The sequence below is a fragment of the Tinamus guttatus genome, unplaced genomic scaffold (assembly GCF_059628265.1).
Source record: "Tinamus guttatus ecotype Peru unplaced genomic scaffold, ASM5962826v1 Tinamus_guttatus_pri_ptg000389l, whole genome shotgun sequence".
Lineage (NCBI taxonomy): Eukaryota > Metazoa > Chordata > Aves > Tinamiformes > Tinamidae > Tinamus > Tinamus guttatus.
Genome location: NW_028288923.1, coordinates 8414075 through 8557211, shown reverse-complemented (window position 1 = coordinate 8557211; position 143137 = coordinate 8414075). Strand labels below are relative to the sequence as shown.

At 40.1% G+C, this 143137-nt stretch overlaps 6 protein-coding genes across 7 annotated transcripts in view; 3 read left to right on the top strand and 3 right to left on the bottom strand.

The window, feature by feature from the left end:
- Positions 1-147, bottom strand: part of NECAB2 (N-terminal EF-hand calcium binding protein 2) — a 58251-nt gene extending 58104 nt beyond the window's left edge. The window contains exon 1 of the mRNA XM_088530912.1: positions 1-147. This exon is cut by the window's left edge and continues 68 nt beyond it. Coding sequence (XP_088387038.1) covers positions 1-136 — 136 coding nt within the window. The 5' untranslated portion in view covers positions 137-147.
- Positions 148-14595: 14448 nt separating this feature from the next.
- On the bottom strand, positions 14596-22869 carry OSGIN1 (oxidative stress induced growth inhibitor 1). The gene is made up of 6 exons (XM_010222874.2): positions 22750-22869; positions 19802-19904; positions 17448-17584; positions 16941-17132; positions 16594-16685; positions 14596-16004 (listed from the first exon to the last, which is right to left on the bottom strand). The coding sequence occupies exons 2-6, from the start codon at positions 19884-19886 to the stop codon at positions 15011-15013; spliced, it is 1500 nt and encodes a 499-aa protein (XP_010221176.2). The 5' UTR covers positions 19887-19904; positions 22750-22869; the 3' UTR covers positions 14596-15010.
- A 40077-nt stretch (positions 22870-62946) lies between these two features.
- Positions 62947-73554, top strand: LOC104575537 (receptor-interacting serine/threonine-protein kinase 2). The gene is made up of 11 exons (XM_088530821.1): positions 62947-63108; positions 64277-64430; positions 64524-64679; positions 64829-64977; positions 66437-66486; positions 67569-67730; positions 68199-68284; positions 69862-69930; positions 70721-70890; positions 71773-71936; positions 73220-73554. Exons 1-11 carry the CDS (start codon positions 62957-62959, stop codon positions 73537-73539), a joined length of 1632 nt encoding a protein of 543 aa, XP_088386947.1. The 5' UTR covers positions 62947-62956; the 3' UTR covers positions 73540-73554.
- A 15595-nt stretch (positions 73555-89149) lies between these two features.
- On the top strand, positions 89150-111697 carry SLC7A6 (solute carrier family 7 member 6). The gene is made up of 9 exons (XM_088530911.1): positions 89150-89741; positions 92975-93100; positions 94214-94358; positions 97076-97199; positions 107238-107341; positions 108242-108338; positions 109053-109202; positions 109901-110084; positions 110882-111697. The coding sequence occupies exons 1-9, from the start codon at positions 89207-89209 to the stop codon at positions 110974-110976; spliced, it is 1560 nt and encodes a 519-aa protein (XP_088387037.1). The 5' UTR covers positions 89150-89206; the 3' UTR covers positions 110977-111697.
- Positions 111698-113944: 2247 nt separating this feature from the next.
- SLC7A6OS (solute carrier family 7 member 6 opposite strand) lies at positions 113945-117767 on the bottom strand. Its single transcript, XM_088530820.1, has 5 exons — positions 117600-117767; positions 117197-117499; positions 115739-115942; positions 114879-115008; positions 113945-114083 (listed from the first exon to the last, which is right to left on the bottom strand). The coding sequence occupies exons 1-5, from the start codon at positions 117765-117767 to the stop codon at positions 113962-113964; spliced, it is 927 nt and encodes a 308-aa protein (XP_088386946.1). The 3' UTR covers positions 113945-113961.
- A 122-nt stretch (positions 117768-117889) lies between these two features.
- Positions 117890-132197, top strand: PRMT7 (protein arginine methyltransferase 7). Of its 2 annotated transcripts, XM_010221693.2 has the most exons (17): positions 117890-118012; positions 118961-118997; positions 119873-120022; positions 120522-120630; positions 120968-121080; positions 121795-122036; positions 122185-122362; positions 123395-123522; positions 123944-124082; positions 124451-124534; positions 125863-125910; positions 126447-126536; positions 127201-127362; positions 129061-129135; positions 129919-130079; positions 131289-131385; positions 131980-132197. In XM_010221693.2, exons 1-17 carry the CDS (start codon positions 117918-117920, stop codon positions 132136-132138), a joined length of 2067 nt encoding a protein of 688 aa, XP_010219995.2. In that variant the 5' UTR covers positions 117890-117917; the 3' UTR covers positions 132139-132197. The 2 variants fall into 2 exon arrangements, with proteins under 2 accessions (XP_010219995.2, XP_088387036.1); XM_088530910.1 differs by lacking the exons at positions 117890-118012; positions 118961-118997 and having other exon boundaries at positions 119873-119927.
- Positions 132198-143137: the final 10940 nt, after the last annotated feature.

The following is a 143137-nucleotide window of genomic DNA, read 5'->3' as shown; positions in this document are numbered from 1 at the left end:
CGCCGGAGCCCTTGTCGCTCATCTTGGCGGCGACCCAGCGGAGCAGCCCGTCGAGCGGGCGCAGCGGCGGCGGCGGCGGCTTCCGCAGCAGCCTCTGCACGCCGGCCCGGCAGGAGCGCGCCGCCTGCTCGCACATCGCTCAGCGCGGCCTCATGCCGCCGCCGGGCTCCCTCCTCCTCCTCCTCCTCCTCCTCCGCCTCCTCCTCCGCCCCCGGCCGCGCCGCCCCGACGGCAGCAGCGAGCGAGCGGGCGGGGGGCGCCTGGGCCCCCCGGCGTGCTCTGAGCCAGGGGATTGCAAATCGGCAGGATTTGCTAATTAGGGGGCAAAAGGAGCCTTTGGGGTGGGGGGATCCTGCGTTTCATGCACCCTGGGGCACCCCCCTGCACCGCAGAGCTTTCTGCTCCCATCCATGCTCCAGCTCTAACACAGAGGTGCCAACTAGAGCTGGGTGCTGCCTCACTTGGCACAGGTCTGCAGCCAAACAGCCCTGGGCCAGGCAATGGCAGGAATGCAAGTGAGCCACATTGCAAAGCTTAGGAAGCTCTTCATTAGGGAATCCTCCTCATTAACAGCTCATTAATACAGCCCTGAAACTCACCTGCTCACTCCAAAGCAGGACACGCAACTGCTTGAGAAACCAGTGACTTGCTAAAGGCCATGCCGTGGATTGCCCCAGAACCGGGCCCACATGGCAGGGTCGTTACTGAGCCAGGTCTTCTAACCTGCCGCTCTTGGTCCAGGTGAGGCTTGGGTTGGAAGCACACTTCCCCCCGCACTTCATTTTGTCATAGCTGCTGCTGCTCCAGAGAAAGCACCTGGGAGCCCTGTTCTCCCTGCTGCTGTTACAAACCAGTGGGCTCAGCGTCTTTGGGGCTGTTGCCTCTTGTTACAGAGCTGCTGTGGGCCCCAGGGCACTGTGTCTGCAAATGTGCTGACCAGTGCATTGCCAGCACCGCACTGGCCTACGCGCTCCAGCGTAACACTTCGCACATTGCTGCAGCTTTTAAAAAACCTGCTCAAAGGGAACCCAAATCACCAGCTGCAGTTTCCAATAACGCCTAAGGAATCCACTAGCTTTTGTCCAAGGCAGATCAGAAAACCCCCTCCCTCCTCCCTGGCATCACTGCCTAGTGGGTCAAAAAAGTCCCTTTCATCTGCCCTTTGAATTAGGTTTCTTTCCACAGCCACCCAACCGCAGCCCAGAAGTGAACTTCGCTTTTAAAAACTCCCAGCAGGCCGAGCCTGTGGTCACCTCAGTGCAAATATCATCTATGGCTTCCTAATATTTACTAATGACCAGCGGACCCAGGTTAATCCAGCTGCTCCTTCAGAGGGTAAGGAAATGGCAAGAAGAGGGCAGAGCATCCTCACCTTCCCAGGCAGGGCCTGCAACACTGTTTTATCTCCTGCACTGACTTATGCCAAGGCTTTTTCTTGTAATGCAGCAAGCAATCACCAGGTGATTTTATAACAACTATTATAGTACAGCTCAAAAATGCCCAGTTATCAGCAGCATCCACCTACCGCACTGTCCAAATTGAAGGAAAAGATGCAGAGAGATGGTGCACATGCATGCAACGTGCACCTACATCTACAAATGCAAGAGGGCTTTCTCTGCCAAGAACACCATGTCACTGACCCTCACCACAGGCCTTGGCAGCAGAGCCCTGAGCTGTCCCAGCCCATCCTGGTGCTCAGACATGTGGGGGAAATCTTCAAGTGCCACCCTGTGACATATTCCAAAGCCAGATGCTATCTCAAAGGCAGGGACAGGAGCACACAGAAAGCTCCAAACACACCATTTAAAAGGCATTGGCAGTAGAGAGTTGCACCAGCTCTCGCTTTAAGACTCAGTTTGCCTTTAAACACAGCTAGAACCACACTCCATCCAAGGATGAGATGAGGTGCAAAAGAGAGCTTAGCAGGGTTTCTTTTTTCACTCAAACATCCCTTCCTACGCCAGGAACATTTCCACAGTTCTGAAGGAGCTGGGCTGAACCCCAAGGGCAACATCTAGTGGAAAACCTTTATATGCAGTTGTCTTTCTGCCACTTGGAGATGGGGGAAGAAATAAGCCCCACCTGAGGACAACCACGGAAACAAGCTCTCACCACCCAGCCCCAACACCCCTACGTACAGGTGCGGGTGTTTGGCTTGTGCGTGGGCCTAGCAGAGAGATGCTCCAGCTCGTGCATGTTTATTATTTACTGTAACATTCACACAAAACAGATCAAAATGTTTTTCCCTTGGACATGAGGACAGGACTATTAAGCAGCTGCAGAATAGGTGAATTCGGGTCTGATAAGTGTCTAAGATTGCCCATTGTGGCTTATGCTCAGTGCCCCTTGCATCAGATCAGATAGTGTGTAGTACCCATAGTAAAAAGCGCAGAAATCTGCAGGGGCCACTGGCCATTTGGAGTTACCAAAGTCTGTGTGTGCACAGGAGCAAAAAGGAGTGTGTCACCCGTGCCAGGCGGCTGCAGCCAGGCCTGGCGTGCGTGCGCAAGGACATCTAGTGACTGTGTGGGATGCTGCAAGGAGGCCGGGACGGAGGCGCAGAGGTCCTGGCGGCTGCAGAGGGTCCCGCAGCACCGCGTTACGGGGGCTCTGGAGCATCCCATTCCCATGGGATGAGCCGCATGGCTGGGGCAGCATCCTGTAAGTGCCAGCTCTGCAAATGTGGCTTCACGAAGAAAATTCATCTCCTCTGAGGGGGAAGTCCTGATTCAGCCTCGTTTGGGTTGTGATTCTGATGGGACTTCAAGAGCTGGAAGTTAAACTGCGATAGCAACTGCAGCTGCTTTATAGTTCTCCCAATAAGGCTGGAAGCAGAGAGGGCTCATCCTTCTCTGCAGGGTTTCCCAGCTGGGGTTTGGCACCTATCTAGGCATCTTCTAGCTGCCAGCCTCCGCAGCTCTCTTCCAGCAGCTGGATGCGCATATGTTGTGGTCTCTTGCTGATCACTGAGCTGCTGCGGCGTTGGCAGCATGAAAATCCCGTCTCTTTTCAAGAAGAAACACTTCAGTCCCGGCTGTGGACGGCCAGGCTGCAGATCACAGCCGCCTGGGCACCACAAGCAGGGCTGTTCCTGAGCAGCAGGATATTCTGGAGCATCATCTCAGATCCCTGCAGCAGATGAGGGTGGAGAATCGAGATCTCAAACACCATCTCGGAGCGACCATCTCACACGGAGCAGCAGGATGCTGCAGCGCACGGGCACTCGCCTGCCAGGGCCCTGCCCTCTGCTCTGGGGGGCCGCAAGCTTTTAATCTACTCTGCAAAATGCAGATCTTTGCTCTTAAACTAAGAATGTAGTTGGAGAGATCGCTTGGTGACTTTCCAAATGCTGCAGGACTTCTGGTCAGCGCAGGGATAACAAATCACTGCCAAAGGGAGCCTGACTGGATTTAAAAATCTGATTTTTGGAAGCTGTAGCGTTCTCCCCATTCCCATCCAGCTCTGAGTGCAGACGGACTTGGATGCCCCTCAAGCCCTCCTTCCCCTCTGGGAGCAGCACACCGCACACCCCTTTACTTGGACAAAACGAACCGGCTTTACTGCATGTCTGAGCAAAAGCTGGTCCTGGTGCTGGTATTTTCTGCAGTCGTAAGAGGGAGCTGTGCCCCAGCGAAGCGCCCACATCACTCCTGCAGCCAGCAGCAGGCGTGCAAGCACATGCACGGGAGCTGACCATCAGTTTGGATGTATCCCGTGAGGGGCATGCAATGCAATTTGATGTAAATTCAGTGTATTTCGAAAACGACAGCCTGTTATTCTTGGTGTTTGAGGCGCTGCAATAAGAGCTGCCTGGATGTAGAGACTGTTGGAGGCTGAGTTGAACCTGACCCCAAAGATGAGACATTGGATACCTGGTGACAGGCTGAAAGTCTTTTGGGCTTGAGGAGCAAACTGCAAGCAGCAGCACCAAAAAGTGGCCAAAAAAACAAAAATGAAATGTGTGCAGGTGAGCGGCAAGGGGTCAAACATCTTTACCGAGCCACTTCATTTGACCCAAACCAAAAAGCTCTGCCTCCTTTTGCAATTTCTCCTTCTGTTTTTAATTTAGAGAGGTTTTAAAATACAGGATGCTGCCTCAAAAGGATAGGTCAATACATTTACTTAAAAAAAATTCAAGGTAAAGCACATAGAGGTAAATCAGCTGCTCATTTAAAGATGTTTTGAGTGCATCAACAGGTTAAAGATGGTCTTCCTTCTCTTCTTGGAAATTAAAAAATTGTAGCTATTTGCAAAATCTGTACAAGTTTATGACAAACGCAGAAACCTGGCCTCGTCCCTGCAAACTCCACATCTCCCGTCTCCCACACGCACACACACACACACGCTCTGGTTTTCTGTTCCTCACCAGGGCTTGACTCACCCCTTCAGAAGCTGTTTCCAGGCAAAACCTGTCCCGACAGCTTTGCTGCCCTGTGCAAGCCCAGATTGGTGCTTTGAGCTTTGTGAGACAGCCCATAATCTCCTTGAAAATCTACCAGAACAGCCTGTACCCAGATAATTGCATAATATGATGTCCAAAAAAAATGTGCCTGAGAAGGCACCAGCCATCCCTCCTCCAGCACAAGCAAAAGATACCCGCCAGCTTCACCTTCCCCTGTATGGTACTGCATGTAACACTGATGGTTACGGGGCCATTTTTCATGATGGGCATCCCAGAAGCGTGAGCATTAGGAGGGATGTAATGCATGAGGATGCAACGTATTCAGCTGACACACATGGTAGGATTTTTTGTCAAATGTCACTTCAGATTTGTAAGGAGCATATATACTAAATATCAGAATAAAGCTTACACTTAGGTCTGCAGAAAAACTAAATTTCAATCACAGTTAGATGAACAATCTCAAGTAGCATCTTCCATTTTCTTCCATCGTCATTGTTTATGAATCCATGGGTTGTCTTGGCCACTTGGAAACCACATTTCCAGAAGACGTTCAGAGGATGCTCCCTTGAAGACTTTTGTCTCCTTGGTCTCATGGACTGCACAGCAACATCCAGTTCTCTAACAAACCTCTGGGTTTTGTCTCTGGACACAGAGAAACTCGGGGTGAGCAGGGCCGTGCCTATTCAAGCCTTGACTGTCTCCAAAGAAATATCCTACACAAATTCTCTGGGCATCCTGTCCCCTTGTTTGCCTACTCTCAGTCCTGCTTTTAGCCTCAAGGCTGACACTTGCACGCTCTATGGATGAACTCAGTTGGGAGTTCATCCCAATCGAGTTCATCTTCATTCAAGGGGAATTTTAAAGGGAATCCGCTGATGCTCCTCACCCAGTGTCCCTGGCATAAATATCTAGCGACTTACAGCAATATTTGCAATGGTCTCACTGCCGGGTGTACTCGCTGAGTGACACAGGAGTAACATTGCATATCCGTCACTAGGATTGTGACAAGGGAGGCCAGAAGCCCGTTACAATTTTGTGAACAACTTCACAGCAAGGGGACGAACTGTCCGTGCAGATGCCTGCTGCCCAGATGCGTGTTTGTTATGGCTGCAGCACTCGTAGCTCGTAGTCTCAGTCTCCACAAGCTTACCAAAAAAAAAATCCAAATTCATTTTTAATGATTATGGGCCATACCTTAACACCCTATTATAAACATAAGTTACCTAAGACCCTAAGACTTCAAACAGAGCAAGATGGTGTAAACAGGGCTACAGACAAGCACTGCTAGGACGGTGTGGTCATCTCCCCATCTCTCCATCATGAAGCGACTGCCGGCTGGAGGAGCAGGACTTGTCTGCAGATGCCCCTGGAAGAGGTGGAGCAAGACAAGAGGGGGGACATGAGGAACACCCTGGCAGAGACCACAGCTGTGCAACCAGGGCTCATGGTGCCAGCGAGGTCTTGCTGGCTTGGCCTGGGCAACAGGTATCTGCACACCTTGCCGGGACTAATCTGGTTGCTAGGAAATTCAGGGACAATGTAACTGTGAAGATAAAGGGATGATAAAGATAAATGAACCATAAGTGCCAGGGGCCTTTTATTGAAATGGTACTCGGTGCCGCATGTTTGTCACAGTCCCTGAAGCAGCCAGGTAGCCCCAGGCCGGAGGGGCAGGTGGGTTCAGCCCTTATTGCTCCTGCCTCGAGAGCCACCCCAGGAGCAGCAGCATTTTTTCCTCTTCCCTGGAAGAACTTCTTGGGGAAAGCCATGGACATCGCAGATTGGAGGGGCTCGTGCAACACACTGCGACTTGTGTAAGGCAACAGGTTGAACCAAGTTGCGTGGCTGTGCAGCCCCAGCAAGTTGGCCGCAGTTCCTACTTCTGAGCTCATCTTTTTTTTCTGGGAGATCTGTATGCAGGCGTTCCTCAGTTACTGAACCAGTCCCCAGCTCTGGGCACGTGCATCTGCACACCTCTCCTCCCGGGACAGGTAGCTCAGTATTTGCTCCCACACTCCAGCTCCCGCACAAGCACTCATGGCCCGGGCACCCTGCAGAAGGACTGTGCAGGGTGAAGCCTCATGGAAGACGTTGCTTGTCACTGGATCAAAACTGTGCTTCCATCCCTTAAAACACGTCCCCTGTATAATATCACCCTGTATTCGCCCTCTCTTGCTTTCTCCAAATGACCTGTGCTACCTGTGCTCAATCTCTCTTGAAAGTTCACGTGACAACGCTGTAAACAAACCTCTGGATACAATAAGCTTATATAATATTTGGCTCCGAATCAATTGCAAAAATTTCTGGAATGGGCAGTGCCCTCCAGCTCTGACAGCCAGATTAGATACTGTTCTGAAGCTGCATTTTGGGCTGCTCCTACAATAAATAAACAATGTTTTCCTTTACTATTTGTTGAAATGTAAGCACAAGCTGGCACCAGGAAGCTTTTAAGATTACAGTCCCATCACAGAGGTGAATTGGCTGAAGAAATAGGATCTGTAGCCCAGCCATGCATGAACAGCCTGCAATAAATACAATATTGCACTTTCCAAACTAGTACACTGATCTTTGCCTGTTCTAGGGCAAAGGGCTGAAGACGTCTATAGAGTAACTAAGTTTATGACAGCTAAAAATAGAGATAAGACCTAGAAAGAAAAAGAGATCAGATGAACCTTTTGCTCCAGCTAAGGAGAGTTTGAAGACACAACCTTTCAACCTTTATGGGATGGTGAAGCCCAGCAAACTCTCTGGCCTTCCCAGGATGAAGACGCAGCAGGGACCAGCTTGCCCTCTTCATCCAGGTGCCCTTTGGGGTGGGTGAGGACTTTCAAGCAGCCCAAGAAAATATCCTTTTAGCATAAAAAGCAAGACCATTTTCCAACTCTCGTTGGTAATCTCACACTTCCTCCATAAACTCTTACTCAAAGGAGAGCAAAGAGGAAGACACATGCACTCCCTGCCCAGGCTGCTTCCCGGCTCGGAGCCATCCGTCTGGCTCGTGACCACAGCCGTGCTTCAAAGCAGTTGGAAGGACCTCCCAGGAGAAGGGCAGTTTCAGCTGCTGCAAGCACAGACCGGCCGCCCTCATGCCCTGAGGTGTTGGCCGCCTCAAAGTCCTCCTCCACCTGATCACGGAGCCAGTGAAGTTTGCCCCAAGAGACTGATTTTCATCCAGGCCTGCCTGCTTTTTCCCCTTTACACATTTGCTTCCCCATTAATGGATTTCTTCAACTCCCCAACCTGGAACCCTGCCTTTGCTGGCCTGGGCACTGCCTATCATCAGGACATGCCAAGTGCTTCTCTGTGACCAGCTGGCTGCCTACCCACTGCCACAGTCAGAGTTTTAAAGCCACGCTTGGCTGGCAGTCAGGTTTCCTAGGATGAACAGCTTATTGGAAAGGCAATTCTCATTTATTATTTTAAGAGCTTTCAGAAAAGAATAAAACACCATTTAAATGACAAGTTCAAGCTGTGATAAACACACCTCCGAAGACCTCAGATTTTTGGGTGGGTTGTGGAATTGCTCAGTGCAGAATCCAAGCTCTCCTAAGCCACATTTGAGGCCTCAGATTCCTTGTGGGAGCTGGGAAGAAATAAGAAAGTTTGATAGAAAAATATCCTCTCCCTACCCTAGAAATAAAACCCTGTTTCAACAGCAACATTTCCGTTCACCTCCTCCCCTGTGTTTGCCTGAGCGCATCAATAGTTACCTTCATTCTTGCTGAGGTTTTCCATGCAACAGGAACTTCAACAAGGTAAATAATTCATGAAATATCATCCTGAGAGATCTCTGAGTATAAAGGGACTTCTAGAGGAACATGGAAGCATTTCCAAATGGAAAATCTTGTGTATTAGCTCTTGGGTAGCCTTGGAGAGACCGAGAATCAGTGCAGCATTAAAGACTGTGGGGATTACTCACACAAAGACAAGGGGAAAGGTAATTCACCCATAATCATCCTCTACCGCAGCAAGGATCTGTTCATTCAGCTCCTGGTTTTCTTCCAAAACCCTGTAATTTTCTTCACCTGAAACCGAATAAACCGTCTACCCTTCAATAGCCAACAGGGATCCGTTCCAGCCGAGCTGTGTAACATCCTCGTGAGCAAGCCCTTTCCCAGAAAACAGGCAGGGGGGTGTCCGTCACATTAAGGGAAGGGGGAAAAAATTCCCACTGTTGGATGTGGTTGTAGCGGATTGCAGGTCACGTGGCAGCCACAGCCTGGGAAAGGGCCACGGGCCGGCCCGCTGCTTTGCGGCCCTTTGTTTTTGGGTGAGAACTTTGCCAAATGTGCTCCGCTTCTCCGGTTATGTCACCTCCCGCTTGCAGATGGGACATTTGGAGGGTGATGTCAGGCAGATAGTGCTTGTTTTTGTAACTTTATCCTTTTCTCAGGCGCTTGCCTCTTCATCTTCATGAAAATATTTATGTTGGCAGCAGCATGAGCTGATTCCTGTCAACGTCACCAGGACAAGCACCTTGCCCACAAAATAGGGCCTTGCTGGAGATGGGCGTTTTGGGTGATGGGATGCAGCTCCAGACAGGATCTGGGGAACCGGCACTTCCACAGGGCACTGCTCTGCCACAGGTCCGGGGATATCCCGTCCTGCTCTTTACACCAGACCTATGAAGGTAACATGTCCTTTGCCAAAGCCAAACGCTTTCCTATGCAAAGTGGCAAAAGTTCACATGCTTGTGGCCTTTCCGTTGGTGATTTCCCTTGGAAATTACCTCATCGGTGCCGAGTCCCTAGAAATCCCCCTGTGTCCGCTGTGCCTTCCCACCATGTGTCTTCCTCCCGGGACTTACGCAGAGAAAAAATGTCTTCAACATGTATAGCGCCTGCCCTCCAAATATGAAAGTGCTGAGGTGGAAAACTGGGCTGAAGAGGGACCAAAAGCTTCACCCCCAAATTCCAGTGATTGCAGCATTTTCAGCATGGAGCTGCATTGGAGACCCGGGGCTGAATGTGTTTCTCTTGACGTTTCTAGTGAAAAATTTCCAAAGATCTTATTTCCACCTCCATGTAAAACCTGGGGAGTTTGTAATGGCTTTCATTTTCAGGGGAGAAAACCACTAAGAAACACTTCACGTTATTATACATTTGATCCAGTCAATATATTGCAGAGCTGCCTGCTGACTGTTTTAATTCGGCTTAGGCTGTTTTGGGTAGTTACAGTCTAACCAGTCAAAATACTGGACAATTATTTACACTCCTGAGAAATCACATTCGCTTAAGCTTCACAGAAGTGAAATTTAAGGGAGAAGCCATCTTTGGCCAAGCGCTCGCTCCAAGCATTGCCTAAGCGCGTGCAGCTCGTCCTTGTGCAACGCTACACTTCCCCATCCCTGCTCGCCTGTCCTGCTGCAGGCCCATGGCCTTTATTCCCTGGGCATGTGCCAAAAATAGCTGCGAGGAGACTGGTTTTTATGGGAAAGCTGCTAACGGAGGCAGCGAGCCCCACGTGTGGGAGCTGGGCGAGCTGCAGAGCTCACGAAAGGTTGGAGATGGAGTTAGTTTAAAGCTGCCACCAGCCCGCATGCTGCCCCACAGCAATGGCCACCGTTGCCTGTTTCCAAAGACCCCTTCAGGACATCCCTGCTGGCTGGGGAGGGCATTAATTACCTCCCCACAGGTGCCCTAATTACACCCCAATGGGCTGTAGCTTGGGAAGCCAAATCTTTACTTGGCCCTCATCTCCCTGCGGCCAGGCTTTGGAGGGCACATCTGAGCCTGTGTCAGCCCTGCTGGTGGCACTGCTGACTTTTCTTATCTATTTTGACTTTTCAAAAGAATTGCAAATTAAAGATGGAAATACAAACGAAAGCAAGAAACAGCCAGTTTGGTGAAACAGTCCCTCCAGCACACTGAGCAGGACTGCAGGCTGCAGCTCACGATGCCCTTTGGGACTTGGCTTAGTCAAACAACATTCTCCCAATGCCCAAAGATGCCTCGTGGCCAGAGCTTTCCATCCCTGCTCACTGCCGGCCGCCGGGGCCGCAATTTCCCCGGCTCAGGCACTTTCAACCGGATTCACCAGGGGCCACAGTGGCCCCATGTCTCCACTGAGCCTGAGGTTCAGGGTCACCCTGCTTTGCGGTTGCGTTGTTTTTGCTGGACCCTAACATTTACACTGTGTAGTGCAGTTATTACCGCAAAACAGCACCAAGGAATTTGTTTCTAATACACAAATTTCCTGGCCTTTTCAGCTGAAAGATGTTTTGGTCAGTTTATTAGCTTTGAAAATTATGTGTTCCTTTGAGACTTGCCTGAGAGTTACGGTAATACCGGAAAGCTTGGGTATTAATGCCAACTGGCGATTGATGTTTGCTGCATTGGGCCAGCTCTCAGAAAGGATGAATGTTTTAGCCAGAAACTGCTCTGTGGTCTCATAAAAACAAAATCATAGTTCTTCTGGTTTGCCAGTTCGCTATTCCTTTGCCATTAAAGGCGTGATTTCATCCTGTCCTTTGCGTGTCCTCTGGTTAGACTTTGTCTTCCTGGCAGAATGCTCCGTGGCCTATAAAAGCACTAACTAAAATGTGGAGACTTGCCCAGTATGATATCCCCAAATGCTCACTTCATCGTCAGCAGTAACTTTGTACATCCACAGCCCCTTTCAAGGAAAACTGCATTCCCAGTCCTCATGCAGCCACTGTTTCACCAGGAAAATCCTCCCAGGCCTGACACCGGTGGCAAAACCATCCCTGTTGGCCTGGGGAGGTTGCCGGTAATCAAACACCTGATGCTGGTGCCTTCCCTCACAGGGCTGCAGGAGTTGGCAAAAAAGATGGACCCTGCGGTTATTGCACCAGCCCTTTGCCTCCTATGAGACCAAGCTATGGAAATTCACCTGCAGGAGAAATATCTTAAATAAATAGTACTTTCACCTCCTGACAAGCAGTGTTTCCCCAGCTGGCAGTGATGCAGAGTGCACGCTGCCTTACTTGGGATTCCTCTCCTTTTTTTTTCTTTTTTTTTTTCCATTTCCAGCCTTCCAGCTGCGAAATCACGCAGAGCCTCCAGCAGCACTTCCAAGAAGTGAATGCAAGCGGTAAAAGTTGGGCAAGGAAACAAGATCCCTTTCTGCTTCGCTTGCACAAAATTCATGAAAGCTGCCTGCCCTAACCCTTCCCAAGCAGGCTCCTGTAAATCAGTATATTAATAGATTCTGTTTCCCTGAGCCAAAATTTGCACGGGTGTCTGTTACAGAGCAGAAGGGCACATTCATGCAGCCAGGGGCAGAAATACCGCGAGACATTTTGCTCTGTCTCTCGGTTGTAAAACGGAGGATCCTAATGTGGCCGTGGCCCTCAGGTCTCACTCCCCAGCTCCTTAAGCCAAGCCCACAGCAGAATCAGCAGGTTCATGTTGTGACTTGCACACTACGAGGCCCAAGTTTGGACTTGCACAGTCCCTGCTGCTGCATCCACTAGCACGTTTATTTAAGACACATCATCCTTGACTACAAGCACTTACCAGCTTGATAAAAGTGAAGGGGAAAAAAAAACACAGAACACAGAGCTCTCTCTTGTTTCTCATAGGTAAATATTAAATCCTTGCTTCTATTCAGGCTACGAAAGTTTCCAACCATTCCTGGTGAGTACCAATAAGTCTTGGGAGCTTGTTCTGAAAAGACAAGAACTGAGGTCTTACCAGGCTAGGAAGGAAACTGAGGGGAGCTTAGAAGTCCCTGCTGAGGATGGAAAGGAAATACCTGACTGGGAGGTGCTGCTGGATTTTACTGGGTCACACGCTTGTGGAAACCAGGGGTTTGATCACAAAAACCTGCTCTGTTTGAATTGAGCAGGTCGGGAAGTTGCTTGCTGTTTCTCCAAGGGACCTGCTCCAGTCACTGGTGCTGCAGGCACCAGGTAGAGGACACCAAAGGGCTAGAACAAGCCAGCAAAGTGGTCTCGAACTTGAAATCACCAACCAACCCGTCAGAGTTACCTCCTGGCTGGGCTGCACACGCAGCGATGGAGGCTGCGGCCAACATACTTGGCGCCTTTCCTGAAGAAGCTGCGTCACTCTCACAGGAGCAGCGTGACGCACGGAAGCTTTTCAGGAGACTATTCTTTCCCTGTAGGCCCTGTCAGATGCTGCAGGTCAAGGTTATAATGCACAGACGAAGCCCAGGCCTAACAAAGCTGGTATCTATTGACTCGCGGTGTTTTGGAACAGTAATTCCCATTGTCTCCCTGGTTACGGAGAGCTCTGCAACAGCCGCTGCGGATCAGCATGGAGCAATCTCGCCCTGAGGACTCGCAGTTGTTGAGTAAACCACCATCCCCGCTCACGAGGTTTCCTGCTTTAATGTCCCTATAGGGCAGAACATAGGGTGTCTTCTAAGTACCAATTGTGGGGGGGAAAAAAAAAAAGCCCCGTATAATTTTCAATTTGCTCATCCCTCTAGGGCAAGAAAGCCAGATATTGAAAGCAGGGTAATCTCCTGCCACAGGATGTGCTGGCACAACCCAGGAAGTTCATTTCGCAGAAGACTCCAAATTATTGAAAGGCAGGAAGATGGGCAGCTCAGGCAGAGAGCACAGGCCTCTCTCCTCTGGCTGAAGTGGGCATTTTAGCTCCCAGCTCCATATTCTGCATGGAAACCAGTCAGGAGGAGCAGCAGGAGGTGGCCAAGGGGAGTACCAGTTACTCACTTATCTCTTCTAGGGACGCATAAGCTGGCACTACATTACCCATATAAGGATGTTTCAATGAGATACTTAGGAGAGCCAAACATCCCACAATTCTCCACAGAAAAGTTGACCAAACATTGAACCAGATGTCCCAAAGACACCATGGAACCTCCATCCCCAAAGATGTTAAGAGCTTTCCTAGACAAGGCCCTGAGCAATCTGTTTTAACCTCAAAAAGTTAACCAAGCTTTAATGGGGTCAGACCACAGACCTTCAAATGCCTCCTCCAATCTAAATGATCCTATCATCTGCCAGGCTAGACCTTGATTTGGGACTTTTCCAGACAGCAGAAGACACAAAGTAACAAGATCTAAAGTCTCCTAGGAGTAACGTTCTAAGCAAAAAAACCTTTGTTCTGAGCATGGTTTAGGCTCACAAGAGGAGAAAGCACACTTTGGTAATGTCTACAAAAACGTTGTCTATCATAAAGGGGGGAGGAAGATGTGTGGAAAACATCTCCTTAGAATGTTATGCCCCTAAGAAAAAGGGAGGTGGGATCCATGGACACATCACCCCACATCCTGGTTTAGTCCAGGAACCCATGAAGTTTGTTAGATCTTCTCTTGGTTGAAGATTCAAAGAGAAAAACACAAACATGCTGAGAGTAAGTCTGAAATCATTTTATTGAAAAATATTTCATACAAGTACAGTCCCTGATGAAAATATTCCCATGAGATACAACACTGCAAACAAGTTCCTTGCATGTCTCCCTCAACAACCAGTGAGGGTCATAGCAAACAGCCACTGTCCCCACACACAACTTTCCAGAGACATTTGCAGCATCCTGTCATGCCAGTGAGTTTCAGTGCACCACAGGGAGCACAGTCTCAGTATACTGAGTAACATTACCCATGATGATGTTTTTTCCTGCGAGAGGTATGGAACATCTTGTAGGTCAATTGAGAGTGAGATTTGTACCATGAGGCACCAATCCCACCCAGTAGAGTCTCTAATAAAGTGCTTTGCCAATACAAACATTAAATTCATAAACAGCAATCTTTAAAAGTCATGCTAGATTAGGAATTCATACTACTACATACTGCTTCTTCCTGCAGTAATCTGCAGCAGAAATCCCACACAAAACATGGACAGAATTTCAAGACAAGCCAGTAGCTCCCTTTAATTCTGTTGTCTTTAGAGCAGCTGCTGAGAAGGCAGCACTACAGTCTTAGGAGTTAGAAAGTAAATTGCTGTAGGAGGGCAAACTGGTATTTGTAAGGCAGCACCATTGCTTATGAAGGCTTTTCAGAAGAAGAAAACAAACCATTGCATTACTTTTTAATTAAAAAAAACAAGAATAAAAAATATATATATATATATGATGTTGCTGACATCATCAGTAAGAAAATATGGTTTAGACTGTGCTTCTAAGCCAGCTTTTATTCATAGGATACCACTTTAAGTGCCAAAAATTTGCCCACATCTTTCAGCAATTTGCCTAATAAGAACACAGAGCTAAGCCACAGGAGCAAGTGCAATCACATTGACTCACTTTGTTTCATCCCAAAACACTGGACAGAAAGATGTTGACAGACACAGGATTGCCAGCTTGCTGTCTGGGAAATGATTAATATTTGTTCCCCAATTCTATTTTCAGTAGCCTGGAAGGTGTAATATAGAGCAGTCACTTGCTCTCCACCTTTGCAACACAAGATTTGGGCCTTTCTGCACAGCCATGCAGGGAAGGAGCTGAATCCCCCAAGGTTCAAGGTGTCCCTGTATGAAGCCTCCTCTCTGCATTTGGTGGCTTAATCTTCCCAAATAACTCAGCAAAACTTGATGACTCTCTGTATAACCTTGGTGAAAACCAGGAGTGGGGACTTCACATTTGAGGGTGTACATAGAGACTTGCTTCTCTAGGAAAACAGCAGTAGCCCACTTGGATGTTGTTAGCACATGTTTTTTCATTAGGGGGGATTTTTATTTGTTTTCTTTAACAGAGAGCTGGCGACTGCCAGAGCCCCTCCCTGCACAAAGCGTACAAAGTTGTCCCCAGCTAAGGGTCCTAGAGCATAAAGCCCTTTCTCCTGAGTGCATTCATAGGTGAATGGGTCAACATCTATGGGATTCCTCTTGGGATTGACTGGTTGGTCACAGTCCATTGCCAAGTCAATGCCATTATTGGGCAGAAAAGAAAGATTGGGGTTTGAGCCAGTTAGAACAAGAGCCATGGAAATTTTATAAACTTTCTGGTAGCCGTTCTTGTCTTGAAGGATACATTTCTTGTCCTTGCCAAAGGATAGGACATGATGTTCAGGAAGACTAACATAACACTCATAGGGCCCAGAACAAGCAGCAGTCTGTTCTTTCATCATCTGATGGACTTTGTGGTATTCAGGGTACATCATTTTGGGGAGCTGGTTAAAAATAAGACCTGGATCATTGACTCTTCTCCGAAAAGCATGGATTACTGGAATGTTGCAGTAGTGAGCAAAGAGAATTGCATCAGCAGCTGTCAAACCAGCACCCACAATCAAGACTGGATCTGACATGATGCTAATGCTGCCATCCTTCACTGCCTCCTCTAGGGCAGAGAGCTGGTGGTGGACATAAGAAAGGTTCTCCCCCTTGACCCTAAGCCAAGTGGGACTATCATATGTTCCTGTAGCTAAGACCACATTCTGTGCATAGATGGAGAAGGGTTCCTTATCACCTTTTGCATTTTTGAAAAATCCATCCACCTTAAAGACCTCCATATTTTCCTCAGTGAAGTTCCAGAGTGAGTCACTTCCCTCCTGCAGATCTTTCTGTGAATGATTGGAGATGCTCTCTCTAGTCACTTTCCTCACAGAGGTCACAACAGTCCCACATCTGAAGTTCTTCTGCAGTCCTTTCTTCATCACATAATGTTGGTAATATTGAGCAATATCTTCTGCTGTGGCTCTGTCGTTTCTAAGGCCTCTGCAATACATTATAAGTAAAGGTGAAGCTGCAGTTAAGTATGAACTTAGAATTTCTCACTCTTGCACTAAATGTATCCTAGAGCCTATCCTGGCACTAACAGAGGAGATTGCTCTTTTTTTCTCATCATGTTTTCTAGTCTTCAGCAAGCTTATTCTACAGAGGTAACAGAGAGTTTTACAGGTTTTTGGACGGAGGCAACTCTTCTACGAACCCCCTCCCCAAGAACACAGTAACTGATTTATGCCTTCCTCTTACATTTCTCACTTGTATTTCATTTTTATCTCCTGGACTTTTTCAGATTGCAAGTGTCTAAAATCTCCCAAACACCTGAGAGATTCCACAGTACCTGGGATCATTATAGTTGTTACTGAGGCAAGAGCAATGGACACACAAAATACCATGAATTCTACAAGCATTTTCAGAACTGAGCCATCCCCAATGAGGACTTCAGAAGTGGACACACTGCTCTAGCTCCTTTCCTTTCACTAGAACCATCCATACTACATCAAAGGAGTAAACTCCAATCCAGGTTCCCAAATAGCATTTAGATCTTTGCAAATAAACAATCACACCATAAATATCTCACCTTCTCTTTTGCCTCAGCCAGTCTTTGAATGGGAGGTCTGGGAGTCCCATCCATTCTCCTCTGCTCAGGGTAATCATAGATCCTTCAATAGACTGGAACAAGAAACATAACTACATTAAATAACTGAAAGCCATTTAAGAATAAGAAAAATGCCACTTTGTCATGTTGCAGTATGTCACATATCACATAGTCAGTGATTCCATTTGATCCATTGGCATAGATGATTTCAAAAGCAAATAAGTGCACTTCATTTCCCTACCCCAGTGTTTTCTTTGAGCACCCTTGGTTAGGACTTTTGGCTGTCTTTCAACATGCAGACCTAAGCAATTAGATTTCAATTCACATACATGCCAAGCACCTCCAGGAGGGTTTTTGCCAAGGACCAAGTGTGGGATAGCTCTGTTGGCCTCGTGCCACCAAGTGAGGACAGATTCTGCCGTTCCACCAAAGTCTGTGTCTGGACGCAGAAGAGTATCAAACAGAAGAGCCATTGGGCTGTGGGATCGTCCCTCCAACCCTTCAGACAGATACTCCAAATCCTATAAGGAGACAGAGTAGATGCTTAAAACGTGTGTCATGCCATGAAGACTACTTGAAACTACTCAACTTCCAATCAGTGCTTTTAGAGTTTTGTGAAATTCATCAGTTGGCACATAGCCCCAGCATTTGAAAATTATCTCAAGAATCTCAACAGCAATGCTGGCACTGCACACAAGGGAAATTGGGACAACTAAATAGTCTTTTGTTTAAGGGTTGATCTGCCTATGCACTTCAAAAATCCAAAAGAGGTTATCATTTATAAAATACCCCGAGACACTTCACTATACTTCACTAAGCTTTTTTAAAATACAAACCTGATCCAATATGGAGATATCTGGTGCCTCTTCAAGTTTCCTCTGCAGAATGGAATGAGGATGAAGAGAGTCTCTTTTGAAATAAGGGACATAGCCTGACAGCAAATAGGACAGGCAGATTCCTGAAGGTCCATTCCCTAAAAGTAAAAAATGGTAAAAAAGATTTCATACTTCTGTAGATAGAACAGCCCTTGGAGAAGTATTTTGAAAACAGACAACAGTTCAAAGGGTAAGACACCACTGCAGATACAGAAGAATTTCTATTGCGAGGGTACCCACTGCCCTACTAGATGGAGTTGGGGAAGGAATCTTTCTCATGTTTCCCCTTCCACTCCTCAGTTGTGTCTCTTATTGTAAGTGCCTCAGAACTGGCTGAAAAAGCATTGGTTTAAACAAGCCGGAGGTTAACCTCACCTGAGGCTTGAAGTCACTGGCCTAATGAGTAATTAAATAATTGCTAACTTCTTGCTTCTGGCTCTGAAGATGGATTTTCTCTCCATATGTCCCACTGCCACCATTTCTATCCTTTTATTTGCCAGGAGGAGAAAACTGTGGTTAGTTTAAAAGTGTCAGATCTGTTAAAATACTGACTGGGGCCTCATCTCTGCTGGACACACATCCCATCTGTGCAGGTCAGTTCATTGGTTATTGGATGCAGAACAAATCCAGAGGAACAGAAGACCAAAGGCAACTCTTCAGCAGAGCTCTTACTTTCAGCAAGAAATGCTATATAAGGGCTCTCTAGCAATAAGAGCTTTGGCTGGTGACTCTGAAAAACTTTGGACCTGAAACTACAGCGGTCGTAAGCAACGAGTTAGAGAGAAGTCTCTGCCATGCCAAGACACTCTCTCAAAATGCAGCCCCGAGCAAGTCACTGGATGAGTAACTTGTCCAGCTGACCACCCAGTAGCCAGCTGAAAGACATGATATATGTGACTCAAAACACAGTGAGAGTAGCCTGTGGAAAATTTTCACATGGCTGCTGTCCAGTATGTTTAATATTTTACAGAGTCTGCATAACTAGCTGTCAGCCACTCTGGTCCAGAGATCTGCTGCTCGCTACTGAGTGACTAACCTCAATTACATAATGCAGTGACAATGCAGGGCAGGACTGCCGAAGTGACACAGCAGCCGCGGTGACGCAGTGCTGGGGCCACCTGCCACAGCCACTGGAGCAGAGGGCACTTCTCAGGCATCTGAGATGGAGGTTTGGGCTATAAAACTCACTTGTCTGAGCTATGCTAAGGGCAGCCACCTTCTGCAGCAAGAGTCGAAATCAACCCAGTTGACCCTGGGTGAAGATGGTGGCTGTTGGTCAGTGCTTGGAATATGCTATTTGCTGGAGAGTTACCAACCAAAACCAGGCAGCAGTAGAAATTAAAAGCAAGCCTCACTGCAGCTGTAGGACAATATAGTATGGTCTCAGCTTGCTCCTTCACTTCAGGAAGTATAAAAAAATTGAATTAATTTCCCAACACTCTACCTGGGATGTACCAAAGCATCCTGCCCTGCTGCAAAAGGGCAGCAGAAAGTCACCCTCGGAATTCAACCCACAGGCTGCAGTGTCCCCATGAGGCTTGCTCAAGGGTCAGCAAGGGTTAAATGTAACATGTCCTGTACAAGCCTTGGACTAACTCAGGGGCAATGGATGGCAGGACAGATAAGGCAGGAACTCAGCTGGCAAGAGCCACGGAGCAGAAGGCTCCCCCATCACCTCTCGTTCTTGCTCCAAGCATCACCCCACGTTACCAAGCTCCCTCTCACAAGGGACACAGCACAGTTAATGCATTAGTTTCTAACATGGTGAAAAAAAGTCACAAATTTATACAGAAGGTAATAGCTTTGGTAAAATAGCAGTATAGCTGATTTGCACACGTCAAAAGATTTACTTTAGTATTTAAAGGATCTATAAAAATTCGCAGAAACTTCAACAGCATCTGGATCACTTCCCAAGCCACACATGATGAGGGGAAAAAAGATCACATGCTAATTCAAGTACTACAAGCAGCTAATCAACCTTAGTGACTTTTTTTTCCCCTCAGTGAAATGGTTTCAAACCCTTCTAAGCACCCAAGAGGGGAAAAAAATCAGGTCCAGATGACCTGATGTCCAAAAGGTTACCATTTTTGTTAGTGGAAAAACAGGCATGTGTTTTAGTTTGCCAAACACCTGTTTTCCTACTTGCCACCACTCCCTTCATACCAGCACTAGAGAAGGTCTGGCTATCAGGGAAAGGGGGCAGAACAGTGACCACGACAATTCTGGTGTTAAGATGACACTGAACAAAAATGACAGCCAGGCCAAAGCAAAAGCAGCATTAGTGAACACAATTAGGCTGGCAAAAGAAAACTTACCTATAATCACCACAGGAAGCAGCTTAAACCCATTCCTGTTTGGGTGTTTGTTCAGTATTGAATACATCTTCCTGTCCGAAAGCATCTAGGTCCTGGTGTCCACCTGGTAAAATACAGAAATTTTAAATGATGAGCTTTTCTGACAAAAATGTGACTTGCAGGGCTGACTAACCCAGTGTATTACCCGTTTATCATGCCCTACTTGACACACACACACTCAGGACAGGCCCACTCTTTTTTTTTTTCTTAGAAGTTAAAGGTTGATTCCCCGATTATATCAGAAAAAAAGGGAAAGGGCTCTTATCTTTCTCCTCCACACACACATTTCAGTCCGCAGCAACAGCTGGCAACTTGAGTAGCAAAGAATCCTCCAACTGAAGTGGTGCAACTTGTTAATGAAAGCTTCACTTCTGCTCATGCAGAGTAGAACAGCGCTACTGCCATGTAGCTATCATGAATTTCCATACGAATCTTGCAAGCACCCCTTGCACTCAGGTGCTTCTTAGCTTTTAAGGCTACTTGTGCCTTCACCAAGAAGCAGAGCAAGCATCCCCTAAAACTTCTGGCATGATGAGTTGTTGAATAAGCTAATCCCCAAGTTTTCTACCACAAAAGTCCACTGGTGGAATTGGAAGAGTTCAGCACCTGGCATGGCCCAAGACTAGAGACACAGCACACCAGTCTCATCAGGAGGATGTTCACTGAGAGCACTCTAAATCGCAGCACACATCTGAGGGTTGGCGAAGGTTTCTTCTCCATGGTAACCCAAGGCTGTACTACGCAACAAGCCAAGTTCTCAGCGTTTCCTAACGTTGTTTTATCTCTGAAAACACTGCATGAAAACGTGAGACAAACTCTCTGGAAAGCCACGTGCAGGTTCCTGCTCTGGGGAGAGCTGCACGTCTGGAGACAGCGGTAACCCAGCAACATCCGTGGGATATTTGCTGGGAGCAGGGACTGCTGAAGCAACCCAGTGCAGTGCAACCATTCCAAGGGAGCAGTAAAGCCACTGTAAAAATAATGAGCCTATCAGCCCAATTGCAAGACTTGGGCACAAAATCACGCTGCTCTGTGCCAGAGTTCCTGCAGGGGAACCAGAAGGGGACAAGAATAGGAACCAGAGAGTAGAAAACAGCCTTGCACTCCTGGTTGCTTCCAGGGGAGTTTGCCTGGGCCCCTGGCCACTGCGCTGCCACCCAACACACTGTGAGCAGCGGTGCAAAGCAGCAGCCCCAGGAGATCCCTCTCCTCATTTCACCCTGCACCTCCAGTCAGAATCTTTTGATATATGAAAAAGCACTGTTTGCTGAAATTAAAGTCAAACCTTGAAGGCTAGGGTACAACTGCCAATTTGGCACGCATTCCTTGATCCAGGTATATAGGTGACCTTTTTAAGCTGCAGTTTTAGCCAAGATCTGGATTCACAAATCCCATCAAGCTCATTTTAGTGCCACACACTTTGCTCCTCAAAGTTTTGACACTGGGCAATACTACCAACATGAAATTACTATTGAAGCTGCTTCTGTTCATCTTAGCCTCTCTCTATATAGAGAGAAGCCCCTTCCACATCCTAGACCTATCACTTTATGGTATACAGTTACTAACTGCATTTTCATCGGAAAATAAATCAACTACTGAGCCTGCTTAGAGCTATTCCCAACATGCAGGCTAGGTGTGTGACATGCTGTAGGCAAAATTATGCTCAGAGCATCATGGCTGTTGAATTTTCAGGCCCAACGTTCACTTTTTCTGTGATGAGAAGTAAGTCTTTTTGCTTGTTGTTTAGATTTGACAGTCTCAAAAATCAGGAAGCACACACACCTCTACAACCCCTACAGCTAATTCACCACAGTCGATGAATCCCTGTTCTTCCGGAGGCTCCTGTAAAGCACATGAGACACCAAAGTTCACTTCGAATCTGTACAGAGCTATTTAACTAGCCACAACAGGAAAGAAAGAGAAGCCTCAGGTGACAAGAAGCACAAGACTGCTTTTCTCACTTCCCTTTGGGAAGGCAGGCTCACACGTAGCCAGTTCAGGGCACTCGATCACTGTTTTGGCTCCTGCTTTCGACTTCCTATTTTAAACAGGGGTCTCTCTCCTCCTCTCCTATTCAGGAAAATGCTGCAAGTTCCAGAATTCCTCTCCTCGTTGCTTCCAAAGCCTTTATTTCTCTGCTGATGAAACATTACATAATTGTCCAGGCTCAAGAAAGCTGCCAGCTTATCATGCTGGGCCAAATCCTGCACACTCCCAGGCACAGCCCCATGCCTAGAGGGCCCGTAACTCACAAAGCAGGTCAGTGTGACCCCGGCACTGCCAGGCTGCGCCGCTGGAAACAGCCTTAAGCAAGCAAAAGAAAAAAGGCAAATAAGTGTTAGTGGGACAACAGAATTAGAGTATCTTTAGTTTGAGAAAGGCCAAGCTACATCAGCCACATGCAAATAGGTCTCCCCACAATGTCAGTGAGACTTCTGTTCCAGTAAGGACAGATAAGGAAGGCCTTTACAGCACATGGATAGAGCTCAGAAGAGCAGTGCAGTGAGTACATAAGGAAGAGAAGAGCTTGAAAGTGCTTTTATGGCACTTAGGGTTAACAAGAACAGTTACAGAAATGCAACAGCTTCCTTCAGCTTCATTTCTTCACCCCACATTGATTTCAGAAGCAGCTATTTAAGAGGTTATTAATTTCATCCATTGAGTCTTTAAGAGAGATGTCCCATTAACTTTGACACTTCCCTGCGAGTTTAAGGAGCTCTTTTGCCCACCTGTATGATCAGTCTTACATGTGAGTCCAGTCACACCACATACAAAGTACATGGGAGCAATTCAACTTTGTGAAACAGAGATACATCATTCTAGAAACATTCCCGTGATCCTTGAGAAAGCAATGTGTTCTAGTATACCACACAAATAGAGCTCTTAATATTCCCTTACAGTCATCTTACCTTTTTAGCAGCAGATTTGATGAGAAGCAACACAATTTTTCTGAAAACGCCAGTACGGTCAGGAAAACCGCAAAACTTCAACCCTTGAATCCTCTCTCTGCTCTCAGACAGCTGTTTAAATATAGTAGGCTACAGCTCTAAGTGCAGAGAGGTGGAGCTGAAATGAATGGAGGTGGAGCCAGGAAAATACTTATAAGCATGAGTCAGCAGGAAGATTTCCCAGCTTGTGAATGAATGATGCAGGGTAACTCTAGCAATGTGCAGCTCACTGCAGGACTAGGGCAAAGGCAGGATTCCTGGACCCGTGCATGGCACGAGCCCAGCACTGAACTAATCTGTTCTTTTCCACTTGTTACCTTCAGGCCAAATTAATCCAAGCCTTCGAAAAATACAATGCTGCGCCTGTGGTAGAAGTGGATTTTTCCTCTGTATTTCAAAGGAAAGCTGCTCTGACAGTGATAACTACAGATATGAAGAGTGAATAACAGTTGCTTTAATACTAACTTTTTGGCTATAAATGGAAATAAAATTCCTGGCTGCTTTCCCTCCTTCGGTTAGTATTTTGGCCCACAGAGCCACCAGGCACTGCTGCATCATGTGAATCAAATTCAAGAGGATTAAATAGAGCAAGGTTTTTCATACTGTCATATCAATCCCTTCTAATTTACAGTTCAGATATTTATTGATATAGTACATTTCATATACCAGACTTAATCTAATTAACTGATGTTATCTAATGCTGTATTATCCTGCATACAGAGTTAGCCTCATCAGCATCTTTGGGAAAAATTTCAGGTCTAGATCTTATTTGGAAACAGCCTAGAGTGTCAATGGTTCTTAAAATCAAGAATCATATTGCACTTCACTTGCTCTACACAGTATTAAGACTCTTTGCAGGCATATTCAAAGCATATCGATCTTATATGTTAAGTAAATATATAACCAGTAAACAACTCCCATATGTAAGAGCATCTTCTGCTACTTATCTTCCTTTCATAACCTTTTCTATACAGAAATCTAACCATTTTTTCCCTGTTACCATGGGATGTTTGCCTTAATTCCATCAATTTTGTCCTTATATAGTTATAGTGGGTCTGAAAATACAGCATTCAGTTGTATTTGTTCTTCAGTGAGAAAGTCTTGCAAACTTGTTGCATGTAAGTTTAGTGAATGTAACTGCTTCACAAATAAGACTTACTACAGCATAATAGGATTGTCACTCAAGGGATTTTATTCACTTATTTATTCAGTAATTTATTAACCAATTTAAACAATCTTCATCAAGTCTGCTAAAATGAAAATGTTCTTAAATGTATTAAACTTCCATCTGAAGTATGCAGTTCAGTTCAAGCAATAAGTGCTGCAAATCTTTATCTCTGAGGCCACTGATTTTGAAGGTAGCATCTCCAGAGAGCCAGGAGGGCTGCTAATACTAATAATGTTAACACACATACTTTGAACAATCTGATATCAAAGATGAAAACAGCCTCTGAAAAGGAATCCTGTCCTCTCAAGACCCACATCAAAGCAGCAGTCTGCACAAGTTACTTTAATTCTACAAGATTCAGACATTCTAACAAACACAAAGCCATTTTCATTTACAGCTTCAACTAACAGTGTTCCTGCTGGAAGCCTGACTCAGTAAATAGATATGTCAGACTGAGTATATTTTTAGGTCTCTCAAGTCACCTAGGCCTTTATCCAAGGTAGGGAGTACTTGGAACATTCACAGTCATCCCATTTCTTCAATAGAAGCAAAGACTTTCATATGCATTATCCAAACACATACTTATAAGGCAACAGATGTGATCACTAACTCTCAAGACAAATTAGACTTCCAGAGAATATATGGCATGTGTTTAGTTAGGTGACTTAGAGGTACCCTATTACTAGTTCTTTTTTAAAGGCTATCTTTAATCCAATGTGGTAGTGCATTTCAAATATTTAAGAAAAAAGATGTTCAAGTCAACACTTGCCTGTGGCATATACACAAGAGGAAACCATATGATGGTTTGGCAGTGAAATGTCATGCTTTGTGCAGAAACATCTGCAGAAATAAAGTTGTCCTCTATGTACAAAATGGGGAAATATTATTAGTATTACCTCTCTGTAAATAAGGTCCAAACCACAAGCTCCACCTTTTTTGTAGGCAGTATAAATTTTAAGATGTTGAAGTCTGACAATACCAGTGTCCCTTATTTGCTTGCACAACAGGACCACTGACCCTAGCAATTTGGGGACTTGTTATTAATCTCTTAACATTCACACCACACAGGTGTATCTTAACTTCGCTCTGGCCTGATTTTTCTTGTGTGCCTTGTCTAGAAAGAAATAACTCAGTCTAACATGCTTGGTCTGTCTGCTCAGACCTTCCAGGAGAGGAAGTAACAGCACAATCCACATTTGGCCTGGCAGTCAGCTTTCTGGCCTACAAATTGACACAATCTACTTACCTTTTCTTTCTTACTTCTTGAACCCTCAATCTGAATATTGCTGCTTACAAGAAGTTCTCTATACAGATTTCTATGATTTTGCATTATCTCTGAGTTCTTGGTACTTTCACAAATCTCTAAGGTTCTCTAAGCTCTCTACAACTACCTGAAAGGAGGTTGTAGAGAGGTGAGTGTCAATCTCTTCTCCAGAATAACTGCAGATAGAACAAGAGGAAATGGCCTCAAATTGGAAAGGTTCAGGTTAGCCATTAGGAAGAGTTTCTATATGGGAAGACTAGTCAAGCATTGGAAGAGGCTGCCCAGGGAAGTGGTGGAGTCACCATCCCTGGCAGTGTTCAAGAAACATGTAGATGACGCATTTAGGGACATAGTTTAGCAGGATGGTGTTGAAGGGTTTAGGGTTGGACTTGGTGATCTTGAAGGTCTTTTCCAACCATAATGATTCTATGATTCTATTCACAGCTTTCTGTGAGGATGCATGTAACCAACAGCTCGACTCCTCTTTGCTACAAAGTGATAAAAGCATGATTCTTGGGGAACAGATTTAAGTTGCTTTAAAGAGCTTCAGATTTTTCCAGAAAACTAACAAAAACACCTCTACCAAACCACTAGTTTTTGCACTCAGTGAAGTGTAATTGTAGTATACTCCAACTGCGATCTGAGGCATCCACAAAACTCTGAATGTAGGCGTAAAAGAAAGTAAATCAGACTTAAGGAAGCTATCAAGAAAGCAGATAACTTGCAAAGGTTTCTCCTCAGTTCTTTATTTTTCCTTTAAAAAATAAAGTAATAGTAAAGCTTAGCCTCTGATGAACAATATCCAGAAATATATTAATTTAAATTAGCAAGACAAAGTGATCTAGCAAAAGCAATATAACATTTACACAGCAGTCCTCAAAGAGCTTTTCTTTCTTAGGACAGTTCTTTATGAAATAAAAAGGACCCATGACAGTGAGAAGTACCTTCAGACAAGACAAAGAATCACTTCTACCTACACTTGTCCTGGTAGAAACACAGGGCACATAGGTAAAGGGCTTTATTTGCTATTCTGTGCATAACCCTTGTAACACTATGCAGCAGTAGCTTGCCAAACCTACCTACCTTATCACTGTGTTGGGATAATTCAACACACTGCAATTTGGACTCACACAACTCACGAAGGTTTTGGCCACAGGAAAAAGGGATGGACTTTACTGGTGATCATTCATTTCACCTTCAGGTCATACCCTGCAGTTCACAATATTGACAGTCCAAGTTCATTTGCTGCCAAGGTCAATTTGTTTCCCTTGTGACCATCTATGACCTCCATTTTGGAACTCAAACAAGAAAATATGCTTTTCCAAGGTAATGCTGCAGAATGTGTCAGAAAGGGCCAAAGCACTGTTAAGGAGGAACACTTTGCACCTACATTATCCCACGATGCGAGAAATTTCCTTGTTATCAAATGACTTGAAATCTCAGGTCACTGAGAAGTTATACCACCCAAGTCCTACTCATGAAACCTGTCAAGGCAGCCCTGATTCTGCTGTCTTCTGATGTGGAAAAACTTCAGAAACCAGATCTCTGCTGTCAGAAGTCATTGTTACTAACTCTGCTGTTGACAACTCACAACAAGACACTTACACCACCTCTAGCATCCACCCTTCCCTCTAGCCAGGCTTACCATGCGCTATCAAATTATCATGGCATGCTACATTGTTTCACACATTAGAACTTCATGCTCTGCTGTTTTTTAATAATTAGAGGAACACTCCCCAACACAATCCTCTGTAGGCCAAAGCAGTGCTTTGATGCTTCAGTGTTTCATTCTATTCCAGCAAAAATAAAAACAAAGTCCAGCATGTTTTGTGTCTAAGGGAACTTTTTAAATGCCGATCACGTAGTCTAATGCAAAACCTCAAGATGAAGCACTTAGAAGACCTGACTAAATATTCTGATCCCCTGTGATATCTGCAGTACATTAAATTCAGCTTCAGACCACTGCAGCCAGAAGTATCCCCTCCTTTTCACACAAGAAAGTTTACCTTTATGAGTCTAAGTTAACTTACCTACTCAAAACTGACACCTATTTGTTTAATGAAAATAATGATTTGGTATTAATGCTGGAAACGAACTAAACAGAATACTCATTTGGTATCATTAACACATTCTTCAAAAAAAGAAAAAAAAATCAAATATGCTCCCTACACATGTTCTGGCACCCTTTGAAGAAAAGCTACAGAAAGATCACTTGTGCCAGCAGCTGCCTCTTGCTGTGTTAAATGAATGAGCTGAAGGAACTAGAGGGAAGGTCAGAGTTACTAGGCTTGACAGGAGCAGCAGTTCACGAAACTTTGAAAGGGAGACCAGCTCCTGCTCCAAGTTACACTTATGACTTCCTGCATGTTTTCTGCATTTACATGGCTTCCTTTTAGGAAAAAAATGGCACTGAGTTTGTGTCCTGTTTTCCTGTGACCCTGCCAAAGCCACATCTGTCCAATGTCCATACTTCACAGTATTTAGGGAGTCGGTTTCAAGAGGAGAGAAAGAAAGGTTCACTCCACCCACTTGTTATTCAGAAGGACATTGACCTCCCAGTCAGATAAATATCTGAAATGTTTTTGTCCTAGTGCCTCTGCAAGCTGTTTGAGGAAGAAAATAAAAAGCAAAACTCCACCCTCAGCTCATTACCTTGCAGCCATCTTGTCCCTGGCTGTTCTCAGGGGGTGGTCTTCCTTGCTTTGGTCTCCATGACTTTTGCTTTTAATTTCCCATTCTTCATTGTCCAGAGACATCAACCACTTCCACCACAGCATCTTGTAAACATCTGCAAAAAAAAAAGGTTTAGGGAGGGCAGCACTGAATCAATTGTACACTGCAGGAAGGCTCTGGAGCCCCACTGCCTGCATTCATGTGCCCATATCTGTGTTTGCTAGAGGCGCTCAGGGCATACTTCAGGGCTTCTTGCAAGTTGTCACACATCTCTAACCAGGCCCATTAATGTGCAGTAAGGAAGGGCATGCTTGCAGAGTTCTAGCTACTCTACAACAGTATCCTGAGTGCAAAAGTATCCTGAGAAAGATGTTCTTAGCAGGTACCAAGTAGCCCACTGTGCTGCAAAACAGCAGCATGCCACTTAACTTGCAAAACCAAAGCTGCCCCGAATTCACATACAAGAGAACAAGCACGAAGGTCAGGTCCAGGCCCAGTGTCCTCAGATCACAGCACACAGGGATGAGAGTCAAACCCACCGTGCTCAGCCCTTCCCTGCACATCTGCTCCCTTTTGGAAAGGGGTGGGATGCAGAGAGGTGCTGCCCTGGGGCCAAGGGAGCACAGCCACGCTCACGCTGCGGCAGGGCCGCGTGGATTCCCTGCCCTCAAAGCTCCGTTCACGTGCACCGCGCTCGGACCGCCGTGATCTCAGCGTTCCTGTGGTCAGGGGAAAAAGTAAACACAGGCACTTTCACTTCAAACAAGCCGCTGCTATGACCTAGTCAAAGATTAAACTGCAAATCAAGCTGGTGGAAGATTTTCTGCTTATCTTAGCATCAATATATTTTTAAGTCTTTACAGGGAGTTCAGGGTGGCAGAATCTGTGAGAACACAGCTTTTAATTTTTACCATCCTATAGTCGGTGTCACGTTTCCCTTCTACAGGTTCTATTTACAACATCTGGTACATAAGTTGCCTAGTAAGTTAATAATAATAAGTTGCCAAATCTAACTGCAATATCACATAGCGACCTGCTGGCTCCAAAGCAGAACTTAACCCCTAATCAAACTCTTATGGCTTCCTGACTGAAATAACCAAAATATAATTACCCTTCAAGAAGGAAGTACAGCTAAACTGTAGGCATTGGGAATCTTTTCTGTTTATTTTTATTTATTTATTTATTTTGCCTGGAAATAAAAAAGGAAAGAAAAAAAAGATTTTCAAGTAAGAGTGGGTAATTTAAAGCTGTAAAAGAGCATATCATAAAATGAGTTTGCTTAACTCAGTGCCACAGAAGTTCATGAACAAATGCCACAGAAGTTCATGAACAAATAAGTCTGCAAAAAGTCTTAGCAGGTTCCTGTATTCCTTTCCTTGCCACAGCTTAAACTATTTCTGTATCTTTAACCTTGCCTTAACAAACACTAAGAAATTTCTTTACTTCACTTTATCAAGATCAAGAATTTAGTGACATTCCTGAAAGGCTTAGAAATATATACAGCTCAGGGCACCTAGTGCTAGTATAGCCAACATGATAGATTACTCCAAGAAAAATTAGCATTTGTACAGCACAGCACAAAAGTCTTTAGCTGTGGGAAATCAGAAAGGGACTGTTGGAGTTATCCCCCAACTGTCTACCCTCAGGTGTTATTTTCATCCTCCTCTGAGGCAGCTGATACCAGTTATCAGAGGTAGATGCTGGTCAGATCCAGTTCACTAGTGTGATGTTCCTGACCTATGGCATTTTCTTTCTTCTCTAACTCTTTGAAAGTCCATGGAAAATTCTAAGATTTCACCTATAAAACCCCTTCCTCCAAACAGAGCTTTGGCACGCACCGAAAGGTCAGCCAAAGCAGTCAATACACTTCTTTGGCTCCAAACTCCTTCTCACTGTAGCTCCACTGTAGCTGCAATTCTCACTGTCAAGAGTAAAATTTAAAGTTCATTAGGACAGTTCAGAATAAAACAGCATAAATCAGTATGATTCGAAGGAGAATCTTATCACTTAGTCACAGTATAACAGCAATATATTAAAGTGTAACAGATATTTCATAGGTCAAGGTTTCTCATCTAACTGACAGCTTGAGACTAGTTTAAGGAAATTGCAACATGAAAGGAACTGCCATATGTCATAAAATAGAAAGCCTTATTTTGAAATGCAGGCATATTCTGGAGTTATTTTTATGATTTTGAAACATATAAAATAACCAATATAAACTCTGATAAGGACTAGCACAGAGCATTTGCAGAAGAGGTGGGATTTCTGCATAAGAATAAAACCATTCAGTAACAAATTCCCAAAGGCATTTGTTTTACCAACCCTTAAAGTGGTTTGTGTTATTCTTCATTTAGCTGACAAAGTCATCTATTTCTCCACATGCAGTCAAAGACCAAAGATAAGCATAGGTCAATGAGAAAAGTGAGATGCTGCTGTAGTGAGAAGCACCTTTCTGTGCACCTATTTAAGCATCTCGCAGAATAAGATAAAACTCCTGAGGATCTGGTTCAATAACAAACATAACAATTACAGTGTAAAAAAAAAAAAAAAAAAAAAAAAAAAAAGTTTGTGATGCCAAACACCCTAAGTTGATTTTGGAGAAATATTTCGCCAAAATGAGCCGGCTTTGCTCCCCTCACCTATTTTACTAAAAACTTGCTATTCATTTCTATTATTTTTTTGCTGGAATGCCATTTCTTTTGATTTCAGTGGGCTTTATTTTTTTCTACCAAGCAGCTCTTCTCAAGCTATTTCTAAACTATAGAGGAGAGACTACAGATTAGCCAAAAACAATCCCGGGCCAAAAACAATCCCATGCAGAAAAATAACTTCCTTATTTATGATCCACTCATTTTTTTTGGCAGTTCAGACCAGATGCATGTCCTGATTTTCCTGCTGGTCTATAGAGAAGTTATGCCAAGCTTGGATGAAAAGTAGGATGTGTCTAGTTTGCTGGACAATATTTGTCTCTATTGTGAAAATACTAAATTTGACTCATAAGCAAAAGCTCTTCCAAAGAGCCCGAGGCCAGGAAGAGCAAGTGACCCTTCTCTTTAAGGCTGAAGACACGTGGCTGAGCTATGGCACCAAAGTGATTCTGCTCATCAGTCCAGATTGATGCGTGCTCAGCAGGGCAGAACAGTGGTGACCATGAGCCCAGGCTATCTCTGATACCAGTTTCCATGGGTTATCTAAAGTCTTCTCTTGCACCCCAGCCCTCAAGGCCATTGCCAGCAATTGATTGACAGGCTCTGTCCAGCCTTTGCCCTGACCTCAGCAGTGGCTGTTAGCAAACATCCACCAAAGAGAAAGAACAGAATAAGTGTGACACTTGTCTGTGTCCCCCCTCTATTTCTCCCACCTTTCACAGCTGAGAAAACTTGACAAAACCTGATGAAATTTGTGCAATTAATAGAATCCTCCTTCTGTTTTGACTTGGTCCTTAGTAATTTCATGGTTGCCCCTAGTCCTTGTATTGGATGACAGAGTACACAACTCATCTCTCCACCCCACTCAGTTATAGACTGTTACACTCCTCAGTTTTCTGACTTGTTCCTATTACAGGCCTGGTTTGCCTCTTCCAGTTTTCCAGGTCTTTTATATCCCAACAGGACAGAAACAGCATATCATCCAGTGCTTTAACCATGGTTGACCCACAGGCTTAGGTAGCAGCCTTCCCCAGCAACTCATAGCACCTGATTTGCTTTACCAGCAGTGAGCAGCAAGCTGAGCCTTTCACAGAACTATTTATCATGACCTTAGATCAAGTTCAAGCTAGTTCCTGCTCTGACTGATCTTCTCTGCTGGGACTTATGCCAGAGGGACAACACATAAGAAACTGTGCAAAAGTGTGAACAAATATAACAGTGCTGCAGCACAGTGCAGCTGGCTCTTAAACCATTGCAATCACCCAGCTAACTGATAACAGCACAGTGGAAAGCTTTGGAGACTGCACAGATAATTATTATACACAAAAAACCCTCAACTCAATAACCGGAGGGCAAGTGTGTAGAAGGAAGCATTCTTACCTTATACCTCAGCAGGGAGGTAGCCTTGGGTAAGCATCATGCCAGAGTACTCGCATTGTGCTCTATCTGCTGGCCTGATCTTGATCTGCTCTTATTTTCTCACCTGGAAAAAAGCACACACGAAGAGGAGCTTATGCAAGGTCACTCCTGGGTTTGCCTCAGGAGGGGCTGTTATTTATGCATGCTTGAGACACAAAGCACATGCCTATGAGTGTATCAAAGCCTGAGCTGATCTGCAAGGGAGAAAAGGGATATTAAGCAGCAGTCAGGCAGCACACAGAACTTCCAAGTATTCCCTACCCCTATACAAAGGGGAAACACAACCAAAGATGCTGAGCTTATCAGCTCAGCCCTTCCCTGCACATCTGCTTGTCTGCTGCCCACATTACAATGTGAAATCCCCTTTTGCAGGCAGCTTTGCTGGAAAAGCAGCACACACTGATGACCTTTGAGTTTTGCTTCCCCATTTCAGGTAAATGATCCCAGCACAGCATTAACTCTCTGATATGGAACATCATCATTCTCCATCCCCTATCTCTTACCTTAACCCCCACTGTGGCCTATCTCACTTCTTTCTTACCTGCCTGCAGTTTTTCCTGATCCTTTTCTCACCCTTGTAGAGCTCACTGAACTTTGTTAAAAGCTTTTCTACTTATAAACATGGAAGAAAAACCCCAGATATGGTAAACGCTAAATTAGAAGCTATAATTCCTCAATGTCTGCCTGGTGTCCAGCATGACAGTGCACTATAAAGTCAGTGCCTTGTAAAATGAAGTCACATTTCCTGCCATGAACACTTTATGGCACTTAGGAATCCAGCTCCTGGCCTAGAATCACACCAGCACGTCAAGAGCCACTGCAGAAGGCATCTCAACAACAGCTGAGACTTAGTTTCACCAGAGGCTTTTTATTTGTAGTAGAAAACCATTAAGGCTCTATACAGCAAAGAGCAATTTCTGGACATGTGTTCCCCCTCATTTCCCCCCTCATTTTGCCCACTAAAAGCAGCACCAGAAGCATGAGTACACCTAACACTAATTGCTCAGTTCTGCCTCTGAGCAAGGACTGCAGTTATGATTACGTTTGTTCTGTGAAATTAGAAAAAATGCAGGTTCACTCAAGACTTCAAGATAACAAGAAATATCACTAACCATCTTGAAACATTATCTTGATTTACTTTCCTTTTCCATTTTATAGATTTTGATTTTAATTTAAGCATATGTGTTCTCAAAGAAGCACTTGGATCACATGCTTATCCTAAAAGAGTGCAAGTACTTCTGCTGAAGAAAGGACTTGTTGCAATATTTAAGACTAAGCATATCCTTCAATTTATTGCTGAATCTGTCACACACTTCAAGTCAAGTGCTACAGTGGTCAGGGATCTTAAAGGACAAGACGAGCACTTTTAACAAAATCATCCAAGCTACATGTGTCTAGAGAATCATGCAAGCTCATATTCTTTGATGTTACAAAGTTTTTCACCAATGTTATTAATAAAGATCACAATATAAAATTGCTTTAACTTCCTAGAAAATATTGCTACAGGACTATGAGGAACACCCAGCTTTAGGAGCATTTCATACCTTGATAGTATAGTGCATTCAAAACAAATGCTTTATCTTTCTCTTTTTTCTGCCATTTGAGAAAAAGCAAACTTGTTCTGCTTATGGTACTGATATTAGCCTTAGAACATCATTCAAGCAAGTGTCACTCATGAGCTCTGTCCAGAGAGTACACTCTAAGATTGCACAGCAGTTCACCACAAACACGCAGAACTGTAGTAGGAAATAGCAAGGCCAATCACATAAGCGTTTAGCACACAAATAAATGCAATAGAAATCCTCAAACAAAACAGTAGGAGAATTTCACAACACACAAGGAAATGTGTAAGCCTTAAGATGGTGTGCGTCTTTGTAAGAGAAGGATCCCACAGGTGTGAGTGGGTGTCAAAGGAACACTTTCAATCATTTATGGACGCAATAAAAATAGGGAGGATTATCCGAGTTGCTCAGCAATTGTCACAACAGAGCCAGGGAGTGAACACAGATTGCCTGGCCTGCATGTCAGCACAAAGCTACCCACATTTGTTGTACTAAGAGAACTTTGCCATACTTTTTGTGCCTGGTCACAAAGACACATCTCATTATAAACTGAGAAAACTAACAGACTAATTTGACTATTTATACTTATTTCCAATCTCTGCTTATTTTTAGTTGTAGAATATAATCCACCAGAAAAAATCACATCTACAGTCTATTTTCAACATTTTAAGACCCTCCAGGATGCCTCTGCAGCCTTCTCAGCCATGCAGCATCCTGTGACATACCTAGCGCTGCTCAGGCATGTTCTGCTTTAAGCAGGTATCTGCACTGTTGCTAAATCCTTCAGCTTAACCAGGACTGATTATACTTGTGTTGTTCATCCTTCCCAGACAGTCCCATGATCTCCCTATAATAGGCCAATATAGGAGCAATCAATGACTTAGACTCCTGCATCTTTAGAGATAAATAATTTTTCAGTTTCACACAGGATGTGGCAATACAAAGGTACTCTACCAAAACTTCTCTATATTTATCTCCTAAAATATGTGAAGCTAAGCCAAACTAGCAAGTTTGCTGAAATTTCTGTCTTCTCTGTTTAAACTAGTTGTATACTGCATTTATTCTGGAGGCATGTTTGTCCCTCACGTTCTGATCTTATCTCTAGCCTTTATTGAGAAATGACTGCCATGAACTTTGGAAGGTCATCTCGTTAAACATCTATCTCTCCCCCACTGTTCCTAATCTGCTGGAAATAATAATTAACTAAATTTAGTGGGGAGGGGATAGCAACTTTACTATCAAATTTATGTTGTGCATTTCAGATGACTCATTGCCAGCAAGGTGTTTCTAAGCAAGGGCTTCCCCCATCCCCACAAACCTTCCTGGAACTCAGTAATTTTTTCTGTTTTTCCTCTTTTCTTCAGCCAAGAAGCATGATACATTCCTAAAACTTGCAAAGGGCTTCTTGCCTTCATGCAGGTATAAGCTCGTCAAAAGCAACATGTCACTCTAAGCAGAGAGAGTCTTTGGGACTCTGCTGGGAAACGAAAACCGAGTGAGGCAAAACTTCATGCCAAATCTCTCCTGCTTAATATTGAATCCAATCCTTTAAGGAGTCTGCCAAAGACTTTGGAAATCAATTGCCCAATAGCACTTTGGGAATACTAGCATATTCACTGGAGGAGAGATTCAGCTGCAAGTTGCTGAGATGCTTGGTGCATCTACTAACATGCACATAACCAGGATAAGGCAGGTTCTCTAATTACAGCTGGTAGAGAGAGAGCAAGAGGCCTTGAGGGAAGTAGATCCAACTGGAGATGCTCAGGTCTTCCACGTCCTTGGAGGGAGCTTATTTGCAGCAGCAGCAGCTTCAGCCAGTGGGAAGAGGTGTCACATTTGCAGGGACTCCTCTAAAGGACATGGCGCACCAGACAATTGCTTTAAAAATGGGGACTTACTCTACAAATTGAATAACACTAGCACATGTCTCCAGAGGTGCCTTGCCTATTGAGAAAGTGATCCAACAGGAAGATAGCAGCTCCTTCATATCCATTTAACTTAAAAGCAAACATATGGCTGTTTTTCTTATTTAACCCCTACACAAAGTTGTAGGAGAGGTCCAAAATCTGCAAAGTGCCTGAGCAACACATGAAAAGATTGAATTTCAAGTTTAGAGTGTTTTCTTATAATCATGTAGTATCAAATAGCCCGAAGGAATTTTTCCTGGCTGAATTAAGTAACAGAGAAGGATGAAAGGGCAAGTCAATAGCTGTGATACTCTGACACTTGTACTATATGATGATTACATACAACTTTTGCCAGCTATTCCCTTGCTTCCATAAATGTTTTCCATGGAGATTAGGGTTTTCCTCCTCTCAGTTTTATTCTGCTTAATGTTCAATTCAGCAAGGTATCGGCCTGTTTAGAAAGTAAAGCACAAACATTTTGGAGCTTGTAAATGCAGCTCGTGTTAATTATCCCTTCAGTTTCCTTGGCTGAACCACCAGCAGGAATAAGGCTGTGGGTGGGAAAAGGGGCCTGTCAGCATTCCAGAAAACTCACTTTTGGAGCATCCTCTGTGTTTGTTTTTGAAAGGCATTTGATCCAAATTACACCACATTAAATAGAAAAGGCCTGTTGAAGCAAAGGAAAGCCTGTCATTAAATTTCAAAGGCATTGGGAACAGTCTTTCTACATAATTGATGTATAATGATGTTTTTGTAATACAGTAAGAGGTACAATGTTTTTCATAGAACACAAAGGTAGCAATCTCAAAGCCTTAAGCAGAGGACTGACAAAGAAAAGCAATCAAAGATCAGATTGCTCTTTCTGATAGGCCTCTACATCTACTTAGAAAAATTATGTGCTTCCCTCTGCAGTGTGGAAAAAGTTAAGATTATTCAAGTCTTATAGAGCTTTGAGCTGGACCAATCTCCTTCCATCCTACTCCTGTAGGAAAGCCCAGACAAATGTGTCTTGAAGTCTGTGTGGAGGAAAAATCCTAACACCAGCCAGTCCAAAGGCAGGAGAGCTGCTGGCTCCCCAGGCTGCCAGCCTCCCTGTCCCCAGGCCTGCGCTCAGCCCGTCTCTCAGGCAACCACTACAAAAGACATTTAATCCAGCCCTGCCTTGTGCAATCAATTCATAAGCATTAAATGCTTATACAAAACACCCAAAAATAAATAAAAACAAAGATTCGAGACATTCATCTGTTTGCAGTTGGATTTATAGTTGCAGCCACTTTGTCACACCAGTAAGTCCTTCCCCTGGCTCTGCAATAACCTATGCAAGTAATTTAGACACGATCAGAATACAAGTCTGTGTTGCAGGTCACTGCCTGCTGCTTCCATTTATGTGAATCCAAGAGTTCAGAAGCATCTTCCCTGCTCTCAAAGAACCTTCAGCTCTTCTTTCAACCCCCTAACTGCACTGGCAGCAGCACAGATAGGCTTTGGTTTCTACAATCTAGCACCTTCTAACTTTTAGCCCCTGAAGATGGACAGACACTCCTGAAGTGCCAGGTCAAGACCAACAGGTACATTTTTAAGTTTTGGCTCTGGGGTTTTAAATCACTTCCACTCATGCAGACAACTTGCTGACCTCACCCCAGCCAGCACTTGCCTTCTGACTTCCTCCTTCCTGACTCATTCTCTCAGGGTGTCAGCAAGTTCACATCACTCTCACCTTTATTTCAACAGCCCCACAAAGATTGTTCTAGTATCTCAAAAAAAAAATAGTCTCAGGAAAATTAATTGTATGTGAAAAATCAGATTTTTACTTGCATTTCATATACACACTGATCAAACAGGGAATGGGTAGACGGATGCTTCTTTGCCATGGGTGAACAGGTACAAGCTATTTCCTGCTACTTGCTTGGCAGAAGAACCTGTTCAAGACTCAGATATGAAGCTCAGTTGCAAGAAGAATCAAAGTCTGTCAAGAAAACAGCAGGCACATGCTCATTCTTTTCACTTCATACAGTACTCAATAACAAAGACACAAATAAGAGGATAGTTGAGCTAAAAGAAAATACTCAAGCTGAGCAAGAACCTATGAGATCCTAGTGAAAGATCAAGGCTCACTCCCTCAGAAACCAGAATCTTGTCACTTTGCCTAAGCATCCAGCTTCCTACAATAGTGAACTATTAGCTCAGAAAGCACCAGCAATGGTCTGTGCAGCAACATGATTTCTTCCCAACTTTTGCATCCCCAGCAATATCAACAGTAAGTTATTAGTCCCAGAAGAGGGTAAAAATACTTTCATTCTTACCAGATAAACTCAATTACACAGCTTGTTCTGGCTCCCTGAATAGCCTATAGATACTACTCAGCACTCTGAAAATATCATATTTAGCTATGGTGGCACTGTAGTCAGTTTACAGTAAGAGGAGCTTTACTTCTGTCTGTGCCATGTCTCCGGGCAGTTTCAGGTACACCCAGACATTAAGTGCTAATTTAAACTCATATTCAGCTACTCAAAAAGCAATGCTTCCTAGCACGATTCCCAAGGAGCCAGATTTTAAAAGCAAGGGCAGAAAGATTTAGAAGGTCTATGTCTTGACACTTACTCTAGCAAATAAGGTTTTCCTGACATTTTTCTCCTAGAAGCTAGAAGAGATGCATAAGCATAACAGAGGATCCCATCTATCTAGAACCCAGAGTTTACACTGCTGGTAAACAAGAGAATGACCTAATAGATGGAAAATGAACTAAGCTTTGAGTTATCTCCAGACTAAAGGAAAATGTGATACGTCACTTGAGCTTCCTGTCCTCTGATTGTAGTTATATTGCCTGAGCATGGAATACTTTTCAATTCATATTTGTACAGTCATTAGAACAATTAGAGTGCAATCCATTTTACAGCTTCAAAACATAGTACAAAAATTAAATGGATATATCCATAGACCGGTAATGATTAACATCCGATTTTTACCAAATAATTACAGGCCATCTTTTCCAAATACATAAATACACTTTATAACTCTGGCTGACTAATCTGAAAAAATAGCTTTTGCTATATGAACACCAGAATGGAAACCAAATATATCCTGTAATTCATTCTCATGGTTTCTTCAGGGGTTTTTAAGTTGTATAGAGTTACACTTGTATTGAAACAGAAAGATTTGTTACTCTTCATAAAGACACTGCCTCATTTCCTGTGGCTATTTCATTATCATGCCTCTAAAGTGAGCATGATCCCCAAGAACTCCAGCTGAGACACTACAATAATCTGGCCAGATGTCTGTATTAAGTGGCCTGCAGCCATACCACTGCAGGCTGTGATCTCATACAGCTTCACAAGTGGAAAAAGGATGTTAACTGCATCTAGATGTTAACCATATCTAGGTGGAAAGGAAAACAAATATAGCAAGCATTAAGGTGAAGCATGAGTTTGGAAAATATTACTGATGTGATTGCATTGAAGAGCAGGGGTCTGCTTAGCAAAAGAGTTGTCTGTTGATGCTACAGTTTTCACTCAAAACACTAGACATCAAAGACAATACTATAAACATCAGAAGTTAAGTGGGATCTTGATAAAATTGTATGCTTTCCTCTAAGGCCATGTTGATAAAAGTTCCACTGCGATACTCAAAGTGCCATCTTGTGGAAAGTCAGCCAGAGCTGCTGAGGAACAGGAGCAGCTGAAAGCACTGAAGACACTTAAGTCCTGCTACAAGAGAAATTCGCATGCAGTGTAATGGTCAAATGCAGGTTTGGGTGTTACAGCCTGACCCCTCCTCAATTAGCAAAACAGTAACAGCCAGCAAGGCACTGGCTCTCAGGCCAGTAGTGCTGGCAATGCAGATGCACAGGATTATCACAGAAGTGGTCTGGCCAGCTCAGCTTGACCTGAAGCTTTGCTTTTGAGATAACACAGCTATAAGCTCCAGCCAACGGATGAAGCCCTGTGCTGGCACAGCTCCCCTCACCAAGCTCACGAGAGCACAGGTTTGGCCCAGGAACTAAGAGATAAATAATACACACAGCTCCAGTGCATGCAGCATAAGTGTAAGCCAAAAGATAGGTCAAAATCTGCCTTATAAAACAAAGAATTTTTTAAACTCTACTCAAACATATGCCACTGTGATTTATATTGGCATTTTGATCAAACATTATCAGACACATTTTGTAGATTTTTTTCTTGAGATACATATATTTGTTCCCATATTTGCAATACAAATGCACATTGGAGATTAACTCCTTCCAAATAAAAGGAAACCGACAGAACAGAAAATAACATCAGCAAACTCTTTAATATAGTGGTGTGCCTCCAATACTGCCTGCGTGGAATCCAAATGCAGCTGCTCTCACAGAGGGGAAGGCACAAAACACAGGAAACTTAGTTCGCTTGCAGGGCATTATTAGACAACTGAAATATTAGCAGGCAGCATCTGAGCTTAGCATTTGACCTGTTAAGAGTAATTTTACTTTGAGATAAGGAAGAGGGAAACACTAACTATTCTTTCAGAATTGACAATGTGAAATTCACAATTTAAAAACTGCACTGCAGCAGAAGAGTGAATATTTTCCTGTTCTAGCACACCTGATTTCCTCTTCTAGAAGTCTTAGACTATGGAAACTATGTAACATTCCAGTTCTTTCTCAAAAGTGTCCATTCTTTATTATTAGTTTATGCACAGCAGTTAGGCCTACTGCCCTGATTTCTAAAAATACGTACCAAAACTACTTAGAAGATATCACTTTACAAGAGACACTAAGGCAATGGTACGTTTTACATTACAGCACCTTTTTTGTATTGATTATATCTTTTCTTTCTCAGCTACCTGAAGTGTTTTGCTTTGTATCATTATTAAATGCACAAAACCAATTAAAGACTGACCAATTAAAAAAGCAATTAAAGTAATGAAGCTCTAGCTTGAAAGATTAAACCCTCACAGTTATTACGGTTTTCAGTAGAATCTGTACACACAAAACCACTGAAAAAGAGTAATTTAATAAAGACACTCAAAAAGTGAACTTAATGGCTTGCAATTACACATTCCTAGTCAAAAACAAGGGCAAAAGTTCCAGGTTTTTAACACTTCATATTTCATTTTCTATGAGAAAACAGCTCTGTTACCAAAACAGCAACACCAGGGAAATGCAATTGTTTTCAAAAGAGTTGCTTCACACTGCCTTAAAAAGCAATGGAATTGTAAAAAGGAAGTGATAGTGTCACCCAATGTACATATACAACACCAGTGCAAGAGATAACAAGGTGTTGTTGTAACAGTTACTGCTACTTAAGGCAAGATTCCTTCTCTTCCCAGCAGCTCCCTCTCTGACAGCTCTGTAAGGCTCAGCTTAATTTAAAGGTCAAATCCCTACCAGTACTACCAGGTCCCTTAGACAAGGGCCATGGACAGGTTTAAGAACCAAATGGCAGTTTACTAATTAAGCAACCCGTATAAAAGTAGAGACCAGTGAACACATTTAGCTAGAAAGTTCAAGTAGCTCCTTAACATGCATTTTCCCAACACACAGATTTTCGGCCTTTTTTTTTTTTTTTTTTTTTAATTTCATGCTTAGTATTTCATTGCTTGAAGTTAAAGATCTAGTTAAAAGACTAGCTAACAATATTTCACAAAGAGTCTTTCAGGAAAATCAAAAGAAAGCTACATGTTGAAAACAGCCTTGAAACTTGGTCTGGGAGATTCCAGGAAGCCATGGATTACCACAGACTATTCCCAGAAAGTCATATATAGCAAGCTACTGATATATTTTAAGCCATAGAAACACCACAGGAGAATGGAGTCCTTGAATTCTTCTAGCAGTTGTTCAGTTAGCTGTTTGCATGTCATCTCAATATACCATTCACAATGTAAGTTAGAAGAGGCCTATCAGCTTACAGAAGCATCAAGAAGTAACTCAAATTACAAAATTAATATAGAAGCATTTCAGACATCATGTTGGTGCTCAAGCCCAGCAGAAGTCACCACACACATCCTCCCTCTGATCTAGGGTCAGAGGACTTACAGCTAGGGCACAGCAAGGTTCAGAAACTCCTTAATGACAGGGAGCAGAGCACAGCCCACTGGTGGAAGGACTGGGGACAGCCACAGCCCCATCCCTTAGCAAGGCAGCCCCAAGGGCTTTGGGCAGAGTCACCCCTGAGTGCCAATATCCAGAAAAATCCATAGTAATTAAGCAAGTCTGAGGTCAAGCCAAGAGATCAACAGAGATCAGGAGGAGCCCAGGAACTGCCCAGTTGGTCTAGGGTAATACAGCAGGACCAAAGTAAAGTCAAAAAGACAACCAACAAGCAACTAGGACTCTAACCAAGTACTAATAGGAAAAACAGCCCTGCTCCAGAGCTGAGTTTAAATAAGGCTCCTGAGCCTATAGGCAGAGGGGTATGTGGCAGAGACACCAGGTGAGGTGGGTTAGGATTATTAAGGCCCATTAGTGCCCCAGGGCCCTGAAAACTGCAAAAATAAGTTCCAGGAGCTCTTATATTAGTCTGTCTGCAGGGGTCAAAGACTCAATTGTGTCAATAAGACCACTCTGATCTTCTGAAACTCATCTTTCTACATCAGAAAGAAACATGGCTGGCAGACATGACCATTTTTTCCCTTCTCTCACTGCTTGCTGTATGAATACATTCCTGTGATGTTAGTTTATAAGCACCTACTGTTCACCATAAGGATTGGGTAATCACAAATGTATACAATTCTGTTATAATATCTAATGTATCATAATGTATGTAATCATGTATATATGCATATGGAATGACTAGGATCTAAGTGGGGTCTTAGGTCCTGTTTGAAGGGCCACTGAAATCAGTACAAGTCTTTCCATTAACTTCAGTACTCTGGTTCATATCTCCGTATATTAAATGAAGCTCTAATTTTGGAAACCTTCTTCAGCTTTCTGTTTTGGCTATATATATATATATATATGTATATATATATGTGTGTGTTTTTCTCCCAAATGGGAGAAATGTTGTGTAAGAATGAAAGGACAGTATGCATCTTCTTGAGCAACAATCCTTGAGAATTGCTTAGCATTAAAAAATTTGGCTGTGTAACAGTGTGGAAGTGAGTGTTGAGTGTTGCCCCTTGAGCAAAGTAAAGGAATTATTAAAAGAATAAAAACATCAAAGCATGCTGGAGGTGGGTTTGGGAACATTTGGGAATCAAACCAGAATGAACTGCCTTCAAAATAGCTCTTAATCTACTGGAAAAATTTGCCTGTGACAGTGTGCATAAAGGTCAGTTCATCCTATGTTCATTCTATGTCTCTAAAACATAGCATCATTTCCATTTTGCATGGATCTATGTCCAATCCTTCCTGCTTTCCTACCAGTGCTTTGACCAATATAATCTCGATTATTTCTGGTTAAAAAAATTAAAACAGAAATTTGACACTGGCAGCTCTGATTCACAAACATCAAAATGTAAATCCAGATTATTCTGGGGACAGGAAAAAGGTTTACAGTATCACAGGAGCTCACACATATTTGCTGTAAGTAGCAGGTTTGGCATTTACTGCCTTATCACATCACACTCCTAGGAGAAAAGCAGATTAGCTTGATTGGCATTCCAGAACGTTTTACCATTCCCTGTACAAATGAAGACTCAGTTTAGCTCTGTAGCTTCCTGTAACAAAACACACATAAAGTTCCCATGAGTTTCCCACTAATGCATCCTCAAGGCAGAGCAGTTGCAGAGAGCATATGAAAGGGTACTGAAAACTAAAGGCTCAGTTATTCTCGAGGGACAGAAAATGCCTCGAGCCTCTTGTGAGGATTCCGAAGGCCCTATGATCCCACTGGCGCCTGCAGTAATCGCTCTTCTTCCAGCAGTGCAAAACGGGGTGGTAAATTAGTGGCGGGAGCAGCAGCGTTGATCTTTGCAGAGATATTACCTGGTGCCACAATGCAGACAGCAGCCTGCACAGCCTGGCTTCCAAAGCCAAAACTCCTCACATGCATTCAGCCTCAGACCAAACTTCCCGGATATATTTCTGTATCTTCAGGGACTTTTCTGCCCTTTTAAAATCCCCGTGGCTTTTCTGACCATTAAATGGGCTGTAAATCCATTTTAAGAAATGTTTTCTACTTCAGCTCAGCTCAAAAGGAATCTTCTCCAACTTGGGAGTTGATACCCACAGTGATTACTTGCTGTATTATTTGTCTTTAATAATAAAACTTGAAAAAAATAAAGCAAAGTCCTCCTTTTTTCAGTGCATACGAACTTTACCCAACCTGAGCTTGCTTCTTCTTCAGCAACAGGTTTATATCCTGAGTCTGCTCTGCAAGCAACTGTCATGGAGCAATCAGTGAAACCTGGACTATTTTTGAAGACATACGGTATAATGCTGTATAAATTTGAGCACACTGTTGTACGGAGAAGTATTTGTATCTTCCAGTGACCAGTGTGAAATCAGGGACTTTTGATACAGAAGAATGAGACAAAAGGTCCCTCAAAAGAGGCACAGAAACATTTTGTCAGTGAGGAAATCCATGAGGCGAAGGAGCTGTTTTCCCACAACATGCAAACATTTAAACAGCTTTATCTGATGTGCTTGTCACAGCTCAGATTGGCTCCTCTATCTTTCTCCATCCTCCTCCTTGCAAAGGTCTCCTTACTAAGGAATTTTATTTACTGTCCAATAAATATTTACTGTACTGAAAGCTAAAATACACTCCCGATTAATTGCTAAATAAGTCCATCCTCTCTTTGACATCATTATTTTAAAATAGTAATGTCCAAGTAAAGGGTATGCAGAGCTGAGTTGAAAACTGGCTGGTAACGATGTACTGATGTTGGAAAAATGAAGTGAGAGAGAAAAAGCTACCTGAAGAAATTTAGGTAGTGAAAAAGGTGTAGCAGGATGGGGAAAAAAAAAAAAAAAGACAGAAAGTTTTGTTTTCTTATTCCAAGTTGAGTTTCTTGTTCCAAGGCATTTCAGAACTGTGTGTCCTTGGAACAGTCCAAATAACATTGTTAAAAGTATGACTTCCACTTACAGAAGAAAAATCTTATTTGGGCTCTTTGGGGGAGCTTTTTTTTTCCCCCTACCTGCTGGTCCAGCAACTGCATTTAAGCCCAGCCACTAGATTTATGCCCAGGCATTTAGTCTTGGTCTTTGTCTGAGCTGGGATTTTCTACAGGCTTTTCCCTATGCAGCAGTTACACTTCTAGCTGGCCAAGGTATGTACCTGCCAATACCTTCTGAGGAGAAGTAGATGTTTAGCAAATAAGCTGGTGTCTGAAGAACAGCTTTCACCTTCAGCAATTTTTAGTGCCCTTGAGGAATATCTGAATTACTATGGGTCTATACTGCTCTGTTTGGATCTTTCTCTAGCAGTGTACAATGTAAACTTCAAAATGAATTCTCAGTGTCACTAAAATTGCTGTTTGTAATGCATGTGATTAATACCTTTGTAATACATCTGGTCAGGGGCCTGGAACATCTGCCCTGGGAGGAAAGGCTGAGAGAGCTGAGCCTCTTCAGCCTGAAGAAGAGAAGGGTGAGAGGGGATCTGATCAGTGTACATAAATACCTTAAGGGAGGCAGTGAGGATGGGGCCAGCCTCTTTGCAGTGGTGGCCCCTGATAGAACTAGAGGAAAGGGCCACAAACTGAAGCACCAAAAGTTCCTCAGGAACTTAAGGAAGAATTTCTTGGCAGTGAGGGTGGCAGAGCACTGGAACAGGTTGCCAAAAGAGGTTGTGGAGTCTCTTCTGGAAATCTTCAAAATCCACTTGGACACAAACCTGCACTACCTTGCTCTAGGTGACCTTCTGTGTGCAGGGGGCTTGGACTAGATAATCTCTAGAGGGCCCTTCCAACCTTAAGGATTCTATGATTCCATATGGAGCTAAGAGTGTGTGTTTTAAAGCATGGCCAAAATGGGCCCATGGGTGTAAAAGAAGTGATCTTTCATTCTGTATGGTATTCTAGCTCTGAATCTTATAAACTCTTTAAAAAAGCCTCCAACATGAGTAATTTTATACCATTATAATTCAGTTTGCTCTCTGCAAGCTGCATATAAAAGATATAAAGGGACAGTGTTCTGCAACCCCAAACAGCTCTCACATTCTATCCTCTTTGATCTAGGGAAACACTGGAAGGTTTTGGATGCTTTAGCTATACTTAAAAAATAGCCTGGCTTACATGAAAATATGCAGAGTTTGAATGAAAATGGGCAAACTACAAATAAATGTGTCCAAAATAGTTCAAACCTGCTCATAGATGCAGTTTGTTACTGCTGCTTCCAGTTCCAAGAAGCCTGAACTGAGTAACTGGGACTCTGCAGACTCAGGCTGTAGTTTAGTTAAGACAAGTAAAGCAGCTTAAGCGAAATGGAAGATTTTAAGACATGATTTGTATCTTGATACTTAGAGGTTGTTCAGGGTGGGTTTAAATCAGCAACAGAAAAGTGGGAATACTGCAGAGATTATGTTTTGGGAAAACAAGAGGCAGAGCTGCTTAAAGCTGATGTATTCTTTTGCTTTCAGAATACGTGCTAGTAAGACGAGTGATTCATTTTCCTAGCTGTAACAGGTAGATATTTTCCTGGATAAGAGAAACGTGCTGCTACCGAGCTCAATGAGCGCCTGTCACACAGGGCAGCCTTGTCTCATAGTTGGGCAGTTTTTCATGAAACCAGCTCCTCATAACAGTCATACCTCTGAGATTCTGCAAGGCTCTGTCAAAGGTGATTCCAAGAGGAACAAAAATAAAGGCCAAATTCTGCTCTAAATGATCAGTGATCTGGAGTAGTCAGTGTGCTTACTGCAAGCTGAAAATAATGTAAAGATGTCCAAACTTCCCCAAGAATTTCTGTAGTGTAATTTCTTATGGCTTCTGAAAGCTGCCATCTGAGCCTGTCCAGTCTACTTGGAAACCAAAAGAGGAATCAGTGGTTAACTCTAAAATTCCAAGAACCAACCCATGTACTTTTTCTAGATAATACACAGAAAATAAAGTGTAGTCATGTAGGAAAGAAGACAAAAATGTGGACTTGTGATCCACAAAGCCTAGGGCACTATTCCTCAATCTAGAAGAGGAGGCTGAGGTAAGACACATATATAGAACTGTTGTGGAGCTGTGTCCTGCACAGGGTAGATAGAGTAAGCAGTGCTGTAAAACTGCAGCAAGGAGGATTAAGCATATCTGGGAAAACTCTGTGCTGTGAATCTGCATAATAGATGGTCTGAAATAAAACACCTTATTTTGGAGGTTCCTGTCAAAAGGATTTTCAAAGTTGGTTGCAAAAAAATGTTTGTAATAGAAGATAAGTCTGCTGATCTTATCTTGGACCAGGGATAGACCACTCCTCAGATTGCTCCTAAACCTGTTTCTGGGAAATGTGTAACTGCCATGATCAAAATACAGAGAATGGATATTTTCTACTGTTTTTTTCACTATATTGCAGCTTCTAATAATAACAAACTCATCTCCCCGGGCTTGTCAGGCTTGCCGTTAAAGGTCTGTCCTTTACACACGTTGCTGGTGCCAGCAGTCCACACACTTGTGTTAATGTGTTGAGTACTAACTTGGGAGCTATGTGACAGCAAGATTCAAAACTGCAGTGAGGCTGGTATTGCCTCACAGAGGCTTCAGGAAGCTTCCAGTTGTTTGCCCTAATCTTGACAGCTATTTATAGAATAATCATTTTCATTCCATATTGGTTGTATTTGTTGAACAAGAGCCTGTCAGATCTGGATATTAATGGAAATATCAGTTTTTGTAAACTTCATGTTTTGGTATTTCTTGCCAGCTGTAAGGCACATTCCTAGCACTTGCACAGTCTTATAGAAACAGTTATTTTCAAGAATTGAGAGTAGCTTGAGAGAGAACTTTTGGCATTTTTCTAAAATAAATAAAGGATGATAGGCCAAGCAGAGAAGGGTCTGGAAATGAAAGCAAGCTAGTGATCTTCAAGTTTTTCTACAGACAAGTCAGGCCTGAGGAAACTGTCAAGGTGTCATGCTTCACTGGGCCTCCTCTGCATCAGTCCCAAGAGCAGAAGAAACATGAGAGCTGGTGTTTCTACAGCTACTAGTTTGGTTCTGCATCTTGCTGTTTCTGCCTTATTACTGAAGCTGACATTGCTTGCATGCCAACAGGAAAAGAATAGGGAGCTAGTAGGAAGAACCATGAAGAGAGACATGAGCCAAAATAATAGGCCAGGAGGACTTTAAATAAAACAGTAATACAGACATATATGGAAAGGTAATGCTGCTTTTATCAGGAAAAAAGTAGGAAAATTTATCATGCTGAGGAAATTCAATCACAAGTGAGAATCTTGGTAAAAGCTTCTATTTGTCCTACAGCAGGAATTAGGAAGTGGGAGAACCTAAAGGCAGGTCTAAACTTAGGTCTAAGCGGAATGATTTCTACAGGGATTTAGATAAAAAACGATTTCCTGAAGCAGGAAGGTTATGAGTTCTGGGTTAGCCATGCTGAATTTAACACAATGTTAAATTATCCATGAGTAAATTTTAGCCAAGGCACTCCTCTGGAGAGAACAGGAATAAAAAGGTAGATCTGTAAATCCTCTAAGTGCTGATAGCTAACTTTGTTAGCAAATAAGATGAATCTCAGAAAATGTGACAGAAGAGAAGGGAAGCATTTGGGTTTTCTGCATCCAGGAAGTTGAGGAGAGGATTTGGAAGAACTCTAGGACACTGAGGGGAATGATCAGGAGGAGGGGGATGAACACACAGGAATTCATAGGAGTCAGGGGAGCATGGGGTTTTGAAAGTCAGCACAGTCAGGAAACATGAGGATGAAGTACCAGCCTTGACAGTGTTCAGTGTAGGCTCTGGTGAGAACAGCTACTGACTAAGGGAATAGTCTAAATTTATTTTGCTTTGTTTATTAAAAAGCTAATTGAAATATTAGAGCAATGCTTTGTTTAAAAAGTCTCTTGTAGCTTAAATCGGTCTTACACTCGCAAAAGTTTCTGGGAAAATTTCTGAAAACACATGTCACTTGGATGCTTCTGAAAGTTCATCTCCATTGCTTTGCACTGTTGTATTGCAGACAGCTGGGCACTTAATCTGCTCCAGACATTCCTGACTAACTGGAACCATGATTGCAGCACATCTCTAGTTCAACTCGCTCAAAAATACTGGCTGGTTTTTGTACTTATTTCCATTTTTGACTGAATATCACCCTGTAACTGCTGCCCTGTTGCTTGTGCTCCTGATGGCTTTAGGAGTCTATCCTTGTGTAACTGAAGGATGGCTATATAAAGGATTCCATAGCTTTTGCACTACAGTATCAGGTGGGAATTTATGCAAGGTGCTTAGTTTCTTAAGTAGTTAGGAACAGAAAAGCCTATAACATAATATAAAGGCCCTCTAACGCCAGAGTCAAGTGCCAAAATCTCTGGAACAGAGTGCTCATGTTAAGATTTCCTGGGACAATTTGGTCATGTTTATTAACTGCAGGAATACTTGCCTTCTTCCAGTACTAATGGGTGATCATAATATGCAAAAATGTATCTAAAATCTGGTGTGCTTCCAAGGAAGGAGACAGTTATACAATCTCCATGTATGAATTTGCTCATAATGAAATCCATATTCAGCCCAGCTTTGCACATGTTCAGCCAGTACTGAATTCAGCGGGCTGGAAGGTCAGCCCTTAGTATCCACAGCAGAGCTACAGCCAGTACAGGCAGGTCCATGTTCCCATGAGAGGGGACTGATTAAACTTTCCTTCGTTTTGTTTGTAGCTCGGTTTGATAAATAGCTTGGAGTAGTTTTTAAAAGCCTGAGGGTTCACAACACCAAACAGAGCTACAAGCTGACAGCCACAAAGAAAAATAACTTGTTTTGTGGGTTATTGAACCTTTTGCTGCTCATTTCAATACAGGCTTGTGCTGAAAAATATGGCCTAAAAATCTTTAGCAATGGTTGACATAGTCACTGCCTGGCTTGATGGCTTGATATGGGATGCAGAAAGGCTCAGAGCTAATCAAGTCTTGCCTTGTCTCCCCAGCTTTGGTTCCTGTCTAACAAGGCTCTTCGTGAACACAAGCAGCTAATTCTCATGTACTGCATGGGCAGATGAAGTTAAGGGCAAATGTAAATAACCTGCAGATTGTTCATTACTGTAATACAGAAGCAGAAGCTTATTTTAATACTAATCTGGTGCAGTTGAGATTAGAGATAATTTCCAGGTAAATGTTCAAAAACAGTTTGGACCTTGATCCTGCTAGCTGTTTGCAGAGGGGCAACTCTTTGTACAGAAACGCTTTCATTTCAGTGAGGCTCTGCAACTTACATCTTTCCTAGCCTGAATTCTGATTTGAAACTCTTCTGATATTGTCTGATGGGAACAAAGAGTGGGGAGGAGAAAAAACAAACAAAAACTTCTTCCCTGCACTTGGCTTGTGGAAGGCTTCCTTAGACCAAAGCAGTCTTTAATATCTTCAAAATTATAATTAGCAGTCCCCTGTTTTCCTTCTTTGCCTATTTCTTGATCACTATTCTTACAGGAATATGCCTAAGAGCAGAGATTTGATGCTGTACTTTTGTTCTCGTTTCCTTCAAAGGACAAAAGCTACTTGTGGCACCTCTCTACTGAGGAAGAGCATGAAGAATGTATTTCCAAGCACTTTCTGAAACTGTAACAAAACTGGTAAATAAGCCCTGATGAGACCCCAGAATTACTGAAGCACAAAAGGATGACTTCTTAAAGGCTGCATAAAAATACTAATTTATAGATTTGAATCTACAGTTACTAGAGGGATAGGAGGGAAATGTCTGGCAAAACCATATTACATGTTTGCTCCAGGTCCCACAGTCTGCACGGGGTAAAACTTTACATGGGGAATAATCATTTCTCATCCTGGAAAGCATCCTGAAACTGGATGGTGGGGAAATGGGGATGGGGACTAATTTGATGAAGCCAGATCTGGCCTCACATTTTGGATTCACTCCATCCCACCTGATTTCAAAATAGTGCTAAAATGTTGCAAGGACTTAGTGACCAATGGTGTGAAACAGGTAACACCTATTTTTAAGGTATAACAGACAGAGTAACTCAACTATAAATTCAGTATGTTAGCTGGTCCTTATTATCCCATTAATTCATACATTAATCACATTGAGAGAGTTTTTTGCTTTACTCATTCATAATAATCCAATTTGATATGAAAAATTGACTTGGCAGTGCTTCACTTGTGGATTTGTATATGGAATAGGGCGAATTTGTGAACAGAACTGCCTGTGACACTTGTCTGAAAACACCTGAATCCTAGGAAAATAAGCCTGTTCTCCCAGTTCATGTTTGCTGTTTTTTAACTACCTTATAAGACTGAATTTTACAAACAGCTGAAGGATTGTGGGACTGTTTTGTGTATGTAGCTCATCTGTTGCTCTTCTCCATGTCTCCAGAAGACAACAGTTTCAAGAAAATGTTTATTTCCTTAAAACCCCAGGACTTCCAGTGCATTAGGCAGGCCTATCAGCCACAGTGCGACAGCATTTACCCAAATAATGCACGAGTGACCTCTGCTGTACAGATGACAGCGGTGTCTTGCATCAGCTCAGTTAAATTTAATCTATGGGTGTTTTTTTTGTAAATTGAAGCAGATTTTTCAAAAGCAAGTATATTTGCCTAGATTACCTTTAGTTGTACTCATAAGCAGACTTCTAACCACAGAAGATTTTTTTTCCAAGTAATTGGCATTAATTTAAAACAATTTGGCTGTAATGCATGTGCAAGATATCAAAGACAATATCAGCACTAAATGAACCTTGATCTATTCATAAAATATTAGTTATTCCTGGTAGAAGGGAGTTGAAGGCAGAGTCACTAGGTAGTTTGCCCAAAGTCACACCCAGAATCAATGGGCAGAGGCATCAAACTCAGGATTTGTGATTTCAAGTCCTACACTTGAATCATAAGATTATCCCTCCCTTTCCAGTGCTGCATCAGCAGAATAGCAACCAGCTAGAAATGTGTCACACCCATACATCAGGCTTTACACCACCCATGTGATAAGGAGAAGCAATATCAACTGGAGAAGGGACGTTTATTTCCAGTTCCCGACTCTTCTGGGTCACATGTGAGCACACAGCCATAAAGCTCATGTGCCTCCTGGTTCATTTTTTAATGAAAAACTGAGCAAATGCAAACTCTGTGGAAGTCCATGGCAGCAGAATATAAAATCATCTCTCCTTTCCCTCTCTTCCCATACTTGCTTGCAGACCATGGTGGTATCAGGCCTTCCACGACCCTGTGAAACCCACTAGAAATGCCTCCAACTTGCAGCAGTTCTTACCGACAACTCCTTTCCTAGATTTTCCAATTCATTCACCATCAGCTTCATGTTTAGTTACTGTTTGTAAAAAGTCTGTTTACTTTTGCAAATATTCTTATTTGCAGCATCACACATACTAAAGCTCTTCAAAAGTCTATATTACATTATGCAACTACAATCTGAACTCATAATCTCAAAGGATGAAGTTGTCTTTGAAATAAATATTCCCTATCAAAATGTCAGCTGGCACTATATTTTGCCCTTTTTTTCTGATGAATTTTTCCCATGCTTCTCTATATTCTTGCTCAGAACTTAGGTCAAGTGAGCTTGTCTCCTCTTTGAATCCTGGCCCAATGACCATCTCTCTTCTGGTTTCATGTAACTTTTTTGAATACTTTTTATAACTGCAAAATACTTCTTACTTGAGCCAAATAATATAATTAGAATTTGTACTTTTGGAAAGCTTTGTATTTTTATGTCATATTGACAAAACATCTGTAACGTTCCTTGGTGCTAAGTATCCTGGAAAGCAGGGATTATCTTTCTGATACTCAGTAAATATGGACCTTCTACCTGTAAGTACATACATTTGCTTCACATTCCTGAATGTTTTTGTCTATATGAGATTGAAATGTATCTGTAAAGCTTCCTAGATAGATGGAATACCCTCTTATGGTGATTGATGGCAATATTGGTGTTTATAGTAGCAACTGTCATCATATCCCTCCTACAGGAACAATGTCAGTGGCTTTTCAGCTTATGATAGACTTAATCACTAAATTTAGTAAGCTTAGTTAGATTGATTTTATTTTTTACCCTCACCAAGAACTAGACTAAATCTTTCTGGAGATAGCAAACAGATGATCTGCATTACTTTCAGATTTGGTAACACTAAGTATCTGTTGACAAGAGAATTCTTCAGCTGACTCTTGGGGAATTTTTGTTTGCAAATGATTCATAGTGCGATAAAATATATCTTGCAATTTCATGCTGTTTGATACTCTGCGGTTACTTGAAGATTAGAAGGTGTTTTTTAATCCTCAGTTTATACAAGCATTCATCCTGCTTTTGTCAAATATCCAATAAGATATTGGATACTTACATTCTTCATACTGAAATATTTCATTACTGTTGTGATTCTGAAATATCAAAAAAATCTTAATGTCACGATCTAAGAATAAGCTTCTACCATTGCTAAAATGAGACATGTCTGCTTTTTTCCTCCTAATGCATTTTTGATTCTTTTTCACCCCAAACCAGGTGAAGTAATATTCCCACCTTCATCCTTAAGTTTTTCTGATGCATGGATTTCAGGTAAAGCTTCCTTCTCCAGTAGCCCTATCCATCCCATTTCACACTGAACCCAGAGCTGAGCTCCCTTTATATAAATATGTGAGAAAAAGGTATGTACATCTAACTGCAGAAGAGGACATAAAAGGCTTACAATGGTGTTCAGGGGAGGATGAGAAAAATATCCTTGTCATAGGTCTCCATAAATTCCTAAGTCAAAGACCTGATATTTTCTCTAAGTACTGTACCTGTGTCACACTGCTTCATCCAGAGACAGGTTACAGTCCTTCCAAAGAGATAAAATGACAGAAGGGAGAGCAATCCTGAAGAAGCAAAAGAAAATAGCAACCATGTGGTACAGCCTGGCAAGAGATACAGTGCTCAACATATGAACAGTTTCAACTGGGGCCAGAAACAAATTAACAGCTTCCACCTCACTACCACTTTTTTAATCTATAGTTTTTCTTGTTTTTGCAATGTTTCTAACATGGACAAGCATTTTGAGATTAATCTTGTAAGCAGATACTATAAAAAGTAATACTTTCGATACTGAAAGGGACAGTTTTCTCTGAAATCAGTCTAAAAAGATCGAAGATTCTTTGTGACTGAGAACGAAAGTGGATGTTTTGCTTCAAGTAAAGCCACAAAAACTTGCCAGAAAAACCCACTGATACAGCAGCAGGGAAAAAAAAAACCCACATTTTTCACAATACTGGGTGGATAAAAATGAGAAGTAGTGGTAATGCAGGAGCTGGACAAAATAAAATTGGGTTGAGGTGTTAAAAAAAAAAAAGAAAATAGATTTCTTTTAGTACCTTTCCATCTGTGGCCTTTTGGTGTCTCTGCATTCTGATGTTATTTAAGAGAGCTGGATGCTAGAGATGCAAGCATATAGAGAAACCTGAGAAAACTTGGAACTCCCCTTTGCAGAAGTTGCCGGCAGTCTTTAGAATTAGGGCTTGGATCATAACCTTTTTTTTCCCCCTCTTAAAAACATCTTATAAAATTTTCCAAATTATAGCAAATGTTTTCCATGTGAAGATTTAACATATATGACACTTTGTATAACAGCTTTAGCAGAAGAGCTAAAAGACATGGTTAACTTAGTGAAGACTTAATCTTAGTGAAGATTTTTGCAACAGCTCAAATTTAATGATGTTAAGCAGCTGAAAATATTTTAGTGCATCATACCCTTTCTTAGAACTGTAAATCATGATTGTTTTACAAGATTTTTTTTCAAAAAAATGCAAGACTCATAATCAAGCTGTGCTTACACAGGCTGTCAGTTTAGGCTGTTTAATCAGCTTGATGTAAAACAGAACTTACACTGTGAATGTTAACATCAAAGGATATTAAATGCTGCTACCAACTCATCCAGTCAAGTGATTAAAGAAGGCCAGATGATGATAAACCATAGTCAGAAGGACATGTATTTTAAAGCAAGTATGTTTTACTCATTAGCAAAGGTCACTTCCATATGGATGACTAGATATTTTGACTGAAAATAAGAATTTTCTATGTATTACATGTTTTGTTTTTATCCCCTATCAGATTAGGAATCTAGAAATTATCCAGAGCTAGTAGCTCATCCTGCATGAGCCATGTATGCAGGGGAGGGAAAAGGACAAAATACAAAAGAACTGGTATTTTATCTGTGTTTCTGTATTCCTACTCCAGAATGAGAACATTTTGCTAATTTGGTTAAGCACAGTTAAGAACTTTAAACTAATTTGCTTGTAAATCATAAAGACCTAGGAAACAAGTTTTACTTTTTCCATGTGCTTGCATGTTCATGTTTAAAGTAACATTTTTAGACTTAATTCTGTCTAGGCAAATATGTTTGAATATAAAGCTTTACTGCTGCTCTGGGTGTATGTGAAGCCATACAGGTTAGAAGTGACCAAGAGAAGTCTGAGCTCTTCCTTATTCTTTCTCAGCACAAAAAAAGATCATGATTCATTGCATTACATACAACTTCCCTCATGTGACTGAGACGAGGGCAGCCCTCTGACAGTCGTAACTACACCAAGCGAGGAGGAAAGAAAGATGGGACCAGGCCTTGATGCTGACCAACAGCTCCTAAATCCAAGTGCCAGCACTAACAGCCCATCTGATTTTGCAGCTGCAAGGCACAGCACAAGTGCTCACCAAACTCTACAAGTGATAATCCAGAATCATTAAATCCAGCATACCAATTGCTGTGTATATCCTGTTCTATTCTGCTGCTGAAGTATTTTTCTGAGCCTTGCAGATATTTGTGATATTGGCTAATGCCAGCTGCTTCTCTCACCTTTATGGACCTTCAAGTGACATTTACGTAACCTGGAGAGTCCATGGCTCTCCCTCTACCTGCATTAGGGGGCATCAGAGTCTCTTGCACAATTTTTCAGTGTTTCCTTTTAAGTTTTTTTCCATATAAGCTGTTTTGCTACCTACTTTCCCATAGGAGGGAAGCCAAGGGGAAGTAGGTGCACATGTCCCTTCAGGACATGGGTAAATCTTGGTGCTTTTTTTTTGTCTCCAACAGCCTAAAGGGGGAATTTTGCCTTTTTTTTTTTTTTTTCTTCCTGGTGAGAACACAATAGTCAAGTGCATTCTGTACAGAACCATTTTTCACTCAAGCTACACACTGGTTTCAGCTATTTCCAGTTTTAAAAGAGCAAAAGGCAAAAAATAAAAAAAAAGTACAAAAAAAAATCTAACAGATAATGTTATAAGAATACATTTCAGTTAAGTTTGTATTCAAGTGGACACCTAAAACCGGGCTATTAAGGGAGTTGAAAAACACAGGTACTATCAGTCCCAAAAGATTATGTACATTATTGTAATGTTTTCTTAAACTATGCCACTGTTTCTTAATTATTATTTTTTGGTTTATGTCATCACTAGGGATGGCCTCTGAAGCAAGTTAGGAGAGCTGCACTGGCGATGCCCCTTGCTGATGACAGCTATTTTCCAGGGTGTGGATGGATGCAAGTGAGTCTGTGATGGATACAGGTTCAGGGAGCGTGGATTTGACAGCCCCTAAATGAAAGGAGAAATGTCATTATCAGAGTTGGCCTCTGAAAGAAAGAAATTGTTGCAAGAACTGATAAAACTGTGAAGGGTTCAAATTTTTAAATTCAAGTTTGAATAGGACTGCAGTTTTGTAATTTTTTTACCATAAAACAATGGCTTTCTCCTTTCTTTAGCTGTTACTTCTTCACCTCACTCCAGTAATTTATGGATTTTAGCCAGTTTAAATTTTGTGGGTAGACAAAGGCTTGTTTGATCTTCACAGGGCAGTGACACTTGTGGTTGGAAAGATTTTTGGGGAAACCAAAGTAAATCCTCCTCCTTTTAAGTCCTTTGTATTAGCTGGCCATCTTCCACAGAAGGTAACGACGTACTTCGAGTGTCACACTTGATTCCAATTTACTGTGTTAATGGCCAAATTCCAAGAATGGGTTAAACAGCAGCCAATTTGAAGACAGCACAATTTTAGCCTAAGAATAGCCCTTTTCCTAGATCATTACAAGTGCACTGATGTTTATTGGAACAAATGAGAATTTTCCGTCCGTGTCACTAAATTCAGGTGACCTACAAGTAGAATCCACTATACAAATATTTAAAAGGAAGTTGGGAGCAATATGTCTCTTCCAGATACCCTTCAATGTACCAACTGTTGCCAATCTGAGAAAAGCAGCCTCACAATGAAATATAAATATACAAATACGAAAGCCAAGATACCATGTAAGAAAGCATCTGACTCCAAAGGGATTCACTGGACAAAAGAGATAAAGATACAGAAAGAGGAAAGAAGAGAAACCTGACCTCTTGACAAACTGCTCTTCCTGTTGAATGCCACGTAGCCATCTTCTAAAGACAGAAAAGACTCTCAGTAGGAGGTCAGTAACAAGGGTGAGAGTAGGACTTGCTCTCCTTAAACTGCATCTCACTCTCTAATCTACAGGAGCTTTTTGCAATATCTATCCTGATTATGATAGGAAAAATCTCTTTTGACACATCTGAGTGTTCCAGATATTTCATTTAAACTGAAGAAGCAAAGAGGAGCCTGATCTTCATACTCTCTATTTGCAGTAGTTCTGCCTTATTAAAGCATTTTAAAACTGAGAATTGTTTCAATAAATTTGTGTTCCCTAAGTTATCACTGTGCATGCACATACCTTCTGTTGAGAAATGCTAGTCTTTAAGAAACTACTGATGCATTAACCATCAACTTTTCCTGCACATCAACCTCTCACTAAGAACTCATATTGAAAGTATTAAGTAAAAGCTACAACCATGGTGGGGAAGGGTGTTGCTTATCTTCATGAAGAAAAATGATATGGTAATATATTTGCACTCACAAAACAAGCAGAAATTGAAGTTTAGATATTAAAGGATGAAGTACCTGTGACCTCAAATCACCAGTTTTGACAGGGAGAAAGGAGGGGAATTCTTTTGAATGCTACCAGAAAATAAACAAATGACACAATCATCGTGTTGCATTTGATTTTCAGAAGTAATTTGAGAACAGGAAATTGCATCATCATCTCCTTGTAAATGGAAACATGAGCTAAGACTCTTGAAACAAAGGAGCACTTGGTAGAATTCAATATATTAATATGTTATGGAAGTGACACAAGAGTCCAATATCCTGACCAGGAAAAAAAGATCAGCACAAAGACTGGGAAAAAAATGGTGTTATACTTGAGGAGGTTTCCCAGTTTAGAAGAGAAAACACATCTCATCTTTGCCTCTAAGACCTTGAGTTTTGCTTGAGATTTGTAAAGGTTTTTTGAAAGCCTGCTTCTGTCCTCCTCACGTACCTGTGCTGCACCTTATAGGAAGGTCACGCGATGTAGGTCTTGGACGTTTCACCACGAGCTTTACTGCAACTATTTATCTGTGTGTACGTGATAGATGTATCTGAAGGTTTAGCACTTCTCCACCCTGCCTCTATGTACCTTAGTACATCATCCTCCAAAACAGATTGCAAACTTGTGGGTTGCAGAGTATGGTGGTTTTGTTTCACAAAGCATTTAACAAGTTGATGTATGTTTTCTTAAAATGGTAGTTCTCGATAGGCTATGAGCAGTTCACACCCAGTTCTTAACCTAATTGTTCACATTTGCAGGAATTACGTATTATGTGATACCTGTTTACAAGATTTGATTACTTAAAACATTAATAAATTTCTATGATTCTACCAATTAGCAGAGCTGTTTGGCGCTGTTCATTTAGTAGAAACTGCCTAAGGCCAGTAGCTTCTGTTTAGTCATCTAATTAGTGATAGTGTGAATGTTTCCAAAACAGCATGGTATAGGTATTTGAAGAATCAATTTTCTTAGAGGGGGAAGGAAAAAAAAAAGAAGCCCTAGTTCAGCTAGCAATACAATAATACAATAAATAGACATTACAATTTTTTAGCTTGAAGTACTGCATCTAGAGCAAGCAAGTTAGTGCCTATTTTGAATCCTAACTTTTAAAGTAAATGATTACACCATTGGCTATGGTTACAGACTTTACCACAGATTTTATAGAAGTGAAATACAATAAATCCCACAAATTGGAAGCCTAACCACATTTTTATACTCACTTCTCACAACAGTGAATGAGTACATGAGGTTCAAGACAAAAAGCGCTATGAGAACCTAACTTTGCTAAAAGTTCTCCTCTACAGATGCTCAACTGGAATAACCAGATTGAGAAGCAGTGATGAGAACTCTCCCCTGAAAGTGCAGTATTTACTGAACATGCATCAGAGGCTTTGGTATTTGGGTCACATAAATACTCCAATCTTCTGATACCATGTCATTCTTTTATTGTTCATATTCACACGGTCAACGCTTGGTTTTATGCTGGTGTCCTCTTTAATGCTGCTGCCCGTAAAGCTCCCATATTGTAATAAATTTTAATGTATCTGGGCTCACTCTACTTGATTACTGGGGGGCAAGGTGGCTATAAATTACTCATGTCTTAGACCATAATATCTTTTAGGCATTACTGTCATTCCAACTTTCTTAGGATGTTAAGATCACCCACATGTGTTTTTTAGTTCACTCTCAAGCTTAAAAAACACACATGGCATGCAGGTGAGTTTGAACTGAAAAAGAAAATGCACAGGCTGAGGCAGAAAGATTAATACCTAAACAGCAAACATTCATGTACTTTTACAGAAGTGAAGGCTATGGGCAGCACAAAATGCATTGCTAGTAAATTGAAGTCTCTTTCCTCTTGCCCACTTGTTTATCTTTGCTATCTCATCTCATGAACTCAGGTTTCATTTTTGGAAGGATGTACTGACCATAGAAATGGTTGATGTTGTTCTTCATAGCAGCCACTTCTGTTTCAATAGCTACAGTTTTCAGGAAATAATGTCCTGTACGTGGACTACTGCCCACTTCCCACTCATAGGGTGCTTCCTCTCATGTCCCAGAGCCCCAGCCATATGATTTTAGATATGAGGGACTTTCCCAGGATCACAGCAGGATTAGGTAACTAGAGCTTGTTTCCTCCCTGCTGTAGAGTTCCGATTTGTTCCAAAATCAACACTGAGGTCAGTGGACAAACTTTCATTGACAGAATTTGTTAGGATGAGATTAAGCAAAAGACACTCCGTCAACAGGGTTTTCTGAACAAACCTGGTGCACTGAATTATGACTGATTTCTCCCAAAGCCCCCACCTGAATTCAGCAGTCCCATCAACTTTCAGCATGAATGTATAAACCCAGCACCTAGCAGGAACACAATTCACCTCACCAAGTTATACCAAAGTGACAGAAATGCTGGAACTCTGGAGGTTTGTAGTCCAATCTCCTGCTCAAAGCAGAAGTGGCAGCACTGCTAGATCAGGGCTCTGTCTAGCTGAGTCTAGAAAACCTTAAAGGTGACTCATTCTAGTGTTGCATTACCCACATGGTAAAAATAGCTTTTTCTACCATCCAGCTTGAACCTCACAAGGTGAAACATCTGGCCATGCTGCTTGTTGTTATCATCTGCTGTTATCAAAAAGAATTTGGCCCCATTATCTTTGTAACTGATCTTTAAGTCCTCGTTGGCTGCTAGTAACTCACCCTGCAGGCTCCTGCACCTGACAGCAAGACTAGCACTCCCATCCTCTCCTCTTAGTAGTGTGCTCTAAGGCCCTGATAATCTAGGTAGGCATCTACTGCACCCTCACCAGTTTCTCAACATTTTCTTTGGACTGAGGGACCTACAGCATAACTCCAGAGTTCTCACCCGGTTGTGATGACACACGCAGCTGGTTTGCATTTGACCCTAACCCCACGTGCTTTTCAGCCAGTTGAGTCTCACATCTTTGCAACCTGCTACCCCCAGGCTTACCTGCCCTCTAGTCAGAAAGGGAGCAACCTGTTTTAAGATCAACTTCACTGACAAAGTTAGGGGAATTTTGCACTTCTGCTGGTTTAGTCTGCTGCAGAGACAAGCATCAGCTGCAAAGTCTGCATACAGCTCTCCACACCACCTACAGTTGGCCTGAATCCAGTAAGGTATTCTTCCTTCCTGGCATATCCCGTGAAAAAAAAAAAAAAAAAGTAACCATCACTTTTTCTGTAATCTTTACCATTTGTTACGGGTGACTGCCAAGCCAGCACCTGCAGCCATTAAAGAGTTACATGTGTTTTTCTGGCTTACCAGGAAATTGCAAGTGACCAATAGAAGCAGAGACAAACAGCGTGGCTGAGTCAGGGCAGGGAAGCTGGGCTGAGCGCAGGCAACTCAAACCACGGCTGCAGCCGGCTGCTCTATGGTTCACCTCCCTGTTCCTGTGGGTAAGTTGGATTGTGTTTCTATTTTTCTTTATTTGGACATTCAAATATTAACCCAGAAAAGTTTCTCTAGCACTAAGCAAAGTATGTTTGCTGTGTTTTGTTTTTAGAGTTACCTATAAAATGAGAAAGTTGGAATAAACTGTTTTAGAATTATCCCTCACCCTCCTTGACTGGGAGAAGACCGCAAAGGTGTCTGAGACTGCTGGTGCCTCATTAAAAGTAATACAAAAACTTTCATTGCAAAAGTAACCTAGGAAATACTAGTTTTGTGGTTTGATGCTGGATTTTTTTTTTCTTTTTTAGAAGAAGAAAAAGCATTCAAATGAGCAGAACTATTGAACTATACTTTCAGTCTGAGAGTTACAGAGACTGTTATCTGTAACTGCATTAAATACTCTGATATTCCTTATTTTTTTCCTCCAACTATTTCAGCAACATGGGTGGCTTTTTTACTGGATTTTCTGAATAAGTAGAAGAGCTCTGATTTTAAGGCCAAAATCTCTTTTGGGGATAATCAGGAAACTACTCTTATGTCCCCATATGGAAATAGATGCATAGAACCTGATATAGGGAAAATATTTTTTAACATCTGGTGATTTGTAACTCAGGAAGGTCAAAGGAGTTTTCACTTTCTATTTTTGCAAAAATTTCTACTTGAGTTAGCCTTCAACTCCTGGATTTGCAAAACCTAAGTTTTTATTTTTATCTAAATAATCAGCTAGCAAGAGATTCAAAAATTACTATAGCTTTGTCAATTCCATCTGAAATGTAAACAGACATACTCAGGAATGGGTTAGATTCTGTATTCATTATTATATCTTCTTTGTCCTATATTTGAACGTCCAAGTAAATTATTTTGGTTATTTAAATGCTATTTATCTTACTATAGAGATAAAATGTGAAAAAAGTTGCTTTTGACTGCCTCTATTAAATTTAGGATTTTTACACATGCATGCTTTGTCTGCATCATTTTTAAAGGATAAATGGCTCATTTGGAAATTCATCTTAATTCAGAGAAGCCTGTCGTAATTATTATCAGGATACAGGATATGTAATTATTATCAGGATACAGACAGGATAAACTGTTATCCTGTCTGTCAGTCTCATGCCACTTTTTATTATTAACTAAAACTGAACCACTTAACGGCACTATTTAATTGAACTGTTTTACTGTTCTTTTCCGATCAAAAATCAGATATTGTTGCAACTTTTTGGGCAAATCAACTACGGTATTTTTATTATTTGCATTCTGGCTCTAGTTAGATGCAAAGCTGAGCTTAATGCCCCATGGTGATTGTGAAAAACGTCTCAGCAGAGATGCTGAGATTAACTGAAAATATATTGGCCAGGAACTAGAAGCAGCTCAGCTATGACAGCATAGGCTTGTTTTATTTGTTCACCATTAACTTTTGGCTATCTCTATCTAAATTATCTTTGAAGGCATCATTAAAAATGTCTTATTCCTGCAGTAGCACAGGTGATGATGCTCTTTGGAGGTTGCTTATCTTGCACCCATGTGTACTGTCAGGTTATTTGTTTGTGTCAAACATATTCATATTGTCCAAGAGAGGTGCTATAAATATACACTATAGGTCAAATTAGTGGCTGCTGTGCAGATATAGTTCTGCTTAATAGAGTTCTGACAGTCTATGGCAGCAGAAAATTTGATCCATTTCCTCACTTTTGTGTTGACAGGTGGTATCATATTAAATAAGGTATGAAGGAGTGATGGAGACCATGCACTGGGTTTGGTTATTGAAAAAATGAATTGTATCCATGAGAAGTGAGGAAAATTATTTCTGTCTAGCATGTAACTCTAAGCTATTTGTTGCTGCCTACAAAATTCATTATTATTTCAAAAATCACATTTTATATTAGGAATAATGGCTCTACATTTCCAAGTGATCAGATGGAAATAATGCAGAGGAAGTAGTTAATTAGCCTTGCAGCCTCAGAAAGTAAGATATGGTTCAGATAGTCCTCTGCAATTAGTATACTTTCCCTGTCTTAATATGAAAAATTGGACCCAGAGAACAGTAAGAGGAAACCTACTGGATTAGGATGAAGAGCATTTGGGAAATACGGGTTGGTGCAATATTTTGGTAGTAGTGAGGAAAACAAGAGAGAGGTCTAAAACTTTCTTTTTCTTTTTTTCCCCCCTCTTCTGCACCCCTTGTTCCCAGGCCTGCAATGAAGAAATGGCCAAACAGTTGCCTGTAATAGCGCTGGAAGATTTGGATAGCTTTACCCTGACCAGGACGAGCTCGGGCTTTGCACTCAAAGCCTTTCACGTTCCTTGGAACATTCCCATCTCAGTGAAGCTGCTGAGCAGCCAGAATACTGCAGAGAGGTAAGTGTCCTACCCGGCCACCACCAGCACAGATTAGCAGCAGAAAGCACAGGGATGGCACCAGAATGGTGAATTGTGGCATGCCCAGGATCTTCTGATCCCACATCATGTTTTCATTCCTATGGATTGCAACTAGCCAGGAGGCAACATAGAGGCATATTCCTGGAGAACCTTGAAGAGATCTCTGCTGATCTTTATATAAAACAGCTAGTATAGATGAATGAAAATAGAAATGGGAGGAGGGAGGGGTGGTCAGGGTTACAGAGCACTGAGGTGTGTGAGTTTTGTAATTATAAAAATAAACCAAGTGATGAACGTCAGCCTGTCGCCTACAGAATTCCAGCGTGCTGACAAAGGCACAGAAAGTTTCTGAGAATAACCCTGTACTATTTCTGATGATGCAAGACCAGAGCATTTTAGGAAATGCTTTGACCTGACTCTAACAAAAATAAATGTGTTTGATGTACATATAAGCACTCTTTGAGCTAGTTTGCTAAGAATGTGGAAATTTGTGTGGCTTTTGTCAGAATAAAAGTGAAAGTGTCCTAGTGGAACACATGGGGTTTCATTTATTACAAGGAGGAAGAAACAGTATATCAGATAAAACTTTAACTGTCCCTGACTCTTGGCAGTACTTGTTTTTTAAACTATTATCTTCAATTAAAAATTAATGGGAGGGAGTGTTTTGGTTCTCTTACTGGACTTTTTTAGTTCTAAAATTTGTGTATCATTCTTTAACATGGTCTTATCAGATAAGCAGGGAAGGCCATAGTTTCCTTATAAAAGAGGGGTTTGCTAATAGCAAAAAAATGAAAGGGCAGTCAAAAAAATGTGTGGTTTTTTTTTTTTTTTCTCCTAACTGGCATGTCCTATAATACAGCTTCCTCCCTCCTGTCGTTCCTTTTCACGTCCTGCTTTAAACTGTGCCCACACATATTAATGCACCTAGAGTTCTTCCATGTTACATTAGAAAACTACACTACAAAAGGTATTGGGCATTTTTCTTCAAATTGTTTGGTAGACAACATCATATTGGTCCTACTGAACACAAATTAAGAGAATGCTGTTAACCACACAGTTATCCTTGAATCATGTATCTCACTCCATCCCACCTCTAGCTGAAATTCCTTTCAGTCCGAACTGCCTCTGACCTTGCTGTTCATTACAGGGAGTGGAAGTTGCTGCTTCAGGATGTGGCAGCTCTCCAGCATTACCAGTCTGACCGTCTCCTGCCTTCTCTGGGCATTTACCAGCACTGTGGGCTCATGGGGACAGTGACTGAATGGATGAACAACGGATCCCTCCACTCCCTCATCCATGAGGTATACAGAAGCAGTTATATTTTATGGGATAGTAGCATGGAATGTGAGTAGTAGCACTTCACACTACCAACTCCTGTGCTTTGTGTTCCTTAGCATCAGCTGTACCCGGAGCTTCCGCTTCCCTTGCTCCTAAGGATCCTATGGGATGTGTCTGAAGGGCTTCACTGCCTTCACAGCCTCGAGCCTGCCCTCTGCCATGGCAGCCTTAAACCTTCTAACGTCCTCCTGGATGCCCAGTACAGAGCCAAGGTGGGAACTCTGTGCTTTTAGCCCACAGTCTGTTTATGTAAAACCCAGTGACTGTCCTGTCCCTGCACATATAGAGTAAATACTCTAGCAATCAACATTTAAGACTGAGATATGGTTGTTTAAACGCACTTTTTCTCCCATCTCTGTAGATATCTGATTATGGTCTAACCTCCTGGAGGAAAGAGCAGCAGCGGTCAGACCTGCAGAACTGCAATCACAGAAACTGCCCGGATTTCATGTACCTCTCTCCTGAAACACTTGAAGGAGGTTTGCCGTCACAGGAGGGTGATATTTACAGGTGAATGGGATTTTGAACAGCAGGTCATGCCTAATCCTTGCTGCATAACCTCATGTTGCTCAAATGCTCATTTTCAAAGCCACTACAACAAAAATACTTAATCTACATAATGCATTATGTAGATTATCCCACATGAGGCCTATTATAGCAGTGAATTAAATTGAAATTCCTTAGAGCAATATACTAAGGTTAAGAATTGCTCTTTTATAGGTCCATTTATATAATGAACCTAAGCATTTAAAAAGTGTAACAAATTGCCAAAAAAGCTGGTATGACTCCTTCACATATATTTAGGAACCTAGCAACTATAATTCACATTGTTTCTATGTGTGAACTGTTGCCGAATTTCATTTCGGGAAGAATTGTTCACACGCAGATAAAGCCACCTAAAAATAAGACGTTTATCTCAACAGTGTCCCATTAATGTCTCAGACTTTCTCCTGGTATAGTACATACTCAGGCATGAATAATTTTTAACTTAATATTCCTTCATATAAATCACTTACCTACTCGTCATGACATGCAACTTTTGGACGCATAGCATATTTCATAATTGCCTCAGTAAATGAGACAATATCCCAAAGTGCAACTATTGGCTGTATGGACATACACCACAACAGGGATACACAGCCTGTGGAGTTGCATTATAAATAACATTTAAACACAACCACTCTTCTACTCTAAGAACTTTTATCTTTTCTGGAAACAAGAACTGCTAGAGGACAAGGCACTAAGATGAAATATATAATGCCTCACACTTCAGGATACCTGTAAATGACATGACTAATCTGATGCTGCTCATGAACACAGTATTTTGGCACAGGGAAGAGTGGAGATTTACTTTCAGGTAGCATAATTCATTTTCCAGTGTGTCATTCCCTGTTTAATTTTAGATGCTCGGATGTGACTCAGTGCCTGAGATAGGTGCATGTCTAGACAATGGTGCAACAGGGGGGAAAAAAGTGTGTGTGATATGTCAGATATTACTTAACTGTATGTAAGTTACATGTATGTCCATATTACATTAGTATTTTGTAAAGGTATTTAAGTAAAAGCATTTGTGGACATATGTGGAATGAAAATTTCCTGAAACAGGCACGGTAGGTTAGGATCAAGCTCTTGATACCCTGGTCACTACCTGCTGTAATGTCCAGCTTTTTTAGTTGCTATTAAACAACACAAATGAAGGAGAAAGGCAAGGAAAATGTCTTGCAATCCTCAAGAGCAAATTCGGATTTCTACCTGAAACGCAATTCTAATTGAGCCTTACTATTTTGTAAAAACAGCTCAGTTGGTAATTGAAACTTAATAATGCAGGAAAAAAAGAATCTTATGGACTTAGGGTAGACTTTGTCTTGAAAAATCCGTTTCTTTCAAACCAATAAACTAATTTTGGGGAAATAATGAAAACACAGACTTCCCGGCTAATAACCATTCTTTCACTGTTCTTGCTTTCCAGTTTTGGAATACTCTGTTGGGAGAGCATTAGCAGACAGAAACCGTTTGAAGGTATTTATCTCTGTGCTTCATACCTGATTTTATGTCTTCTCCTATTTTCTTCCACCAACTTTATTATCTTAGGGAAGGTATGATAAAAATAGCACAGTTTTCAGATGTCCCTTTGCCTTTTATCATTGTCACAGTGCACAGCTCCACGTTATGGGATCCAGAAGTCAACAAATCCTTGTTGTTTCCAAAGTAACTGACCTTTCTTCAGATTCTTGCCTCACTTTTATTTATGTTTGCCAAAGCACTCTTGTTACTCTGATAGTTGAGTTTTATGCCTACGTTTAGTGAGATATGATACCCTTTAGTATTTGTGACAGTTGTCATTTTTAATTAGGCAACAGGTTAATGGTGGGTAGCTTACCAGATGAGCAGAGTTGGGTGTTCCTACCAATTTCTAAAGCTGCTCCAAATTTCAAGAAATGGTGGTTTGGGCAACATGCTCCTCGGGAAGCCTTGAAACTTGCTTTCTTTATTCTGGTAGATAAGCAGTTTTAAAGAACTTGGTTTTCAAAGCATTGTGTAATAACTGTCATGCTCTAAGAATGATCCCTGTTTTATGGAAGTGGAGATCAAAGAAGGGTTATTGGTAAAGCTTTTTTTTTTTTTTTTTTTTTTCCTCCCCCTCTCCTGGCAAAATTGATTTTTGCAAGAGAGATTAAAAATACTGCATAGAATATTATGTTACTTTTCATAGAGTTTTTACTTATGGCTGCCATCTTGTGGCTGCCCAAAGCACTTTCCTATTTACACAACAGGATTTATATTCTTATAATGCAGCTGCATGGCCTTATATAAAAGTGCATGCTTGAGACATATCCATAATAATGGCATGCAGACATATCCATTTGTGACTTATCTGGATGGAATTTTTTTATTGAGAAATGGCCTGTGGCAATGTAGCTACGGATATTGTTCAAGGTGGTGAGCAGATCTATTTATAACAATGTTAAGAGGTCTCTAGTTCTGCTTTAATAAAAGCAGGGTGTGGTTTCAAAAACACAAAATAACCTCTGTTGAATACATTTCAAAGTAATTCTGAGGTCCTTAATACCTTTGCAGTGATGTTTTTCTATAAATTGCAGGCCAAAAAACCCTGCTGGAAATTTTAACGAAAATCTGTAGTGGTTTGCGTCCTGGGACTTCAGCAAAGTTCATACCGAGCAACTTGCCACAGAGGAACAGACTGGTGCAACTCATTGCTCTGTGCTGGCATCAAGAACCAGATTACAGGCCACATATTACAGGTAACTTTCCAGATTTGCTATCTTTGAAGGATTTGCAATAGAGATAAACCCTTTTTGAGTATGCTGCAGCCCACTAGACAACTGAAGTTGCAGGCAAGGCAGTCTCTGGATCATCATCAGAGTATTTCATATATATATATATATGTATACACACGTGTGTGTGTGTATTTAATAAAGTTTTCTCACAGGACTTATTTTTGGTATAATGTTAAAAAAGGGGGCAAATAAAGGTAGAGGTGTTGTCAACCATATGTACTATTTTAGCCTGTCTTCAGCATTTCTTGCTGCCCATGTGTAACCTGTTTACTTCAAAGTGTGGTAAGGAAGTATCAGGGAGAAGCTGCAGCTACTCAATTTAATAGCAAAAACTTAGTTAGGTGCAGTACCTGCAACTAAGTGTGATGCAGAGATATATACATATGTTCAAATGTAACCTGTGGTACTTAAAATGTTGCATTCCTTCTGCAGAATGCACAGATGTTCTAAAGGGAATTTTGGCTAATATAAACAAGGAGGCAATTTCCACCGCGGTCTACAGTCTGATGGATGCAAAGGTTAGTGCAAAACTAAGTTTGTTCCTCTGCAAGGACATTGTCTGATTTGTAACAACCTTTACATTTACATGATTCATGAACAGAAACGGTTCCGAACGGTTTGGTCTTCATTGCTTTTTTTGGTCATGTCAGAAAAATGGAGGGTAACCTCAGGCTTTTCAGGTTCATTCAGGAATTGCAGAAGATACATACTGTGAAGCTAAGCATAATAAGGCTAATTCTCTAGTCTGTCCTCTGGAAACATCTGGCTAAGTGCTCCCTGAAAGGAGGATTACAAATGTGATCACTCCTTTCTAGCTAGCAGCTTCAGTAGATTGGTAAAGCCATGCAAGTGAGAACAAGCCTGAAGCAGATCAGGTCTGGAAGTAAGGCTAATTTTAGGACTTATCTAATCAAGGAATGGTTAGAGGATATTTATTCCAGAACCAGGACAGTGTTAGTACCTGCTGCAGCAATGCCAGCATCATACTCCTATATGTTTTACTGCTTCCAAACTGAGTTGGTTTGATTTGTATCTAGCACAAAATGACTACTGTTTGCCCTAGGGTCCAAGAGGGTGCTCTCATACTGAAGGAATGGATGGGGAAGAGCCAATAACTGAGGGACACAGCAAATGCCACACGCTGCCATTGGAAATCTGACTACACAAATATAGCTGTGCGCTCTCTAGCTTAGATGCACGTAGTGGAAAGCTACAGGGACACATGCTGCAGGCACTAAATAAGAACTCTGACTTCATCTGCACTTACACAACCCATCTCCAAACCCATGTTGCCACAGCTTCATTATGGTGCTTATGTGAGCTGCTTGCATTAATGCATTCAGGATTATTTCTACATACCATAATCACATGCTAGGATTATAAAGCAAACTTGGTCATTGTTTGAATAGGTGACATAGCAACAGTCCAAATCACTTAATTACCAAACAAATTTATGGAGTATTTGGCAGTGCATTCCTAAACAATCTAATGCTTTAGACTTCCTTGGGCAAGGTGTTATTTTCCCATTGACTAATTTAGCAAAGAACACTATTTACTGTTCAAACTATGGTAGTATATACAAAGCCACTGTGAAAAAAGCTACTGGAGATACTTAAAAGAGGGAAATAGACTGCATTGAAAAAAAAAAAAAAGTTAAATCTGCTGCAGACGTAAACTGGAAAAAAAAAAAAGTACAAGTATTGACACATCCTTATTGCAGACGGCTTGGCATCCTAAATACAGGATGACCTGGCTGTTTGGATACGTAAAGGAAGGCTTGTTATAGCTAGCCCAGTGCTGCTAACGTGCATTTCTCAATATAAGGTTATTCTCATCTTTCTTTGCATGAATCAAAACTAGCTTTGAAATTAATCTGGAAACAGCAGTAATGGTAACAGGGTAAAGTTGTCACATTCCACAGCCTGTGACATCTGTTGAAACACCAAGTTGTTCCACAAAACACTTTATTGCTACACATGGACATACCTAAGAGTAGAATGACCCAGTGTCCATATAAATTCTTGCTCATGAGTGCTGTAAACAGAACAAAGATAGTATCTGTGCATTACTACAGTTACTGTGTTAATTTTTGCAGGAGACAGCACTTAATGCATGCAAAGGTTCGGAAACATACACACTGCAGACAGGCATACGCAATTCAAAGGTGAGTAAATGACATGCAATTGAGAGTTTTATCTATAAGAGTATTTCGTAAACTGGATGTTTCATAAGCTGTATACCAGGTAGGACAGTGCATAATACACTCTGGGCAAAATGTTTTCAGCTCTTTGTCCCTAACCAGGTTAGCTCTGCTTTCTTTCAAGCAGATCTTGATGTTGTTAAGAAAACAACCTCTTCCACTTAAGAGTCGCTCTGAACCTCTTCTTAAAGATGTCCTATTAAAGTGGCAGGAAATGGCCTTTTCTCTGGCCTTTTCAAAACACCAGTTGGGGAAAACAAACAAACAAAACCCAAAAGCCTAAGGCTAAATTCCAGCATTTGTAAAGAATTTTCTTACAGAGCAAGGCCAACTGCTGTGTGATCTCTCTAAAATATAGTTAACTCCCACCTTTAGATTTATTTTGGTACTTATGGCAGATCTGCCAATACAGAAAAATGCAGAGTTAGGATTGAAGCTCTTGTGCATGGATCAGATTCGGCTTTAAACTAAACAGGTCATGTTCTAGTGACACCATGACTGTTGGCAGGATGTCCTACAGAAGCTATCAGGGACAGCAATAAAATCAAGCAGAAGTAGCCTGTGGATTTGTGCTGCCACCAAAATGCTCTGCAAGTAGCTGAACTTGAGCTAAGTCAGCCTAAGGCTGAGCGTTTTCTTATCCCCTTCACACCCCAGCACACACAGCCTTAGATTCCAAAGGAAAACTGCTTAGAAAAGGACATCTCTGAAAAGTTTCCAAAGAGATAATTCTGCTCTATTTTGATCTTTTCAGACCATCTGTCCACAAGAAAACAACCAAGTCATCAACAAGAAAATTCCTCTCCTAGTGCCAAACCTGTCAGCTATCCTACTTGACAGTAGTGCAAGTAACTCAGGAAAAGAAAATGCTCTCGAGATGGCTTTGGCAAATACTATCCCACCAAAGACAACAACACAGCAAGGTCTCTGCCTTGGAACATATTCGACTCCTACTACTCTACAAAAAGGAAAAATATTCCTACTTGTTCCACATTCACATGTATTTTCCAAGTAATTCCAGCTTTCTAATTGTCCATTCTCAAAGTACAGCTTTGGGGGGGAAAAAACCCAAGGCATCCTGAAATCTTTTTATTTTGTACATAGACCAAAAAGCCTCTTTCAGATATGTTTTTTTATAGAACCCTAGACTGTACATTAGACTTTACTGTACAGTTGCCTTTCCCTTTCATATCAAATATTGCCTGACATTTTCTATAGGAACAAGTCAGTTTCTATTTTCTTGTGCCACCATGAATAACTTTTTTTTTTTGGTAATCTGCCAATAAGAAAAGCAGTTATATATCAAGTCTCCAGGAATGTTTTAACAATTCCTGGCTGTCACCATTCCCATATAAATAACTTTATTTGCCTTTCCCCTGTGGATTTATCTTGTCAAAGTATTCAAATCTATGTCAAAAAGAAATACTTCCTTAAATGCTTCTTGTGTATTCCTTATGCCTCCAGACAGAAAAGTTGTGCAATAGAAATTAATTCAATTATCACAGTGACATCTGCATCTCTGAGTACTTTAGTTCTGATAAACAGCTGTCAGACTTCCGGATAGAGTAAAATTTTCCATAACTTTAGAAACAAATTCCTGAAGGCAGCTTTACTGAGGTTTGAAAAAACAAATGTGCATAGTAATATATGTCAAATCTTCTTACGAATAATGACCAATTACCCAGTGCCCAGAGAGCAGCTCATGATTGGTAACTTCTCTCAAGTTAGTTTGTACTTTAGTTCTATAAATTATGTCCTATTCTTCAATTCAACGTTCTCACCTTTCCCGTCCTCAATTTCTCTACATCATCCAGGTTCTAACGGTAGGAAAGCAAACCTGGGGCCTTCCTTTTCTGCTGTTCCTTTATCTGGCGCAACTACGGGCAGAGAAAGCAGCCTGTGCCACAAGAGCCCACGAGAGCCACTGCAGCACAGGCCACAAAGCAGGAATCCTGAGCAAGCACTGCCAGGTGAGACTCCATTTCCAGTATGAGGTGGAAATATTCTGCTTGGTCAGATTACAGTCAGCGATTAAATGTTTAGAATCTGCAGTTTTGGGATTTTCTGGCACCTTTTCAGTTACTACACATCCTCTGAATTTCATTTTGCTGTAGTGAGAAACAGGATACTAAACAAAATGACTCATGGATCTGTTGGAATACAGCTATTCTTATATTCCCAGACACTCAGGCACTGAGTTCCCACTGACTGTTGGGAAGATTGGCTTGTTCCTTTCCAGGATCATATTCGGGCTGAAAACAGTTCTGAAAAGACTAAAAACGATCATAATGAAAGTAGAAAAAATAGCACACATTGTATGAAATACATTCACTGTTTTTTAAAGTCCAGAACTTCGTAACATTTTAAGCTTTCTTTGTATTTCATATCTCTCTCCCTCCTTACAATGGTCTTGATTTTTCCTACTGAAGAGAGGCAGAAAATATCAGCTTCTGGGTTGTAAAGCCTACCTCTCTTCTGAAGAAAAAGGCTCACAAATTTTCTTGTCAACTATTTTTGCCAATTGGCTTGTGGTAACTCTCACATCTAGCTTGCCATCATTCTCTGCATCAATGCACTGATGATGAAGTGAGGATATAATTTCTGGATAAACCAACAAAATGGCTCATGCAGGAAAAAAAGAAACCAGAGAATGACAGAACATGTCCTCCAAAGTAGCAATAGTCTTTGCTTATTAACTTTCACTTAGTGTACAGTATCTATCCCACACTAATACAGAGCTCTTGACCATTTTGTCAAGAAGATTAGTTTTGTTATCAGTTTGTCTTCAACATATTTTAACATTCCCTATTTCAAAACACAATTTTCAAATAGTCTATCCTCTTGCACTGGCTGAGCTGTTATCTGTACATCCACATTCTACTGGACAAGGCTTTCTCATCTAGGTAGAGCTGTTAAGGGTGAAGTTCGATACAGAAATCTAATACAGATGCTAGAAGAATGAAAATTTCCTTTCAGTAGACAATCTGATCACTTAAAAAGCAATCTTTAGAAATAATTATTTTCTGTATTTTGTTCTTTACATTAGTTTTGAACAAAAGATACAAATATATTTATGTGAGTTTTGAGCAAAGTGTGCAAATAAATGAATGTTTTCTCATAGCATTCATATTTCTGGAGGTTCCCCCATTTCTCTGGGTTGATGCAGTTGCCAACAGCTTATGGAAAAACACAGCCCTTAGTTTATCGTATTGTTTCCTCTTTTTTTTTTTTTTTTTTTTTTTCCCCCCCCAAGGTCCTTGCTGCAAAAGGAACTGCTGCCAAATACTAACCTGCCGTCGGGAAGCCATTCTGAGCTGCATGACGGAAGGACGTCTCAACCGCATCCTGGATGTCCTTCGCTCGCAGCAAACCATGTCCCGAGTGGACTACGAAGCGATCACCTCGTACCCCACAGTGACTGCTCGCGCCCGCGCGCTGTTAGATACTTGTCTTTGCCTTGGAGAGAGGGCAGCACAGGTTGTAGTGACTGCAGTGAGCAAATGCAGCCCTTTGGCACAACGCAACCATTGCACAGACTGTCTTTCTAGGCAGATAAATAAGCTATTGCAGTGACTTATCTTTTGTGGCTTTTTAGTAGTTTGGAATGGGAATGATTCACATCCATTCCTCAAAACCATTCACTGAAGTCAATCTTTCCTACAGCTCATGAGTTTAGTCCTCTAATGGAAAAGGCTAACTGGATTATAAGATCAAGTCACTCACTGCCTGAAGAAATTACCAAGACTGATAAAATAAATTCTAACTTGGACCTCAGAGATGGGAGGATTATCATGTGTGCCCAAGCAAACACACTTCAAGTCAGATGACAACTTGTTTCTTTGATTCTGAAAGAGCACAAAGTGGATCTTGAATTTTTGGAACTCACATTACGCAAAGAAGGCTGTTACCAAATCCTTTCAACTAAAGGCACTGCACAAGGTGCTGGGTGAGAAAGAAAGTCTCTTGCTTTCATGTACCTCACAAGCAAGCAACTGTGACAGTGAAAGGCTTAAGACGGAATCAAGAAATCTCTCTTCAACAGGTCATCAAAAAAGCTTTAGAATTTTTTACATTATGCAGATAAATTATTTTCCCTCACAAATGATGATGCACTCTCAAAACAGGGCACTGATAAGCACCCTCATTTGAGGGGTGGTACTTAGAGAGTTTGGTAAACTGAACAAAATTAATACCTTACATTCATGCCGTTCTCTGAGTTATGTCTGCAGTTCAGATGTGAAATTAAGTCAAAAGAAGAGACATCAAGCTGATCATTTAGTGGTTCTGCTGAACTGTAAAGGAAAATAGTAAGATTATCTTAATTATAATGAAAAGGAAGTTATACAAGTCACTGCTTTTGAAGGCACAGTGGGATTACTTCAAGCTTCAAGGCACTGGATTAATGTGAGAATTGTTAAAAAAGCTACAAGTATTTCATATATAAAGCTCAATGCTGGGTTTCCCTGCATTGCATTTGTTCTCCTTGCACTTTCAAAATGCTTAAGTGAATTAGTAATTTGAGAGGTTGTAATCTTAAATATAGTAATCATGTGCTATGTAAGCATGTTTAAGATGTAAGAGATTTGTTATTCCACATACTATAATGCTGCTAGAACCATTAACTTCAACTAATTTTTTTAAAAGTAAATTTATTCGGGTTTAAGACTGACTTGAAGCGAAATACTGTTACAATTTAAAATATTGTCTACCAAAATTTGGTGAAAATAGTTTTGCCTATTAAAGATGTAAACGTCACTGATTTTCTTCAACACTTTAAATGGGAATTTTTAGTATTTCTTAATAAAGAATATCTTGCACACGAGGACAAGAACTACCATCACAGTGTTTAAAAGGTGTATGATATTCATACAAAGCAAAACAGAAAATCATTCATCTATGGCGAATTAAGTATAGACTATTAAGAGGGAAGCTAGCAATATTGCTAAAAACTATCATCTTTCAGAAACAATTGTACTCTTGTTTTGCTGGATATTTTATACTTCCATGAAAGATGTGCTTGCTGGCAAACTATCTTGATTTTGTCTTAATCGTTTTGACATAGAAACAGTTTTCACTCTGGGATTTTTGGAGGAGTTCTTTTCTATTTTGTTTTCTTCTTGAACCAGTTCCCTATTTCATCATTTGATGCCAGGCCTCAGTCTCAATTGCTAATGGCAGAACTGGCATGAAACCAGTTGTCTGTTTTTCCAGACAGGTTTTGTTCTTTTCATATTTGTCTCTCTAAGTGTTCTTCATAGGATGTGACTTTTCTGAGTTACTGCCATCATGCTTACCCAGGTTTTTATTAAGATAAGCCAAGAAGCCAGCTTATATCCAATTATAAAATAGGGGCAAAATTGTTATTCATTTTTTAAAAAGCCTGAATGGAAACCTTTATTTTATTTGCCAATCAACTCTAAGCCACAATCAGATTTTGTCATCTATTCAACTGCAATTAATGCTTGAGTTTATTGAAACTTTGCATTAATACTTCGGCTAGAAGCATTATCAGAACTTGCTATAACCTTGCCAAAGCCTTGCTATAAGTCTACCTTGAATGCAACTTATGCTTTAGCCTAGAAAAATGCATAATCTTTCTCACAACTCTACCTTGTGCAATATAAATCTTTTAAACTTTCATTCTTGTTGACAGTTGCTACTGTAAGGAATCTTTTTAATGTGTGGGACTGGGGGGATGTTATTAGTTTGAGATGGAAGTGCTATTGACATGAAAGGTTTGATACAAAACAAGTGCAGGATAAACTGACACTAGAATTTATTAAAAGTAGAGTAAGTGGAGTAAGCAAATGTTTTTTGTGTGTTTTTTTTTTTTTCTGAATTAGCTGTAGTATCTTTATTTTTCTTAATGTCAGCTGTCTTTTGCTCACCACTGCAAGGTTATGACTGTTCCTTGTCCTTTTTCCTATCTACACAACACCATTATCCTAGTGAGCATACTTCCTGCAATAAGAGAACATCTGCCACAGCCTTTGTTTGAAGTTAATTTGTGGATATTTAATCTGAGATACTGAAATGAAATCTTCTATTGGATTAGTCCTTCCAGTAGAGAAGCAAAACAAAGCTATAAATAAGACTCAACAGCTGTCACTAGATCATTTTTAAAAAGCACAGGTCTGGGGAACGTAGAGGAAGAGAACAAGCATACACTGACGCATATGCATCTTGTGCATAAAGAAATCTTGTCTTCCACTGTATTTCTTCCCTTTTCTCTCCTCCACCCCAAGATATATAGTCCCAAACTGACATCTTCACTTAGCTTTAAGGTTGGCCTTTCCTTTTTCACAGAATAAATTCATCTGTAGAAGGAGCTGTGGACTCTTTCAAGCAGCTATATTAAATAGTAGTGACTTCAAATGAAGACTCCTTCACCTTTGAAATGTGACACTTCTGAAGGATTTCAAAACCTACTTCCAAGTGTTGTTTTTGAACTTTCCACACAGCAGCAGAAAAATCCATATCAACAGAATGTGCAACTCAATTTCACCTTTCCAGAAGCAACCTGGCAGTTCTTCAGGAAGTTCTGTACACTTAGTCCATCCTTTAGTTTCAAAGAAAAGTGTTTGTCCTAGTCACTCTGTTATCTACCTGCACTATATTTGTTTTTCTTTGTTAGCCAAAAAGAGCTCTATACTTTTCCTAGGTCATAAAAATATTATCTGTGAAAAAAATCTGAGAAGAGTGATTTAGTAAGAAATACAGCTGGAAAACAAAACAAACAACAACAACAAAAAAGATACCTTGGAATAACTGCAAATTATGATTTTTTTTTATCCCATTTGCATGTATTGTGAGAGTGGCCCATCACAAAAGAACAGGAAACCAGCAGGGGAACATAGAGGTGACAGCTGGCCACGTTCGCTCATGTACACATGTGAAATGCTGAAGTGATCTGAGTTTTCCGTTCAACATTGGCAACATCTTCACTGGAAAACACTATGAAGCTCTGGGCCTGCGGGCCCAGAAGAGGGAGGAAGGTTGATAAGCAGTGAGGAAACCTGCCTATGACAGATAAATGGATTAAGTTCTGTTTGGCCTAAAAATGAGAAGGCCAAGGGAAGATATAACAGCTTTTTGGGCTGGAGAAGAGATAGTGAATAACCAGTAATGAAACAGAGGTGCTGGTACCAGCCAGTTGACCATTCCTAGTGCTTTCTGATTCTACTGGGGCTTTCAAACAGATGTTCAGAAAGATTTCAAGGACATTATGAAATCGGTCTATTCCTTTCCCACAGGCAGAACAATCCGCAATACACATGAATTACCTTTCTTCCCCAACAAAATAAATACATCAGGACTCTTTGGCAGGCAAAATTAACATAGACAACAGTGATTTATTATGAGCTACGAATGTTCAACTAAAGGGATTTCAGGGATAAATCAATATTTTTTGTGTTATATCGCATGAATATTAACACCTACCCTGCAATTGAGTCAGTTATTTCACTACAATCTGTCTCTACTTCATAAACCTGTAAGCAAATCAACCACCCAAAAATTCAGTCAGGAAGACACAATAGAGACAACATGACTTTTTGTTGCTCAAATGGAAACTAAAGAGTCCTGAGCTTATTTCCATCTTCTACAGGAGTTTTATAAACCCCCAAATAAAAGGCTGCACATCTATGTTTTCCTTTTCTGCAGATCAAACACAAATAAAATCTCATTATAAGGCAATCTCTAACAAGTAGTATCTCTGTCAATCCCTTACATGCTCGAGGAGAGAGAAGTAAAAACTATATTTAAGATTCTTTATTACCTATAGATTTCCTTATTTCTTTAATAAGAAAATAGGGAAAATAAGACTTTTTCTTCATTAAAATGTACTTCCTTTTTTTTTGCAAGAGTCCACAGTAACATCAAAACTGACATTACACAATGTCAAACAAACAAAATAATAGAAAAAGTGTAGAATATAATTTGTACTGAACTGACAAGACACAGAAATCTGTTTTTTTTTTTTTATAGATTGCATGACTTTGAGAAAAGTTTTGCTACAGAAAGTGAAAAACAAAGTAATACTTCGAATCAAGGAAGCTTTCTGCAAAACAAGCCAATACTCATGTTTCCTGCTCTGACTCAAAGACTCAGAACCTTGTTCTCTCAAGTAAAACCTATTATAGATATTCAAACTACAGATTTCTTTATATAAATTTATCACTTCAATTTACAGGAAATTAAATATGCAAGAGAAAAGAAATTTAGGCACTCTTTTAGATTATCATGTATTTTTCCTGAATAAATCAAAAGCAAAACTGGATAGTCCTTGAGTTCATCTTCTATATGAGATAAATAGGGTTAAATGTTCAAAACAGATGTAGGGTTTAACAACTGGTTGGCTGTTTTCTTTTCAGCATAAAAGTATTTGGTTACTCCATCACTACTAGGTCACTATGACAATCTAATTTACTCTCAGCTGGGACGAGTCTTTTTTAATTTGATAACTCTGTGTCTATTTCTTTATCCAAACTGGTCACAAGCAGCAAAAGTTGTCATTTCTTATTCAGTGTTCTGTATATTCATCTTCAGTGGAATGTCAAGAACAAGATATTGTTGAACAAAGAAAGCCTTTTTCAAGGACAAAATAAACTATTGTTATTTCACAGATTTAATTTTTCTCTATACACGGCATATGTCTCCAAGTGTATACAATATAGTAGCAATTGGATGGTTTCAGCACAGTCAACTAATGTAAATGTTAGTTGTTTTAATGACAAAATGGTATGGACAACATTAACTATATGCTGTTCCAACATAGCATGATTAAAAAAGACTTTCCCATCGAAGCACTCCAACTACAAACTTCAGGAAGGAGAAATAGAGCTGTTGTAGTGTGACACTAAGCAATCTTCATGATCAACTGATTAAAATGTGAGGACACTTAAAACACTCCAATCACAAAAAAATGTTGCCCGAGATGACATCTTAATAATTCAACTGGCTATCCCCTACAGTTTCAAAATAAGCAGAGGTCTTCCATGCTTTCCCACACTAATGATACTGAGGTAAAAATAACTTCTTGATCTCTATTAACGGTAATGTGATACCCAGAACCATGAGGTTTAGTTTTCTTTAGCATACTGTCTGAACACTAACACGTATGCCTAAGTACTTGCCCTCATTTCACTTACTCTTACAGATTTAAGTGTTCTCTTCACTTTCTTCTTAAACTAAAATAAATCTGTAAGTACATACAGCAGAGCTGTGCTTATTTTCAAAAGGTTGATTTACGGTGTTTCACAGTGTGTGAACAGGAAGCTGAAAAGGCTTTTCATAGTTGTGGGGATCTTGCATAACTTGGGAAAGTCTTGGTAGTTTTTAATTAGTCCATTACAGTCTGCTCTGTGGGACACTGTACACATTAAGTAATCAAGAGCTAAGTGTGGAACAAAAGAGCAAAGGGGAGAAAACACACAGACAGACTGCTGAGAAATCATTTTTGAAAAGTTAGCAAAGCCAACTCTAATTTTAATTTCAAGGCTGAAATAATTCTAATATTAGCAAAGAGCAGATTAGAAATTGGAAAGAGCAGGCTGGCTGAGAAAAGGCTAAATCCAATAACAGGGCTATCCTGTTAATTGTAAAGGAGAATGGATTGGCAATAAACCCTCCTGCGTTCCAATAAAACGCAATTTACCTAAAGAATCAGATCAAATATTTCACAACTTCTCAGGATTTACTAAATATGCAAATATATTCTGAAAATACTACTCTTGTAGCATACCATCTTGAGTAAGTGCTGAGTAAAAAGTTCAAGGGACTTCTCATTTTTGTGGAAAGTGGGGTTTTATTTATTTTACAAGGAATGCCTATGCCATGTAAACTTATAAATAAGAGTGTGTTTCACTTCCTTAAAGGAGAAGAGATTACTCCATTCAATTTTTATGTGCAGCATGTATTAAGCATGCTTAATAATAATGAATAAGCACAACATTTGATTTGCATACATTGTCTGGGAATCTATACAAACAGGTCTTTGAGTTTATGTTTTGGAGAACTTTGCTTTTAAAGTCAAATTTGTTAAGTTTTCTAAATAAAATGGGAATGACCTCATTTATAAAAGAATACAAAAATTATTTGCATTATATAAGTGTTTCAGTACAATTCACTGATTAGCAGAAAAGTAACAGAAGCATCCTGAAGTAAAGTTGTATCATTGGAGTCTGAGTTAAAGGATTTACACTGCAGCATGCTGAACTCGAATTAGCCCTACTAAGAAACATCTGGTTGAACTTAAATCGCAAAGTTTTGACTCAGCATGTTAAGACAAACAAAATGATGACATTGGCTTCAGGCTTTAGTAGCCAGCTGCTTGCAAATATGGTATCAATGTAACCACTGCTGAGTATTATTAGTACTTACAAAGCTTCCGTACTTCAGCTTTTATTCATTTTATTCACTGAAAGGGACAGGTAACCCAAGTGAAGAAAGTATTTCACAAAAGGACTGACAATAGTAAAAAGGAATTTATAACGCAAAGGAATTTTGCTGTTTTGAAGAAAGGCTGAGCAGTCATATTAGAAAGCTGAGTTGCTCAATATATGCTGTATTAAAAAAAAAAAAAAAACTCTTCAAAATGTTTAATCTTCAAGAAATTTATCAGAATATTGTCTAGCCAGGTTACAAATGCTAGCACTGAGGACTTCAAGGACCATTTGGGTCCTGAAACAAGTAAAAGTGATTTATTCTTAAGATTTTTTTTTATACTAAAAACTCCCCTCAGCTTGTTTTTGTACACTGGCTTCTTACTAGCTTTCCGACAGACAAGGGCAAAAACTGTATCTGCAAAAATACTTCCTGTTTTATAAATCCTGGAGAAATGGTTAGAATAATTCTCATGTTGTTTTCCAAGAAAATGAAGTTAGGGATTAATAAATATCCAAATTCTTATGAAGTCAATTCAGCATAGACCAGGCAATGTGTATCATACACGAACAGGGTCCAATAGTTAAATGCTGATTTTAGTTGTCTAAAAATTAAAATCAACCTCCTCTCTTAAAAATAAATATAGCTACAAGGAATATATTTTTTTCCAACTAAACCCCAAAAGATGATGGAGAAAGCCATAAATTTGAACATTCTACTTACAGTAGATTACAGTAGCAAAAGTAAACTGAAAAAAGAAATTTTGCAGTATTTCTCAGAAGAATCCTTAAGAAATACATGAGTCCTTTTAACTTTATCTTGAAGATCTGTATTTCTCTTGTTTTGCTTCTTTGCTGTCCTAACAAGGTTTTATTGATAGCATTTGAAGTACTGCTTATACTTTGGAAGACATCTGTCCTATTTCTGCTTTGCAGCATGTACATCACCGAAGAAAAAAATACCATAACAATGTGCACCGTATATATATAAACAAATAATAACTTTGATGAGTGCAGATGAGGGTGTAAAGAGGTTACCTGAAAGGCAGAAGAACCAAGTAAGAAAAATGAAATGAAAAGATGAGTTCTGGAAGCTTATTTTATTTTTAAATAAACTGCTGAAAAACAAGTTTCCATAAAAGAAAGCCTAATATTAACCTACAGATGACCCAAGTGAGGCTGCGGCCAGACAAGACAAACAAGACAAATTCCTTCCTCCTCTTCTCTTTCCCCTCTGCTCCTAGCTTACTCCATGTTTTGTACTTGTTCAATTTTGATAGCAGGAAATTAATGCAAATAAAGTACCTTCTGTCAGCTTCATGACCAGAATCACCTCACCAAGGGGATCAGACAAGTGCCAGAACCACCAGAATGCTGAAAGTTAGTGAAATGCAGCAGGAAGAGGCATGCAATGAGAGGCATGGGAAGATAAATTTAGAAGCTTAAATTCAGACAATTTTCTAATTGCCTGTCATTTTGGTGCTTGTAGTCACTCTCATTTGTAATATTTATTCTGCTTAAACCACCTACATCAGAAGTTTGGTGAAAAAGAAAACAAAACAAAAGGGCCCTGTAACATTTTTGGAACTGTTTCTGTTGCTCCACTGAAAAAATATGGAAAACATGGTTGTCACTGCACTGAGCTCAGATGGTATTGTTTGGGATGATCCAGGTCACAATCTGTAGAGAAGAATCTCTACTTTTAAGCACATATATTTTTTAAAAAAAGTCATTTGTTGGGATCTGGTTTCTTTCATAGATTTACTTTCCCAAGTTATGCTATCCCTAGGAATTATGCATATATCCATAGAACATACCTTTCAACAGAAGCACAAAAGCGATCCCACAACTCATCTTTTAAAGCAACATTTCAAAAGGAAACAACATAAATTCTCAAACATACAGCTGGAAGAAATATTTGTGTCATCTGCTTAATTCCATGTAATGACAAGTGCTACTTAATCTATCCAAAACACGTTTTTGATGCTTACCTACAAGGAGCTCAATATGTGCTCATTATTCTTCCCCAAATGAAGTGTCTGGGCAACACATTCTTGAGAGAGTTACGTGGTATGGATGGGCTTAAACCCACCCTGCACACCAGGATTAATTTGCTAACAAGCACAAAGCTGATGACTGAGCTTCAGATTCACTTGGAATTGACAGCAGTTTTTATTGTGACTCTGTCATGTTCTAAAATAATGTAACAAGTCTCCTGTGGATTGGGTTTCTTTTAGTCCTATACAAGTCTAATTTTCATTTGTTTAGTAGTATTCTGTTTATTCTTTGAGGAATTTTTTTTGACTGAATTATACTTTCTCAGAGGCACAGAAGTAGAAATACTCGCCAGATCTATATATATATATATATATATATATAGGTGTAAGGTTTTCTCTGTTAGGACCTAAAATCTGTGGAGTCTTGTATAAACAAAACTTACCAATGGCCACTTACCGGAGAATGAGGGTGAGTGTGCAGAGGTAATCTGTAGGGAGAAGAAGATGCAGAGTCCAGAATGATGTGTATCTGAAATTGTAAAATTGAAAAGTAATTTGTAAAGATACAAACCTATTTTCCTCAAGTCCAATATGGACAAAAATATTTATTTGGTGATTATTATGAAATTTGCTTATCTGGGCACTGATCTCGCAAACACTCTACAAGTGCTTACAATGTTGTCATAACTTAAGTCCCTTATACCAATCCCTACAGTATTACAAGTTTTCAGAATTCAAAGGGTAAACTTCTGGTTTGAAATCCATTTGAAGTCTATGCTATTCTGAAGAAGCATTATTTTTTGATAAATCTTTTTCAACATTACAAAATAAAATGTTATCCTCTATGCGCCAGCATATGCAGAATATGCCTATTCCTATGCCTTTTCAGCTCTCATCTATTTCTTGCTTCTAATAGCTACTTTCTAATTATCTGACATTTTATGATTTTTTTTTTGAATAACGAGTGTTGTCTTCAGCACATTCAATTTTTGAGAGAGCTTAAATGGCACTCTAGCAAAATTGAATTCAACTGCATCTTTTCCATCCATATTCATCCCATTTTTTTGATTAATGCAAAAGAAGACACAATCTTGTCTACTGAAAGATATTGAGTTAATATTACAAAAAAAAAAGATGAATATTAGTACTGGCAACAAATGACTAAAATATTTTACCATCTGCTCATATTATCTTTGCATGTAATCAGGTATTTTCACACCGCATAAACTTGTGACACATTCTGGGTATGTCTGCTACTTCTTTTTGTTCTGTATCAGTCCTGTATAAATGGATTAAAAACAAAGAAGCCATTGATCAGGGCTGGTAAGCACCTGGAGAAGGCAGACTGGTTTTGTTTGCTGTGTTACAACATTTTCAGTAGCTTCAGGAGGCAAGAGATAAAGCATAGCTGCCTCTACATAGATACAGCCCCGGGAGCTTCTTGCAGAAGACCTAAAACAGAAAAAAGCCAAACAAAGAATTGAAACAAAGGTAAAGATAATTAAAGTGCTAAGAAAAACAGGCTCTCTCTGATTATGACCTGCAAATAGCAGTCTGCTTTGCTATGGGGCTGTTTGGAAATGAAGTCTGGACAGCAACCAGGAAGCTTCTGCTCTATACATGTGCAGTTAATAAAGTCAACAAGGCTTTGTTTACCCTTTTCCAAAGACAGCATAAGGAATACCTGGAGTCACAGAGGACACCATCTTCATTGTATGTTAATGGTCTAGGTGACAACAAAGGCAAGGAAAAAAACTACTAAATATGAAAATTGGAAGTGTTAAGCTTCAGAGTAACTGTACTGGACTCTACCATTGAGCTTACCAAATGTTTGCAGGCACTGTAGCATAAAGATTGCCTTTCGCCATGCTTTTTGAGCCTTTTAAGTTTAATAAAACCTTATTATGTTTATCTTCCCACCAGATACCCAGCCCTGATATATTCTATGGAGAAAACCCACCTGTGACTCATCTGTTTGAGTGTGCAGATAGCAATCACAGGCTGCAGGAGAGTAACAAGGCTGTTTTGAGCAAGATCAAGATTAACTATTGTGTCTCCTCTCGTCCTGAACCCTGTTGCCATCCCTGTCGCTGACCTTCCCCTGCCTCCCGGGGAACAGCCGAAAGGGCGATAAAGGGAAACTGGGAGACACTGCAGACAGTTTATTGACTGAGAACATGCTAAAACCATCAATATGATGGGAAAAGAGGCACATAAGAAAACCTCTGCTAGGTGACCCCAAGTAAGTCATTTAAATAGCAAACAATTTATTACTGTTTTCAGAAACTGCTGCAGAGCATTTCTGAGCCCAACTTTTGGGAAAGGTGGTGGAAGCCCCTCCTCAGGGCTGACTTTCACATGGAAGCATAGGGACTGCTGCACTCGGGCGGCTCCCTCGGTGTTTTCCCCACCCTTCGTAGCCACAGCCCCCCCACCCCGGACACGCGTGGGCCCGGCCTGGCCGCCACGGCCTCGCCTCGCCCGTGGGCTCCGGTAACGCCGCCTCAGCCCCGCGCTGGAAGCGCCCGTGGTGGCGACGCCGCCATCTCGCGAAGGCGGGAAGGCCTCGCGCCCCGCCGGCGGCAGCCGCTCGCCTGAGGGGACGCCCGGCGGCAGCGACAGCAGCAGCGTGAAGGGGCCGGGCCCCGAGGCGACTCCCTGAGGAAGGCGACGGCTTCCTGTCAGGGGAGGGGAGGCGAGGGCGGGCGCGGAGCGGGGCGGCCGCCATCGCGTGTGGAGCGAACGAGCGAGAGAGCATCCCCGGCACACGCAACGGCGCGCCGGCGGCGGAGGTAACGCGGCCGGCGGCGGCCTTAATTTCCATATTTAATTATTTTTCTTGCCTTAATTGTCACCGTCCTCCGCTGCCGGGGGGAGAGAGAAGGGCAGCGCGCGTGGTTTTGCGGCGTCCCCCGCCGTGTCCTCGGCCTCCGCCGGCGCCGCGCGGCCCCGGCGGTTGCAGGTGCGCGGCGGCCTCGAGCAGCGGCGGGGAAACGGCCCCGTGCGGCGTTGGCCGCTCGGCCGGTCCGCGGCGCCGCGCGGGGCGCCGGTTCCGCGCGGAAGCCGCACGTGGCAGGGCCGGGGCGCGCGCGGGCGCCCGCCGCGGGGAGCTCAGGTGCCGCGGCGTGGCCGTGGGGGCTAAATCCGGGACATTAGCTGCGAGTCTCTTCTGCTGAAGCTTAAAACCATCTGTTTGTGTACGTGTGTGTATATATATATATATAGGTACAGAGGCAAGCATGTGCTTCATGCAATTTCCCTTGTTGAGAAGGGTGCTGTTTTTATGCCCTAGGATATATACCAACATAAACCCTTCTAAAGTCATGACGTTGCGTTCTGCCTCTTCACCTCAGGGTCGTTTTGTTCATTTCTTATTCGAGTTTGATGTATCGGCTATGCCTTGTGCACTCCCAACCTCCGATCGGCCCAAGACAGGTGTGAGCTTCCCTCTATTCCCACCTACTTGGAAATCAGAAATAAATCTGAGGCATGAAGATGTAGGAGCATGTTATCTTCCACTTGCAACTACCCCAGTTCTTTAATTTTAAAGTGCCTTGGTTTAAGTTTAGGTAGGTATTGCTGGGTTGGATTTGTATGGGATTGGTACCTTCAGCAAACCGTGGAATGTTTTTAAGGCATTGTACCGGGATATCTGCCTGCGAACATGGTCCCATTCGGTGTTCGTGGCCTTGCTCATGTTTTGCCAGGGCGCGTGTGGACCTGGATCACCCTCATGCCTGTGTTACAGGTGTGGGGAGTCAAGCCCTGTCGCCATCGAATGACTGTCAACCTTGACCTGCAGCTTCTCCTCCATTCCTGCTTATTATGATCAACACACATCTTCCACTTTTTAAAAAAGTGGATATTAGTTGATTTGATTTGATCAAAGGTTTATGTCAGTTTTTACAATGCTAAAGATAGCGTGCATTCATACGTATGTGAGCACATGAGGCCTGGCTGAATGGATTAAAGCTTTACCTCGGGAGCTGCTCTGTTTTTGCAAGGGTTTCCTGTCCATTAACTGCCTGTATGGCAGGAAAAGCGTTTCTGGTGAGAAAAGAATCAAGAAAAACACACAGCAGACAAACTCAGCTTAGCCTAAGGGGTACCTAAATGCATCACAAGCAATAGGAATTTCTGGGATTTATAACCTCTGCTCTCCCAGTGCTTAGATCCCTGAAGACTTTTATGTTGTTTGCCTGTGCAGGGCAGACTTGACTCTTACCCAAAGGGCAAACCATTGTGTCCAGAAATAGGAGTTTTACAGCCAGGATTCTCAAACAGTTAAAATATCTTTGTAAAACTACAGAGTCAAAGTATCTGTAAAAAGAGTTATTTTGTGAGATCAAGACAACTTTAGAAGACAGGCAAAACTCTAGAAATCTTTGTTAATGAGCATACGTTGTGTACAAGAGTAGTAAAACATAGAATTGAAGCGGTTTGGTATTTCATATTGGTGATTAACTCGTTCACAGGTTTGCCTTGCTTGGACAAATCACAGGTCAGTTGCTCTGCTGCTCAGGGGGTGAGAGGGGATTTTGGTGGCTGGTTCTTCTTTTTCCCTGCTTAAAGTAAGCCTGCCTGGTTTTACAGGGTTAGTATTTTGCTAGCTGCACGTGAGCCTTCATTAGGCTCTCTGGTACATGCGAACATCTGACAGACCTTATCAGAATATGTATTTTTGGTAAGACAGTGAAGAGATCCTATTTCAGGTCATTCTGTCCTGGCTTCATATTGAAGGCTTTTATATTAACAGTGGTGTCATTTCAGGAAAAATCCTAGGCATATCAGCAAAAAGATTCCTCACAGCTGCAGCCATCAGCAAAAACAAGAGTTTAAGAGTTTTTCTTGCACAAGGATGAGTGATGAGGAAATCCACATGTTAGCATGTGTCATTAAACTGCTTTAGCCTAATTAGTCCTATGGCAAGGCATTATGTATTTAACAGTGTTTTTGGTTGCAGTATTACATGATTGTTGTACATCAGAAAATGAATACTATTCCTCCTATATTTTTTTTAACATTCCAAGCCTGTCTTCTGATTCCAGAAAAGTCGTGGCCTTGCAACATGAATCATGGATTGTAGTAAATATTTTCTGTTCTCAGTATGTGTTTTTCTAACCTTGACATAGCTCCAGTTTTGTTCACTAATATTTTTACGATCCCTGCTCTCTTCCTTTATAGTGTATTTGTGTTTTTTATTCAGCTAGTCAAAGCTGTGCAGTTTAGTCCCAGTTAAGATGACGTGAAATGTTTTTGAGCAGGGGGAAAAAACCTGCTAGTACCTCTGATTCTGTTGTACAGTTAGTGTAATAAGACACGTGACTCAGGCAAATAAACAATTCCAGCCCTGAGGGCTTTAATAAAACTTAACAAGGTTAGAGGAGAGAATGAAATGCTAAATGTGGAGTGAGTTATTGCATGCACACTCATGCGCTCTTAGTTGTCAGCTGATACCTGAATCTGGGAATAATAGTCATAATAGTTAAAAAAAAACACTCAGAGGCAATATTGTGCAAACTGAAGCCTGACTGAGGGGATATTGTGGTTGTTCCTTTTTGAGCAGGGTAGAGTAAGGCAATAAACAGCCAAGGTCATAAGTAACAAAACTGTAGAGGAAGGCAGCCGTGTGCTGCTGATCTAGGTCTTCAAAGAGTTAGAGAGGCAGAAGTTACAGGTGACTAAACATACTCTAACCTTAACACCTTGAGGTAAAGCATGGTTGCTCTTGGTTAAAATTTGCCTGGGAACAAGTATATCAAAATAAGCATTCAACGTAATGCTTATGTTCCTCAAATTTGCCTGGGAGCAAGTGTGTCAAAAATGAGTATTCAATGTAACATTTATGTTCCTCAACAAGGAGTTGAGGATGTGAAGAGATTTCCTATAGTGTATTGTACAGTACAGGAAATCAGTGGCTTTATTATAAGTAAGGCTTTGGTCATTACATTTTTCCCTCCAAAAACATATGTCTGTAGTTGCAGGAACAAAACTCTGTACAGTGACCTAGCATTGCTCAACAAGGTGTCTGTGTTCATAAGTCACAAGATGCATGGAGACATATGTGGTTTGGGTAATTGCATGGTGACCTTTCAAAAACTCTGGACTCAGGGTATCTCTGCTCTTAGAAGATATGTTTATTGGTGGAAGAATGAAAGATTTGATAAACCTGATGCTACCCACAAAAAAAGGGGAAAACTAACTTTTTTATTTTAATTGATACAGAGTTATTCATCTTTCTGCTCTGTAGTAAACGGCAAAAACGTACACTGAGGGACAAGGGCAGATGCATGATAGTGCATTTTGGTTCTTATGTTCTTTTATTGACTGATAATCAAAAATACTTTTGGAAATTAAACTGGTCTCCATACAAGACAGCTTCTTGAATAAATAATTTTACTTAACTTCTACATAATATGCCTCGTTCAAAATTACCAATAACAGCCAGCGTATTTTGTGCTTATAAATGTGATTAGCCATAGCTTGCATTAAGGAGGCACAGTAGTATTTCTAAGGACTTGAAAGTGGTGGTTTTCCAAATGATCAGTTGTGAAGCAAAGGAAAACGTTTCTTTCTTTTTTGTTTTCTTAGATACTGTTAAAAACAGCTGCTAATGAACAGCTGAATTTGGGTTGGAACAACAGCATTTTTCCTGTGCAGCTTATGTTCTTAGATAAATAACTTGAAGAAAAAGGAGACAGTGGGAACTGGGAATAGGGTTTCTTAGAGGAACTAAGGGAGCAGGTCGTAGTATTGGGCATCTGAGCAATTGGAAAAGGTTTTTATAATGATTTCAGCTTTTTATTTATTTTTTTTTCTTTAGATTGTTTTTTGGAGTCACAGAGAATTCCTGGCCTTTCCATGATGGGAGAAAGGACTGATGGTACCAAGTCTCATAACTCACTGGCTGAGTATAGCCCAGTCGATAAATCGGACAAGACAGATCCCAGTGACAGCTCTGAAATGCCTGATGGAAACCAAAATACAATGCAACTGAAGAAAGAAATATCATTGCTAAATGGGATAAGCCTTATAGTAGGCAACATGATTGGTTCAGGTATCTTTGTCTCTCCCAAAGGAGTTCTCATCTACAGCAAATCTTACGGATTGTCTCTAATAGTTTGGGCAATTGGAGGGATTTTTTCAGTCTTTGGAGCTCTGTGCTATGCTGAGCTCGGAACCACTATTACCAAGTCTGGAGCAAGCTATGCTTATATCTTGGAGTCTTTTGGGAGCTTCATTGCTTTTATTCGTTTGTGGACCTCACTCCTAATTGTTGAGCCAACTAGTCAGGCGATCATTGCCATCACCTTTGCTAACTACCTAGTTCAACCTTTCTTCCCTTCTTGTGATCCTCCATATTTTGCTTGCCGTCTGATAGCAGCTGCTTGTGAATGTAAGTATTGCTTGAAATTTGCTGTGGTAATTTTTTATCTAGGATTAAACTCTATTGAAACGCATCCTACTGAGTCCTAGACTTGTTGCATGCTGAATCTGAAATGATTGAAGTTGTGAGGCGGGAAGAAGAAAAATTTCTAGTTTATGAACCTCTAGGTGCGTAACCACGGAATTAACACGTTTTCATTCAAAAGCAGAACAAGGTATTTGACTCTTCAGAGTTTACTTATGTGGGAGAAATGCATAGGGTAACTATTCTTCATCTATTTTACTTCAGAGAGGTGGACTAAGTCAAAGATAAGATATTCTTGGTGTAGTCCTAAGAGCATACCTGGAGTTACTGCAGAGTACCTTATATGCTCTAAATTCTGCTGTAATTTTTCACTGTAGCATCTCAATGTAGACCTGTTTAAGTGGTTATTCTGGCAGGTTTTGAAAATGTCATTCACTGAAGATGGTTTTTTACCCTTTTGTTTTGCCATAGCATATCAAAAATGTACCTGTTAAGATATTTTGAAAAATGGAAACCGTGTGTATAAAAACATTGAAATGTCTGTAAGCAGCCAGCTGTTCCCATTAGTCAGTATGGAAAAGCAACATCAGACTGTCTTCATTAGAAGCACTGCCTTCAAATCAGGGCTATTCTGCTGTGTCAAGAGAATTTAATTTTAGTTGTTTCTTGTTGACAGTTTTTTCTCACATATGCGTAACTTATATTTCTAGTAAACATGGAAAAACACATTTTGGAATGTCAGCTGTGGCAAGTCATTTGTCATATTTTGCTCAAAGCTGCTATGGGCTATGGAGCCTAATATCCTGCTTAAAATAAAAGAAAAAGGAAAAAAAATAAAAAAGAGGGTCTAGCTAGATGCTAAGACAAAATGATTCACTCCAGAGGCTCCTGTCTCCTTTATAGGAAAAATAAGATGATTATGTACAGTGGATACAGAGTTAGAATGTGATTTCCTCTATAATTGGTGCTATGGAAAGAAATATATCACTTTATTTATTTGTAGTGACAAGATCACTTTCATGTAGATGCAAGATACACCTTAGCAGCCTATTTTATAGTCTTACTACTTGTCCTGCCCTCTTTGAGACCTCAGTGCTGAGGCTCTCACTCCTGCTCCTCTGTCTCACGCAGCTGTGGCTGCTGGAGCCTCCCCTTCTCCTTGGCACAGCTGATGTTCTGTGTCATTTCGGTGGATAAACTTAATATTAATGAAGTTGTTGGAATCAGAAGTCTGAACATTAGGTAGGTATAGTGTGTAAGTGAAAATAAATAAATAAATCCAGCAACGTGCTAGGCCTACGGGATGATCTGTCTAGTAAAATCCAGAGCACTGAATGTTGTTACTCCATCACTCATCTACCGTCAGCCGAGTGATGCAGCCAGCATCTGGCAATGCAGAACAGTACCTGACACTTCTCAGAAGCTTTAAATAGCAAAGTGATAATTAAGTTGAAGGAAACGAGAGAATAATTTTAGTAAAAGAAAAAAGAGGACATGGCCTGGTCAGATTCTTGTTTTTTCTTTTTTTTTCTTGATTTTTTTTTTCTTAAGACACTATAGACAAAGTAGCATTTCACTTAAATTGAAGACCAACTCCTAGCACACTAAATAAAATAAGAAAGTATTAATAGTAATAATTGCTCCCACACTGAAAGTCGCTCTCAAAAAATCAACAGGTAAGATAACCCCTGTGAGAAAATTCTCTGCGGATAATACTGCTTGTTACTGCTGGAGAGCAGAGATCAAGCAGAGGTGTTGGGTTTTTGCTGAGAATTTCTTGGGAGCTGCAGCAGTGCTGCAATTGAAATTTGATACAACTGTTTTCTGTTTCCCCCCCTGCTCTTCCCCCTTGCCAAGCCCTGTGGAATCCAGTTCAGCCAAGGTTTCCCCTGCCCTGGCTTTCTAGTCTGTTATTGCCATGTTCTTATGAGATCATTACCTTTCTTTTGTCACTGTTTTTTTGATTATTGTTTTTGTTTTTTCCCAGTTGGTAGCTGCTCTAAGTGCATTCATATCTTAACAGTATTATGTTCTTCTTAGCTTATGGGAAAGGAAGTGATTTCCTTTCATTCCTTCCTTTCATTCAATCGTTTTGGTTTACTTTTTTTTTTTTGCTACTACTTCAGTTCTTAATTGATTTGAATTCTTAGTTATATGCATATTTAAAATACACAGTACAATAAAACTCTGCAGAAGTATAAAGCACAGTACAATATAACTGCATTAATATTACCTGCCAGTGGAAAAAGTGGGATTTGAAAAAAATGCTTAAACTTCAGGGTTGAAATAATAATGATAATTTTAACGACAAGCTGGATGCGGGAAAAAAAAAAGTATCTGAGTTGAGAAATGCTGAGAATTATGAGAAGAGGGTATCTCAACAACAGCTTGAAAAGAGCTTTTACTGGGGAAGTTGATCATATGAGTAAGTTACTTGTGGCAAAATACTTGCGAAATCTGAAAGTCTTGTTTCGGTGCCCTTCATTCCAATCTTGTGAAATAGGGCTGACAGTTTTATTTTGGGGTACTGGGAGGAATATATTCAGAATACAAATTACTTATCACCAAATTCTTAAAAAATCCATATTGATGTTGCATTACCTTTAGGATATATGTTATTTGGTCAGATCTGTTCTAGCCTTGCTTAGTAGCACAGTTTAACATAGCTGGAGAAGGATATTGAATCACCTGTGACCATATTCATTATTGCAAATAAGTTAATGTTTTGAATTTCTTAAAGCTGTAAAATTTCTGTGGGCGTTGGACTGGCCCTCAGACTAGCAAAGGACAAAACAATAAAAGTACTTTAATATGTTTGCCTAAAGGGATTTCTAGGTAATCTTTCATTAATCAGAACAATGTTGCCAAATTAAAGTGAATCATTCCATATAAGTGATTTCTTTAGCTTCAGGATAGTTGGAGAATGCAGCTCATGAGGAGTAAAATTAGGAAAACAGGCATACAATCTATATGCCTATATGATCTATATGATCTATATGATATGTGGGGAAGGTCTTCCCTTTTTTGTAAAGCTGTGTATTATGAATCTTTAGAACATCTGTTTCCTAGCTTTTTTTAAAAAACAAGTGTATTTTGAATACCAGTGTGTTTTGCTTAATTTAAGCCAAATAGTTGTATAACAGGTAAGTATGTGTTAAGATAGTCACGGAAAAAATATTTGAAAAATAAATTAAATCGCCTTTTTACTTTTCTTCCAGGTCTTCTAACATTCGTAAATTGTGCCTATGTTAAGTGGGGAACACGGGTCCAGGATGTATTTACTTACGCTAAAGTCATTGCTCTTATTGCCATCATCATAACTGGACTTGTTAAAATCTGCCAGGGTAAGGTTATAAGATTAAAACAGAGGTTTGTACATATCAGCTTGGTTGAATAACTGGTCTAGAGACTGTAAATATCTCTTTATAGGTGTTATCAAATGCTTCAGTAAGTGCAGTAAGGCACTTGGAAAATACCAATAATGCCAGTGTTAGGAATAAATATCGTGATAAGCTAGCTATCTTAGTTGACTTTGAGCTGGGTGAAAGAAGGTAACTGATTGCTCAGCCATATTGTGCAATTTACAGCTTGTGGGATGGAATAATAAGGAAAACGAAAACAACAAATTACAAAGCTTGCAAAATTGGATAGGAATGGAGAGAGATACACATTCCCATAAAGGGATGTACTACATTACACTTTTTTTCTGAAACCCTTTTATAGCTTTTTCACCTATAAGAGAACTCAGCTTTTCAGCAGAGAATTAGAAAGTTGCTCTTGATTATGGAAATTTTTTTTCTCTCCGTGTTAGGCATTGTGCCTTCAAATTAGATGAGGATAATTTTGAACTAAATTTTATTCTTATCTCTTTCTTTGAGGAAAATTTATTGCCGTGTTAGCTTTCCCAAACCTGATTTCAAAGCTTCCCCAAAGGTATTTCTGTGGCAACTTGTGTCCTTTGCTCTAAGCAGTTATTGGTGAACATTTATGTGCCGGTAATTACCACAAGCAGTGTAATTATCATTGTGAAGGGAACAAGAATGTGCATGCATAAGCCCTATGCCAGTATATTCTATCTTTAGCATGTCTGCACCATCTCTTGTTTTGTAGATACTGGGTGTGTTTGCTACTAACTTCCTTGACAGTGGCTCCCTTTTCTGCTCCTAACTCAGCAATTGCTTTTCTCTTGTTTGTGCTAAGGGACTAGCAGTCAGATGAGGGTATTTTTTATTACCACAAATTTTCAACATATCATCCATAGAGCATAATTTTTAGTATTTTAAAAGTTATGATTATTCTCACGGCTGAAGCACAGACCAAAATTGGAGAAATGGCTTAATAAGCAGCTTTGAAGGAAGTTAGCCTTTCTGAGTTTTTGTATTTGTTTACCAAACTGAAAAAAAATTACTTGTTATATTTTATTTTCCTGTACTTCATTGTGTCTCCTCCATACACAGGACATTCAGCACATTTTGAGAACTCTTTTGAGGGATCCTCTTTTGATATTGGAGACATTTCCCTTGCCCTCTATTCTGCCTTGTTCTCTTACTCTGGTTGGGATACGCTCAATTTTGTAACAGAAGAGATCAAAAACCCGGAAAGGTAAAAGACTTGAAATTTCTAAACCCGAACAGTTCCTAAGTCTCTCATCTTGTGATTGCCGTTCACTGATGAGTTCTGAGCCTAGACAGAAATAAGCAGAGCTCCTTCACTCTGAGATGGTAAGGCTGTAAACAACACAAACTAGAAATTACTAACTTTGAACTTCATTAAAAGATAAAAAAAAGTTAAAAAGTAAGTGTAGATGATTGCAGGATGCTGTATGCAGTGCTTGTTAAGCTTTTAGTCTAAGATGCTGCATGCTATTCCCTACAAATGTGTTATATTAATATTGCATTGTAACAATTTTGTAACTGTAGTCTGTGCTGTGTTCATATCTGTGCAGTAATTCTCATTCCAAAAAATACACATTTTCCATGAAGCTGTGCTGCAAAAGTGACTGACTAAACATTTATCTTTGTTCAATTTTGAGTCTATAAGCAGATGCCTTGTTAAATGCAGATGCCTTTGTTAAATGCAGAATCCTATTTAATCACTAATCACTATTAAAAACTGCAAGTGGAAGATAAAGAATGGAAGAGTTTCAATTCTCCCAAAATCAGAATTTCTTCTCTTATTCCTGAGTTCTACACTGTGCCTTTTTTTTTTCATTTAACCTGTAATGTCACCTATAAAAAGATAAAATTTTAACTCTTAAATAGCCTTGCTATAAGTATTCGGAAGAGGATTTGCATTTTACGTTTGCATCTGTCATCGTGTTTTTTTTTTTTTTCTTCCTCCTGAAAGGGCTCCCCTTTGAGGATGCAATATCTTTTCATCTTTTTAAAATTGCTGTATTTTTCCATGTCTTCAGTCAGATGACTCTTGTAATAGATGCATTCACAGAATCACAGAATCGTTGAGGTTGGAAGGGACCTCTAGAGATCATCTAGTCCAACCTCCCTGCTCCAGCAGGGACACCTGGAGCATGTGGCACAGGGTGGCATCCAGGAGGATTTTGAAGATCTCCAGAGGAGGAGACTCCACAACCTCTGTTTGAAAAATACATTTTCAGATATGATATATATTGTCTATGTATGTTTATATGTATATCTGATATCTGTTAGGTTTTTTGAAATAATTTGATTCATAATGTCCTTGTGCTCATCCTATCAAAGCTGTAATCCATGAGTTAAATTTGAAGCAGTCCGTCGCCTTTGATCTGGTGTGCTCCGAAGCATTTAAGTGGTTTCACGGTGCTTTTCTAATTCTGTTTCTTCTCTGTGCTGAAGTCCCCTGGATTCTTTCTGTGGCTGTGCAACCTGAAGGCAAAGCCAGAACTCTTAATTTATTTATTTTTATTTTATTTTTTTCTCTTGTGGAAGATTGTGTTCCTGCCAAATGCTCGTGCAAGGCAGAGAGAAGTTAGAAACTAAGTCTGTTTTGCTCTGTGGAGCTTCTCACCATGGGGCTCCAGCCTCAGGGCTGTGAGTTTATCTGTGCACTCACGACATGTGGGATCCCTGCTTCTCCCTGCCCCTTTGGGAAAATAAGGGGGAAGACTGGACAAGATGAGGCTCCTCTCAGAGTAAGGCATCCTCACCAAGCCAGATAAAGGAAGAGCAGGCTGGCGTGCCCACTGCTTCAGTCTAAAATGAGAAATGAAGGCATACCAAAGGGAAATTATACCTGAATTCTTGCAGTCTCCTCAGTTTGAATTACTCTGCCACAAAACCATGGCTCAGTGTTCACTGGAGGCCAGAAAAATGGCCATTCCTATTGCAAGGAATGGACTTGTAGAGCTGCTGGTCAGGAGGAGACTGAACCTGGTGAATGGAAGAGTTTATCTAAATAGACAAACCATGTCAGGTTCAGGAAATGTTCTCAAAATAACTGTAGGTTGGAAATATTGAAGGTATTTGCCTTATATGCCTGGCTTCTTTCTTGTCTTCTGCAGGCATGTGTAACTACTCTTTTGTTAACAAAAGCTTAAAACATTCTCTCAAGAAAACTCATCTGTCAGGAAGGATATGAATGTTCTTAAAAATTTGCCTGCCTTTTACAAGCTGCTAGCTTAAAGTAAATCTTAACTGTTCATAAATCTTACCTGTTCATGTTAGAGCTTGGTTTGCAGTGTTTTCACATTACTGATATCATTATCCTCCATGTTTGCTGATAAAATGCACTTCATCCAGAGTCTGTAGCTCGGCAGCGGTTTTGGATTTCTTCCTTCTGCGGAGATCCAGACCAGTCCATTTGATCTCTGCTGTGATGGTAAAGGAATGCAGATGGGGTGATCAAGGTTTTGTTTCGCTTTAGAGAACTCCACCGCATCAGATCTAGAAATAGGTCCTGAAAAAGCAGCAGCATTCCCCAGGTGCATGCAGTGGCTCAGAGCTCTGCTCCTATAGGTCTCCTGATTGTGACAAACAGCATGTTTTTTATGGTTTATTATGAAAATAATTGAAGGTGTGTGACTGTGATTTGGAAACCTTGAAAGTAGCATACTTGAAGCGCAGTTGCATAGAATCACTGTTCTGCATAATTTAGGTTTAAAATTCTATTAAAATTAGAATTTCTAACTTTTCTGGTATTTTACTTTAGAATTTCCAGTTTTAAATTAAACTCTGCCAGAGGTAGCTATTTTGAAATCTTCTTTTTTTGCGTGTCTTTAAAACTTTTACTGCTGAAATGTGGAATGCAAACTCATAAGGTAGTTGTATTATTAATGGAAAAATAGCCCCCTCCCTCTTTTTTCTTTTTTTTCCCTTGTCTTACAGGAACTTGCCCCTGGCTATTGCTGTGTCTATGCCAATCGTGACTGTTATCTACATTATGACCAACATAGCTTATTACACAGTGCTGGATGTTAATGATGTTCTTGCTAGTGATGCGGTGGCAGTGGTAAGTTGGCTATATAGCATTTTGCTATGTTATCACCTTTCACATTTTAGGGATGCATTTGTTTTTTAAGGAACAAAACAGGAAAAAATCTTAGTTCCTTATACTAATTCACTGAATACAGAACAACTTAGTTTGAAATAGGGAAACTAATGAATTTATGTATAATAATATCAGGTTTAGTAAAATAAGTATAGATCCAACCTCTTAGTGTATTTTGCAAAGAACCTGAATAGACTTGTCCACTTTGAATTCATTGTAATGAGGCTGATTAGTATTTAATCCTATTTTCTTGTACCTCATGCTACAGGTAACAAGCTGAAGTAGTGCACAGAACTGTCATACAGAGTTCTTTGAGCTGCAGGGTGTTGACTTTGCTCTAAAGCATGTCTGTAAATGGATGTGTTGCAGCTGAGTTATGACAAAATTGAGCTTAACATCACTCATCTTAAATCACTCTCTTCCTAACACCATTAATTCAAACAACTTTCAACATTTTATAATTCATTATTTCTGTTTATAGATTGAAGTTGGAATCTGATTAAAATATATAAGCTTCTTAAAGTGAAAGATGGTCAAAACATATTTATAAATAAAAGCTAATCATTAAACAACAATGAAGATTTTTTTCCCTCTATAGATAGAAAAATAGCACTTCTGCTTATTGTATCCTCTAGATGAGAGATCTGGGAAATATTGTCTTCTGTTGGGTTGTTTAAATAGGAGAAAGAGTATTTCTTTTCTTCCAATGTAGATTCCTCTTTGGCTTTCCAAACTTTAAATAACTAGATAGAGTTCTAAATGAAGGGAGTGTTTTACTCTGTTCCCTAATAAAAAATGGCTTAGCAAACTCTCACTTATTAGTCAGGTATTTAGGGAGAATGTTTTATCACAATATTTATGTGACTTTCTTTCAAACTTGAGAAGTATTCGTGTACATTTGTGTGAGTGTAAGCTCTCAAAATAGGTTATGGTAAATGCAATGAGGATGCTTACTTCAAAATGCACAGAAAGTAAATAAATGCAGTTCTTAGCCTCTGAGTGGCTAGAATATGAAAGGGCAGTGGTGTCTTTCTTTTAATAGCATATTTTGTGTCAAAACTCTTCAGAATGAAACAAATGAAGATGTGGATAAAAATATTTAATTCTGAATCAGTGTAAGCTAAAGTATGACAAATCCACAAGGAATAATTAATTCTGTTGTAGGCTGTGAGTTTTATTTATTAAGTACCTTCCAGTGACTCCTAAACAAAATTTAAATTATTATTATAATTAATTAGTCCCAACAAAACTAAAAGCTAATGCACAGTTTCCTGTGTGTCCTGACTTTCCCGTACGGATTTCTGTAAAGCAGTACGCTACATTGCTTCTGACAAGGGCTTGGAAAACACGTTCCTCTCACAGCAATGAAGTGCTCCAAACCCTTCCTGTCCCCTAGCAGTACCTTGCTTTACTGCTCCTCGTTTGACATCGTAGAGGTTTGTCTGGCCATACGGTGAAACGGGATCAAACTGATCCATCCTGGGGACGAGATTCCCCGTGTGACCTCATCTTTGTGGCTGGTCTGAGCGGGTGGTTGTGCTGCAGCAGGAAGGGGTGGCCGAGTACCTGGAGGGATGGGATGAGGATAACGGGTGCTCCCCACCTTATTGCACGTGTGAAACTCAAGGCTAATTTCTTTATGATTTCTTGTGTGCTTCATTTAGTTGTTACTTGACTTGATTCCTGGCTGAAACTGGCGTTTTGTTCCTTTGTGTGTGTGTTTACATTTGTGTATGTATATACACAAACAAGGTAATTTTACATGAAATCGCAGTGCTCAAAGCTGGACCAATCAAGTTTCCTATTTAGTAGGGCATGGGTCTGGACCTGGAAGAGAAAAAAGGAAGATCGAATGGTGGCAAAAAGGCTTCAGTCAGTCTAACTGTATGCAGTGAAATTGGGTGAACAGAAGAGCACTTACGAAAAATATTATTTGAGATTCCCAGTGCTGTCAAGGAATTTACAAGGGATTTAGTGCTAATTTTAATTTATCTGATTGAATGACCCAAATTAATGTTTTTTTTTTTTCTTAGAGCAGGTTTCAGGATTGCCAAATACTTGTACTTAAAAGTTTAGCTATTGCTTTATCTAAAGGTGTTCTGCTGAGACATCTCATCAGCTAGCAGAGGATGTTCTGCTGATTGCTGCTGTTTTTATGCCTCTTCCAATGACCAGATGAAAGTTCAGCTGAGGTTTAGTACTTGGCACATGACTCACTAAACACTGATTTTCAATGCTGATACGAATCTAATTGTCTTGCTTAATGAGAAGATCTTTGGACTTGTTCTGATACTAAATTAGCAAGTAGTTGAGCTAGTAGGAAGACTTCTGTAGAGCAGAGCAGTTGATGCTGAGGACTTGACCCCTGAGCTGTACAGATTGCAGGGATATTTTACTTTAGGCTGCCTCTAACGTGGTCCCAATGCCTGAAGGCTTGTTTGCAGCTGGAGTGCAGGAGGGGAGTTCTTGGAGTTCATCTGCTTCCGCTGAGACCACTGAACAGTGTGAACTGAAGAGCAGCAAGTGATGATTTTTCTGGAGATTTTCTGCAGAAGCGCACTTGTGATCTAAACAAAAACACTCATTTCTAGTTTTATAGTTTCCTTATTTCTAACGTAGTTGTAGAATGAAAGGATGATAAGGAATTTTTAAAGCGACAGGGATAATATTGCTGTATTTCAGAGCCTTTTGTGTTGTAAAGAAACAACCAAATTTGAGCTCTCCTTGTTGCTATTTTGGGAGGGAACACAGCATCCTTCTTCAGTTCAATCAAGAGGCCTTGAGCTAAAAGGGGGGGAAAAAAAAAGCCTTGCCATTTCCAGTTCTTAAAAGAGAGTAAAAGTTAAAAGTAGAAGAAACGCTAGCTATAGTGTATCTTTGCATATCACCTTGATTTTGTTTTCAGTGGCAGCCTTACCAAGGTGCAGTACGAAAACAAATGATTAACTACTCTTCCTTTCACCTCAGTATTAGCTGCTTTTGGGGCATAGTGCTGGTGCCAGGGCTACAAAACCTAGGTAGTTAAGCCCTGTTCTGCTGTCTTTGGCGTGATATTGCAACAGCTAGCTTAGCACTTCTGCAAATGCTTTTCAGATGTTTTGCTGATCACGTAAAAAACACTTCCCGTTCTCAGAGATTCCTTTCAGTAGTTCACTATTCTGACTTCTGTTTTAACTCCTTTTGGAAATCATTACATCTCCTTCTATTAAGTTTTAGACATAGGAAGCAGTTGCTCTCTAGCTTGAACATGCTTGAGAAAAACTTTCCCCTTCCCTGCCAGTGAACCACTGTAACTGCATCTGTTGAGAGCTGTTGTATTTTTGTGGTTGTGAAGAGGGCAGCTGGGTCCCCAAGCTTGATCTTTTTGTTCTGTTTCATCTTCTAACAGGAAAGAGGATGATGGCTGCCAGCAGAGAGCTTGTTACCTGCTTCCTGTGTGTGGTCATGTCTGGTTTTTCTTCTGTGGCTGACTGAGTTCATACAATGGCTGATATTGGCTTCTTACTTCTGTTGCTCTGTAAAGCTAAAAATGGATGGCAGTCGCTGATTGTAGCGAGCAGCTGGTTGCTCTGCACAAGTGACTGTCACCTTTCTTGGAACTGCACAGTTTTATCTGGCTGGAGGATTATGATAGTCACTTCAATTGTGTCTTTGTCTCCTGTTCTCAGAGTCCAGTGTTGATCAGTCTAATTACACCCTGGTGTGCTCTGCTTCTAAACAGACCGTTCTTAGATTAAAGGGAAATGGGGGAGGTTGTGCTATTAGCTATTCTATTATTTGATTTATAGTTTAACAAATCATGAAATCGTTTTTCTTCTAATAGATTCAGCCAGAATTTCTAGGTTACTCATAGACATTCGGATACTGCTTTTTTTTTTATTCATTTGGGCAGTTTTGGGCAATCTCTGGTTGCTTTTCTAACAGCAACAGTGCTTTTGGCAGCCCTGACACTTTCCAATAAGACTCCTTTGGGAGAAATGCACATGCTGTGCCTTAATGAAAGGTTTGACTGTTATTGAGACAGTCAGTTGTGGGCTACCACTGCTGGAGAAGGCCAGTTCAGTAAGTTTTTCTCCTCGTTTCTTGGCGCTCACCATCACTGACTTCCATTGCAGAATTCCTCTTGACAGTCACAGCAGAGTTTCTCTGGCTTTGGAGACAGAAGTGAGGAGCTGAGCCAGCCCTGGAAAGCTACATAGTATTATTAATATCAGAACAGTGAGAGACTTTGGAAAACATTGTACCCTTGATCTGCTGCTAGCTACTGAAATTGCTAAGAACAGGATAAACGCAGGAGTCAATTTAGGTCAAGCATCTTCACCACCACCGTGATGATTCAAATTGAACAGTTTTGCTGTTGGAGCGAGCCCGTGTATTTTGAATGTGGACCATGCAGAGAGATGCCTGTCTGCATGCAGTACGAGCAGTGTGGTTAGTGCAGTTTTTTCATATTTTAAGATCTTAAGTGACCTAAAGATGAATTTCATGCTTAGCACAGTATTTGTACTTTATCTCCCTCTAAGAAATGGCCTTTTCAGTAACATAAGGGGAGAATCATGCCTGTTTAAAGTTAGAATTAACCAACAGGATGGCAGCTGAAACATGAGTTAAAGGAGACCTGATCAATTTTCTCAAAGTGCTTTTTACTGCACCTTTGCAATTCCTGGCTCAATTTTCAGGTCATGTTTGTTTGCATTTTCCGTTGCTGGTCACTCTCACTTTCTTTAATGTATCTGACTCTGAATTAATTTTTAGTTTCTGAGTGGATGCCGGGTGATATCTTGACAAATGTGATCTATGGAAATAGAAGAAAACTTTGTTGGCTGCTAGGTGGTGTTTTTGTTGTTGTGCAGCTTATATCCATAAATCAGTGTTTCTTTCCTTCCTTTAGGAAGTAGCTCCTTGAGATAAAAATGGAGAAAGCAGGCTATAGGTCTGACTAGCAAAATTTCTGTAATTTGGGACCTGTATTTCTGCTCTGTGTCAAAGAAAAAAATTAAAGAGAATTAAGCATACTTTCTAGCTATTAGCCAGATCACATGCATATCCCTGAAGTCAGCACTTAGTGGTAAGGAGACAAAAACGTTGTAGAACAGAGCCTGGAAAAGCTCGTGTGTGATGGTATCTTGAAATGAGCTATAGGAAGTGGCTCTAGCTTTTTAAGACTGCCTGGTACAAGTACCTCATCTTTGGCTGTAGTTTTATGCATGTTTCTGATTCAATTGGACCACACGTTGTTTGTGTTTATCTAGTTCATCAACACTGTTTTAGTACTTCATCAGCACAACACCTCGTTCCATGTGCTGTTAATGTAGTCTTGTGCCTCTGTGTGCACCTTTACTGTGAAACTGTGTGTGATGACACAGTTTTAATCTTGTGATTCCTAAAATAAATGTGGGTCCTTCTAAATGGTGTGCCTGAACTACTGAATGTGAGACAATATCCTGTGCATTTTGTTGTGGCGACTTTTTATCTGGGGTAATTCCTGCTGCTTCCAGTTTAATCTATTTGAAATAAACTGTTGCTTGGGCACTTAAAAGATCAAATGAGTATTTTTGCAAACTGTTCGCCTATCACAAGTTGATGATCATAGAATTGAACTATAATAAAAGGTAGTAAGTCAGCCGTTTGTATCCTGAAATGAAGTTTTGGTCAGTTTTTGGTCATTCTTCTGCAAGTAACACAACTCTGTAGTCATGAAGAAATGAGGGCAACTAAAGTGTGCATGGCTAGAGTTCCTTCTTTCTTTATTCCTCATTGATGGTTTGGGAAAAAATCAGAACTTCAGGTACACGTCTTCCTACAGTGTGTGTGTGTGCGTGCATATTTATATTTATCTTTCCTGTCCAGGGGAGGGGAGGGCATGAAAGGTCTTGGCCTATAATTGGAAGTGCTGTGTATAAGCCACTTAATTCTTTTACTGTTTTCAAGCTGTTAGAAGCAGTTGTAGTTCAAGCCTGGACTACAGGACATCTCAGACCGTAGCCAAGATGACAATTTAATCTCTTAATCCTTCTTGCTCTTTAGACTTTCTCAGAAGAAACCTGAGAAGAAATCCATCCCCATAGTGGTGGCTTTCTCCTGTTTTGGTGGACTAAATGCTTCTGCTATAGCTGCCTCCAGGTAGGCTCCTCTGTCATCCTCCACGTATCCCTGTGAATGCTCCATTCTTTCCCCCTGCTGCCAGATCATTTGTATTTTTTGTAAGTGCACTTTAGTACTACCAGGTAGCGGCAGATAGGGTAGAATGGGTCAAACACCCAATTCAGAGTCCCAGACTGGCTCATTTGTGGAGGATCTATGATTGTATAACTGTGGTTTTAGCAGAAAGCAGCCACTAACTCTTCTCCTTCCCACTTTTATTTTATTTTTTTCCCTCTTGGTAAAGTGCACGCGGACTATGTGCTCGATAGCTTTTTATATCTTTTCTCTGCCCATTTTTCTTATGCAAAATAACCCTCTGACATGCACACATAGTTAAATGCTTTTTGTGGCCACTTTTATACTTATATTTCAGTAACACTTTCTGTGAAAAACATTGTAGATCTTTGTTTTGTAGCATCTGTTAAAGTGAGAGTGTTGAAGAATTTATAAATGAAAGGTGAAAATGTGTTTTGGTGTCAGTAGTAATACAAAAGCTTTGTTTACAAAAAACATCTGCATAGATGCTGGGATGATAACTTCTCATGGTGAAGCTAGTGAATATCACCTGGAAATTAGATTAATCTTCAAGTATGTGTCAACTGAAACAACTGTATCTTCCTGAAAGATCATTTTGCTGGCAGATGTATTTGGCCAACCAAACTGAACTTCCTAGATAGTCCTAAATTAAAATACTCTTTTGTATTGTCTCACTTAAGGAAAAGTGAAGCTCTTGAAATCAACTTTCTGCTCCTTGCTGTCTCAGGAATCACAACTACAGCATTAGTATGCTCATCTTAGATGTCACAGTATTTGGTAAAGGCTTTCAATTTGGTAAAGACTCTTCTTTCTGCCAAAGAGGCTGACTAGTACAGAGAAAAAAATTATTAATTAGACTGTGAGCTAGACCAACATTTATAACATATCATGTAGTTGTAAGCCTGCATTCAAAACACCTCGAATCTGTAATATCTTCATCTGTATAATTTTTGGAAGTGATATCATAGCTTTGCCTGAACTCTTTCTCAATTCTACTGCTCACATAAGTGACTCCCACTTTCTAGAATGCATGAAACAACACTAGGACATCTTAGAAAGATAGGACATGCATTACTGGATAGGTTAGCCTTTGAGTTAGCTCATAACCTGGCGTTCCTGCTAGCCCATTAGTAGATGTTTCAAAAGGAAATGGGTGATGCTTACAAGGAGCAAACACCAACTTTCTTTTGGGGAAACAGATATGTTTTTCCAAATATGTATTCCAAATGACTTACCAGCTGATGTGTGTTCTACAGCGTAAGATTACATCCGTATGTTTTCCCTTTCTTCTTTAACTTTAGCTGATAATATGACTTATCTAAATGCTTATCCTCTAGACAGCCTTACTAAACATCTTAATTTTCTAACATCCTCTTGAAGTTCTGTATTTTACCTTTGCATATTTTAAAAAAGAATCCTCTAGCAGTTTTATGGTTGGTGCCTGGCAATTTTGTTTGCCATTTGGCTTCAGAAGTAAGCCAGTCCAGGTTTAAATCTTCCTCTAGAATATAGTTGCCTAACAAAATTTTCATCTGCTCCTTGTTCTTACTTGCTCTGGATAAACTGTCAAAATTCTTTCACTGCATCAGTATTAATTACATTCTGCTTTTATTTCAAATCCAGTAAGGATTTAAGAAAGCACTGTGGATTATATTAACTATATGTCCTTGGGAAGCAGAAATCTTTCATGTACAGTAATGCAAATTATTAGGTTTTTTTCCCCCCTCGTCTCCCCCATCTCCCTGTTTCAGTGGACTGAAAATGACTGTTTCGTGGTGCTGCACAAAATGTAATTCTTATGATGAAGGGTTTCTGTTAAATTAATGTTCTGGTTTCTGCGTTAAGTTCATACATGGTTTAGTTCTTTTGTTTATATTTTTCTTCTGATGACCTTTATAATTTCTATGGGAATATGTGCATTTTTCTTACTGTTCTTGAAGCGGCACTGTGAGGGAAGCTATATTAATGTATATGAACTAAATAAAACAGTTCAGGGTTAGGGTTGAAAGTGCTTTTACAAGAATCAGGGTGAGTAACACTGTTGATGTATTGACTTTGAACCATCTGGCAAGGTTTCTCTTGAAATGACTCTTAGACTTTTGCATTGTCCTTTAGCAGCAGGAAATCCTATCTGCCTCTGCTGTGGCTAAACTTAATTGCCTGAAGGATGGAATTATTTTTTGTTCTTAGTGTAGATGGTAGTTGGCATGTAAGCAGAGTTGGAGTTTGACCCCTAAGCTGGATAACATGCTGGACAAAGCACTTTGTCAACTCAGAGAACAGGAAACTTAAAATGGGCAAGATGTGTTTTACGTCAGTGAAACTTCTGAAACTGTGTGCAGGGTTTTGCTGAAAAAAAGAGTCTCTTATTTCACCAAAAATAAAAAATCTTAATTTGTTTAGGCCTTTTAGTCTACAAGAACATTTAGATAACAAATTGTACTGTACTACTTTTGGTGATACTGTTCCAGGAGTAACTAAATCAAAGTTCATTTGTCTTTAGATGCAGGTATCTTTGCACGCTACAAATAAAGGCCAGTTCTGAAAATCAGTCTACTTCAGACATCTCAGTTCGTAAATCTTAAGGTGATATGCAGTAATGTAAAGGAGAGGTTGAGGGTCTTCAAAATATTATCTATTGTGGTTAAAAATTGTTTTGAGGAAGACTTTCACAATAGAAAAGACAGACCTGTACGAAGCTGGACTAGTACATATGCTTGAAAATGATAAAGCAAAGGAGAGCTGAGAAAAGTTCATAAAAAGGCTTAGATGACAGCTACCTGCTGTGATGTAAAATGTTTACTCTGTATGTTCTGATACCAGTAAAATCTTTGTGGTTTGCAAAATAGTGTTATCAATTTCAGTTAAACATGTTTTGTCTGCAAGTAGGTCCCTTTCTATAAACAGTGATTTAGTGTTGTCTAACGCAGGCGCCATCTCTTTGCTACCAAGACTGTTAGTTTACCTCAGATAAATCATGGAGGTAACTTAGCTACTAGTAAAGCAAATCGGGATGAGAAGACTTTTTGCCCCTCTCTGAACACAGCACTAGCAGGTTTTTACTTCGTTCAAACATGTTCTGAACAGCCATCTGTCTGTATCTACTATTTTTTTTTGTGCTTTTATTGAATATATTGTAAGATATATGGATGTTATAAGAAGCTATCTTCTTTCCTCCACTTAGGAGGCCAAAAATAATTGTATCTTGCAAATTACTCTGCTTTTGTATTATATTTCCTAGGTCACTGACAGTTGATGACTCTTTTCTGTGGAACTTGGATATTCCAGGCTCCTTGATTTCAGAGCTTTGCCATTTGGAAGGCCGCTGCAGTGGCCTGCAGTGTTGTCCAGCCATAGTAATAAATGAGTTGGGCTGTGACAAACACTTGCTCTCTTGATTGCCATATTGTGAGAGAGGAGCCCAAAGGACCTGCAGGTGGTGTCCAGGGGGTGGGAAAAAATGGGAAAAGAAGGAAAATCAAGTAGAGAGATGACAAGAGTGGTGTCCTCAAACAGTAGGTCAGGCAATGGCTGTTTGTCATTGTCAGCATGAGACTTCCCTTTTAGGACACCTAATCCCATTTTTATCTTTAGATTTACTTTTATTGATTCTCTGTAATCTAAGTAAATAAATTACTTTATTACTTTATTTAGTAAATAAATAAGTAAATAAAAAAGCTGTATGCTTATCTTTGTGGCACTATAGAATATCCCTACTATATTGTTATTTTTCCATACAAAATTAACAACAAAATCAAAATACATGTTTATAATGTTCCTTTATTTTTTTCTTTTTTTACCATTCTCCTTTTCTATTAGACGTTTGCTGACCAAGTGTTTGGAATCTTCAGCTGGACAATTCCCATTGCTGTAGCCTTTTCTTGTTTTGGTGGACTTAATGCTTCAATTCTAGCATCATCAAGGTAGTGAATCTCTCTCTTTTTGACAAATGCTCATACACAAGGCAGTAATACGTTATATCAGAATGCTTATCGGTTACGAGTGGCAAAATGACTTTCATGTCAGGACCTATAAGGAGTAGCTGTAATAATGGACCTAAATAAACCTCTGTATGTGTGTACATGTGCTTTTAACATCACCTTACTTCCCCAAAACTAACATCTTTACTATCTTTTTGCATTCTTAGTATCTGTGTAAGTTTGGGGGTTTTCTTTTTCTCCGGATAAAACATTTAAAGTTGCTACTGCTGTTAAACTGCAGTCACAAAGCTTAGGGTCCAACCCAGAATTTTTCCTCTGAACACTGATTGTGCATTTGACTAGTTCATGTCTCAAATGGATATTTTTTTTCCAGACATTTTAACATCCTTCCTGTGCATTGAATGTATGCACAGTGTCTGAGCTGAGAACAAATGTGAACATGATCTGGTAAAGCAGCCAATATAGAACAATTTCCAGTTGATGGTGAAATTGTTCGCAGTTTTGGTTTTTGAGCATGTGGACACTTTTTTTTCCACTATCCTGCCATAGTGGAATGTTTTCAGTGCTACCTTTTTAGAATTTTTCTAACAGTAGAAATGTATTTCAGTCACTAAAGAAATTTTCTATTTTACCTGTAGCATTGTTTTCTAAAAAACGGATGTTAATAAAGTTTATAATATAATCATTGAAAGTTATATAAGCAGTATACCTTTATTAGCAGAGTGGAATACATGTTCTGGTTTAAAAGATGGAGATTCAATGTTGTAAATACTAGTATTTGACTGTTTTGGTCAATTTCTTTTGTCTATGTATTTGCTCTCACCTGTAGCCTTTAAAATTTATTTTCTGATTTTTCCTCTGTCCCCAACTTTCCTCCCACAGGCTGTTTTTTGTGGGATCTCGAGAAGGTCACCTTCCTGATCTGTTGTCTATGATCCACATAAAGAGGTTCACACCTGTGCCTGCACTGCTCTTCAATGTAAGATACTAGTGTTTCTTTTTAGCTGTTCGGATAAGATTGAATACCTAAAGGAGGCTTGTATTTTTACATAGGTTGAAGTGAAATTCTGTTCAATGTATCACTTTATTGCAGTAACAGCCTCTGGAGAGTTTCAATGACTGTAATTGAAGAAAACAACTTACCAAATCTCTAACTACATAGAAAGCTGAAATTGAATTTAAATGATCAAATGATTCTGCTGTGCTACTGGATACATTATCAGACTTCAGTTTTCTCTAAGCTAAATATGGATTAAAATGTCTGGTTAGTGTATGGCTTCGGTATGCTGAATAAATTGAGGATTAAGATACTATCAATGGTAAAAATCTAGCTGCTATATAATCTTTCCTACTGATAAAACCACTTAAAGGATCTCAGTCTTCTGATATATTTCCTCAAGGGGCATATGGCTGAGAAATTATTTCCCTTAATCTTTGCCAAACTATAAAAAGCATCATTCTCGGAGCACTATTGCCATGGAAAACGTCAGTAAGTCTCAAGAGTGGTAATTCTCAGAATTCTCAGAAGCTGATAGCATGAAAGAGAACCTCAGATGTTCCATTATCCATGGCATTTAGGAGAGTGCGTCAGAGACAGGCATAAATCATGAATAAATCATGAAAAATCATAAATCAAGTTTCAAAATTTTGTTTTTCTTCACATTCCTCTTTGTTTTTTTTTTTTTTCTGATAGTGTGTTATGACCCTCATCTACCTGGCTGTAGAAGATGTTTTTAAGCTTATTAATTACTTTAGTTTCAGTTACTGGTTTTTTGTTGGTTTGTCAATTGCTGGACAATTGTATCTACGTTGGAAGGAACCAGATCGACCTAGGCCTCTAAAGGTAAAAAATACTTGATATGAAATTGTTTAAGATCCTTTTCTTCCTTGTAATTTAGAAGTGCTGTCTAAAATCTGTTCCATACACTTTATATCTAAAGAACACAAAACATGGTTTTCATTTTATATGGCACCATGAAAACTAGCCTATCCGCTAGATGCAAATAGTGTTTTTGTAGTAGCATAGGCTTTTTTATGTTAGTTCTGCCAGTACCCCATCTCTCTGTTAAATGGAGAATGCTTCAAAGAATCTAAAATAGCAGTTTTTTTTTTTTACTTTGATTAAAGGCAAATCCCCTCATTTAGGTGAGTAGGGGAATGATAGTTCTTTGAAGTTAGAAATAGTTATGTTATCACTTTAAAACACATTTAACTCTGATGGTGTTCAGTTCAATGTTTCAATGGAAAGTCATTCTTATTTTTTGAAATTACACTGGATTTGTTTAAAGACTTCATTCAGTTATACAGTGTCTTTCAGGAAAGCAGTGTTATATTGATTACTCTTGTAAATTTTAGCAGCATTTCTGCTGAAGAATAATTCTACTGCTTGCTTAGTTTTCTAAATAACCAACTGCGTAAGATGAAGAACAGATAATTTCACAGTTAGGTGGGAAAGTGGAAAGGTAATTCTCACCCAATTGTATGTAACTGTAGACAGTGAATATTTCAAAAATATGCTCTTGTTTTTTCCTCTGTCTCCAGCTGAGTGTGGCTTTCCCAATAATATTCTGTATATGCTCAGTATTTCTGGTGGTAGTACCACTCTATAGCGACACCATAAATTCGTTGATTGGAATTGGCATTGCTTTGTCCGGAATTCCAGTCTATTTCTTGGGAGTCTATTTACCTCCATCTAGGAGACCTGCTTTTATCAACAAGCTTTTAGGTAAGTCTCTCTGCAGATGGAAACTTTGCTCACAAATGAGGAAAATTAAATTGTTATACAGGTATACTCAGTTTCTTAATTAAAAGAGCATATGAGCACACTGATATTATGTATGTTTACGCACTCAGGTATGCTATTTATTTACCTCCTCCTGCAGATTTTGCCTCAGCCTTAACATATTTCTCTGTAATGAAGCACACAAAGTATTTTTCTTAATCAAGGTAGATTACTGTAAGAGGGATGAACCATTTTTTTGGTAACGACAAAAGCAAGCTGTCTTGCTCTACTAAATCTGTTTGAGGATGAACAATTTTTGTTAGTCACAGATGCAATTTTGGCTGTGTTTGAGTTGCTGTGGTTAAATTGCACATTCCTTCCTGGCAGTTCACTATTTTTATTCTTATTGTGTCAGAAGAAAAAAAACACAATGAGGGATGTGCCAAAGGTTTATAGTATAATGTTATAATACAGCAGGGTTTGGTCCTGCAGCAATTGTTGGGTGGGGGCAGGAAAAAGATATGCAGATATTGTCACTCTCTTTTGTGTTACTTGGGATTTTTAACTATTAATTTTATACTTTTAGAGAGAAAAAAAAAAGATTCTACCTCAGTTACCTGGCAGGGTGCCTAGGAGAAAAAACACCTTTAGGCACTCTTTGCTTAAAAATTCTTCCTGTGTTTCCCTTATGAAAAGTGAGCCAAGTATTCTTGACAACTAATCTAGTCATCTACATGTTGTCTAATTAGAGCTGGGCTGTGTAGTTTACTGATCCAATTTATCTTTTATTTCCTGTGCAGGTGCAATCACACGAAACATGCAGCTGCTCTGTTACTGTGTATTAACAGAGATGGACACAAACAAAGAAAAGAAGTCAGAAATCAAATCCAACTAAAACTGCCAAGTCATTACAACATTACAAGAAGCAGGAGGGAGGATAAGACAATTATTAAAATTAAAGGGAAGAGATGCAACTGGAAAAAAATGGAAAAACTGGTTCCAGCATCTTTCAGAAATTACTGAAAATGTGCTTACGTGCAGTCAGAACAGATATTCACCCAGATGTCATCCTCCTAAACTGTGACATTTTCAGGGCATGTTCTCATTGAATGATCATTAGCTGCTTATTTTGGGCACATAAGCAGTGCCTCAATACCATTCAAGAGCGGTACAAGAATGGTAAGAGGAGAGTTGGATTTCTCAATCAGAGCTAATGGATCAAATTAGTTTTCTGCGGACCTAGACAATGGAATAATGTTTTCTAAAGGTATACTGAAAACCACTTTGAAGTAAAAGACTGAAAGTCATTTCCAGCTCAATTCTGATGAATGCTTGCATGAAATCATCTGCTGTGCTATTTCAGTTCTTATTCCAGAAGACAACTGGTCCCTACAAGCAAAATTATTGACAGGAAAAGGAAAACCATTTATGCTATGGTTAAAAATGGTTTAAAGATTGAGCCACCTTTTCTTCCTTGGACACAGACATTTCATTTTGTATACCATACTGAAGTGTGGTATCTTCTGTTGCAAGGATAATCAACTTTGATGAGATTCAAATTCCTTAGCACTAAAGATTTGATTAACACTTGATTATGCATGGATTCATCCCTGCTAGCTTGTAAATACTTGGTCATCTTCTGACCCGTCTGTTTGAAACGCCCAAAATTAAAATGTGCGGTTTGAAGCTTCTAAGCATTTGTTTTTGAACTGTTTCAGCTGAACACACAATAGCAGTGTTAACCTCCTGTCCCTTTTCTGAATTGTGGCACTAGCTAGTAGAAAATAGTCATCCTTAAACTCATAGAACTACTTTTTTCTGCCCCTCTGCCTTTTTATAGCAGAATGTCCTGTAGTGGCGACTTTATCCTGAAAGCTAAATTAGTGACCTGAAAGAAAATATTAGATGCAGAGAACAGAGGATCCTAGTACATCTCTGAATGTGAGGGATGCACAACAAAAATGAAGCTCCTTTATCTGTGAAAAGTGAGGGAAAAGGGGAAAATGCATGTGTATTGTCCTTGTCTGTGTTTTGTACCATTAATTCTTGAGAGTAGGGGGAAAGAAAAAAAAAAGTTATTTCCTTGTACACTTAAATTCAACAAATCACATTCTGCTGAGTGAAACTAAAAATTCCCATCAAGTGCAAGTGATTTCACTTAGAAGCACCTTTTCATCTAGTCAAGCTTGAGTTGAAGGTCAGTGTTGACCTAGTTACTGCCATCTTCCTTCTGAAGATGCCGAGAGGGAAAATGCAAGTTTGGGGGGAATCTAAAGCTGTCAGCCTGAAGATAGACTTCAAAAACATTTTAGGAATTCTTACCTTACTTCAAAGTTGACACAAGTTTGTCCATATGTGGTTTGTTTCCTTTAACTAAAAATTAAATCCTATAATCAAAACATTGTGCCTGAAGACACGCATACTTCACATACTGTTCCATGTTTGCATCAACCACTTCAGTAATTGTAAAAAATATTTGGATTTTTTTACTGACTTCCTGCCTAAGTTTATACTAAGGAGAGAAAAAAAATAGGAGTTGTTATAGATATTTAAAAACTAACCCAATGGAGGCTCTGGGTCGGCATATGAAGCTACTTTTGGAGTTAGGACAGTTAAACAGCTGAGGAACTATGTGCTTGCTTGGCATGTAAGTCCGGTATGTCCTTTCCAAAAAAAAAGTATTTGACTATTATAATACAGTTCTTTAAAGTCTTGCATGTAAGTAGAATGAATTCAGCATCTGAGACAGTTGTCCAGGAGGCAACATGGCTTAAACCTCTCCCGCTAACTTCACCTATTATCTTGACAGCAGCAGCCAAAATTCGTTGACCACTTAATCCTTTTTACAGACAGTGAATCACAAGATTCAGGCAGAGACACAATACCTGTATTTATAAGTATTACAGGACAGAACCTGCTGTGGAGTTGGGAGATTTCATTTCCCTGTGTTCCAGTAGAAGGTGGCAAGCCTTTCCCTTTTAGAGGAAGATTGTTTTAAAGACATGCAAATCAGCATGCTGAAGAAGCTTCGCCTGAACTTACACCTACTCTGTTGAGTAAAGAAAACAGTCCACCAGATTTTTTTATTTACATGGTAAAAGCTTATATTATTCTCATCCATTAATAAAAGTACAGATGAGATACCCAGCAATAAAAGGGTCAGGTCAAGGTATTTCTTGTGGCCAAACACTTGCAAAGACAAGTTTAAACAGAGAAGGAAGCACAGTGCCTTTTTGCAGGACTCCTGTTGGCCTTTATAGAAAGAGACTTGCATCTCCTGCCCTAGGGTAGACCTCTTGCAAAACCTTATGCACCAGTCACAATACTTAAGGGCTGCTGCTTACAGTCAGTAACATTATCCATCTTGATTTAAAGGATTGGGCATGCAGCTCCGAAAAAAGAGGTTTTTTTCACATCCTCAGCAGCAGAGAAGCAGGAAAAGAACAAAACAAAACACAAAACGCACCAAAAAGAGGTAGTATTTTCTGTGTATTAAGTGCTCCTATTCTCACTCATCTTTAATAATCTACCAGCGGCAGTTGGCTGACACTCTGTGACACAGCTTGGTATTAAAATGAGCTTTAGTTAGTTACTAGAATGCTGATGTCTATTCTATGTGATGCTCAAAAGCCTAACCCATGAGCGTTAGGCTGAGCCATGCCAGTTGTGGAGTTTCAGGATGCTTTTGAAAGGTCAGAAAGGAAAAGCTTGACTTAAACCCTGCTTTCCTACTGTTCCACTGAGTACAACTTTTACCAGAAAGTGCTCATCTTTCTTTTCTTTCTTTCTTAAGCTATACATTCTCATGAATAGCCACACTCATGAATAGCCATCAGCAGCTTTTTAGAATTTCATCTTAAAAAAAAAAAAAACACCACAGTCAGTCAGAATCCAAATCATGGACATCATCATATCCAAATTCTTGTAGGACCTCCTGACGGTATTTGTTCCATGTTCTTCTCCTTAAATATTGATCCTCATCACTCAAGCTTTCTTCAGACTCTAGAAAAAGAACATAACACAATTTTAGACTAATCCCTCTTTACATAAAATTATGTTAATCTGACTAATAAAAGTTTTGTTATTAACATGAAAACTACACGTTTGAATAACTGCTATATATTACATTACAGTTGAATGGTACTTGCCTGGGCTGGGGTAAAAAAAAAAAAAAAAAGGAAAGGGTGTTTTACAAGCATATAAAACATCAATCTACTACTCCTTCTCAAAACAGGTAAATCCTTTGCAATTGTAGCAGCCTGGAAAGGATTTCTGGCTTTGAAGCTAAGCATTTAAACCAGAAAAATACCTCATTCTGGAAAATTGAGTTCATTTATAACTAGTGCAGGGCTCATAAGTCTGGTGAATGATTGTTCCTGCCACACAGGACAGTAATGGAGCGCTCTTTTTGCTATGTATCATGTCATTCCATCTGAGACTAGTTCTGGAAATTTTGACTTTCCTTTAATCTTGAGGATTTTGCAACTCTGAAAGCTAAATTCATAGGATTTGAAGTCAGTTACTACATGTTGGTTCCACAAGACATGGTGAACCAATGTAACTGCTCATCCCAGCTTTCAAAAGTTCATATTCTCCTTCATCTCTGTGCAGTGTCCACCTACTTTGCCATGGTGCCAAATAGTTCTTTTCTGATCTGATCTAACCCCTTATAATAGGCAAAAAAAAAAAAATAGTAGTGCAAGGTTTGCATTTTTAGAATGAGGAAATGTCAAAAAAAAAAAAAAGTGATTTAAATGTGCATAGCACAAAAGCAGACAGTACTTCTAACAAGCACACCTTTTTCTCCATCACCATCTTCCTCGGGTAAGAACTCATCTTCATCAGGATAGTCATTACGCCAATTATTTTCATCGTTTTCATCATCCTCATCTTCATATATTTCCTCTGGAATATGATCATCATCTACCTGCAAGTCAACATGGCAGAGAACGTTTATTATTTTAAAAAAAAAAAAAAAAAAAGTCTTCAGACCATAAAACAGAGCTAAGATACTGAAAGCATAGCAACTCTGTTGTGGTGAAAAAGGTGAGCTATGCCTTTAAATGTTCTAGTGTTGCTGAAGTTGATGTCAAAAATAATCCTACTCATTTCAGCAGTACTGTAATAGTTGAAGAAAAAGCCGCTTCAGGTTCCTTATATGCAAAGCCTATTGACCACAGTATCCATGCAATGGAAAAAGAATGCTTACACTCTAGAGAACTTCACAATCACTGAAGGCTATTTCCTTAATACAAGAAAAGACCTTAAGATGATAAATGTAAATCGTCAAAAATTGAGGACTTGCTCCTTTCCCAAACTGATTTACATTTCACTTGCTACCTCCATGCAAGTGACAAATGAGTTGTGGATTACTTAAGTTTATATTGTGTGTTAGTTTGCCAAACTGAGGTCACTCAAGTCTTTCTGAGTGCACCAACACAACCCCTTCAGTTTTCACTGTCACATCATCATTTGCTCTCATCAGCAGTAACCTGAGCTAGCATGGGCAATTACTAAAAGCTTAACAGAGAGGTCCCTCTGCAAGAGTAGTATCTTCAAAGTATCTTTCTTGGCATGGTCACTTTTTATGTTAGGACTTGAAATATGTTTATTCATGGTCTTTCTAAAGCAGAAATACCAGTTTACCCCATACTTACCAGTTCATACTCCTCCTTATAGGGCTGGACAGAAAGGATATTTTGGATCCAACCAGGGGCCGATGTTTCCATATAGTAGATGTCATAAACATACTCATCTTCTTTCTCATGGTGTTCTGCTTTCTTACTACCTTCAGAAACATTTAAACGCTCACGAATCATCTCTACTGCATTGCAAAGAATCACATCTGGATCACTGGTTTTCTGTTGTCAAAAAAATAAACATGCATTACCAATGCAATCAAACACACAGAGCTTTAGGCACAGGCAATAGCTTTGTTTGCAGATAGCAGCCAATATCTAGTTAAGGATGATCTTGTAAGAGGTTAGAATTAAAATATTTCCTACTGGAATACTATTTGGAACATTTCTATTCTAAAATAGAAAAACATTAAAGAATTTTCAAATTAACCTAGTGTACAGCCATGCCTTTTTTGGGGGGAAGAAAACTTCTAGAACAAGTTCATTACCAACTGCTGAAGGAAAATGACTAATTCTGTACAACTGTTAGCCTGTTTCTGATGACTTTGGTTGAAATGACATGTTTTAAAACAGGCTATGATTTGTACAGCATCCCTGCAACATGCAAATTGTAAAGATTTATATATACTGGCATTAACAATATGCTAGTAGACTACAGTCTCCCAGGAGATAGGGGAAAATAAAACTAATCAAGAGGTACAGGCTGACAGACACTGTAGACATCTTTAATTTCTTCCTTCTCCTCCGAGACAGAAGAAACTTGATGACAGCTCGTTGATCACTTGCTCGCAGATGTATTCTCTTAACACACAGCCTTTAAATCTTCCTCAGAGCTGTGATGGGCTGTATTAAGTGAAGCATCCAAGTGTACTTTATATATAAAGAGCTACTAAAGAAAGGTATAAACACACCCCCTTTTTACATGGTTGCAATTATTTTTAATAATAAAAAGTCTTCTTAATGCACTGTATGCAGTACAACCCTACATAGAAGGTAGAGCTTTTTTACACTAAAACCATTCTAGAAATTAAATAGATGCTTCTCCAACTGAAGGCATACTTAATTTATAATACCATGAAAACAGAACACAGGGGCTAAGAAGCCTGTCCAACACCTAAGAGTTCTGCTAAAAATTAAATACATAGTTAAACTGTATACTGGGATTCTGAGAAAGCAAGGATCAAAGCTATTTTCCTACCTTCCCTACAAGGGACATTCTTAGGCATGTGGGTAGATGGAGAGACAGACAAGTAGAATTTTTCATGGATAGAAAGTGGAGTAGAAGTCTGTAAAACCTCCAGGGCTCCACCTGGCAGATGAGCGTGAGCATTTAGGCATCTGAACAGGCCATGGGAAAAAACAGGCCTTTTCTGCAATGGCAAATGCTGTAAGGCTGTCAGCAGCATTACTCCATTTTAGAATCATTATATAAATAGATACAAACTCCATAAATGCACATTAAGTCCGCTTGCCAACCTGCGGGTTTGCTTCCACCGCCTCCTCCTCTTGCACGATATCAAAAAGCTGAAATTCCCCAGAGAAACCAGCGCTCTCCTCGCCTCCAGCCGGCACTGCGGCATCCTCCGCGGCCGGGGCGCCGGGCGCCGCAGAGGGCCGGTGTCCGGTCACCACGCGGTAGCGGCTCTCCCTGCGGCTCTCCTCGCGGGCGGCGCGCAGCTCCCGCTGGATGCGCTGCGCGCTGCCCGCGGAGGGCCGCGCGGCGCGGGCCGCCCTGCTGCGCCTCGCCCCTTCCTCCACGTACTTCTCGACGGGATCATCCTGCGCAGCGGAGACAGGGAACGGGAGGAAAGACCCCAACGGCTCCCGTGCGCGGACGTTAGCCCGGACCCCAACGGCCCCCGGCGCCGCGCCGCCCTACCTTGGAGCAGACGGTGGCCACGAGCTTGAAGAGCTCCTTCTCGAGGCGCGGGGAGCCCGGCGGGCCGCCCGCCTCGCCGCGCCGCCGCTTGCAGGCGAGCAGCAGCGCCTCGGCCGGCTCCGGCCCGCCGCGCTTGCGCTTCACGCGCAGCACGGCCGCCCGCTCCATGGCGCCGCGCGGCACGGCGGGAGCGGCGCGCGGCACGGCGGGAGCGGCGGCGGCTCGCGCGCCCCCTGAGGCGGCCGCCATGTTGGTGTGAGCGTCGTCCCGGCGGCCGAGTGGCGGCTCTGCGCGTTCCGCGGCCGAGCGAGGGCGGCCATGAAGACCTTCTGCGGGAGAGCTAACCCCACCACGGGCGCCATGGAGTGGCTGGAGGAGGACGAGAGCTATGACTATCACCAGGAGATTGCGAGGTGGGCCTTGCGCCGCGGCGGCTTTGCTCGCTCGCGAAGAAAAGCGAAAAGCGGCTGCGTTTGGTGACGGGTTTCGTGATTTATCTCAGGGGAAGCCTCCAGGCTTGCCCAGTATGGTTACGATGAATATCGTGCAGGGGAGATGTCTAAACGTACTTTTTTTTTTTTTTCTGTAAATATTCTGTAAGTCATTTTCTTCTAAGTGTCCCTCAATGTTTTTTTAGGTGTTCATTATCATACTGACAGTCACTGAATCGTGCCCAAGTCTTCTTGAAGCTCTAGTTCAATAAATAATTGATGGCGGTATATACCTTTGGTAACTTGTTAAGGGCTTAATGCAATGGCCAGGGAAGGTTACATTTTAGTGCATTTTCCAGCAGTGTGACACACAGAAATGGGGACCAGAGAAATGTGAAAAATCATTATTTGAGTCTTAGCAACAAGGTTACCAATAAATGAAAATGGCTCAAGTCATTACTGATTTAGTTAGAGGATCTAAATTGCAGTGTATCTCAGTTTGCCACTAACATTGACTTTTAGTGCAGGAGATCTTAGAAGCAGATATTTGACAGATACTAGATTGTCCTTCATTGCCATCCTTACGTGTTAACCTGCTATTGACTAACCTGCTGTTAACCTATCCCAGTTCACAGCCGTTTGTCCATAGGGCCACGTATCGGGTCCATTGCTAAAGAGAGAATATGTAGCAGCATAGCTAGAATAGTCTAAAGAGAGAATATGTAGGAGCAATTCACTCATTCATGTATATGCTGATGATTAGACCATTGACATAACATCATTCCTTAAATCTGGGAAGGAGCAACCAGAGCACGTCATCTCCTGCCTTAGATCTGCTGCCTTAGATAACCTTTCTTTTACTGAGACCTAGCAGCTTTGTGCTATGCTTTGCAGTAGGTAGTATTTTGATTGGAATTCTGTTTATTTTAGGTCACGCTATGCAGATATGCTCCATGATAAAGACAGAGTAAGTATAGAAGCAAATACTTTTTAAAGGGTGAGAAAATGTTTATTTCCTCCCTTTTGAATAGCTGTCAGTGCATGAAGTGTTAAGATTTGTGCCCTTTATGAGACCAGTCCTGCTGTTGTATTAACAGATGCCTTCTTATATTTTGAAAGATCAGGAATTATTTGCAAATGTTTGGTAAATTGTTTGGAAAGGAATTACTAATATAAATTGTTACATATGGAGTGAATGTAACTATATATTTTGGTATGTTGTAACTGGCGGCAGCATTTGATTTCTCTCCTGTTATTAATGTTGATGTGCATGTACCTCCACTCAACAGCACATAACCGTCATCCAATATCTAGTCTCATATATTGTTTCCCATACATGAATGTTTTCCAGTAGAGATAGAAATGAATCTAAATTCAAGATACTTCAGTTTTTTACTGTCGCAGGGACTGTATCATTATGCAAGTGAAAAGTGGTTGAAGTAATCCAGAAAAGTAGTAGTATCTCAGATGGATCTGCTTATTATATGTTCCAGAAAATTCCTGTATTTTTAAATTGTGCATGCAGTGTAAACAGCAGACTGATGAATGCCTTGGTGAATAGTGCAGTAAAGACTGATCTGTTTTAATGGACTAATGTACTGTTCACTTCTGCTGTATCACTAAAGAAAACTTCCTCCAGAAATGCTTGCTTTTGCTGAAAATGAATCTGACTTCAGAAACGTAAAAACTGTCTTTAGGCCTTTTTCTAATTTTAAACTCCTATAGTCTGAGAATGCAAGATTCTTGCACAAAAATTAAGTGTATATACATATATATGTTAATTTTGCAAACTAAATATATAAACATATGAAAGGTGGCTTATAGTTCATCTTCCTTTGACAGAATGTGAAATATTACCAAGGTATCCGTGCTGCAGTGAGCAGAGTAAAAGAAAGAGGTGAGAAAGCAATTGTTTTAGACATAGGGACTGGCACAGGACTCCTGTCTATGATGGCAGCTTCGGCAGGTGCAGATTTCTGTTACGCTGTTGAGGTAAGCATCTGTTACTGACTGCACACACTTCTGCTTTCCAAAATAGGAAGTGCTGAGGTGTTGGGTAGCATGTATGTCCGTAATCTACTTTTTAGAAGGCTTGTGCAGTTGTTCCATCTGCATCATCAGTGGTATAGATTCATTTGCTTATTTATGTTGTAGTTTCTGAAGTGCAAGTTTGATATACTTATGATCAGTCACAAATTTTTTAATGTAAATGCTAAGAACTTCTTAACATAAATTATACTTTGAAAATTTAAATTGGGACAGCTTTTGGAGGCAGCTCTTAGTTCAGTTTTTAAGAATGACATTGCAATTTTATGAATTTCTGAAATTCTGAAGTGAGGTTACTGTCCGGATTCATGGTAATGAACCTAAAATAGGAAAATGTGCAAAATGTGTTAATTTTTGCAGGGCTAAATATGCTGTGGTTTGGGTTGCTTTTTATTTCGAATGCTGATGTTAGCTTATCGGTGTGTTATACTCTTACTGTTTGTAGGTTTTCAAGCCCATGGCTAATGCTGCTGTGAAGATAGTGGAGAAAAATGGTTTTAGTGACAAGATCAAGGTAATCAACAAGCACTCCACTGAAGTTACAGTTGGGCCAGGTAAGGATAATAAACCTAAGTTAAAAAATAATGTGAAGTCAAGAAATGTGATTTTTGTTTCCAGTTAATTTTAATTAAGCAAATCTTTTCTCCAGAAAGCGATATTAAAAGGTTATTTCAAAAAGAAGTGTTTGTAATAGTATTCCAGTAGTCATTTGAATTTCATGATAAACTTTTAAAGGAAAATACTGAATTTGCATTATTCTATTACGAGAAATGAGTTTTTGAATGACTTGTCTTTACAGCATGGCTTGGTCTTGAAAGAGCTAGAGAGAGCTTTATGCTCTTTTGAGAGAGAGTATAAAGTGGCAGTATGATGTTAAATTGTGTCTTTTAGATGGAGACATGCAATGTCGTGCAAACATCCTGGTAACAGAATTATTTGATACCGAGCTGATAGGAGAAGGAGCTCTACCAACCTACGAGCACGCACATAAGCATCTTGTACAGGTAAGAAGGTAGAAATTGACAAAGTGCCAGGCCAGTCCTTAAGGAAACTCCTTTATCCTTGGTGGAATAAGATGAAGATTACTTAGATTTCTGTATCCTTTGTAAATAGGCCGCTAGCTGTGCTATTTTCTTATCTGTACTAAATTCTTATTATAATTTTACACAAAAATTTTGGATCTTATTTTACCAGTTGTATACAGAGGATATTACTCTCATTACTGCTCCCTATATATAGACATATAAACATTATAGACAATGTTTTTTTTTTTTCATAACAAGTTACATGTTCTCTAGTCTTTAAAGAAGGATAGAAAGTTGTCATTGTCATTGAACAAACATTCAAGTCATTATTTACTCATTGCTTATGTCAAACTGTGTTGATAGCTTAGCAGTCATCTTTGAATAGCTCTCATCTCAGAATGAGTGCAGGAACATGCATTTAACTGAAGCTGGGAAACAGATTGATACTGTGGCCTTGCTAACCTACACTGAACAGATAGATAAGTGTGTCAAATTTCACAAATAAAAAGACAAAGGACAGATGTTCTAATATTACAGAAGTCTCTGAAATAATCAGAATTTAAAAATTCAAAGCTTCTAGTCCAACTACTTTGTCTCTATAAATTGGTTCACATTTCATTTAAATTATTGTTCCCATGTGTTCGTAAGTCAACCATATTGAATGCATTTATCTTTTATTTTGAACACTCACAGGAAGGATGTGAGGCAGTGCCTCATAGGGCAACAGTCTATGTCCAGCTAGTGGAATCCAAACGAATGTGGTCTTGGAACAAGCTATTTCCTGTTCATGTTGAAGCAGAGGATGGTGAAAAAATTATTGTCTCTCCGTCAGAAATGGAGAACTGTCCAGGTGTTCCTTCGGTTTGTGATATCCAATTGAATCAGATGCCTTCAAGCGACTTCACTATCCTTAGTGATGTTGTGACAATGTTCAGGTGAGAGAATAGTTAGGCATTGTTTTGTTTTGCACAAAATCTTCCTGTTATGTCTTTTAAATACAAGTTGTGTATTCAGCTTAGGAAATTGATGAAAGTTTTGGAAGAATACTGAATTATTTATTCTCCAATGTTTTCTTCACTGCAGTGTGGATTTCAGTAAGCCAGTAAGGAGTGCTTCTACATGCTACAGAGTGCAGCTGGAAACTATAAAGTCTGGCAAGGCACAAATTGTACTTTCCTGGTGGGATATTGACATGGATCCCTCTGGGAAGATAAATTGTACAATGGCTCCGTACTGGGTAAAGCCCACTTCTACTCTCCAGGTAAAATACCCAGCCTTTGGTTACTGTTATGATCCGTTAGTAATTATTTTAAGTAAAGATCATACTGAGTATTTTAAGCAGCTGTCTCTTAAACTATATAGAAATTTTGATGTATTGGAAGATGGTAAAAACACAAATCATAGAAATGTAAATAATAGTATCTACACATTTTGTGTTTAAGCAATAGGAAGCTTAAAAACCAAAGCTGTCTTCTAGACACAAAATTCTTGATTTTTTTTTTCTTACCTTCAGGAAATAAAATTTTGTGCACATTTTATTCTTAAATAGTTTCCCTTCCTAGTCAAAATTGTAATCTGTGTTTTGCTTCTGTGTATTTTTCTATCAATTTTTTAAACGAAAATGAAGTAAGATTATAATAATATAATCATACTCCCATAAAAAAGGCTAGTGCAGAAAATTGCTGGGTATTTAAAGGAATGCAGGATCACAACTAAATCACATTCCTGTGCTTTATGGGAATAACTAGTTGGATAAACTTATTCAACAGGAAAGCACAAAACAATTGTTTACTCAAGAGCAAAATTTAAAGCAAACAACTTCAGGGCATCTGGTCAATTTAGACTGTGCAGGGTACTCTGCTGCTTTTTGAAACAGAGAATAGTATAACTCTTGGATCAGAATGACACTAAGCAAGCTCATATGATTCAGGAGGCTCCAAGCTCTGTCACTGTCAGCCATTCAATAAAGCTTTCTAAAGAAGTGAGGAGGTAAAAGAGTATTGTAAATGCAGAAAAAAAATCTATTTTCATGTGATAAAATGCAATCTTAGTGAGCAAGCCAGTGATCTCATGTTTATTTTTCGGTAAGAAATCTATATAGAGTGGGTTTGTCCACTGTGCAATATTAGTCCTTACTCAGTCTTACTGATTGGAACAGGATTCTTTCATTACATTTTTTATGTATAACAGATGCTTCAAAGTCATGCCCATTCTTAATAGTTTCCTGTTACTTGTTTACTTTTAATGTACTGTTCATGAGTTAAATGGTAAGGTTTTGTTTGTGCCTTTTCAGTGGCGAGATCACTGGATGCAGTGTGTGTATTTTCTTCCAAACGAGGAGCCAGTTTTCCAGGGTGAGAACGTGTACCTGACCGCCTATCGTGATGAGTATTCTGTATGGTATAAGCTCCAGAAAGCCAGGTAACTTTTGCTCCACCTAAAAGGAACTGAATTGTTTTGGCTGCAATGGCAATAGCAGCCCTGTTTTTAGAAATCAATGCCAGTTTTAAAAATGCATGCCTGAACTGCATATCCCTTCCTGTATCTAGGAATCCAAGCTTTTCTCTAAAATGACAAAGCCTAAAAAAACCATCAGAGTCAGTGGGAAAGGTGTTTTTTCTTATTATTTTCTTTCTTTTTTTCTTTCTGTTAGTGAAAATTGGCTCTTTTTCCTCTTTTTGTTTGCAAATGCAAAACTCAAAACTTAGATTGTAGAAAATTTGAATCAGTAACAGTGAAGTCCACATGCATGAATATGTGTCTTAGCTAAAATATATAAATTTACCCGCTTGAGGAAGACACATTAGTGATTCTGTAGCTAACACTTTTTTTTGTTTTCCAGAGAAGAAGAGAATAAAGCAGATGTTCATGTTGAGAGTCCTGTTTGTAGATGTCAGGCTCATCTTCTTTGGAATAGACCACGCTTTGGTGAATTAAATGACCAGAACAGAACATGCCAGTACATCAAGTCTTTGGTGAAAGTTAGTACATGTTGCCTCATGGTTTCTGTAGTATATGTTTTTGTCTTTTTATCTGCAGTAAATATTAAAGGATTCATTGCTGTCTTGCTAAGGAGTTTGTTCACAGAGTGCATTTTATGTAAAAACAGTTTTTAATGATCCTGGAGAAATTGGAACTTGTTTCCCTAAACACATAGTATATGTTTGTGTGAGTTCTTTGTGACTTACAGCAAGTATTATATGAACATTGCTGACATGATTTGAAACATTTTTATTAATAACATTCTTATGTTTACGTATTGGTGGAAAAAAAATACCATCAGAACACCTAGAATTTGAGAGCTTTTCCCTCCTAAATGGGAATAATGATGACTATTTATTTTCTATAGGTCCTGAAAACAGATAGCGTTTGCCTCTGCATCAGTGATGGCAGTCTGCTGCCTGTGTTGGCTCACTATCTTGGGGCAAAACAGGTATAGTACTTCTTGCTGTTTTTATCTAGTCTTAACATTTTAGCTTGGAATTTTCAGTTTTCTGTTACAATTCAGTATTCCAGTCCTTTATTTCATTTACTTCAAGTGGTTTTTTAATGACAGGTGAGAAAGAATCTCTCACTCTGTTTAAATGGGAAATGAAATCTATCCCTGGTCAAGCTGAAGTTTAGGAAGACATCGAAGTCAACAATTCTGGTGTTTAGTCTGTGCACTGCCAATCTGAAAAGATTTGGTGAAATGGAAAGGATATTCTGGTGTTTTGCTGAAATCTAAAACCAAATCTTTGGCAAAACAAGTTCCTTGGTTGATATAATTGCTTGACTTTCATCTGGCAGATGATAGATGATAGGCTAGCCAGGGAATTAGGTCACTTTGACAGAGATCTAGATTGCTTTTGAGATTGGCATTGTTTAGCCATGCTTTATCTGTGGTTTGGTTTTGATCTACAACACCTTGTTTTGGTGGCAGACTGATGACTGACTGCTGCATGTGCTTATATTTTTTCAAGGAATTGTTACAAACCCCTCTATATTTTGATAAGCCTCTGTACGTTTAGTTTACATCATGAAATTCAGTGTGCCCACTTGAGGTTTAAAAGATCAAGTAGAATAAAGCACAAAGACTGTAAGTTCAGAAGGTTGGTGTCCTGCAGTCACATCTAAATGCTAGCATATACTAGCTCTCTTCAGCTAGCATAGTGAGGTCACGCTAAACCACACATACAGGGAGTAAGTGGGGCCATGCGGCCAATTTTAAGTTAATTTTTTCTTTTTTCCACCGAGTTGAAGTCAACGGTACTCTATTCAGCAGCTTCCAGATAGAAAGCACTTCTTCATAAAGCTTCCACTGTAACAGAATCTTTCTTGCTTCAGTAAAGAGTAAATCCCCCATGTTGTCAAAATGGAATTTTGAGTTCTGGGATGATGACACTTTGGATTTAACAATGTTTTGCTGTAACAGTTTTCTGTATAGGAATATGTTTGTGTTTGCCCAGAGGCAGCAGTATGTCTATAGCAACTGTTAATATTCTGTGTGTGTGTCTTAAAAATGGAAAATAAGTAGTGGTGGTGTTTTGTTTTAACAGCTGTCAAAATAACATCATTAGGCCTGTACTTGTTAAGTAATTTGTTTTGTAAGAAAGACACAGCAAAGAATTGCAGAATAGATGGAAGATGTTTATGAGATAGCTATGTGCAATTTTCAGTTTACTGGGGCATGAAAATAGTTCCTTATTGTTCATTTATTAATCTTTTAATCAAAACCAATAATGTTCATTTGACTGACTATTGTGTGGCATTTCTTTTTAGGTGTTTACAGTAGAAAATTCTGCTGTGTCCCGTTCTGTTATGGGAAAAGTGAGTATTTAGTGTTCCGTTTAAGCAATAAATGAACTCTTGAGGTTCTCAGGGCCAAAACTGTTGACTTTTTTTTGTCTTTGTATCAACTGCTTAGAGGTTATATCAGATTAATGAATCATTAATCATACAGTCTGACTGTGGGAAGTATGTTTCACTGTTTATTTGATGCCCCAAGCATATACTGTGCTGCCCTTGTCATAGATAGATAGCAGCGATAGATAAAAGCCAAATTGTTGATTTTCGAGGATTAGTAGAATGTGGGAGCATTGTGTAGCTTGCACCACTGGCACCCTGTAGTTCGGTTTTCCTGGTGAGACAGAACATTGGGAATGCTCCTCTCCTGTTTGGTTCTCAGGAGGCTGCAGGCTGTGGGTCTTAACGGCAAGTGAGGTTTCCACTACCAGCTTAAGTTCTTTTTGGATAGTGGTTTCTTTATGGTCCATTTTGATTTAAAAGTACTATTTTGGTACAAGTTTTAATCTTTTGCAGCTTTTAACAAAGAAAGACTAAATTACTTCTTTTTTTGTTTTTAGTTCTTAAAAGCAAATGATGTTGAGGATAAAATTAAAATACTAGAAGCACGTCCTGAATCACTGACATCCTCTGATTTGGAAGATAAAAAAGTATGTAACAGTTGTTCAGTACTGAATTTGGAGGAGAAAGGGGATGGAGAAGGTGAAAACAAATTTTGCTTTCCTATGAGTTACCATAACTACAATTAATCCCATTATATCTCAGTTCATATAAAAGTGTAATGAGCAGGTGTTTCAGATTTTGTCCTACTGAAACTAAGTGATACTTAGTTTATATGTTTGTTTATTTATTTATTTATTTATATTTATTTTAAAAGAGTATGACTTTCCCTACAGCAATTGTAAGGGCATTTAAACTGCATATGGTTTAACTGCATATGTTAAGCTGTAGCTCTTCCCCAAGCCAATCAAAAGTCTGCCTGGAAGTGTTAAAGCTTTTTAAAATAAAAAATACAAGCTTTGGTAAATTTTATTACATACTTTCTGACCTAAAACTGCAACGTTCTTTTTCATATTTTGTAGAAGGAAAAGTAATTTTAGCATTCACTTACTAAAAATAGAAAAAGCAGCCTGTCATGCAGGATATGGAATACTTAGTAGTTAGATCCTTGGAGAGTTGCAGGAGTTCTCATCTAGTCAGCTTTGCTTGCTTTATTGCATTGTCAACAACTGAAAATATAACCAGCCTGTGTTGTTGTTTAGGCTGCTGTTCTTTTTTTATAATTCTCTTTATCTCCCTCTTCTTTCTGACAAGATTTCAGTTCTTCTTGGAGAGCCATTTTTTACTACAAGCCTGTTGCCATGGCATAATCTGTATTTCTGGTATGCTAGGACAGCTGTGACCATGCATCTTGCCAACGATGTCACTGTCCTGCCTCAGTCTGCTTCTTTGCACGTGATGATTGTGGAGTTTCAGGTGAGATTGTTTATAACCATGCATTTCAAATGAAATCACTTACAAGTGAGTACTCTTTCAGTATTTCTTTGTAATTTCAAATTCCTTTCTCTTAATATTACCCTCTTTGATATGTAGTTAGCAGACTTTAAATTCTTTGTACGACGCCAAGGGAAATGGACGCATTTTACTTTTTAGGGTTATTAATAATCTAAAAGAGGTCTTATTTTCCAAAGGTCAAGCTGCAGGTGTCTTAGGATGAGCATATGCAATCATTGATCACTTTAAAATGTAAGCTGTAGTGAGTACAAGTTATCTAGTTGCTCTCTATCACTGGTGTACTTGCCTTTTTCCTTAGGCATTGCTGTTAGCTGCTTTTAGATATAGCATATAGTAGTAGTATTGTTCAAACTTAGAAAGACTCTTCTTGCACAGCACTCTCTTTGTCTATAGCTCTCTAATACTAAAGATAATAGCAGAGCTGGCTACAGCCAGGATACATGCATGTGTGGGTTTGGTGTTTTATTTTTTATCCCCAGGCTGTTTTATGAGCTTTCTAAGAGATGATGAAAAGCAACAGTGACAATTTTGCATTTACAGTAAAAAAGGGTAACAGAGTAAATGGTTTTCCTGCTTGGCATTTCCTGAATACCCCTTCCAGCAATGCCATTCAACAATGTTGTAGGAAATTGCACTGAATTGCTAAGAAAGGTGGAATGCTTAAATTACTTTACTTAAAGACTATTGGGTAAACCATAGGGAGATTCTGTATAGTCTCTCTAGTCCATGATATATTCAGAGATGAGGGTATAACAGCACTTATTTAAGTTTATAGTATTCTTGATGACTTCTTGTAAAGTAGAAATCCAGTGAGCAATACCCAGTACAAGCAGAAATGTTTGAGATTTCTCAGCACAAAAATGAACAGGCAATAAAATAGGTGTAGCTGAAATTAGTGATTGTTCTTATTCCATTAGAGACCATTATTGCCATCTTTTGAGCTAAATTACTGTCAGTCCAGTGATTGCTAAGCTCTGTCAAAAGCATAGTAATGGTCTGTAAGAGTGTATTGCCTTCAGTCTGTCTGGTGGTTGCCCTTTTCCTGGCTCTAGCTAATCTCTTAACATATTTTCCCATTAAATACAAAGGAAATATTCTGTGGGGAAATATTTTTCTCAACAGAACCGTTTCTCTAAATAGCTTTTTTTTAATGATTGCATGGACGTGACTATTACAGTAAGAATTCAGATCTCACAGTGGGGAAAAAGTGTTGATTTTTAGAACAGGCCTGACATTTGGAACATTTCTCTTTCTCTGAAGGTGGATCCAATATGTAATGCTTGTGTTGCTTCTTCACGAGTCTACTAGCTGTATATTTTGTGAGAAGAATGATGTTTTTTGTCATTTGAGAAAAAAGGTCAGGTGAACTTATCTAGACCAATTCACTTAGCAAAGACTAGAAAAAAAAATCTCTCAAGTTTGTGAGAACATTAGATGCTACTAATCAGATCTGAATTCTATTCTGTATTTTAAAGATGCAATGTGATATGTCCTGTTATGTAGCATCTAATTGGTTGACTTAGTGTGGGAAAGGCCTAAGTATTTTTTTTTCCTATTTTTTTTTAAAAGTTGGTGCATGCACTTTACTGGTAACAGTTTTAATTCATAACTGAAAACTTTTCCTTTAAAAAAAAAAACAAAACTCTGTTTTCTTCTAAGGATTTGTGGAGAATCCGGAGTCCATGTGGCACCTGTGAGGGTTTTGATGTCCGCACTATGGATGATATGATTAAAGTAAGAACACTCAAAATAATTTTAACACAAGTTTCAGCAAAACAGAACAAAACTCACTTTGGCTTGAAAAAGTATCTATGAACACTTCAGTGTTCATATTTTACATTAAAAAGGCATGGTTTTACTTCTACCTAAACACAATGGCTGTTTAATTTTTACAAAATAGAATGACTTCTTTGGTATGGTGTTTGGTTTTATGTTTCTTGTCATTTGACAAACTGTTCAGCACTGCACTGAAAATACTTGCATTAATTCAACAAGGGAGGTAAGAAACCTTGTTCTCAAAACTTTATTTGGAGATTGATATTAAATCAGCTGGTAGTTGTTCATCAATGAATTCTCTTGCCCTTAGGTTAGTGTTTAGAGTTCTTTAAATGCCTTTAGGTTAGTGCTTTAAAGGGAAGAAGGCTTTTTGGCTTTCAAGAAATAGATATGAAGGGTGAGATTTCTGTCAAAACTTCTAGAGCTGTAGTGCATCTCCGTTATCTGAACTGGCCTTTTAAGTTGCCTTTATAGTCCTCATGGAGAAGTATAGGCAGTTCTGGAGTAGAATTTGTCATGAGGGGGACAAAAAGAAATTGTATGCGTTGTGTTTTTAAAGTACGTATTTCTGCCTGTTTGACCACTTTGGACCATGGTGCTAATAATTCATGCTTCTAGTAGATGTTTTTTTGTCATACACAGTCATAAACGTTCAGAGTCTAGGTCAGTGAGTAACTTGAAAACAAGGACTGTTAGCCTTTGGACTGTTTTTACATAATTTTATTACTATCTTTTCTTCAGAATTCTCTGAATTTTAGAGAGTCCAAGGAAGCAGAACCTCACCCTTTGTGGGAATATCCTTGCAAATCCCTCTCAGACCCCCAAGAAGTTTTGACATTTGACTTCAGAAGGGCAGTACCAGAGCACGGTCTCAGCTCAGAAGGTTCTTTGAACCTTTTACGGTGAGTTTTTTGTTCATGGCAAGTATTCACAACATAGTGACAAATCTTTTTTATTATTTTTTTTAAACCTCACATTCCATTTCTGTGTACTGTGCTTAATTAGTAGAATCGCCTTTAACACTATCAAAAAATGTTACCTAAAATTATGGAAGCTGCTGTGACACTGACTTTCTGTGTCTTTCTTTGGATTCACCCTGTCTACCTTCCTAGATAGCTCACAGGCAGCTGTATAGTATTAAGGGTGAGATGTCTGTATTTGAAAAAATAACTTTTTATTAGATTGTTATCCTCATTTAGAATATAAAGAGATTAACTTACATTCCAGAGAGAACAAACCTGTGTGTGGATGACTTTAGTCTTTCAGTTTATTCCCTATTTTCTGAGTTCTTGCAGAAACAGCTCCTATTTAACCTTCCAAATTCCATTTAATAGCGTTAAAGTATACAGTATCCTTCCCTTTAACTATAACTAGCTTTTGATATTTGTCATATGTCTTCAGAGATATTTTTCACTATTATCTAAGGTACAGACTCTAGTTTATTCTGTGTAAAAATGAAATGCTGTTAGAAAAATTTAAAAAAATAGGGGAATTTGCATTTAACTTTTTCTAGAGCTTACACAATCTAAACACTGCTTTAGTTATGCTGTGCCTGTTTGTGACATCAAATTCATGTCCCTAAATCCCTTTAAGTATTTGTGTGCTCCAGATTATTTTTTTGGGTAAAATTCTTGGGAGAACCCAGAACCTTCTGCATGGGATCTCTGTGTGTTGGAACCAGTTGTTTTTACCGGCATCATGTTAGCATGACTTCTGCTTCTTAATGGAGCAGGAATTGGTGAAGTAAGATGGGTTACATAGTAAACATCAGATCCACAATCCCAAATCTAGAAATAGTGGAAGCTGGGGTACCCGAAGGAAATACTTCCCAGATAGGCTATATGATTTCTTCCATTTTATCTTAAATGCTTGTTAAATGACTACAGATCCTAGCAGAATTAGTTAGGTCTTAGTTTGTTTGCTCTTCTCTTTCTCAGATTTCAGATCTGCACATGCTAAAAAACTTGCTAACCACTGACAGATTTATTCAACTGCTCGACTTTTCCAAATGAAGTACTTAGGCATTTCTAAACCTCATGAGAAATAGGCGCAGTATGAAGTTAATGCTAAGATGATATTTAATTTTTGGCTCCGGTCTCTTCTTTCTCCAGGAAGGGCAAGAGCCATGGAGCAGTTCTGTGGATGGAATATCATCTTACTGCTGATACCTCTGTTAACACAGGGCTGACACAGATTTCAAATGACAAGGTATTTATTCAATCTGTGGTTTATTACTCTTGTAAAGTCTACAGTATTACAATGCTGAAAAATATATCTTGCTTGCCCTGTTGCCTTAGTTTGTGTAGTGCTACTTGTTACTCTGAATATTATGTAGACAGTATTAGTAGAATTGTCTCTTCACCCTTTTTGTGCTAGCAGGAGATAGACCTTAAAGCAGAGAATCTGAGTCAGATTCAGATGCTTCTGCAGTTTGGAACCACACTCAAAACATCGATAGGGTGCTAGTTTGAAGTAGCATTTATTCATGCGCCTGCCTTTCCTCAGTTAAACAAAAGCAAAAACTTTGAGAGGAAGGAGCCCTGAATATTTTCTCTATTCCATTTAAATATGCCAATCCATTTTCTCAACATCACTGTGCAGTATAATATACCGGATTTAAGTAAATTTGTTCTGGATTTAAATGTTAGGCATTCGTGTAATGAAAGTATGCCAGTGAAAGTGAGAACATTATCTGATCTTTCTACACTGAATTGTGGGCAAGAACCGTCATGTTCTTGCTGCATTACCACTGTCCAGTACTGCGGAGTTGTGACTACTTTCCCTTCTAACTCTCTCCTGTAGGGAAACTGTGAATGGAATCCCCACTGCAAGCAAGCCGTCTATTTCTTCAGTTCTGTTATTGACTCAGAAAATCAAACAGAGCTGCCTAGTGCTGTCGAGTATGCTATGAATTTCAACCCAAAGACAGGAGAAATTACCATGGATTTTAAGCTATTATAGAATACTTGCCTTTTACTCATGTTCCTAAATTATAATAAACATACGTGGTATTCTTTGTATGGCAGAGGGTTTTTTATATCCTACTTAGAGAGCAATCACTCTGAAAAATATTTTAAACCTATTTGGTTTTCCTTTTAAAATATATAGCTGGGGAAATATAGAAAATTTTCTTTTTGAGAATATTTATAATGGATGGGATTACATGTGTATGTTTATTATCTTCTGTATTAGTGTGAAACTATACTGTATTTTTGAGGCTTTGAATTATACGGAGACATGAGGCAGTCAACTGATGGGGTGTTGCATGGCCAGCTCTACTTTGTTGGTGAGTAGGAATTTTTCCTCCTCTTCTTCCTGAAAGTATGATGATTATTATACACTCAACCAACAATCATCAAAATATTTCCAAATGTTTCTAGCCTAAGAAATACAGCACATTATGATAGCATATTACAGTCCGTACATGAGATCCAGTACATGAGATCCAGTACATAACTACTATTTCTTTAATGGAGCATAAGAGATGCTTGCCCCAAAGATGTAGGCTTCATACATGTATTGAAAATAACAATAAATTACAGTTTTTCTGTTCACATTTATCTACTGCAGTTTTGCAGCAAAAAACAACTTTTCTGTTGCCCTGAATTGTGATGAAAGTTTTACTAATGCTTGGTAGTGGTTAGCTATCACACCACTGATCCACAAGAGGGTGCTGAGAATCCATTTTTTTAAATATTTTTTTTCAAGCAGTGGATTAGCAATAATCTTCTGATAAGAAGTGCATAGTGGTTCAGACTTGCAGTGCAGCTGGCTTATCTAACGTGCAAAGACAGTGCTTGATCTTTTAAGATACAACATATTCATATGGCTTGAACTTGAAAACTAGCTCAGAAACACAGTGACAACTGCTAGTAAGACTAAATGAGACTTGCACATACAATCAAAAAATGGGCAAAGAAGTGCTGTGTGTTCATTATGCATAATGGATAACTCTAGGACAGTGACATTGTCTTGCCAGCTGCTTAGTCCTAATGAAGGTCTTGCACTGAATTCATAGATTTGTTTCATTTTGTTTTGAAGTCATGGTATCTGCAAGATTTGCTCCTCTGCTACCTCATTTCTGTCTGAAGGCTGGAGATTCGAGGCTTTTTGAGATCCAAGAGCTTGCTTTTCTTCTTCATTAGCCCCTTTGAAACTGCACTGTGCAGGCTTCCTGCATTTAACAGGGTAGAGAATTCAGTTCGGGATCAAACTGTTTAGTCACTCTTGTATTTTCATTGCAATTACAGCTGGTTGCTATGAGGAGAACAGGCTTTTACAGCCTTGCTCCTTACGGTTAGCTCTTTCTGGCGAAGACTGACCTGAATACAGTGGGTCCTTGGGTCATCCTACCTCATTGACCTGAGTGGCGTTGCAGACTGTTAGTTTGATTTGTTGCTTAATCAATTGTTTACAAACATCTCATTTTCAAGCATTTAATAAGAAGTAACGATTAAGATGATCTTGAAGACAGAGGTATGTGTTATTATCCCCATTTTTCTCATGAGTGAAAGCTGAGAGCAGTCTGTGCTCTGCTGAAGTGTCTCATCTGTGCTGAGCTCTCACTGCAAGATTAGGGCCTCCGAGCTAGAAAGGACTTGCTCAAGGCTGCGCAGAACGAACTAATCCCCTGATTCTCTTTGGCACTGCTTTAATCGTTTGTTTCCTTGGTGCAGCGTGATCTCGAATGCAGCCTGATGAGGTTCGACTGAGACACGGCAGATAAAGGCTTGGGAGCAGCAAAAACTTGGATCCTTCAGGAATTAAATCTATGTTAAATATATATAAATATATATATATGTTATATATACACACACGTATATATATGTTTTCCATGGCCTAGGGCATTGCTTTTGTTTTTTGAAAGGATGTCACAAAGATGACCCCCTTTTTTCTTCAGCAGGCGCCTCCGGGAGCCCTAGCAGTGTGTCCCCTGTGCTCAAGGGCAGCAGGGGAAGAAGGAACACAGCTCTCCTCCTGGCTGCAGAGGGGAAGCCCCCCAAGCCGCCGCTCGCCGCGGTCCCCTCGTCCCGTCCGCGGTAGATGGCGGCGCCGCCTCTCCCCTCAGGCGCGGCGGCGGCGGCGGTCCGCGCGCGGCGGCCGCGCTGCTGATTGGCCGAGCCCCCTCCTGCGCGGCGCCCGGGCGCCATTTTGGCCGCCTGCCGCCTAGCGGGGAGGTGAGAGATGACGCCCTCGTGGGCAGCCCTGGGGGAGCAGCGAGGCGGTCGCGGGCCAGAGGGAGGAGGAGGAGGAAGAGCCAGAGGAGGAGCAGCGGCCGGCGGGGCGGCCTCCGCGCCACGGGTAGGCAGCACTCAGCCGGGCGGGAGGCAGCGCGGGGCGCCGCGTGGGGGCGTCTGGCCGGCCGGGGCGGGGCCGGTCATGGCGGCGCGCTGGGCTTTGGAAGTGACAGTTGGATCTAAGAAACAAAACATAACGTGTGTTGTATGTCGCTCTGGGACTTCAAACTGCGAGGAAAAAAAAAAGAGGGGGGGGCGGGGGGGAAAAGGCAAGTGCCACACGTGGGCAATAAGTTGGCACAAAAAAATGAAAAATTTCCACCTTAGAACTTACTTAAGGTTTTGCCCAGTGTGTGTTGGCATGCAGGAACTGTGTCCCAAGTAGTGAATAAACTCAGAGCAAGGCAGTGGCTTCAGCGTGCTTGAAAGTCTTGACCTGGGAGGTCCCAGGACAGAGGTTTATTCCCAAACAGCAGAGGCTATATGAGAGGTATATTAAGGAGAACTCCTAAGCAATATCAGTTATGGGGATAAAGAGCTTCTAAATGCTGCAGTCATCTTAAAACAGGCATGAACGCAGGCATGAATGCTAAAGCCATGAGCTGTGGTGATTTCAAGGCCTGATGGAAAAGCAAACCAGGAAGCTTCGCAGAATTTGGCGGGACCTTGCACTTCTCTTGAGCAAAGGCATTTCTGGCTGTAAAATTTGTCAGCTAAAGCTTATGTTGCTGGAAGTGTGCCATGCTAGGAAAAAAAATACAAAACTTTATCAGAAGGTACTGGCAGGGCATTGGAGAACATGGTAAGATCACAACAGAGTGAGTATGTTATGTCACGCAGCCTCCAGTGTCATTAGAAAAAGCTAACCCGTAGTCTCTAGGCTTAATGTGCTGAAGGCTGAAGATCTCAGTAGAGGAAGCATTTTAATACATTACGGTTTTGTGTTGAAAGCCGTGTTAATATATTGTGTTGCAAAAACTCCTCCCGGCTATTTTCTGGAAGGGACATTTAACAGTTGTGGTTTTGGGACTAACTGCAAACGTTCTAGAGTTTGGGCTTTTAGATTTGCTTTCTGTTAAAAGTTCTTCCGTTCTGTTTCTTTATGTGAACCAAGTTTATCTCTGCAGGACACAGCAAATGGAAAGCTCTATAGATAACATACAGTGACATCTGCTTGTTTCTGTGATAGATAAGGGATGATTCTAACTGTAGTATGACAGTTCTTAGTCTCTGTCATTCCTCTTTACACATCAGGGCTTATTACATGTCTCTGTTGTGTATGAAACTATTAAGGAAGTTGCACCTTTCTTCTTACTTTCATGCATTACTTTATTATTTTTTCCCTTTTTCCTTCTGCCTAAGGCATGCCTAGCATTCAACAAAAAACAGCATTCTCATCTAATTTGCACAAGCAGGGTAAGTAAATTGTTAGCTTCTGTGTTAAATGATATGTTTTCATTCTCCCGTCTATTTGCTTGGCACCTAGGCAGCAACGTACATCAAAAGAGCTTCCAAAAAAGGAACAAGGTGGAGAAAAGTCTAGGAAAGAGCTTTGTGTCCCATATATGAGGGCATTCAGTGTATATTGACAAAACAATTTCTCTGGGCTTTACTTCCATGCCTGTCACAGACAGGAAGCTCTTCAAGGTCAGTCTTCTATTATATACCTATGCTATGCTTGCACTGTCAGGCTGTGATTTTTATTTGAAATTTATACATGTTGTGAATGAAATAGCAGGGTGGTTGTGTACACAGCATTTCAAAAGCCTTCAAAAGGGCACAAGTACCTTGCATCACTGAAGCAGTTGATCCCTAGAATGGTTTAGTGTCAGGGTTGTGGAAAGCTGAACTCCTCTAGTTACAGGATATAGAAATGCTAATGTACAAAGGCAGATTCCAGCACATTTCTTGTTCTGCAGTGGAAGTCATTGTTTAGCAACAGGAGTTTTGCGATAAGGATGTGGCATGACCCTTTTAAGTCTTCTTTGAAGTCTCCCTCTATGGGAGAATATGTCTCCTTTTAGAATGGTACTGTTTTTGTGTTTGTCATCGTGCCAGTCAGACAAGCCTGGTAGTCTGCCCAAATAAATACAGGTATTTCTCAGAGGAGATCAGCTGTTGTGGTCTTTGCAGTATCATATATCCACTGCCAGGTTCTTGCCACTTTCCTGGATGCTGCTGCCTATAACACTTTGTTTAGGGGGAGAATATTTTGCCTTCTTTTCTGCCTCTAGTTGGGATCTAGATATACTGCTCTGTTCTTTCCCTCCTTTTGATAGTTGAGGTCTAGGGCTCCTTTTCTGAGGCAGTCCCTATTTGCATTCCCTGAGTTGACTGGGTAACAGCTAATCAAATAACTCAATTTAAAATAAGATTTAATAATAAAAAAAAAGCATCTGTAAAAGTCAAGAGAAGCTTGGTATAAACGTGCTGCTCGGAAACTAGTCAAAAATGTACAGACCATGGAATGTTTTCAAAATAACTAAGGACTATTTTATGTATATTGTTTGGTTCAGTTTTAGATGCTGTCATATATTTATAGTACATCTGCAAATATAGTGTACCCCATGCTTCCGTTTCTCTCTCTCCCTTCTCCCCTCATGCTGGATGGGAGCTTTAAGTGCAGTCTTCTTACGCAGAGCCATAGCAGGGAACTACTCGTACTTACGAGCTGCTGCTAGTAATAGCCCATTCTGTCCATATTTAAACCTGAATAATGAGTGTTCATTTGTTTGGGATCTTCAGTTTGTTCTGTTAAAAGAAAAATAAAATAATCATTACCCAGGACTAATCTGCTGCTCTCTTATCCTAAACCTAGGACTGGGTGGGACCTTCTAGGGTTCCCTGGCCAAACCCTTCCTGTAGTAGGCCTAATGCATATAATTTCTTTTAAATAAATATATCAAACTCTGTTTTAAAGCCTTTTTTTTTTTTTTTTTTTTTGCATTCCACTGTGGTCACTGGAAAGCTGCTTTTGAACCCAATTGGCATTGTGGTCAGAAACTTCGTTCTAATTGTTAGCCCTTGGGACTCCAGTCATAGACAGGGAACTTCTAGACTGCATACAGAGCCATTGCCCAGCATTTGAACAGACACAACATTTGTTTCTGTCAGCAGATGATAAACACCACACTTAGAGCTTCTAGTTTACTCTAGCATTGGAACAAACCACTGCAGGGAGGTTTTGCAGAGAGGTAGGAGTACACACAAGGTCATCTGTGGTTTTGTGGATTCTTAGCAGGGCAAGTGCTGATGTTTCAAACTTGCCACACAGTTCCAAGAACACCAAACTAATAAGTGATGAAGTAGTAACAGCGTAAGGTCTTTCTTGTGTGCTCATTGTGAGATAGAAGAAATATTTTGTTAAATGTCTGACTTTGCTTTGACTATAAATAGCTTTCTTGGTAAATGTGGAAAAGGGAAATTATGTGTAACTAAGGAGTAACAGAAAATAGAGTTTAAACACCTGTTTCATAACTCTGTTATTTTGGGGCTGAGTTAATGGACCGGACTGAGAATTAGTTTGTCTTCTGTAATACATCTTTCATTAGAAGTATATTTAGCATAATGCTTGGCACTATTTCGTCTTCAATTGCTGTCTTGCAGACCTTGCAACTGCCCTTTGTTCCTTGGCATCCTAAAGGACCTTACTGAGCAATACAGAACTCTAAATGGCCTTACTGAAGCTGGTGAAAGTTTTATTGTTGACTTTAAGACAAATTCTTAATCCTAGAGAAAGAACTAGCTGCATTTTGCTGGCTATTAAAAATCTGGATTGACTGTTGGAAAAGTATTTAAGGATCAGTTGCAGCCAGACACTGAATGAAAAATACCCAATCATCTAGTTTATGCAGACAGTAGTGAGTATGTTGCCCAAATTATAGTTGGGCCAGAGTTTCAAGCTGACAGTCTTCTGCTGGTTTAGAAGTTCATGAACCTCTTTAATGAGAACAGAGCTAGCTAATTACATTTGGTGTGGAAAAGCATCATTTTGCTCTCCTCATGACTGTCTCTTTCCATTCTTGGCAACAAGATCTGTTCACTGCCATGGGGTGATTTCAGGTCCTGAACTCCCCTGTTGCTTCTTTCAAATATGTAAGTGTTCATTGGAGGCTGCCCATGCAGATGCTTTAGCTGCTCTTCTAGTATGAAACAATGTGGCAGCAGATAGAAAAATAATGTGTTAGAGTGATTTTGAGCAGTCCTTTTTTTAATTAGTTGTAGTTTACTTGGATGGCTATGTACCAAATGATTCAAGCTGCACTTATTCGTGCAAGCCACTTGCACTTACTGTGAGGTATAAGACATGCTTTCTTAAAAGACTGAGCTGCCGTGTCTATTAAGTAGCCTTCTTGGTAAATTCAGAAAAGGGAAATCAGATGTAAGGAGTGCATAAGTATGCTAAGGAGCAGAAAATAGAGTGCTAATAATTACTAGTTCTTAATGTAATCACATGCAGGGATCTTTGCCTGATTTTGCAAGTACTCTTTTAATTAGGAAAACAAAACAACTTCATGGCCTACCTTCTTTTGGCTGGATATTCCTACAGTTGCTCTTGCTGCATCTTTCAAACTGCTATAGAAGTGTTGTTTTGGCATCAGGCAGTTCTAAAAGTTGCATCCTAAACTCTGCTACAGAAATGAGACATTTTGCTGGGCCTTTGTGGTTTGTAGGGTTAAATGTGTCAGGTATCCCCCCTGCCTTAGGAACACATTAATATCCTTTTTGCAAGCAGCTCTATTTTTCTGGCATAACGCTGCAGTGACTTAGTAATCATCCTTCATTTTGTATTGTTTAGGAGGAGGATTTATATCAATTGCTAGCTTATACAGTAGTTAATGTATTTATCTGTGAGGCAGATTCCATTTTAGTCGAGTGGGAAGTGGTCAGAGATACCAGTTCAGCATTAAAGAACACATTAAAAGGTCTGCGTTTGAGCGCAACAGACTGGCACATCTTGCTGTGATTTGGAAGAGTCAAATGTGCAAACAGGAGTGGGATTTATAACACTTCTAGCTGCTGTTGACATACACTACCATGGCTTGACTTGTTGCTTGCTAATGCTGCAGTGCGTTCGAGTTGTCTGGATTTCTGTTGGTGTGTAGGGGTTTTGTGGATGGATAATTTCAGTGAATGGGCTTCTTCTGGATCATAGAGCATGCAGTGAATTGGTTAGCAAGTCTAAATTATTCCCCAAACCTGGAGGGTGACCCTTGGAGATTAGGGCCAATGTACGTGACCTGAATGCAGCTGCTACTTGGCAATTAACTAAAGCAACCAAGGCTGTGCTCTGCAGGGAGGCAGGTAGAATTTTTTTTTTTTTTTAAACCTCTATTTGTGTGTATACATGCTTGGAAATTCTTTAGAAACAGCTGGACCATGATACTAAGGAATTGTGTAGTTGAAAAACATTTATGTGAATGTGGCGTCCTTATCCTTTCCCTGACATTAATGTGATGAAGGGTTGCAGAGCTTTTGCTCACTCTTACGTTAACTTCTTATGTACTGCCAAAATACTGAATGTAGTAGAGATGAGAAAAAAATGAACAAACAAAAAAAACACTTCAGTTGATAGAAATTGCACGTTTCTTCCTGCCAGTTTAGGATTTCAAAACCGGATTGTAGTACTTAAATTTGAAACTCTTATTTTTGAAATACTGGCCTTAATGTATTTTCATATAGTCATGTTGAGTGTGAACAGATTGCTTTAAAAGCCTCCCTCCTTTATTTTTTTTAATATCTAGCAAGATGAGCAGTAGACCCAGAACTTCTTAAATGGTAACTTTTTTTCAGATCACTTTTGCTCTGGAGATCTAATAATAACACAACCAGAAATAATTGTTACAAAGTGTCAGAAAGTCAGCATGCTTTGAAATTGCAGCAGGTGTCTATCGTGATTCCTAAATAAGGACACTAAAAAGAACCAACAGTTTTTTTTGTTGTTGTTGTTGTTGTGTGGCATTATGTCCTATATAATATTGCAGTCTGTTCAAAGCCAATGTCTGGTACTGTTGCCTAACCAGCATATGTATAACAATAAAGTGCGTAAATTTCCTTTAACCTTACTGACTTGTGCGAGAGTTGAGCCTCAAAGTGTTTTTAAAAAAAATCTGGAAAAGCTGGAAATGCTTATAAAAATATATTATAATAGCAAAATCATCTACTCACCTGGGAGGTGACGGAAGATGAAGTCTCAGCTTATGGACTCTACCACAGAACAGCGTGAGAAGGTGCTGTTCTCTGGGAATTAGGCAATTTAAAGCTGCCTGATATACAGCTTTAAATTGCCTAATTTGCCGAAAAGCTAGCCGAAAGCTAGTATGTTAATAGGCACATAAGGGGAAATGTCCCTTTCTCTTATGCAATTATATTCAATTAGCTCCTTGTTCAAAGCACACAGGAAGGCTGTTGGTATTTCTTCTGCTGTTAATCTTGTCTTTCAATCACTGTTTACTGTTTTGATGGGTTTTGGTGCCTCGGAAGCATTTTCCTTGGCCATTTGGTGCTGCTTCCATATAAAAGGAAAGTAAGTGAGATGGGCTCCTGCCCCAAAGAATCTATACATGAGACCAAAAAAAAAAGACAGGGTGATGTCAGCGTGAGAAGCAATGGTATTCACAGAGGTGTTGAAGCTTGTGTAAGGCTGAGCAGAACCCCGAGTGCCCATATGGATTGTAGTAGTGCAAGATATTCCTGAGACCGCTAAAGGCTCTTGTGGAAGAGGGGAGAGGGACAGGTAAGGAATAGAGGGCTCCCAATTCACTGGTGGCAGGGATTCCATGGTTTCCATGAGTATGTTGACCTATTGTGTAAATATCCTTATTTTTTCTTTTCTTCTCCTTTTTATTTTTTTTTTTTTTGGTCTGCCAAGAGCATCTGTAAAATAGACAAAATAGTAGATGGCATCTCTGTTACAGGGTTGACTGACAGGCAGCAGTGGGCGTAAGTTCATAATAAAGTACATTAAAACCCCACCGTGGCAGGATTAGGAAGAAAGATTTAAAATTTTATGTATTTGAAATGTTCTTAGTTAAAAGCCTGGAAGGTGCAAACTATCCAGAAGCTGAATGTCTTATGTTTAGCCTATGGTTCTACAGCATTTAAAAGAGCATGCAATGTCAGATGGATGTTGTAGTGTTTTAAGCGTGGACTTGGTGTGGAGATGTGTAGTTCAGTTCCATAGCCTACAGCAACGCGAGCACTTGCATGAAGGTGGCTTAGCTTTAAAACTGAGGAGCTGTAGCTGGAGGGATGTTTGAGGTCAACGTGAATAGGGTGTTCAAAACATAAATTTCACTCACCCTTTATTTTGTTCTGCAAATTCACTAGAACAGGCTTGATTCCACCACCAGAAGGTTACAGACAAGTGTTAAAGGTACTGCATGGCAGATTCAAATATGTTAATGTCATCTGACTCCCATGCCCCAAACCCAGAAAAAGCGGACTGCAAAGAAATGTTTGAGCCTTGAAATTTTATTACCTTGTTTGCATCAACCAGTTATTCCTTTCAGCACCAATAAAGGACAAAAAAAAACTTCCCCGTTGTTCCCCATTGCTTTCGTCAGGTGTGTAAGATTGTGGTTTTCTTAGAGGCAAAGAAAGCAGTGAAAATACTTAGTTTTTTATTTTTTTAATACATTTATAACAAAATGTCAGAAGGTGTGTGCTTACCATATAAAAACATTAGGTATCCCAGAAGGATACAATACCGAAAAATTATTGAAATAAAAAAGGCTATTTTTATTATAGGATTTCTAAACTTCAGCAATAATACAAGATTTTTAAAAGCATCAAGATTATATTTAAAACAAAATGGTATGAAAAAATGAGACCAGTAACAATTTGACCCTTGTTAGAATGGATTATTAGAAATAGGGATTTTTTCAAAGTGCTTGAATTGTAGGTGTTTCTTTTCTCATCCTCTAATGCAGCAGGATGGAAAAATGCTTCATTTCTTTGCTGATATGTGCTGACACTGATGCACTGTGATGTGGTCCAAAGGTAGCTCAGATACCAAACTGAAGACAGTCATACCTGCTTCATCTGACCCACCACATGCCATTTAAACATACATATTGAAGTTCCTTAAATCTTACTGTCTTATCTAACAGGTAGAACTGAAGGTTTAGCCAGACTAGCCAGGAGTGCTTCTGGGATAAAACACTGTAATAATACTTGCACAAGACAGGTAAACTCATTACGTGAGAACTTTCTCCAGGGTTTCTATAAAGCTGCCCACACTTCTACAGGCTGCAAGTGTCCCCTGAAGCCAGTGTGTGGTATGCATGTTATTTTAGGAAACTTCTATTGGGCATCTAGTTTGTGGTAATGATGAAACTAGCTGGCCACCACCTGGATTATTTAGTTACAGTGAACACTTTTTCATGCAGCCTAGAGCTGTACACCAAGTGTTGCTATCATTGTCCTGAGTGGCTGAGCTGTGGTATGAAGCACTGGACCAAGAGAGCACAGATTGGTGGCTCAGAGTGCACTTGAAAGGCTGCATACTCCTTTCTGTAGGTTGGTATGTTTTAAATGATGTCAAAGTACCAGTGCTATAAGATTTGGACATCACTGAATCTTAAGGAAGTTCCCATTTTCAGCTATACTCATGTAAATGTCTTTTGTTCAGTTTTTCTTGAACAGTGTTGTAAAATGCAAACTGAACAGGAGAAACAGGCTGTTGGTGTGTACCTAGCATCTATAAAAACAGGTGACACTTC

Bases quoted from the DNA above. Each gene is read 5' to 3' on its own strand.
- OSGIN1 (XM_010222874.2), bottom strand. From the start codon at position 19,886: ATGCTTTCGGACAGGAAGATGTATTCAATACTGAACAAACACCCAAAC. The intron at 17,585-19,801 runs GTAAGTTTTCTT...TTTTACTTTTAG, and splicing joins GCTTCCTGTGGTGATTATAG to GGAATGGACCTTCAGGAATC. The intron at 17,133-17,447 runs GTTTGTATTTTA...GTCTCCTTATAG, and splicing joins ATATCTCCATATTGGATCAG to GATTTGGAGTATCTGTCTGA.
- LOC104575537 (XM_088530821.1), top strand. From the start codon at position 62,957: ATGGCCAAACAGTTGCCTGTAATAGCGCTGGAAGATTTGGATAGCTTT. The intron at 68,285-69,861 runs GTTAGTGCAAAA...TAATTTTTGCAG, and splicing joins ACAGTCTGATGGATGCAAAG to GAGACAGCACTTAATGCATG. The intron at 71,937-73,219 runs GTGAGACTCCAT...TCCCCCCCCAAG, and splicing joins TCCTGAGCAAGCACTGCCAG to GTCCTTGCTGCAAAAGGAAC.
- SLC7A6 (XM_088530911.1), top strand. From the start codon at position 89,207: ATGATGGGAGAAAGGACTGATGGTACCAAGTCTCATAACTCACTGGCT. The intron at 94,359-97,075 runs GTAAAAGACTTG...CTTGTCTTACAG, and splicing joins GAGATCAAAAACCCGGAAAG to GAACTTGCCCCTGGCTATTG. The intron at 97,200-107,237 runs GTAAGTTGGCTA...CTTTTCTATTAG, and splicing joins CTAGTGATGCGGTGGCAGTG to ACGTTTGCTGACCAAGTGTT.
- SLC7A6OS (XM_088530820.1), bottom strand. From the start codon at position 117,767: ATGGAGCGGGCGGCCGTGCTGCGCGTGAAGCGCAAGCGCGGCGGGCCG. The intron at 115,009-115,738 runs GTAAGTATGGGG...GTTGACTTGCAG, and splicing joins ATAAGGAGGAGTATGAACTG to GTAGATGATGATCATATTCC. The intron at 114,084-114,878 runs GTGTGCTTGTTA...TTCTTTTTCTAG, and splicing joins AGATGGTGATGGAGAAAAAG to AGTCTGAAGAAAGCTTGAGT.
- PRMT7 (XM_010221693.2), top strand. From the start codon at position 117,918: ATGAAGACCTTCTGCGGGAGAGCTAACCCCACCACGGGCGCCATGGAG. The intron at 118,998-119,872 runs GTAAGTATAGAA...TTCCTTTGACAG, and splicing joins TGCTCCATGATAAAGACAGA to AATGTGAAATATTACCAAGG. The intron at 124,083-124,450 runs GTTAGTACATGT...TATTTTCTATAG, and splicing joins ACATCAAGTCTTTGGTGAAA to GTCCTGAAAACAGATAGCGT.